We start from the raw sequence: 144,179 nt of genomic DNA, 5'->3' as shown, positions 1-144,179 counted from the left end.
CAACCAAATACTGTTAGTCTCCTGCGCCCCCCACAGGAAGTCCTGGTTAACACCACTCACATTTTAGGTCTAGGAGATAAGAGATTATGGATAATCCGGGAATTATTTTACAATAGTTTGTCTTGCGCTGACCAAACAGATGGGTCAATAACAGCCAGAATGCAGACAGTAAGAATTTTCTATGTTTTATAAGAGCTTTTAAAAACAATATTTTCTTAATAATTCCAAGAAGAGTGTTTTGTGGGGAAAGGCCACTACTGAATAAAGACCTTATTGTACAGTAACATCTGCTTGTAGACGTCACACATCACAATGAACTGAATATAGGTACTTCAAGAAGGATAAAAAGTTCCCCTTTCAGTGCTGATGGTGGAAGTGAAGCCGCAAAAGTGCCAGAATCAAAGCTTTGTTTTTCTGAAACCATCTATTGCAAAGAATTTATAAAATGAATATATATTCTACACTCTTTAAAGAATATCATCTTTTAGACGAAAATTCCAGATACTGACCTGTTCCTAAAATTGAAAGTTATATTTATCCCCATGGAAACTGTATACTATCTTAGATCATAATTCAAAGGCACAAAATATAGCACACTTAAATGCAGGAGCAAGGTGTAAATTTCCTGGGTGCACAGCCATTGGAATGTTTCTGTCATTCCTCTACCCAGGCTCAGAGTCAGGAAGTGGGAGTAGAGTGGGCCTCAATTAGCATCCATCTGTTCAAAGCAGAAATGAAAGTGATGCTATTGGTCTTCAGTGGACCACAAAAGAAGCAGTAGCTTGGATCCCAGAGGACCTTTTTATGACTAAGGCTTTTTATTGTTTACTAGAAGCCCAGTGCATGAATTCATGCACATTGAAAAGAAATTAATTAGAAGAAATATTTTAGAGGCCAGGGAGGGACTGCAGGAGGTTGGCTGCAGGGCATGTCCAGCCCATCTCGCCCAGTCCCCATCGGGGCTGATCAGGGCCGGCTTGCTGGGGAGGACCTTGGGAGGGCTCCAGGGCGTGACTGGCTCATTTCACCCAGTCCCAATTGGCCAGACCCCAGCAGCAAGCTAACCTACTGGTCAGAGCATCTGCCACCTGATGGTCAGTGTGCATCATAGCCACTGGTCAAGTGGTTGACCAAACAGTCGACAAAACCGTTGACCAATCGGTTGGACACTTACCATATTAGGCTTTTATATATATAGATTGGCATCTCATTGATCTCTTCTCGCCTTGGGAAAGAGGATGAGAATGAGCAACAGAGAAGGCAGTGTTTCCTCATGAGGTTTATTTGGTTGAAAAGAACCTGCTAATTCCTGCCTCTACTAGGCAACACTCCCCCAATCTGTCACCCTCCCACACACACACCACTCTACCTGCTTCCAGATTAGCACCGAAGCTGCATTGAGGGCAGGGATTTCACTGAGTCCCCAGTGCTTAGAATAGGGCCCGACACGTGGCAGGCCTTCAGTAAATATTTGCTAAGCAAATTTATACAGTTAGATGGAACCCTAAAGTATAATTTGCTTAAAATGTCCCCCCCCCCCTTTTCCCCTAGGGAAAATTACTTTTTTTACTCCTGTAAGTAAAATTTTATAACATTTTACCTCTCAAGGTATGGGGAAAGTGGCAAGAAGATTTTTTTTTTAAATATATTTTATTGATTTTTTACAGAGAGGAAGGGAGAGAGACAGAGAGTCAGAAACATCGACGAGAGAGAAACATCGATCAGCTGCCTCCTGCACATCTCCCACTGGGGATGTGCCCAGGCACATGCCCCTGACCGGAATCGAACCCGGGACCCTTCAGTCCGCAGGCCGACGCTCCATCCACTGAGCCAAACCGGTTTCGGCAAGAAGATTTTTTTTAAAAAATCACACCCACAACTAGTTAGTCTATATTGAACTTCTAAACAGAAAACCTTGTTCTGCCATAGGCTGATTACCACAGTAAGTAATGTGACCTTTGTTTTTCATGCCCTGGATTTTTATTGCCATCTCTGGGTTCCTCTGTTGCTTTTGATCCCTTCTAAGTGAGAATGGTCAAAGGGAGGGGAATGATAAAAGTGAAATCAGAAAATTATTTTGGCAGTTAAGGGAAGAGAGGCAAAAACCAAGATAATGGGACCAAAAGACATCTTATTTTTCTTTACAAACTTCTCTTTGCACAAAATGATCTAATGCTATTCATGTCAACAACATTAGCTATAGAATCAGTCAGCCAGTTTTGGAATACAGTGGATATTTAAATAGACTACATTTATCTAAGCTGGGAGGACTGTGGGTGTCGTGAGTCTCTCACTGGACATTGGCCAGCGGCCCTGCCCTTCCTCTGATGGGACATAGCACGTCCATGTGCTCTGCTGACCTTTCTGTTTGTTTCCTAGCTTGACATCGACAACGAGATCGAGTTCCGATGCCCTGCAGGGGCGCCATGCAGCTCCTGAACTGGAAGTAAGTTCCTTTCCTTTTCCTGTCCTGCTTTTCTCAGAAGACCCACTTCCCAGGAAGGCTTTGTATGTTTATTTGTATCTTTATTGATCTGTATTCCATGATCCCAAGAAGACAGTTTTTATTCATAAAGAAATATCCTATATATACTATGGGATCAAAATCCTTGATTTTCCTCCAACAAGATTGGCCTCTTGTGTGGCATCCTGCTGCCCACCTCCCACCAGAGGCCGGGGTGGCTTTGTCAAGCTGTTCTTTGTTCTTCTGTCATAGTGGAATGTGTGTGGTTTTCTACAATTTCTAGTCCATTCCTCTGTTTTATACCTGCCTGTGCCCTCCATACATAGCACAACTGTGAGGCTATGTAACAGCTGTTCTGAAGGAGGAGAGAACGATGGAGAAGGGGAGGAGCAGCATCTGCTGTATGCCACACGGCTGAGCATTGTCTGCACATTAGCTTATTTAAGGGTGTCAGTTCCATCAGGTGGGCATTTCACTGGGTAAAGAATTGTGAACAATAAATGTCCAAGGAATCATACTGGTTGGCAGATGCCAGTGGTCAGCAGAGTGTATTTTATTACAGTGGAACATCCAGTGTTTAAAAAGGTCTAACCAGATGGAGGCAGCCAGGAAACAATTCAGCCCTGACCCCAAGAATGGAAAGTCCAGTGATAGCTAAGACTTGTGGCACTTGCTATGTTTCAGGCACTGTGCTAGGCGCTACATATGTCATTTCATTTTATCCTCATAAAAACCCAATGAGGGTTTTCTCTCCTTTTGCAAAGTCATTTAAACTTTTGATTTGCCAGCATGTAACCATGAGCCTGTGTTCCTAACCACCACTGATACCCAAGAGCTCAGCTGCTGCTCCTGGCCTGGCTGGGCTGGGAACCCTGCCTGGCATCCCGCCCTGGCTGCATCCTAATAGCTTTCCCTGGATTTAAGAGCCCTGGCTTATCTGATGGGCGCTTCCTTCTGCAGCTGCGTCTCTGGGGATGGTCTCTCCGGCACCTGACCTGGAGAGAGGGAACCGTTGTGAAGGCTTGTCAGTCTGCCAGCATGATTCCCCAGCTCTTTCTGTCACTTAAAGAAGAGACTGAATAAGAGAATGAATAAGGAGACTGAATAAGAGAATGGTCTCTGGAAGGCAGGCATTTGTTCTCACCACCAACTGGGTGACCACCTGCTGGGGTGGTACCTTAATGGTTTCAATATCCCTATCGTGCACAGAGTTAATGTGCAAAGAACAGCGAGTCTCTAAGTACGATTTGAGAGAGGATGTTTTTCTTTTTCCGAGGAAAATGTCCAGTGTTTCCTCCGGAAATGGGGAGCATGCAGGATGGGTTTGCTCCCCTTGCATCACGTTTCACAGGGTGCTCCTTTGAAAGAGAGTTTGTTTCTTGTGGTAACTGAAGCTTCTGAAGAACTGGGATCCCAGCACACCATGTCTTGGGCCCCCTGAATGAATTAGTGAGTCTTTGTGCCACTCGATGCAAGATTCTGTCAAGGCCAGTCCCTCTATTACAAGTTCCCTTGATGTAGGAGGGAAACAGGGACGTGGCCGTGAGGTGGATAAATGGGATGAAGGCCTAGGCTCCCATGTCCTTGTCCTTGGCTCTGTTCTTTGTAGTAAAGATATTATCAGCCAGAGTGTCCAGGACCCAGCACTTCCCAGACCTCCTTGGTACTTGTGTTTCTTATCTGTTTACGAGCGTACTTCTGAAGTCATGTAGTTATTGTTCATAACCTGATATTTTTAAAATTAAGTTTATTATGTTGAGTAAGTTAGAAACGTGGTACGAAATTTGAAAGATACCAAAGGCTCTTCAAAGGGAAGTATCCCACCCATCCCTGTCCCCCCGCACCCCCGTGCCATTTGAGCGGCCTGATTTTTACAGGAAGTGTAGGTAGGCCTCCTGCTTCCAGATCCCTTCGCGTTACCATCGCTGATTCTCTTGGCCCCACCACTTCCTAGATGTCACATGCTACTGGTTGCCTCTTGTGAGTCATGGGCCTTGGAGTTCTCATCCCACACTCATGTCCCAGCTCCTTTCACTAAGCTAATTGCCTGACCTCAGTCTCCTCAACTGTAAATGGGATAATCATCCCAGCCTCAGAGGTTGGAGAGGGTTTAATGAAGTAACGAGTAGAGCAAAGCACCCGGAGTGAGCTCCATGAGAGCCGGGACCTTGTCTCATTCACTTTGTGTTTCAGGTTGAGTTTTTCAGAGGCAGCTGCCCAGGTAGTTTGATGAGCAGGAGATATATTAGTAAAAGGAAAGTGAGAAAAGAAAGGGAAGAGGCAGAGTGGACCGAGGGTGATGTTGAAGGGCGCCGCAGGCCGGACACATCTTTGCTGACCCCCAACAAGTGCTCCAGGGAAGATGTGGCCCATCGGGCCTGACCCCAGGGGTCAGTGGCTGCTCCCTTTCACCCCTGCTGTGGGATTCATTCCTGTGGCTTGTCCAGGAAGGGCTTGCCCTCGGGCAGGGTGACTGCTGGGACAAAGCCTGGGAGCTGCAGTGTAGACTGTCTGCCACAGCAGGCGCAGGAACTGCGTGTGTCCCTTGAAGGCAGCTCCCCTCAGTCCATTGTATTTCCCATCACCAGCACCCAGAGCATCTGGGAAGAGCAGGTGCTTCGTTAACACCTCCCGAAGGGGTAAAGTGTGCAGTTCCAGGCCTGGGATATAATTCAGACGGGGGCGGCGTGGCCGTTAGTGCTTTACTGGTGTGGGGAGTGGAGAGCAAGTCACCTGACTGTTGGTTTTGCTCTCTCAGGTAGCTCGGTGTTGCTTTTGCTTCGGTCCCTATGGAGAAGGTAAGTAGAGAACTTGCCCTCTATGCATCTGTGTGGCCCTGCAGACCTGTCGCTCTAGTCTAGTCTGTACGCATTTGGGATTCACATACAAATAACTGAATGGTAAGGGGAAACTTTTTTCCACAGACAGTTTACCGTGTACATACTTTTCATACTCTCCCCAAAGGGTTGTGAGGTTTTCTTGGTTTGTTTCGCTATTCTTGCAGGCAAGAAATCAGTCTAATATTTTGGCTCATATTTAAGTTATACAGTGAGATTTAGAGAAGCAGACAGTACATTTTTTAAAGGAATGAAAATTTGGAAAATACCAAGAGGTCCTGACACCATAATTTGGACCATTCTTTTCCTCAACTTAACTTTTCTTCTTGAATTAGAGGATCCCAGGGGCTTGAGGAGTTCTCTACTCTTTCTCACTTTCTTCTGAGCTTATAATAAGTTTTGTGTTTTAATGGCTTTTTTCCCCTGCTCTATTAAATAGGGCAGCTCAGTTGGTTAGTGCATGGTCCCTACTAGTATATGCCAAGGTTGTGGGTTCAATCCCTGGTCAGGGCACATACAAGAATCAACCAGTGAGTGCATAAATAAGTAGAAAAACGAATTGATGTTTCTCTCTCTCCCTCTCTCTCGCCCCCTCTCTCTCTTTCTCTCTCTCTCTCAAATCAATAAAAATAAATAAACTTGACTTGATCCCTCAATAAGATTTAAAATAAATAAATAAAATATATGGGATGTTAGGTAACTCATCCTGTTCAGGAAGGTTCTGGGGTAGGGTAGGGGGTTTGTGCTTTTGGCATAGATGAAAATGCCTTAAGGTACAAGTGGCTTTTGGCATCTTTCCTACAGAACAGCCTCTGGGTTGAAGCCAGTGTGTCTTTGCTAAAGCGGTCAGTGTGCATGTGTTCACTCATTGAGCTGGTGCTGGCTTTGTGGTTCACAGACACTGAAGACCCGCAGAATATGAAAGAGGGGCCGGGCGTCATTTATGACGAGAAGAGAAGCACCGTCTACAGCTATTCCTATTTCCACGGAGTCTTCTTTTTGGCTTCCCTCTATGTGATGATGACTGTCACCAACTGGTTCAAGTGAGTGGCCCGCCTTCGTAGGGGTTTTAGAAGGGGCAGTCTTTATAAAAGCAAGGTGAGTCCTGTTCCATATGGTGCTGAGGCACAGAGCAGATCTCCAGAGTCAGCTAAATGGTTTTCCAAGTCAAGCTGTGCTCACCTTTACCAAAACAGTTCAATTTAGTCTAGTGGCATACTTTTAACCCTGGGAATTGCCAAGGCTTACTGCAACTTCAAAAAAAAAAAAAAAAGGAAGGTTAACTGCATATGGGTAGTCTTGAAGAACATGGTAATGGAGGAAGCACTTGGAATTCTTAAGTAATCATCTGCTTTTTAAAAATTGTATTAAATTTATTGTGGTGACATTGGGTGATAAGATTATAGTTTTCAAGTGTGCAGTTCCATAATACATCATCTGTATACATTCTCTGCATTGTGTATTTATCCCTTTTCTGTTTTGTATTTTGTCCTTTTTTTCTTCACACTTTCATGACAAAAGTTTAAAACAGCTTTTAAAAAAACTAATATGGGAATATAAAAAGTAACAGTGACTCCCTCCCCCAACCACTGCTAACAATATGGTATATATTCTTCTATTGTTTATATGCATTTACAATTTTTTAACATAAATATGATTACACATATTACCCCCCCCCCCCCCTTGAGGTTTTTTGTTTTGTTTGTTTTTTATTAACTTGGCGGTATAGGATACACCTGACTTTCCCTGTCACAACATAGAGACTCTTTTCCCTGTCACAACATACAGATTCTTTTTGCATTATTCTTTAATCCAAACTTTATGTTGGATACGAATGTGATATAAATTAGGATACACATAGGCTTGACATTTAAGCTTATTGTGCTTGCTTTCTATTCATTCATTCCGCACACATTTGAGTGGCTCCTACGTGCCACACTGTTCTGGGTGGCAGGGCTTAGATTCTAATGGGGGGAGACCGTGAACCTAACCAGATACAGTGTGTCAGATTGTGGTGAGTGTTGGGGTGAAAAATGAAATGAGGAAGAGGAATAAGGAGTATCTTGTGGGGTTGGGGGTGGTGGGTGGTGGCTTCAAACAGAGTGATAATCTTCCCAAACATCTTCCTGAGGGAGAAGATAGGGAGGGAGCTTCTGATGCTGCCCCGTGATCCTTTGAAAATTCCTGAGAATTTCTGGCTTGGGAAACTGAAGAAGAAAATGGAGGGAGCTGTGATCAATTAGGCAGATAGTAAGTGTTGAGGATGTGGGGAACTTGGAACCCTCCTGCACTCCTGGGAGGACTGTCAAATGGTGCAGCTGCTTTGGAAAACAGTTTGGCAGTTCCTCAAAATGTTAAACATCGAGTTAGGACATGATCTGGCAATTCTACTCCCAAATATTACATCCAAGTGAAGATGAGGCACGTTTATGGCCACACAAAATCTTGTACACGGGGTGCATGGAGGCAGCATTGCTAATAACCAACAAGGGGAAACAACCCAAATGCCCATCAGCTGATGATGGGTAAACAAACGTGCTGCGTGCAGACCATGGAATACTACTCTGCAATAAAAGGGCGTACAGTACCGACACTGCTACAGCAGGGATAAGCCTTGAAAACATTGTGCTGAGTGGAAAAAGCAGTCCCAAGAGGCCACGTGATTCCATCTGAAAATGAAAATGTCCCAAATAGGCAAATCCATAGAGACCAAAAGTAGATGAGTGACTTCTGGGGGCAGGAGGAGGGGAGGAAATGGGCGGGCAGCTATGGGTGCAGCTTTTCTTTTTGGGGCGATGAGAATGTTCTAAAGTTGACCGTGGTGGCGGTTCCACAAGTCTGTGCACATGAAAGTCCTTGAGTTGCATGCTTTAAGTGGGTGTGGATTATATAAGAATTCAGTTGTTAGGAAAACAAGAAAGGCTGGAGGGGGCAAAAGCAGGGAGACACTTGGTAGAAGAGACCTTCTCCCACGGGTTCTCCTCCTACGCTGACCACGATGGCTCTCTCGTCCCCACAGCTATGAAAGTGCCTACATTGAAACCTTCTTCAGCGGGAGCTGGTCCATCTTCTGGGTCAAGATGGCCTCCTGCTGGATGTGCGTGCTGCTGTACCTGTGGACGCTGGTGGCGCCCCTCTGCTGTCCTTCTCGGCAGTTCTATGTGTGAGGCCTGCAGCTGGAAGGGACGTCCTTTGAGCAAGTGTTCCAGGGGTCTGAGCGCTGACTGGCGCTTTTCGAAAAGCTGGCTTCCCCTGGCTTTCAGGGGAGGAAAAAATCACCTGATGAGCTTTTTCAATCTGAAATTCAAAAAGAAACTACCAAGTTATCCCGAAAGAATTGAAAATTTTAACCAAGTTGATCCTGAGTGATGCTATGTTTCGTATGTGTCTTACCCCTAAAAACTGGGGTGGTAGTTAGGCTCATAGTTTTCTTCTGCACGTTTTTACCAAAACAGTTTGGAGTATGACACCTCACAGGGGTAGAAATTTACCTTGTGTGGCCTGTCATTCTTATCCTTGGAATAGAAAACATGCCAAAATCTTGAGCCTTCAGCCCCTGACAGGATGCAGACCCCTGTGCACACCTGGGCCTGCGGGACCCCGCACACAGCCCCCTGGTATTTATAGGGCACAAGAGGCAGCACCTGCTCTTCGCTCCACTTGTGCTGTTTCCTCTGGGCCCCCAGACGTTTCCCTTGGAAGTTGTGATGCTGGGAATCACATCTGCCGTTGTCCTTCTGTCGCCCTTCCTCGAGGTCCCCTCATCCTTTCTGGGTTCAGTATCTTTGTTATGTGACAAAGCACAATTTGCTATCACCACCTGTGACACAACCCCCCCCCCCCCCCCCAATTATCACTACCTGATCGGAGTTACTGCAATAATTACGACTCTTATTTGTGGAGTTATTCACATGATTATAGAACTATATTCATGTTGTTTTCTTTGTCTGGACGATGGAGAGCTATGGTCTTACTTGTTCGTGCTATTAACAGTAATAATACTGTAGAGCCTTACCTGGAAGGTTGCTTCCTGGCTGAAGCCTGCTGCGCCCCTTTCAGAGTTAAGGTCAGCCCCCCAGTTTCTCTTCCACCTTGAGGCCTTTGAAATGTTAGAGACGGAGGGCTTTTGATTTCTAGATGTGTAAGGGGGCCACACCGTTAATGGCCACTGTGGGGTTTTGCAGTAGATTTGCTGAGGTGGGGATCACAGGCGGCACCTCGACAGGGCTGACCAGATAAGCCGGTTAAACAAGTAGAAGTGACCAAATATACTTAGAAGGAAAGGTGGACGGACGGTGGGGCTTTTTAATGGAGCCGTCACTAGCATCCACAGAAAGTTCTAAAACACATACTTGAAAGCTAATCCTCATGAGATACTGGACTTCGGGCAGCTGCCCAAGAAGATGTCCATTTTCGGTGCTCTGATGTTCTCAGTCAGGAAGAGAGTTTACTTGGTGGAAAGTCTGTTAGAGACCCCAGTGGAGACACCTTGGGGTGTCCTGTTAGTGTCTCATGCAGGATGGAAGGACTCCTCCAACTCCCCGGCAGAGAAGGTCTGAGATGGAAAAGCTGGTCTGTGCCCCACTGTATGAGTTGGGCAGAATTGGGTCCCACGTCAGCTGGGCTCCAGTGTGCCAAAAAGCTGGCTTTGGGAATTAGCCAAATACTTCATTCCTACTTTTTTGCCCTCCTCCCAGGAAAACAAATACAACTATTGATTCTTCTGGGAACTTGCCTTATTGACAGTGTCTGAGATGCAGTTTTAAAAGGCACTTGTGTGTGAGAAAGAGCCTTTTGTTAGGCAGGAGCTCTTTGTGCTCAGCAGTTGAAAGATGATCTGGAGCCACAAAATGAAGAGCTGCCACGGGCAGCCTACCCCGTGGGAGTGGAGCGCTGGGAGTGGGGACCGGTTGAGGGAGTGGGGCTGTGTGGGTAGCAGCAGCTTCCTGGTTGCTGCAGTGGCCAGTGCAGTGACCAAGGGCTCGGAGGAAGGGAGATTGGCTTTAGGAAAGACCACAGGAGGAGGCGGATCAAGAGCTGGGGTTGTATCAGTAACTAGCTTTGTTAGGTTTTCTTCCTGCTAGTTGGGTCTGGTAGCCAGCTATGTGACTTTGGAACTGGTCCTTACAGCAAGTCAAGGTCAGGCTGACAGAGTCGAGTATTGGCTGGCCTTTGTCGCGCCCCCCCCCCCCCCCCCCGCCCCCTCCCCTGCAGAAAGATGGTCAGGGAAACACAAAAGGAAGGCCATTGCCAATGGCAGGGCCCTGGGCACTTCCTTTCTTAGCTTGCCCAGCCAACCCACGGTTTCCAGATGCTTAAGACTTGGTTTGTGGCCTGTAGTTCCTTTCTGAAATTTGGTCTGACACAAGAGGCATAATTACAGTCATCTGGTTTTTTGTTCTCAACTGAAAATTTAAGCAAGTGTATTTGAATGATCAAGAGAGATGTGGATGTACTCTGAGAACTGTGGGCATATGAATTAAGTTGACTTTCATGATTATTCATTGTAATAAACAATACTCAGGTGATGAGTCAACATTCAAATATAGGTTTAAAGAAGCCTATGTTTTTGTGCTATCGTGATTTAAGAAACTGGAAAAATTTTGCCAATTGCTTTGAATTGCTGTAACAATGGTGTTCATTTGGTAAATTCTTTTTTAACTAATAGACTTTTGCTTCCTACAACTTTTTGTACATAATTTAAAAAGTGCATCCCTAGAAGCTGCTGGTCAGATTCCTTTAGTGATGAAAGCCCAAAAAGTTTTAAAAACTCTGTTTCCTCTGTGCTATTCATCCAGTATGGGACATTTCCCCTTCATTTCCATGAGTAAAAAGACTGAGCGGGGGAGGGGCTCTTTTTCGAGTGTTGCTGTATATCCAGACATGTCACCTGACTGAATGCCAGAGACTTTTCTATCAAAGCTTTCGGACACCCTACTTTGTCCTTACTGGGTCTTGCTTTCGTCTTGGTTTTATTCTCACAGTTTCTTGGGAAATGGCTTGAAGAAATTGGTTGCCAGAGATATGTGGAGCTCCTTGGTGGTGTAAGGGACTGTGTTCCTGTGGCTGTGGGAGAGTGAGGTTACTGGGGACCTGGGCTCTGGTGCCCGTCAGGAATGGCCAGCAGGGGGGCTCCCACACCAAAGTGTTTCGTTTTAGTTCCTCAGAAGTTTCTTCATTATGGGTGACCTCTATTTAGTGCTAGTTCCACCCACCCATTTGTCACCCTCTGCCTTTTTAATATGGCTTTGAAAAATTATGTGTTGCCCCAGCTGGTTTGGCTCAGTGGATAGAATGTTAGCTCACGGACTGAAGAGTCCCAGGTTTGATTCTGGTCAAGGTCACATACCTCGGTTGCAGGCTCAATACCTGGCCCTGGTTGGGGGATGTGCTAGAGGCAACCAATTGATGTATCTTTCACATCGATGTGTCTCTGTCTCTGTCTCTCCTCCCCTCCACTCTCTCTAAAAATCAATGGAAAAATATCCTCTATGAGGATTAACAAAAAAATTTAAATTATGTGCTTAATTTTGGCCAGAAGTTTACTACCATTGGTGCTTCATATTACCTATAAAAAGGGAATTCAGAGCCTGCATTTAAGCTACCTGGGCTTTTTTCTCCCTTGACTGCCTTTCTGAATAGCCTCTCAGTTTGCTGTGCATGCGTGTCCTGCCCCTCTTGGAAAGGAAAGAGGGTTTGTCCTGAAACTAAGAAGGGGTGCCCTTGGGCTGAGACCCTGTTTGCACAGAGAGAACATTGGGCCTTCTTTCTTCAACCAGGGACAGCGCAGTAGCCACGCGGTTCTCTGTAGGACATCCTTCTTAATTTCCAATAGCACGAACTCCCTATGGCTTTGTTCTTAAGGCCATCGTGTTTCCTGCCATCTTTAATACAGTTGTAAAGACTCAGACGTTTTATTTTTTACTTAAAAAAAATTTTTTTTTATTGATTTCAGAGAGGGAAGGGGGGGAGAGAGAGAGAGAGAGAGAGAGAGAGAGAGAGAGAGAAACATCAATGATGAGAATCATCTATCAGCTGCCTCCTGCATGTCCCCTGCTGTGGATCGAGCCCTCAACCCGGGCATGTGCCCTGACCAAACCATGACCTTCTGGTTCATAGGTCAGCGCTCACCCATACCGGCTGGGCAAGACTCAGGCGTTTTAATACAGTGTTGCATTTCAGGCAGAGATGGGCTCTCTAAGGTTAGACCTACTTAATTTGGTCGGAGAGCTATTTATTTACACAGATCTTCGGAACTAATGCTCGACATTTTCAAGATCTTTCTCTTTTTTCTTCCTCAGTAAATCATTTGTAGAGATGTTCATTTTACCAAAGAGGCATCTTTTGTTTTGTTTTAAAGTAAAATTCTTTCAGCAAAATCTTAATTGAGGAAGGGTGGATTAAGAATACTTATATCCAAAATCACTTCTATAGGAGTTTAATGATATATATGTGAGTAAAGTTATGGAAGAATTCTTGAAGGTAATCCTTTGGTGTGAAGGATCCTGGGAAATCCTCTCAGGTAAGGAAAGCAGATGTGTAATATATGTCTTGAGAGCTATTTATAAGACATTTAAGAGGATTGTTTTGTTTTCATTAATTAAAGATTTAAGGTTTTTTTTTTACTTTACAAAGAAAATTCTACAAAAATTTTATAGTCATAACTTTGTTAATTTTTTAAACTTTTCTGAAATAATTAGCTATAGCCAAATTATGTGGTTATGTTTTACAGTATTAGAATTTTAAAAATGTAATATATGTGGTAAATCTACTCTGAACTTTATAATGGTTTCAGATATGATTAGAGTTTTGGTAACTTTTAAAGATTTCCCCCCTTTAGTCACAAAGGCAACTATGAATTTATATTTGTTTTTTGAATGCTAATTTTTCTATGAAGCGTCTGAAGTTGACCAGTCTTTTCCTATGTAGAAAACTCAAAACTTAACTCTGTACTTTAATAAAATTTAAAACTGAAAATCATGTTGTTTTTTCTCCCTTCTGTTGCACACATTTATAATTAAAGTCTTGCAAGTTGTGTTTTCCAAGATGTTGCCTTCAAATGTTAATCGTAGAGGGGAAGGGAGGAGGAGAGAGACAGAGAAACATTGATGTGAGAGAGACACATCAATTGGTTGCCTCCCACATGGGCCCCGACCAGGGCTGGGGATCAAGCCTGATTGGAATCGAGCCCAGGATTCTTCAATCTGAGGGTGGGCTGACACTCTATCCACTGAGCCAAACTGGCTGGGACAGTGGTCGGCAAACCGCGGCTCACGAGCCATATGCGGCCCTTTGGCCCCTTGAGTGTGCCTCTTCCATAAAATACCACGTGTGGGCGCGCATGTATAGTGCAAAGTTGTAAGTAAAGTTTATTAAGTTTTTTAGGGAACATTGTGGAGTGAAAGAAGATGTAGTGTCGAGGATTGAGAAAGGTATGTTGAGATGGTTTGGACATATCGAGAGGATGAACGAAAGGAGATAGACGAAACAAGTATACAAGATGAGTGTGGATGGGAGAGTTGGAAGGGGTCGACTTCAGCAAACGTACCTCAATCAGATTGAGGACGTTTTTAGCAAAGGCCAGCTTAGGAGTACCCTAATTAAGTTAATAACAATGTACCTACCTATATAGTTTAAGTTTGGCTTAAAAAATTTGGCTCTCAAAAGAAATTTCAATTGTTGTACTGTTGATATTTGGCTCTGTTGACTAATGAGTTTGCCGACCACTGGGCTAGGCAATCAACTCTCTCTCTCTCTCTCTCTCTCTCTCTCTCTCTCTCTCTCTCTCTAAAATATATTTTATTGATTTTTTACAGAGAGGAAGGGAGAGGGATAGAGAGTTGGAAACATCGATCACCTGCCTCCTGCACGCCCCCTGCTGGGGATGTGCCTGCAACCATACATGCCCTTGACCAGAATCGAACCCTGGACCCCTCAGTCCACAGGCGGATGCTCTATCGCTGAGCCAAACCGGTTAGGGCAATCAACTCTCTCTTAAGCTTCTTAGAGTCTGTTATATATGTTCTCGAGAACAAAAAATACAGACATGGAAACCCAAGCTTTTTAGCTTCTCTGTGGCTGAAAGCCCCATGGCCTGCTTCCTTCTTCTTATGCTTATGCTAGTGACACACTGTCTTAAATATGAGAATTAGGGTACGTCTTTAAAGAAGGTAATGTGTGCCCTCCAATGTGGTTCTTTTTAAATATTTGGGTATTCTGGGTCTTCTGCATTTCCCTTTAACATTTAGAATTAGAGCATGGCCAGTGTTGCTCAGTGGTTGAGCATTGACCTGGGCATATACTCAGGTAGTAGGCTTGATCCCCAATGTGGGGGTGTGCAAGAGGCAGCCGATCAATGGTTCTCTCTCATCATTGATGTTTCTATCTTTCTCTCCCTCTCCCTTCTATGAAATCAACTATATATATATATATATATATATATATATATATATATATATACACACACACACACACACACACACACACACACACACTAAAGTTTAAAATTAGATTTACCTTGTCCATTCTTCGATTGGAATGCCATTGAGTCAGATCAGTTTGGGAAGAGTTGCCATCATAGCAACAGTAAGTCTTCTAATTTACGATTACAGCTTTCATGTATATAGATCTTTTCAATTTTCTTTAGTAGTATTGTATATCACTCCTGTTTTTATTAATCTTGATACTTCTAATCCTCATTTTTATGAGATTAGTTTCCTGAGTTTTTTGTGTTTCACTAACAAAATGTATCATCTCAGCTGTTTAAAGTGTGCAGTCAGCAGGGTTAGGTACAGCCACATTGTTGTGCGATCAGTCTCCAGAGCTGTTTCCATCTTTTGAAACAGACTGTATCCATGAAACAGCAGTCTCTCCTTTTCCTCTCCCACTAGCTCCTGGAAACTACCGTCCTACTTTTTGTCTCTGAATTTGTCATCTGCTCAATTTTTCCCTGTTTCTTCCCTGATAGATGCTGACACTGTTGGCTTTGCATGTTTCGTCCATCCCAGATGTACTTTGGGATTCACCACTTTTTTGTGGTAAATGTTGTCCATGGGTTTTGGGTCGTGTTCTTACGTGGGGATTCAGGAAGATCCATTCACTCTTGAGTTGAACTGCAATAAGGCTTTCACACACACCGTTTCTCAGACACTGATTTTTAGGGTCATTGGTAACCTCCATGTTGCTGAGTTCATTGTCCTCATCTTATTAGACCTATTGGACTCGACATGGTTAACTCAATTACAAACCTTATTCAGATTTAACTGATTTTTACATTCACTCATCCCCACATTTGAAAGTGATTATAGTAGTTATTCTGTTTCTGTTCACATTGCACTTAAAATCAGGGGATTTTTTAGTTCTCAAGTCTCTGCTCCCACAAAACCACACCCCAGGAATCACCCCAGGAACATCATCCATCCATGACTAGACCTGACTTAGTTCTTAGCTCCTCCTTTTGGGTCATACTAACTTATTTCATAAGCAGCTGAATAGTTCAGCCTGCTCCCCACTCACAAATGGTTGGGAGCCCAGTGACTTCAGTTTAAACTATGATTTCAGTGCAAGCTGGTTGTGTTTCTGTTCAGTTCTCTTAAAAACATTGTTGTCTGTGAATCTTCACTATGTTAACTAAAAACCATCCCCACCAGTCTTTTCCAGGTTCAGCACCCCTCCACTTTGGACTACAGGGCAGAGCGTGATATACCCATATTCTTGCACAAGCCCTTTGCTCTATTGTCCACCTGACAAGATTAGAAGGCACACTTTTAAGATTCTTAGAAACCTTTTTCCAGCCAGGAGTACATGAGAAGCATTTTCTGAGATCTTAACAAGGGGCTTTATCTTGACCCTGAGGTCATATTTATATATATAACTTGTTACTTAATCCAGTATATCCAAATTATTATTTTAACCTCTGAGGTCACATTTTACTTGTGGCATCTTAGAAATTATAAGTAGCTAATAATAAAAGTGTTGTTGAAAAATACTTCATTGAGTGTTTCAGATGTTAAATAAAATTAATTTAAAAAACTACAGGGTGTCCCAAAAATATATATATACAGACATTAATAGCTGATAATAATTTTCATTCCTTTTCAGGCTTAACTGATTTGAAATAATGGGTGAAGCCAGACTAAGCTTTGAACAAAGAAAATTTGTCCACTAGTCTTTTTTATGGGGATACATAAAAGATAAAGTTTAAGGTACAAAAATGGCAACAGTTGACGAACAAAATTATTCTTGACGTTTATGATTCCATTGCTTGGCATTATCAGCAGTGCCTGCACCAGGACAGTCATCAGTTTGAAAACAGGCATTGACAAAAAAAATTACTCCTTTCTGTAGATGCTTTTTAATTTCAAAAATGAACTGTATGTTAATAAACATTGTCTTTATAATCATTCAAGATGTGTATACATTTTTTGGAGAATATATGTATACATATATAGTGCAATCCAAATCCTGTGTGTATAAAGCATTATAGAAAAAGTTCAGATAGTTGTTATAATGGTAAGATTTTATTCAAGACTATTGCAATGGGGGTTTTGCAATAGGGCAGAGAACTTAGGCTCAACTCTGAATACAAGGACAAGTGGGGATTTTTAGCCAGTGAGCAGAGGGAGGGGATCCAGTGGGAGACATCAGGGTAAGGGGATTCTTGCTAAAAGTAGGTCAAGGATTTTTACATCAAAGGTGGGGGATGAAGAACTTGATCAGATTTCAAGGGTGGAGGCACTCTTGCTAAGTTTGGCTATATGGGCATGGTGAGGACAGGATGGCCACGGAAGGCCAAGGTCAAGGTGGAGTCAAGAAGAGGGCTCAGAGGAGCCTGACTGAAGTTTGGTCCAGGAGAGAGTCTTGGTCAGAACATACACCTTGCCCACTCAGAAAATGTGCCCGTGTTCACCTCCTGTTTTGTCTCCACAGCAGTGCCCCCACCCTGCTATCCCCCGCCCCAACCCCCATATTTTTAGAATTGTTCTCAAGGTTATAGCAGGAGCAGCTATGTTTTCGTTGACCCAGGAGAGGACTTTCCATCTAAGCTGGCCAACCAGCTTCTCTGGAATTTGGACTTGGAACTGACAGTGCAGCTTTAGACTGGCTGTTAACTTGAACCAAGGAGTCGGGAAACTTGAAAGATGTTGTTAGTGACTATTTTAGGCATTATGGAAAAACCAATTTGCCGGAAGACAGAGGATTAAGGAGGTTGTGCAGTTGTGAGAGTGGGGCACAGAGAGAAAAAAAGAACGGATTTCTTAAGGTGATCCAGTCCCCAGTTCTATTACATTTCAGAGGCTCAGCTTAAATAATGATGATAGCTAATGTTTATTGAGCACTTGATGTGTGTCTGGTATAATTATTACAGTGATCCTATAGACATTCTAGTTCTCATTTTACACATGAGGGGGAAAAGCAAACCTTAAAATCCTTAAGTGCAATTGTTACAGAGGCTGCCAAATCTCATCTCTCCTCCTACCCTCTTTCCCATCCCCAACCTCCACCCACCCACCCCCACTCAAGGTCTTCCCCTTTAGGTCAATTTCCCATTTTTCCATGGAGAGCTTTTTCTTGGCTTCTCTGTTTGGATAATGATTATATCAGTAAGGAATTGCAGTTGAGTAACAGACTGGACCTCAGTAACTTAAAAACCTTGGATTTGGGCCCTAGCCGGTTTGGCTCAGTGGATAGAGCATTGACCTTCGAACTGAAAGGTCCCAGGTTCAATTCTGGTCAAGGGCACATGCCCGGGTTGTGAGCTCGATCTTCAGTTGGGGACTTGCAGGAGGCAGCCGATCCATGATTCTCTCTCATCATGGATGTTTCTATCTCTCTCTCCCTCTTCCTCTCTGAAATAAATAAAAATATGTTTTAAAAAACCTGGGATTTGGGTTCAAGGACGTCAGACCAAAGGTTACTGTGAATTCCTGGCTTTTCTTTTGTGGCCTCCAGGGGCTGCTTTGCAGACACATCTTATTTACATTCCAGGCCAAAGACCAAGGAAGGACTGAGGGCTCCCTGGGGAGAAGCACATTGAACATTTTAAGGCAGGAAATTTGAAGGTCTGGAATATCTTGTTTTTGCCAGAAAATAATACTTTCAAAGACCCTTTTGTAACAAGCTAAGTTATGTCTATAATTGTTACAGTATTTTGTGTGCGTTTTTCTTCCTTTTAAGGTGAGTGAAAGACTTATGAATAGGACATAATAATAAAAATTCCAAAGAAGATACAGGTAATTAAATTTGAAATCATTGTTTAAATGTTTAAATTATAATTTATTAAATTCGTAAGGTTAAACTTTAGATTTAGTGTGTTTCAACTGTTTAGGAAGATTTTGTCTATAGAAATATTCGCTCTTTGTTGGGTGTTTGAAGGGCTTGAGAAAATTAAATGTATTAAAATTAGATTACACTTTAAATTTGATAAACATTTGGATAGACTTTATTAAATGTATAAATAGGCATAAAATAAAATATTGACAGAAAATTCAAGTTTAAAGTCTTAGAAACTAAGTTTTAAAATATATAATTTAAATATATAAAACATAAGTTGAAACTCAACTTATTTGTATCAGTGCATAAAAGCTCTCTTTAGACATAAGGAAAATTCAGGAAACACTTGGGTGTATCAGTCAGTGTAGGCTAAGTTATAGTTCTATGTTAACAAGCAACTCCAACAGCCTCAGTGGTAGACAGTGATAAATGGTTCTTAGTCATGTCACAGGTCTACTGTAGTCTAGTTCTTACTCATGTCATAGATCTATTGTCTGTCTGCAGCTCTGCTCAGAGTTCTCTTCATTCTGGGAGCCAGGCTGATGCTGATAAAGTGTTGCAAAATAGCCCATTTTGGCTGAAGGATTATTTTGAACTGAAGGCAATTGAGAAGAAGCAGATACAAGAAAAGTTCTGTGCCTTACCCCTATTTGCCTAAAAGCAGAACATACTTTTACAAAGGTGTGCTTCCTCCTCTCTTTACAGAAAGGACATAAATTAATCCCCAGAAGCAACTTTAAACCCTTATCAATGGAAAAGGCACTACCTTAAATCTGCATAACAAACCTTATTCTTGTTTACCACACTTTCCTGGTTACTTCCCCATAATTGGCCTCCCCACAACTTTAGCAGAAGATATTTAAGCCTGAGTCCTGAACCACTCCTAAGAGTTATTCTTTTTCCCTGGATATCTCCCATGTGTACATGACGTACACGTTAATTAACTTTTATTTGTTTTCTTTTTGTTACTATGTCTTTTATTATAGGGGTCTTGGCTAAGAGCTCAGAAAGGTAGAGAAAAATTATTTCTTCTCCCCTACAACATATCAATACATTTTTGTTTTTTTTATTTTTCTCTTCTTAATCTCTTTTGTTGTATAGGTCCCAGCCTAGAACTTAGAAGGATGAAGGAAAATTATTTTCCTCTCCTATACTCATCATGGAAGAGAAAGAGAACATGCTAGAAACACATGGTGTCTCCTAGAACTTCTGCTTAAAGTGGCATTCTTCACTTCTATTATCACTGCATTGATCAAAGCGAGTCTCATGAACAATCTTTTTTTAAAAACTTATTCATTGATTTGAGAGAGAGAAAGAGAGAGAAACATCAATTTGTTTTACCACTTATTTATGTGTTCATTGGTTGCTTATATGTGTCCTGACTGGAGATCAAACCTGCAACCTTAGTGTATCAGGACTATACTCTAACCAACTGAGCTACCCTGCCAGGGCCTCGTGGACAATCTTGAGGTCAACTGGGTGGAGATACATAATCCTCCCACAAGGAGTTTGCCATAATCACATACCCAAGTCTGATGCAGTGAGGCGGGGAAGTATTATCTTCCCTCAGGCAGGGCAGCAATTATTTTGAATAATAATGCACTCTATCATAATGGGAATTGAAATTTTTAAAAATTCTTGCAGTTTACTTTTTCCCTGTAATATATGTTGTCAATGTGTCCTAATGTATAGAAGTGATTATTCTTTGGGGAAATGTCTATAATGAATATATATTTCTTTTGTAGCTAGATTAAAATTTATAAATTTCATTTGGACAAAATAGGCAATGTATAAATAATTTGTGGCTTTTAATATAGGAAGGGTGAAATCTATAAAACAGTGTTTTAGAAAGATATAACTCACAACATTAAAGAAAAATAATATACTTTGGAGAGCTTGTATTTTACATATGTCTCTATTCAACCTGTCTGCTTTAAAAAAGGGTGGCTATGAAATGGAATGTGTTTGTTAAATAAATAAATAATAAACCAGTAAATGATGAATGTTGGTTAGTTGGTTGGGGAGAGCATAGTCTCCCAATAGCTTAGAGACAGCCTGTATTACAAGATGCATTCTTTTGTGGTTATCTGGCTGATGTCATGAAATCTGACTTTCGCCAGTAGGGAAGATTATGTTTCTCCTTGGCAGGAAACCTCATATTTAGTACATCTTGGATCTCATTGCATATTGTCACAGCAAAACCTCAGTGCTTAATTGACTCTTCATTTGCTTCTGGCTTTACAGTCAGTACTGTACTGATCTTACTAGCTTTTTGTAATCCAAACTGGATCTCTGCCTAGTTGTTTTTTTCTGTCCCAATTCTACTTGGTGGTCGAGATGAACTCGTTTTTAGTTCTCCCCCAACCCCACCATTTTGGTTTTTCATTGTATTCAACTGAATTTTCATAATGATGACCCTAAAGCATTCTTTTCTTCCTCTGAAAAATAGGTATGGTGGAAGGAAATGAAGACTCTCTAAACAAGAACAATAAAGGCTACCTGAGCTTCTATGTGGCTGGGGAGTCAGCCACCTTCACTTGCACTTGGCAGACTCAAAGGCAGACAGGGGCGTGGAAAAGCTTGACAGTAGAAAGAAGGCAGACTTCATTCGGCTCTGATTGGCTGATGGTGGCACAGGGAAGTTCTAGGTGGGCTAACTGGCAGTGGGGCATCCCATGTTATTGATCGGAATGCACTTTTCACTTTCTCCAGCCAGTCCTAAGTTGGAAGGAGGAACAAAAATTGGGGAAGCTGTGAGTTATTAATAATCAAGTCCTGGCAATTTTGGGTTGATTCCTACAAAGGTTATTATTTGGCTTCCTGGACTAGTTACTACAGGTTGTGGATCAGAGTTCTATTTTGATGTATAAGCAGGCCATTGTCCATTTGTATATTCCATAGTTCATAATGATACCTTTACTGGGAGCTTTTAAAAACTTAAACTCGCCTAGTTAAGGAAGTGGGGGAGGAGGGGGGGGACGCAGTTGGCCCTATGCAATTATCAGTAACTTTTCCTTTCTCTTGTTTGTGTCAGATATCATCGTCACCTTCATCGTTACTAACATGTGGAGCACCTAACACAGTGATGGCGAACCTATGACACGCGTGTCAGAGGTGACATGCGAACTCATTTTTTTGGTTGATTTTTCTTTGTTAAATGGCATTTAAATATATAAAATAAATATCAAAAATATAAGTCTTTGTTTTACTATGGTTGCAAATATCAAAAAATTTCTATATGTGACACGGCACCAGAGTTAAGTTAGGGTTTTTCAAAATGCTGACACGCCGAGCTCAAAAGGTTCGTCATCACTGACCTAACATGTGCAAGGGACCAGGCCAGCCTATGTTACAAATGAGGTGGTTTCCCATCTGTGGTGGTTCAGCCAGTAAGTGACACAGTAGAACTGGGACTAAGGCAGGATAAGAGGAAGATAGGGGGAAATCCTGACAAGTGGGATGAGTAAGGGGAAGCTGACATCCTCTTACCAGAGCCTCCACTGCTGGGCAGGATGGAAGGGAAACAATTAGTGGCAGGAAATCCCTCCCAACCAGAAAGCGGAGTCAGAATTTGACACCACAAAGCTTGGAGACCCCCCCCCCCCCCCAAACACGTAAAATTCCAAGAACTAACTGGCCACGTGCACAACTCACTCTCCAGTTGGCCCGTGTTCCCTCCGCCACATACTTTTTGCTTCTTTCACAGTGGCACCTATGCCTGGCCTCTTTCTTTTTCTCTATTCCAGCGGTTCTCAACCTGTGGGCCACGACCCTTTTGGCAGTCGAATGACCCTTTCACAGGGGTCGCCTAAGACCATCCTGCATATCAGATATTTACATTACGATTCATAACAGTAGCAACATTACAGTTATGAAGTAGCAACGAAAATAATTTTATGGTTGGGTCACAGCATGAGGCCAGAAGGTTGAGAGCCACTGCTCTATTCGAATAAAACTCGCTCTATTCTCACTCTGTTTCATCCTTGAAATGTGTCCTGGGCAAGTGAAGGACCTGACTTAGGACTGACTGAGGTTGCCCAACAAGGAAAAGGTCCCGAACTGTGCAGGGGCAGGGCCAGCTCCCAGCTCCAAAGTGGTCTGGTAACAAGGTCTGTCTACCCTGGGTCTCAGCTTTAGCAATTCCCTAGGTCACTTTCCCTTTCAGTTTTCACGCTCATGCTTAGTCATTGTAGTTAAGGGCTCCACCATTTCAGGTGGGGGGGGGGGGGGGGTGCGTAACAGTATCCATGAACCTGAGGCTTCTGGAACTGTTCAGCGGTTTCCAATCAGTGCCCTGCAAGAATTTTTAAAACACACAATACCTGACTTTGGTCAGAGGCACTGACCTCTTTTCCCTCAGAAATAAAAAAATGGCAACAACCAACACAATAGCCGTTTGGTGTGAATGAATCAAATTATACCTTTTTTGTGTGTGTATCAGATTGGCAAAAAATGTATTTTGGTGTGCCGCAAAATTTTAGTAATTAGTTTACGTGAGCCAAGAGAAGAAAAGGTTGAAAATCTCTGCTGTGGTAGATGGCATCCCCCACCCGGCCAGCAGAGGCCTGGCTCCGCGACGTCTGTCCGTGAAGGAGTGAATAGCTGGAGGAGGGTGTGACATCCTCTCGGAGGTAAGCCACCAGTTCCCGAGTTCTGTTGCTGAGCTTCTGCCCACAGTGGTGGAGAAAGCAGGTGAGGACGCCCTTGCCCTCCCTGCCTCACCCACGGGGCACGGAGATACCACGTGCAAGTGCCAGAGACAGAAATGGGGAGAATGGACTGGAGTTTCCTGTGGCATTTGTAGTGATCTGGGCTGACTGGGCCTGTTCACCTTCTGCTCGGTTAGAGGATGTGCATTTCTATCCCCTTCCCAGAAACGATCAGTGTTACGGATGGAAGACCCAGGTAAAAAAAATATCCTCAGCACAAGAGGGAATGGAAAGTCTCTGGCTCTGACTCTGACAGGAGAGCCTGGCTTAAAGTTTATAAAGGTGATTGAATTTAACGTGCTTTTTTCCAAGGAGGAGAAAGACAAGCCAGAGTGGCCGAGGGGCCCAAGGCGAGGGGCCTGGTTTTGCGTCTCTGCTGTAAAGAGGAGCCTTTCTGCTCTGCCCCTGGGCCCAGCCTTCCCAGCATGGGTTTCCCCCGGGAGGCCAGATTGTGGATTTCTTTTACACGTGTGTGGAATTGACAGCTGCTAACCCTTCCAGTGTTGCGTTCCTGTTGTGACCAATCCATTAAGCACCCTATTACTTTTAATCTTTAAAGAATTAAAGTTTATTTTTTTTAAAAAGAATGTTCCCCATTTGCCAGCAGGGGCACAAACCCCCTAGAGCCTAAGAAGAGTTCTAGATGGCCTGACCTCTGCTGATACTTTTTTTGTAATACTCTTGCCAAACCTTCAGAGATTCAACTGGAATTGAAATCACATTTCAGCACACTGATACCTTAAAAGAAGTGAAAAATAGCAGAAGTGTATAGTCTTTTATGCAGTAAACAGCAAACTTAGAGGAAATTTTCATTTATTTAACAAATTGTTGTTGAACACCTACTGTTTGTCAAATGCTAAGAATATAAAAAGGGAACAAGTCCTGCCCTCAACTTGTGCAAAGCCTGTTTGGGAAAACGATTATGCAGCTGTTGAAAATCCTGCTTTCAAAGAATTTGGGAGCCCAGTGTGGAACTGGATACCAATTACACTTCAGCACATAAAAGATCGGAAGAACATTCTTCCAAATGTTAAAACAGAGTATTTCTGAATTGTAGAATTGCAAGGTCATTTCCTTTATAGTTTTCAACATTTCCTACATTTTCTAGGGCGAGTTGCACAGATTTTGGTAATTAGGAGGGCAAAAAGGTGTCATCAAGAAGTGATTGCACCTGATTAGCTACAGCCCTGCTCTCTGTTGTCTGCTGATCCTCTGCCTTTGGCAAGAGATGAATTTCATGAGCCTGGAAGCCCTGCCAGGAAAAGTGCAATTAACCAGCATGAATCCGCCCTGGGGCCTGGCCAGCCGGGGCTGGAGGGAGGGAAGGTGCACAGAAGCCCATCTGGAGAGGGGCTGCTTGGTTTCTCGGGGACGCTCTAAAACTGAGCTGTGCACACCGATGGCGTCCCAGAGCCCTAACCAAAGGTTAATTGCTGGTGCTGGGCTGCAAGCCTGCCAAACCCTGCCCGGACTCTGGGGCAGTGTGCCCACCGTGAAGTGCGAGGAAAAGCGGCTGGCCAGGAGAGCTCAGGGGATCTGCATCCCCGGAGTCGCCAGGGAGAGCATCACACTTCCCTCCAAACAACCATCAGGCTGCCTGCTTGGGGTCCAGGTTTCTGCCAGAAAGCATTTGAGATGAAGTACCTCCTGCTGTATGTCTAGCGCCTTTCCACTCTGACCAGAACATTTACATCGCCAGGGGGAAATGCAGAAGCTCAGGACCTTGGCCAGATGGGCTGAATCAGAATCTGCATGCTAACGAATCCCCAGGTGACTCAAGAGCTCACTGAGTCAGGTGGTTGAACCTGCAGGGAGCCTTGTGGGCAGCTCACCTTCAATCAGGTGGGCTAGAAGCTTCTGAGACCAGGCCAGGGCAGTTGGAGAAAGCTCCGATTAGGGTCTTGCTTGTGCCGTTTAGGGCAAAGTAGGCCCAACAATAGCCTATTCCAGGGCAACCTTCTCTAGGAATGTGGGGGCTTAGTGGCTAATCCCTCCCTGTCCCTCACAGGATCCCTGGAGCTCGGTAGGAAACAGAAAATATTATTTTCATTTTCCAGATGGTTTTGTGGGGGTTGGGAGGAGGGAGCTGGGACGTGGCCAGCCTAATGAGAAAGCTCAGAGCCTTCTTTGTCTAATGGTGCCAGCTGGCTCTCAGGCAGATCTGCAGGCTGCGTCCAGGCACACCATCATTCCAGCCCTCCAGTTGGGCTGCTGGGTTTTCTCTGGGCCGACACCCTGCACTGGGGCTGCTCACAGGTATAGAGACACCCCGGGCATTTTCTGAGGGGTGGTGATGGTTTCAAATATATTATATGTAAACTGGCTGAAATGTTGTAGTCTTTGTAAAATATTTACATTACAAATGAATGTTTAAGACGCATACACTGTGAATGTAAGTTTAACATTGTATTAGTTTGCTAGGGCTGCCATAACAAAGTACCACAGACTTGGTAGGCAGTGGAGGGAAAGAGGCCACACAGAGAGGTGATCTCTGAATTCCGCTGTGAAGAGTGAACAGAAAAGACAAGTAGGGTGCAGGCCTCGGAGCTGCCCCCAGCCCCTCTCTGCCATGTGAAGGGAAAGCCTGGTGGGAGGTGCCTGCTCTAGCTTAGTCACCGAGGGTGGGACCTGTGATGGATTAAGCACCAAGGGCATTGTGAAGACGAGGCCAGGTCTGGAGAGTGGCAGGAAAACAATGAAATATTAAGTATCTCCCCACTTTGGCCCCCACCCCCCTCTGAAAGCGGCTGACGGCTGACTCCGCTGACTCGCAGGCCCTTTGCCACAGGTGAGGAATGTGACAGAGGAGAGCGAGACCTGGCCTCAGACTCGAAAAGCCTAGTATCACTGCCCCCTGCCCCCCCCCCCCCCCAAGGACAGGACTCTGGATCTAGCCAAAGTATTCCGGTTATGGGGGGTTCGATGAGAGGGTGATTTCCTCTGGACACAACAAAAAAGGGTTCCTAAAGGGCAGGGGAAGGGAGGAGGTAGGAAAAGCCAAGACGGTATAGGAATGGTGGCTCCTATGGTGTGAGGGGAATACACTGCTCTGAGCCTGGACGGAGCCCGGGAGGCCCCAGAGAGGAATGGCTTGTGTGGTGTGTTCAGACAGTGGTTCTCCTCCTCCTGTGGTTCAGAGCTGAGCGAGCTCCTTCCTGAGACAGCCACAGTAGTAGCAGCCAAGCTTCAGCCTTAAGGGGCCATGACCTCGAAGGGTATTGATGTCTCACTGGGTGTGGGGGGCAGGGTCTGTGTGGTAGGCTGAATTTCAGAATCCCTTCCCTCCCCTGCACCATTCTCCCATTCCTTGGTTACTCAACGAAACACCATTTAGTACTGCTGGGCAGGGGTTTCGCAGGTAGAATTAAGGTCACTAATCAGCTGACCTAAAATAGGGACATCAGCCTGAATACCCAGGTGGGCCCAATGGAGCAGCAGAAGGGGGAGGCGGAGTCTCAAGACGCAGCAGGAGAAGCCAGAGGTCTTCCAACTGTGAGGAGGCTTTGCTGCCCTGTAGCTGGAGCTGAGGGGCCCTTGTGTGTGCAGGGCCCAGAGAGAGACCTCTAGGAGCAAAGGGTGACCTGGGCGGACAGCCAGCAAGGGAACGAGACCTCAGTCCCTCAGCTACGAAGAACTGAATTGGACCAGAAGCCTGATGATCTTGGAAGACTACAGAAGTCCTGCTCAGCTGACACCTGGTTTTAGCCCCGTGAGACCCGTTAGACTTCTGACCCACGGAAACCGTGAGCTAGTATTTCTGTGTTGTTTTAAGCTGCTAAGTTTGTGGTAATTTGTTACCTTAACAACAGAAAATTTTGGGATTGTGCACCTGAGGTTGTGCAGGGCACAAAGTAAGTGACAATAGGTGACGCCCTATAGACACATGGGCAACCAGAAGACACTGAAGACCCCACCCCTCAAAGCTCGGACAGTTCGGGGGGATGGGCAAATTCCAAACTGAGGCCACGTTTCTGCTAAGTCAGTGGCATGGGGATAAAAAAAAAAAAAAATTCAGTGATAGGAAAGGTTTGTTTTCTGAGCACCTGAATTTGTGGCCTGAAATTGGGACCCACTTCAGGAACGTTTATAGAGATCTCACATTCGTGGAGTTAGAATGAAGGTTTCCTAAACCCTGAGAACGTCTCTGTCCACATCAGTGTTTTAAAGGAAAGGAGTAGGGGAGAGAGACAGAAAAGACAGCGCTTCGAGGCGGCCTCACCCGACACACACCTGTGCCTGGGAACCTCCCAGCAGCCCAGGTGCTCCCTGTGTAACTGCTCTCTTGCTGGGGAAGCACGGGGTGGGGTTTGGGGGGCTTGTCTGTTGTATAGGGGGCTCCCCAAACTTCCCAGCTCCTGCTCTGCCTGGCTTCCCAGCTGGGAAAGAGCAGGGGGTCCTCTCCCACAGCCTGAGCACAACTGGGGGCAGCCCCTGAGTGAAGTGTGAGGAGAGGGAGGGGCAGGATTGGTGGTTGCCAGAGGGGGGTGGGGGGATGAAATCGGTGAAGGGGGGTCAAAAGGTGCAGACTTCTAGCTATAAAATAAGTGGGTCATGGGATGTAATGTACAGCATGGTGACTGTAGTTAACAAGAGTGTATTGCTTGTTTGAAAGTTGCGAGTAAATCTTAAGAGTGCTCACCACAAAAACACTTGTAACCGTATGTAGTGACGGATGGTAACTAGACTTATTGTGGTGACCATTTCACAATATATACAAATGTTGAATCACGTTTCACACCTGAAATAATATATTCATATATGCAATGTAAAAGTAATAGTGATGGGGAGTGCTGACGGCCTTCCTGTGGGTGGCCCGAGTGCCGGGGGCTCTGAGGCGAATGCTGCACTATGTGCCCTGGCGCACGGCTCTGCTGAGGCTCCCACGGCCATCGACCCACCTTAGGTCCTCTTAGGGCCCAGTCTGCTGGGCACCTGGGTCTCTGGGAGCCCTCGGAACCTCCTGGGGGAGGGAGGCATGTAAAGTCCTGTGTTGTACGTATGGGTCAGAAGGCAAGCCCCATGGTCAGATGAACTCTGCGCAAATCCTGGCTTTCCTCCTTATTCGTTGGGTGAAATTGCTTCTTAACCTCTCTGGGCGGTAGTTTCCTCATTTGTAAAATGGGGATAGTAAGAGTATTTTCTTTTTTGCTTGGTTGTAAGGCTTGACAGAGATAACCCATGTGAAGGGCATGCACAAGAACCCTTCCCCAGGGCGAGATTTTACGTTTGATAAGCTTCTAAGATCCTATGTGAGGTGTTCTATCAATAGAGAGAAGAATGTCTGTTTCCTAGGCGTCAACATGTGCTCCTGTTTGGTGATATTTGTAGTTCTGGGCTGCCCATCATTTACCCCTCACTTCCTAAAGGCACCTGTCTCTTCCCCTTGGGGACCCCACTCCTGGGTGTGGCCATGTTGGAGGCAGTGTCCTCGCCCTTTAGAGCCCAAAGGGGCCAGATCCTCCCCTCCCTGCCCTACTGGGGGCGGGCAGTTAAACGCTGTCCTGAACATTGTCTCTGATCTCTCTTTCTGGACTTCTATCAGGAAGATATTGATATTCTAATTGGTCTTTTTTTGGTCTCCCATTTTCTATCTAAATGTATACACACTTTAATAGCTGATAGCTCAATTGTGAAAATGAAATGTGAAATGTGTTTTAATAAACACTGCCTTTATAATTATTCAAAGTGTGTGTATACATTTTTTGGGGACACCCACCCTATATTTATTTTGTTTCCTTTACTGGGTTGGGTCCTCTATCTTTCAGAGTTTCTGGTGGATTTATTATTTTAGCTATCAGAATCCTAACTCCCACGAGCTTTTTTTCTGTTTTCTGATTATTCCTTTCCCTCCCTAAATACAGCCTTCTGTTCTTGTTTATGGATGCATATTGCCTTAGTCCGTCCGGGCTGCTAACACCAAGTACCATGGACTGGGTGGCTCATAAACAACAGAAATGTATTGCTCACCGTTCTGGAGGCTGGGACGTCCAAGGTCAAGGTGCCAGCATAGTCGCCTCCAGTGAGGACCCTCCTCCTGGCTCATAGCCAGTCCTTTCTCTCTGTGTCTGCACTCGGTGAAAGAGGCAAGGGATTTCTTTTTTTTACAAGGCACAAATCCTGTTGATGGGGGCTCCACTCTCATGACCCAAGTACTTCCCAGAGGCCTCACCTTCTAACACCATCTCACCTTTGGGAGTTAGATTTTCAACATATGATTTTTAGGGGGAAGGCACAAGTATTCATATCTTCTTATATTTCATGGGGAATATTACTTATAGGGTTGTTTTTTATTTCTTTTAAGTATTCCTCTAATCCCTTTATGGCCTCTCCCCTCTGAAGTGCTTTTATTCTGCTTGTTTAGTTCGTCACCTTTTAAAATGAAGCACTAAAAAGCAAATTGAAGCTCTGGATATTCCTACCTTACCACCCCTTAATTTACAGCAGTCATGATGTTGCTTTCTCTGTTCCCCTTCTTTCTGCTGACTATTATCATAACACTTTCCATTGTTTGATATGTTCCATTATGTTACTGACTATATTAACTTATAATTTCCCAATTGGCTTGAAATCTTTTTATTTTTACTTTGAGAGTATGTTTATTAGAGCCGGGTCAGTGAAACAGGAAGGGCTTAGGACAGAAAACGCAACGGGAGAGCCTGGGTGGGGCTGCTTTGGCGTCCAGATGGCTTAGAGCAGTGGTTTTCAACCTTGGCTGCACATTAGACTCACCTGGGAATCTTTTTAAAATCCTGATTTCTGGGCCTCATCCTCCGGAAATTCTGTTTCTTCGTTATGGGGTGGGGCCACAACATTAGTAACAAAGAAACAGAATTTCCAGAGGATGAGGTCCAGAAATCAGGATTTTAAAAAGATTCCCAGGTGATTCTAATGTGCAGCCAAGGTTGAGGACCACTGGCTTATAGGAAAGGAACGAACCAAGGTGGGGCTGCTGGCTCACCAGAAAAAGGGCCTTGGAGACCGGTTCAGGGGTTTTGCTGGCTGCTCTTCCCCTAATTGCAAGTCCCATGGTGGCCCCAGGTTTTTGTGTTTTTTTAAAGAACGTGCCCTAGAGAAGGGCACACTCCAAAGAGGGCACGCCTAACTTCCCAATTGTTTAGCTGGGCATTCAGTTTTTCCTCTTTTTCTCTGAGAGGTGAGTTTGCTAGACTGTCTTTCCACATATGGCTTTCATTTCCATCTACCCACTGACTTGGAATCTGGGAATGGAATTATCAGGTCAGGAGCTTGTGGGTACTTTCATCACTCTTCCCTGTGTGCTGCCAAATCTCTTTCTAAAGGTAGTGCGTGCAGGCCCAGTGTCAGCAGAACAAATGAGCACAACCCTCCGAGCACGTGATTTTTGAGTCTTTATGGTTTCGAGCTTCAAAAGTACAAAATAGCACTCATTGTTTTAATCTCATCCTTGTTTAAATTCCTTTTTCTTGGGTCACTGGTGAGGTTGAACACTTGCGTGTGGAACTGTAAAAGTGTAGCCTGGGGGAACATGAGGACGTGGAAAGGGACTTCCAAACAGACTCCACAGCAGTCTGTTCTGTGGTGGTGTGTTGGCGGCGGTTCCTATCCTGTACGCCAGGGGCTGGAGTCGGTTGACTCCCTGAAATGATATGCAAAAATTTGGGGCCGTATGCACATGGGTAAGGGGAGGGTTCTTGGCTTTCTTCACAATCTCACAAGAATCTGGGTCTACACAGGCTAAGTCATGTGGTGGGAGATTTCTGCCCTGGATAAGAAAAGGGCAGCCCAAGAAGGTCTGGAGGGAGACCTCCTTTGTTTGAAATCTCATTCTGCCTCTTGTCAGCTCTGTGATCTCGGGCAATCTGTGAACCTCTTTGTGCTGAGGATGGTAACAGGGCAGCTAGTTCATGGGGTTGGTGTGGGGATTCAATGAGTTCCTACAGATGAAGCACTTTTAATAGTGCCCGGCACATAGTAAATGTTTAATTAATGTCTGTTATTAAAAACTATTAATAATTAGAACCTCCCAAGGATAGGGTAGGCTGCCTCATGGAGTAGTGAGTTTCCTGCCGCTTATTGTTTGTGAAATGGATGCAAACTGCCAGGGAGACTCCTGAGAGGATCTCTGAATCGGGAGGGAGTTTCTGTGAATGAAGTTTTCCCTTTGGCAGGTGGCAAGGGTGAGGCCACCAGTCCTCACTTAATGAGCCAGCCGCCTCCACAGGGCGACAGCTGCGCTCGCTGCAGTGGCGCTGCACTTATCAGCAAGCAGGCTGCTTCGAGAGCATGCTCCTGGCACCCTCTCCTGAAGATGCAGAAGAATCGTTTGGGACAAACAAGTGCAGTTTCTGCGCCATTATGCGTGGGGTGGGGCGCTGGGAGCAGAGGTTACCTGCTTCCGTTGACTTCTCTGATGAGCAGATGTAACGAGTACCTATCAAGGTCTGTGGGCTTTTCTACCACTATTCCCTTATTGTTCTTGTTTTCTTTTTACTCATTGGATTCTGGGCTATTCATAGAGGGCAGTGGCTGCCGGATATGGATGTCTTTGGGATGGTGGGTTCAGAGAGAAGTTAAAAATGTCCGAGTCTCTGTGTGTGTGCTCGCGAGCACAGGGCATCCATTCAAACATCAGATTCCCGAGCTCTGGAGTAAAATCTGCGTGGGCCAGTGCTGAGGGGGGTTCACTTCTGCTTTGTTTACCCAGAAGCAGACCCTGTGATAAGCATTGTAACTTGTATACATGGAAGGAACCCTTGGTAGGGGCGTGGAGATCAAGGCAGGGATGGGAGACAGTGACACTGAGGCCATCAGCTGGGGGTGATTACAGTACATGGCTCAGGGCATTCCCACAAAGTGAGGGGCTGGTTCGGGACATGGCTGGGGGCTACTTGGGCAGAAAAAGTGGCCTCAGGCCCAGAGAACCTCTGAAACAAAGAACTGCAGGTGCCGGCAGTTTGACGTCAGTGAGTGACAAAGGGTAAGAAATGGACAGGCCACCCAGAGCATCGGCGACAGTATTTTTTGTGGGAATGAGTTTCCCTGCTGTGAGCAAGGCCATGTGTGCACTGGGAAGCAAGATGGAGCCCAGTGAGGTCTTTTCCAAGCCCGAGGTCTTCAGGTCCTCTGGGTAGAGTTGTTGGGTCTGCCCTGGCCGGTGTGGCTCAGTTGGAGCTTCCCATGCACCAGAGGTCCTGGGTTCAATTCCGTGCATGGGAGGCAACTGATCTATGTGTATCTCTTTCTCTCTTTACCCCCCTCCCCCCTCCTCCTTCCTTCCTTTCTAAAAAAAAAAAGTCATTTGGTCTTGTCCTTCATCAAGGCCACTGGCCAAGGAGGCTTTTGAAGGAGAGCAGTCGTCTCAGGCCTGCCGTGCACAACTGATGACAATTTCTGTAGGATGATTTCAGAGCCAGGGACATGGGCTTTGAGTCTTGCCTCTGCAACTTGTACAATAGGTGTTATTGGCCAGCCCCTTTACCATCCTGCGCCGCTGTTTCTTTAGTTACAAAGGGAATCCTCTTGCTCCCTGGCCCCTTCCCTGCCCTTACAGGGTGTTGTCAGGATCAGAGGTGATGTGCACAAGTGGACCGCTCTCCAGGTCTAGACATTACTATTATTGTTAGTCTTCTTTCCTCCTGTCCTTGTTGGCAATGTGACCTTTTTTTTGGGTGGGGGGAGGGGCCCAGTGCCTGAGGTGGAGGGCCCTGTGGTGGAGCCTAATACATGCACACCGGGGTCTCCTTTGTCCTGGGGCAAAAGTGGGGCCCACCTGCCTCCACTCTGCGTTCTGTGGGAGGGGCTGGCATGAAGGTTTGGTCCGCACCCTGGTTCAGCTGAGTGTGAGTAGTGGGGGAGGGGAGAGGATTGAGGCTGGGTTATTTATCCCCTGGGTTCCTTCTCCGTGGGGCTTTGCAGGATGGCTGTACCCCTCTACCCAAGGCCACAGCTTTGCAGGATGGCCCTCACTGCACCCCGACCCTCTTCAGGAAGATTGACACTCTTTCCACTTGCTCAGGGATGGTGGGAACAGCTCCCCTCTTGTGCTTGGTGGGTGAGGGGAAGGGGAATGTAGTTTCCTGAAACCTGCCCCCACCTTCATAACTAGCCCCTTTGTTAAACTCTTCTCCATCACCCAATTTGAGGCCCCCATCTCTTGTTCGTGGAGTTAGGACCCCTGGATTAGAGTCCAGGCCCTGCCACTCACTAGCTGTGGGACTAGGGACAAGTTACCTAACAGCTCGTCAGCCAGAAGAGTGGAGTCCAACCTTTCCATTGCTCCCTGCAGAAAGCCGGGGGCTGCCGGGAGCCAGTCCATCCTTGCTGCTAGACACAGTCGCTGCAGGAAAGAAACATCTGCACAGCATATGTTTCAAGGGACCTGGTATATATAGCATATTGTTCTTAATATGTTTGCTCTCTTTAGCGCCATGTGTTTTAACCAAGGTCACCTCTTGGAGAAAGGTTGTTTCCTCAGGTGGGGATCTTTCCCTGAGGTTAGGGAGGGGATACAACCCCTTAATTAAGTGCCAGGCGGGTAGTTAAGCTACATAATCTTTACTCCCTGGAATGGAGATAAGAACCGCCCTAACCTTTGTAATAGAAATTGACAGGATTAAAATCGGCTGGTATAAATACGATGTGACAAGACAATAAACATCAGAACCTCATCAGTTCCTAACCAGAGCTCCGACCAGAACTTTGGCTGGAAATCCTGGCTATAGGTCCTGACTAGGCTGCTGACCAACTGAAGGCTGTCTTCGTGTCATTCCTTCTTCGCCGACTCCGTCCACACCTTTGGGGACCCCTGGACCTGCTGGGATTGGACCCCAGCAGGGGGCGTGTGGAGTGGAGGGTCTCGGACTCAGGCCCCGAGAGGGGCCAGGCAGGAGACGCTGAGGAGAAGGGGGCTTGGGCGTGTAAATGACATAGCAGCCTGCAAGGTTCCTGTGCAGGAATGCAGAGTGTGGCCAGAGCCTTTGATTTTTTTTTTTTTTAAGAGAAGCTGGAAATACAGATTTTTATGTGAACTTTGCCAAATTTTAAATGTTTGTTCAAGTTAGCAAAACAAACAGAAACCCAACAAGAATGAGAACACTGTGCAGACCAAATGGTTTCTGACTCAACTTCTGTCCAGCCCCCATGCTGGCCTGGGAAGCTGCTCTCCGGCCTGGAAAATTGTTCTTCCCGGTGGGACATTAGGACAAGGCCCGTTGTGATCCAGCTGAAAAGTGTCAGGATTGGCCAGGTGGCTCCGCTGGCTGGAGCATTGTCTCTGACACCAAAAGGTTTCGGGTTAGATCCCGGTCGGGGCACGTACCTAGGTTGTGGGTTGGATCTCCCGGTCTGGTCATGTATGAGAGGCAACCGAGCAATGTCTCCGCTCTCCCCACCCCCTGCGTCTCATTTTCTCTCTTCGTCCTTCCCCCACCCCCTTCCTCTGTCTCTAAAAAAAATAAAAATCAATAAACACATCCTTGGGTGGTGATAAAAAAAAAAACACCCCAAACTCTCAGGATTAAGTAGGTGGGAGTTCTAATGGACATATGCTTTATAGAGTCAGAGGGTATCTAGAGGTCCAATTTTAAATTCTTTAAAAATATATATTTTCATTGATTTCAGAGAGGAAAGGAGAGGAAGAAAGAGATAGAAACATCAGTGATGAATCATTGATCGGCTGCCTCCTGCATGCCCCCTACTGGGGCATGTGCCCTTGACTGGAATTGAACCTGGGACCCTTCAGTCTGCAGGCCGATGCTCTATCCACTGAGCGGAACTGGCTAGGGCTAGAGGTCCAATTTTAAAATAAGTGGTACTTTTGCAGTTACGACCAGTATTAGAGTGAAAATAGTTTTCACTCACACAGAAGCCTGGCCTCAGTGTACCCTTTTGGATCCCTCACATGGCCCAACACAATGCCTGGCACAGAGTAATTGCTTAGTGTGTGTTTGATGAATGAATGATGAACCGATGGATGAATAGCTCTATGCTTGGCCTCACAGAAACTGTCATGTGAATTTAGGTTGAGGGGCAAGGAAAGAGCCTGCTCTAGGCAATTCCTAAAGAAAATGAAGTTTCATGTTACGGCCAAAGGGGCCTGCTCTGGCGTCAAGGGTGATCCTGGGGGAGGGGGGGTGGGGGGGAAGGTGAAAGGATTAAGGAAAGACAGATAAGAGAATGAAAGCTGGGTCTCGGTGGGACGCTGCTCCCTGATGAAGCAGCGCCAGCACGCACAAGCCGTGTCTTTATTTTATAGCAGATGCCATGAGGCAAAGTAGGGGCGTGATCACGTTGTTTACAGCATTCTCCTGAGTTTCAACCTCACTCAACTACATGCACCTGAACTCTAGCACAAGCCACGTGGGGTTACGTGTTTGGACCATAGGTTCAAGCTTACAACCACAACCATTGGCTATAATTGTGCTGGGAGGGCCCTGGCCTCCAGCTGGGACTTGCACGTGGCAATGAGAGGACCCTGTCCTTTCATTAATCCGAAGCTTAAACCTGGCCAAAACACTGTAGCCACGCCCCACAGTTTCAGTGTTCATTCAGAGAATAATTCACAATAATTCAAATTAGGTTGTTTTGTGGGTGGTTGTTTTTTGGCTAGTTGTATGTTTTGGTAAATAACAGTTCTTAAGCACAGAACCATTAGCAGTTAGCTAGGAGTAGAGGAAGTGTTTAATAAATTGTAGTCATTGTTTTACTTTTCATAAACTTTAGAAATCATCTCAGCTAAAGGAGAGCAGCTTGTTCAGAATAGGGCTATTTTTCTTTTCTCATTAAACTTTATTTTAATGGGCCTCAAAATTCTGTGACAGATTTTTGGTTGTTTCCATTAAGAGGTACTGATTTTGAAAACTAATAACTTTAAAACTCCCCCCCCCACAAAAAACCCCCAAATGGTCCACAAAACATTCTCCTTTCTGAAGATTTTCAATGCATTGAAATCAATAACCAGTCTTTTACTATTAAACAATCAATTGAGACAACCAGTTGTAGATTGTTCTTCATTACTGATTAAGACTGGGGTGGGCCATAGCCGGTTTGACTGAGTGGATAGTGTGTCAGCCCACGGACTGAAGGGTCCTGGATTCGAGGCTGATTGTAGGTTTGATCCCCCGCCCTGAGGGTGTGTGTGGGAGGCAACCAATTGATGTCCACATCGATGTTTTTCTGTATGTCTCTCCCTTCTACTCTTTCTAAAAAAGCAATGGGGAAATATCCTCAGGTGAGGATTAACAACAAAAAGACGGGTGGAAGGTGTTGGGAATAACATTCATTTAACCTTCGTGGTGACTTTGAGAATAGGGCTATTTTTAAGGGATTGCTGCCCCCTACTGGATTTCTTGGAGAATTTGAAGCCTTCTGCTATTGGTCTTGTGCCTTGGTTTTTCCAATCAACATACAGTATACTTGATTGAGGGGCTGAGGGTGGGGCATGGAGATGAATATTGCATAGTCCTAATCCTCCAGGAGCTCATAGAAATAACATCTCAAAAGTCCCTTCAGTCCTTAGTTAGGTGAAGTGTATAGGGCTTAAGTACAAAATTGCCACCCACAAATGAATTATACTACAGCAATTTGAACATACTAACAGGTACCCAAGAATTTGAAGGCTTCAAATTCTCCAAGCTCATTTTTTTTTGAAGAAGTATGCTTTCTTATTCTAGTCAAATGCTTTATTTTAGTTGAGGTCAAGTTATAGCTAAGTTGTCTTTCCTCCTGCATGGGAGATCTTTGCACAGAGAATGGCATCACTTCAGTGCAAGAGACTTGAACATCATGTTCTCATTTTTTTTCAGCTTTGCTAAGGGATAAATGACAAAACTGTAAGACATTTAAAGTGTACATTGTGGGGTGTTGATGTACAGATACATTGTGAAATGATTTTTCAACCTCTTTATATCCAAGGTGAACAACTGCAGATGCCTCTAGCTAAAAATGGAGGTAAATGATTAGAGATTATCACCACTTCAGGCCACTCAAGACAGGTGATCAAAAGAAAAGGCTCTGTGGATTGTTCTGAGAGCTTGAAGTTGAGGAAAAGGGGGTATTTGATGGTCTAGTCAGCAGAGAAGAGCTGGAGCCCCAGTAGTTCCATAGTCAGGTCCCAGCAAGTCCAGCAACATAGATGCAGGTCTTACAGCCACGGGTTGGCCCAGAGAGATGAAGCCCTCTGGCTCCACTCGGTATAGTCCGACTCATCAGGAGAGGTCATGTAGCCAAGTTCTGGGCACATCTGGCTCATGCAGTCTAGCTCAGCAGTGTTTCTAAGATGAATCCATGAATGCTGGTCAAACTTTTACATCTCAAACATAGCTTGGGTACCTGTTAGTATGTTCAAATTGCTGTAGTATAATTCATTTGTGGGTGACAATTTTATACTTAAGCCCTATAGACTTCACCTAATTAAGGACTGAAGGGACTTTTGAGATATTTCTCAACCCCTGATCCTCAGAATTCTGGTGGTAGCAGATGGACTTGTGTGAGGATAACTCATTAAAATATACTAGTGGGAATACACACACACACACATATACATACATATATACTAGTGAAGAAACTTTGCAATGAAAAGTTTCTTTCTATACATTTGTTTTAGACATTGGCAATCTGCTGTGGTTTACTCTAGGGGGTGCTATAAAATAAGCAATTAACATTTAGAAAAAAATCCCAAAATGTGGCAACAGATGCTCACACTTGGACAACTCTTGTTTTGTGGACACGTATGCTCCTGACAGTGATTTTCTATTGTGTTTTATGATGTGTAAATTTGATGTTATTTAGCGACTTAAACTTAGTGAAGGGGAGACTTGTGTGCTGAGCACAGGTTAGAGTGAAATTAATCCTTTTCCCAGGGTACTTTGCACTGGAGCTCTGACTCTTCCTGGCAGTGTTGGGAGGGACCGAGCTCTGCCATCCATCTGGAGCACTCAGCTGTGGAGTTTATTATTTTAAACAATCATTTTAAAACTTTTTTCCTATCCATCTCCTCCCCCCTCCCTCACACACACACAACTATCAGCTTGTTCTCTGTATCTATGGGTCTGTTTCTATTTTTGTTTTGCTTATTTGTTTTTTTAAAAAATATTCTACACCTTAGTGAAATACAATGTTTGTCTTTCTCTGACTTATTTTACTTAGTATAATACCCTCTAGGTCCATCTATTTTGTTGCAATGAAGATGGTGATGCAGGAGATCAAATGTCCTGAATTGAGGCAGCATACACCTGTAGGCTTTACACGTGAGGGGGTGTGTCCTGAAATCCTCCATATCTCACACTGGGCATGCATATGCCATTGTATTTTCTGACTACTGAAATTATAAAACTGTGGTGAGAGCGTTTATCCCTTATGATTTAAGATATTTCCAGGAATTTTGGAATAGACAATATTACTACCCAGCAATATTCTTTGAAACAAAATTCTTAAAGAATTTATAAAAATTGGCTTGGATCTTTGCCTTACAAATGGAATGGAAGAAAGGCTAGTACACAAATTAGGCAAGTTTCTGCCCTGTACATATAGCGATGCTACTGATATTACCATAGTTAAGCATATGCTGGGAGCAGCTTTTTAAATTGTAGGCAGGCTTATGTGATCCATCCACACTAATGTCCTTGTTATTTGAGGCGTTTATCGATGCAGTCAACATTTACTGGATATCTACCACATTCCAGGTACAGCCACCCCTCTGTATCCACAAATTCTGCATCTGTGAATTCAATCAACCACAGATTTAAAGTATGGGGGCAGGGAGGGGGGCGGGGGAGGAGGTGGGAGGAGGAGGGAGGAAGGAGAGTTACATTGTTGCTGATGTGTCCTATGTAGTTAGGTCTATGATGGTTGGGTCTGTACTGAACATGTAGGCATTTTTTCTTGTCATTAATCCTTAATACAGTATAACAACTATTTACGTTGCATTAGGTATTATAAGTAATATAGAGATGATTTACATTATGCAAATATTTTGCAATTTTATTTAAGGGAGTTGAGCATCTGCAGATTTGGGAATCTACAGGGAGTCCTGAAATCAATCCCCAGTGGATACCAAAGGATGGCTATACTGTTAGGCATTTGGGTCTGATTGTCCTTTATGCTCAATAAGCTTATGTCCCACTAGGGGGAGCCAAATATACGTATAAATAAGCATAACTGTTGCCCGTGCGGGGATAGAAGTCGCTGTGGAGGTGTGTGTGGAGGAGGGTATCAGAAAGAATTAAGCCCCAGGACTGGTCAGGAAGAATCTTCATAGGGAAGGTGCCTCTGAACACGTTTCCGGGTAAGGAGGCTGCTGAGGTGAGCATGGCACTGTTAGGTTTTTGTGTGATGCCAACTGGATTGACCGAAGATGAGACCTTTGGCCCTGGCCTTGTTTCCCGCACATGCTCAGTCTTGTTGACTAACCTGGTCTGAGGAACAAAGATCCCCCTGCAGGTTCAACGTGGATGCCTCAGGACAACACAGCTGTGGCCCAGGCTTTGATGGTGTGTAAGTGATATCTGAGTAACAGTTTTTAGAAATCATCTCTTCTTTATTGCTACGTTCATATAAAAAGTTTGATACATTTGGGGAGGGAAAAGAAAGCCACAGTGTATATAAAGAAAGTTGTAGGAAGTTAAAAAAAATATGGCTTTAGTGTTTGGAAAAGCAGTTATGAATAGCTCCTTGAGTTTACTTATCCAGGCGATCGAAATTCTGGGTTTGGAACTCTTGGAAGTCCTCGGGGATGGTGTCTGCGAACAAAAACAGGCACAGGGGGTTAGAGCGGGCCTTACACAGGAATGCTGCTCTCTCTCACCCAGCGCAGGTGGCCTGTAGGGGGCACTGTCAGCCTTCCCAGCAGGCCCAGCAGCCATTTCCTACTTTAGGCTGCTTGGGGGATCATTGCCTGGAAGCCCAGGAGGGCTCATTCACAGGCTGAAAGAAAATCTGCAGGCAGAGTAAATGCTGAGTCTGATTATGTTTGAGCTGTATGCAAATAAAGGCTGCCTGAAAATCAAACCTTAAACCCTATGCCAAGAAGTTAAATTCCATGGGTCTCAATGTCCTCATCTATCAAATAGGGAAAATGAGGTCTACCTTTTACTTCAGTTACAGGGATGACCAGGTTTTAATGAATATGTGGCATAAATGTTGGACTTCTGGGAGGAAAGTGTGCTATAAGAATGAGGTGGCATTAACTGATTACTTCTAGTGATACTGTGCAGTAACAAGAATGTACGTTACCATTGCAGCGATACTTAAGGTTGGACCAAATGATGTTTTCTTGGGAGAAGCAGAAGACGCCGAGCCGGCCTCCTCGCATGGTGGTGTCTATGGTGACTCCAGAGTCAGCCACCAACTCGGAGCCTTCATAGAATCGCACCCTGCGGACAACACAGCCGAGCAGACCCATGAGGCTCAAACCAAGGTGAGGTGACGTGCCCATCCTGAGGCCGGGGCCCCCTCTTGGACAGGTGCATCTTCGCTCTGTTTCCTATTTTGTTTTTCACAGACCTGGATTGTGCCCTAGCTGTTCCCCCTTCCCTACTAGATGGGAAGCTCCAGGAGGTCAGGGACTACGTCTTCCCAACTTGTTTCTCCAAAGGCCTAACAAGACACGGCACAGAGTCCCACTCGATGGGTACTTGTTAGTCAGTTACAGAGCAACCACAATATGACCCAGGACCAAGAAGTTCTGTGGCTTCATTGTTCTGAGAGTTACCTTGGCTAGTTGCCATGCCTAAGAAAAGCTGCTTTTCCTTAGGTCTGATTTATTTCGTTTGGTGGCACCTCGAAGCAATGACTTTCATTAGGAGTGATACTCCCTACAGCAGGGCTTTAGAAATTTGGCTGTCACTGTGGCATTAATGAAGCCAGGGTTGCTGGGTGGCTTACAAGGCCCTGGAGAGAGCAATCAACACTTGTCCTTCATTCTAGAGGACACGTAGGTAGGTGAGGAGCCTGTTTAATCATTACCGGGGCCTAGATTCTAACTCCCTTTTACTTGTGAACATGTATTCTCTGCCCTGTTTTGATACAGGGATGGGCAAAAGTTGGTTTACAGTTACTAATAATTAATAATATAAGAATAAACTGTTTTGTGCACTCACAACTGTAAACCTACTTTTTGCCTGCCCTGTGTGCACTGAATTTTCCAGGGTAAGTTGAGAAACTGTTGAGTAAAAAAAAAGCTGTTCAAAAACAAACTCATGGCCCTAGCTGGTTTGGCTCAGTGGATAGAGAGTCGGCCTGTGGACTGAAGGGTCCCGGGTTTGATTCTGGTCAAGGGCACATGCCCAGATTTCGGGCTCAATCCCCAGTAAGGGGCATGCAGGAGGCAGCCGATCAATGATTCTCTCATCATTGATGTTTCTCTCCTTCTCCCTTCCTCTCTGAAATCAATAAAAATATATTAAAAAAACAAGCAAAAAACCAAACTCATGGATACAGAATAAACTGATGGTTGCGGGACAAAAAGACGAAGGGATTAAGAAGTATAGATCCAAGGTGGAGAGTAGTTAGTTACAAAATACTAGTAGTCACAAGGATGTAAAGTACAAAATAGGGAATATCGTCAATAATATTGTAATAACCATGTATGGTGTCAATTGAGTACTAGGCTTATGGGGGAGCTCCCTTCGTAAATTATAGAAATGTCTAACCACTATACTATACACCTATGTTATACTATGCTATATAATATTGAATGTCAACTGTAATTGAAAAATTAAGATTAAAAAAGAGGCTGTTCACCATTTTAGAAATTCACATTCCTGTTGGCAACACCATTGTAATATTGAAGTCACCATCACAATAATCCATGTTATTAGAATGTTACCTTCACAGTGATTCTAGGGATGCGTGCAAGCATTTACATGATTTGGTTATAAAGTATTCTTAAAGTGTTTCTCTATTGTTAGGGATCAAATTGATTTTCTAAAACTATATGTGCAGGTTATGTTTTCTATGATTCCATTTGAGACAGAAGAGGGGGTTAAAAATGTGTTATAAAAAAGGGGCCTTGGACTTAACAGGGCTGAGAACAAGACCATGTTACTGTGAGACAAACAGTACATTCTATGAGAGGTCTCGAAGAATTAGCCTCATGATTTCCTTTTCCCCACTAGGCTGCCATATCAGCAGACTGTAATCCATGCCGCTTCGTAAACACACTGCATAAGCTGGAGGAACGAGAAGTGAGTACACTGTCTAAATTCCACAGCTATAGTCCTAAGCCATCCTAGCTTCTGAGAATAGTTTTTAGTTTGTTTTAAAAATAGCCCTATAGGGAAATAAGGCAGATTACATCGACTTACATGAAGACTGGTGCATGCCGCGTGTGGAACATGCCAGGCACTGTGCCAGGTGCTGGTAGACCAAGATGAAATAAGACACGCACAGCCCTCGTGGAGCTTATGTCCAGGAGGAAAGAGACTCTAAAGGACTCACTGCAGTGTGAAATATTCACGAGTAAGTGATCACACAGGGCACAGGGGATCATGGGGGGTGTGGATGGAGACTCAGCCACACGGGCCAGCCTGAGTCTTCCTCCCCCCTCTTTTTGTGAGCCTAGCCCAAGATCTCAGAAACCCTGGTCTGCGATGCAGAATGAGGGTGTGCTTTGCGTCCGGCGCAAGGTGAGATGGGTCGTCCGCCTACCTGATGTAGCCCACCTGGGGCCTGTGCTGCAGGAACCAGCGGTAGGACACCTTGTCCTTCCAGCCCACGTTCCTGGAGTCCTTCCACAGCAGCCTGACCTGGTCGCTGGTGTCCCCAGTGTGCCACAGGGAGTTTCGAAGATGCTCCCCTGGACCTGTCTGAGACTTAACAGCCTGGACAATGACAGGAGCAGGGTTTTAGAACAGAACACCCAGGCCACCCTCCCTGGATCTGTGGGGTGGTGATGAGGCAGGGAGTTAGTTCATGGTTACAATCTGGCTGCCTTGGATTTGGACAAAAGCATAAATTCTGAAGATGGCATTTCTACTGAGGTGATCCTAGCCCTTTAATAACCAGCACTGGCTAATATTCCACTAGCCCATCCCATATTTTTCCTGCCATACATCCACTGCTCCCCACATTTGCTCCAAGAAGGTTCTGAAATACACCTTTTCTCCAGCAGGAGGGAGAGGCAGCTCTCAGCCCTCCTGTATAAAGTTGGCCCCATCGAGGAAACAGCTTCCAACTGTGTGCCTGAGATGTACCCCCAAATCTTCTCCACCTCTTGGATCCTACTAGGACTGATGGTCTCACCGCTAGAGCCACCCAGAAGTTAGAAGGTAGCTTGTACATAGGAATGAAGGCAAGGACCCGGGTGGACTCTACTGTTCTCTGACTTGAACACTAGCAAGAATGCAACCATTGCCACATGGGAGACGATGGAATTTAAGAGGGCGAGGGCACAGGATTGAGATGAGTGACTTCACTCATACCTTAAGCTGAATGCCAGGTTCTGCAACAGCCCGGAACGGGGTGGCCTGCCAGTACGTCTGCTCTGTCTGCTTCCACATGACCACGTAGAAGCTGGAGCTGTCCTGGTAACCAAAGATGAAGCCGGCATAGTCATCATCCGTCTGGGTATTGACGTGGAAGGTCCCTTCGAAGTCAACTCCATTAAAAGCCGTGTATCCTGTAGAGATCAGAATATAATTAGAAAAGCAGACAAAGCCACACGGGTAGCTGGGAAGAATGAATTCTACACAAGTGGTACTGAAGGCCCTGGACATACCGACTGCCAGCCCGGGGTCGCTGTTCATGGTCTGCACAATCTCCATGCCCTACGGAGAGAGTTGAAGGAGTGAGGAGCATTCTTCAAAGGGGCAGAGTGAGCCCCGAACCTCAGGCATCTGGGTGAGCAGTGGTCAGCGACGTCTGACCTCCATGTAAAGATTGCATTATCTGAGGGGTTGTTCTTCCTTGTTTGGGCTCAAAGCCGAATAGAAATAATTTTGCTAAAACTGTCACTTAAGCTGACTCAATAAAGCCTTAATTGGAGAACATACACTTCTAATGAATGTCTTGCTGGGTGGTGTTGGAAAATCTAAGCCTCCATGTGCCCTCCTTAGTTACACGGGGAGGCAGTCTCCTGGAGAAATTAGGAGCTTGGCTGTGGGGTCAGACTGCCTGGGTCCCCATTCAGCAATCTCAGCCTCTTACCTGCAGTGCTACCACGAGCGATCAAGCTTTACAAGCCTTGATCTCATCATCTGTACAATGGGGCTAGTGAAGCGCTTTGTCATAGGGCTGTGAGGAGTAACTGTGACGTGGAATGTGCCTGGCTCAGTCAGCACTCTCTGCACATTACTTACTACTCTCAGGGGGCCTGTGTCTGTGTTCAGGCAAAGCTGAGACATTGGCAACCATGGACCCACCTGGTTCAGGACCACCCAGTTGGGATCGATCTGGGCGTCCCCTTCAGGGTCCAGGACCACCGTCTGGTAGGCCCTGAAGTCCGTCAGGGTGACCTCAGCATTCTCCGGGCAGACGTCGATCCGATCGATGACCTTGTCCTGGTCAAAGTCTGACTCACAGAGGTCTCCCACGCCGTCACCTGAGCGGGTTGGAAGAGGGGGAGGGGAACTTGTAAGGCCTGCACCCACCATCACTCCTGAAGAGAAGGGGGGCTGGACAAGGAACAGAAGCAAGCCCAAGGTCCACCCCAGGACAGGGCTTTCAACCCAGTGGGAAAGGAGGCCTTGACATCAGCCACGTCTGAGGCTGCCCCGGCCCACCCTGCAGTCCTGGTGAACCCACTGTATGTGACCAAAAGAACTGCCTGGGGACTCTGTGAAGGGGAACTGTTCAAAATGGGCCTCACAAGAAACCCTGGGTGTCCTTTGAAACAGTGGGGTTAACCATCTGGTGGGTCTTAAGCCTGACCCTACATAAGCAAATGCCTATAGAACAGTGATGGCGAACCTTTTGAGCTCGGCGTGTCAGCATTTTGAAAAACCCTAACTTAACACTGGTGCCGTGTCACATATAGAAATTTTTTTATATTTGCAACCATAGTAAAACAAAGACTTATATTTTTGATATTTATATGCCATTTAACAAAGAAAAATCAACCAAAAAAATGAGTTCGCGTGTCACCTCTGACACGTGTGTCATAGGTTCGCCATCACTGCTATAGAACTTACTACACAACTCTCTACACTATAACGTATGAAAAGCATGGAAATTGTTACCAACATTTATCTCTAAGACCATGGTGATTTTGAGGCTGAATCTGGCCCATAGTATGTTTTGTTCCGATGATGGTACTAAAATATTGGAATCTGCATGGCTGTGGATGGGTGGGCCCTCATGGCTCACCACAGTCCTCACCGCTGTCTCATTTCTGGCTTGGTGCACACCTTTCCTTATTGACTTGGCCCCTTCAGACATCTGAGTTTGTGACCCCCACCTAAGCCACTGGCTGCTGTGCCTTCTCTCTCTCCTCCTTTTCTGTGACTCCCGGCGAGGGGAGTGAGATGGCGGAGCAGCTTTCCAGGCTCCTTGAGCGGGAGCATGTGGCTGCTCCCTGCCCACGTGCTCTCCTCCTAGGGCTCCTCAGAATTGCATAGCAGCGTTTCTCTGACAGTTGGAGAATGGTATCTACCAGACGTCTACTGTCCACACAAGCTGTGGCTACTCAGAGAAGCTGGTGCCCTGGGAGAGGTGTGCCACCTTGTGCCTGGCCGAAGGGAGCCCAGAGTCCCATGCAGTCCTGGGCTGAGCCCACTTACTGTTGCTGTCCTCCTGGGCTGGGTTGGGGACCAGCCGGCAGTTGTCCGGTCCAGGGGGCACCAGGTCTGGAATGCCGTCATTGTCGTCATCATCATCACACTCGTCACCGATTCCATCCTTATCAGTGTCCAGCTGGGAACTGTTAATGACGGTGGGGCAGTTGTCTGTGCTGTCCTGGTGCCCGTCTCCGTCACTGTGGGAGGAAAGAAAGGCAGTTGGAGTCACAGGGCAGCGAGGGTCCAGCTCTCAGAAGGGAGAGTCTGAGTTGGGGGTTTTAGCCAGGCCTGGTCTTTGACCAGACACATGTGTCCTTAGATAAGGCTGCCAGTAGGCCTCAGAGACCATTTCCCACCTCCTCCACCTGATAAATAGATCACTTCCTAGGCAAGAAATAAGGCTCAAGTTTGTGATCTTGTGCCAAGATGCTCCTATCAGTTCCTGGAGGCTTCTAGCTGATCCAGGACTGAGCGAATGTGCCAAGGGAACAGAGTGAGGGGTGGTGAAGCCAGACTGCTCAGCTCCTTAGCAGCATGTGGGCCCCAGGCAAGGTACTGGACCCCTCTATGGCTCAGTGCCTCATCTGTAAAATGGGAATAATAACAGAGCCTCCTTCATGAGGCTGTTATGAAGATTAAATGATTAGAATTTTGCATATTCAATTTTAATATAGGAGAAAAACTCTTCTAAGTACTTGGTCTTAGGGAGCCCCACAATGTTTTCTTTTCTTTTACTCTCCACAGTCCCTGGCCAGTAGACCCAAGAAGGATCAGATGTGGCAAAGGAAATAGGGAGCCCCTTCCTGAGAGGGGAGCATGGGGCTCGGCTCAGTCCTGGTCTACAGCACTTCTCAGAGCCCTCTCTCTGCCCACTGATCTCCTCCCTTCCAGGCCTAGTGCCCTGTCCCCAGAGCTCTCCCTGCTTGACAGAGACACCCATGGCTATCCTGGATCAGAGCACATAACTCCTTTCACCTGGCTCCACCCAGGGCCTGTCTTGGGCTGGGAACTGTCCCTATCTCGTCCAGGATGGGACAGGGGAGGGAAGCCAGGGACCAGTCTATGGCCTTCAGGCCAGGCTTCCCAGCTGAGACCCAAAGAAAGTGAGGCCAACCTGGGCAAGCAGGAGATGACACAGCTCACATGGTGGAATTCCTGTGCAGGTAGCAGGGCTGCTTTTAAAATCATAAGACAGACTATTTCCATTAGCAGCCATTCTATGTAGCCCCGGACATTTTCATGCAAAAATGTTCCTAGCCTCCTCCCCAAGGTTCAGAATTGTGGGGATTAAAATGTAGCAGAATGAGTCATTTAGTTTATGCAAATATCTAGAGGCTGGTGGGACAGGATATTCTAGAAATTATTTAGATGGCACTCAGAGTGCAGGATGACCTGCAACAGGGAACATTCCTGACATCATTTAGGGAAGTTATCAGGGTACCAGTTCCACCTTCCACCCAAAAGCGGATACGTCCTATGTCAGGCTGTCTCTGACTTGCCTCTCCTGGTACTGTGATAACAACAGCCACCTTTTCCGCAGGGCACCTGAGGACCAGCACTGTGTCGGGAGCTTTACCTACATTCTCTCATTTCACCATAACCTTCGAGAGACAATTATCTCTCCTTTGCAGATGGAGAAGTTGAGACTCCGAGACTGAGCAGTACGTTTAAGTTCTGGTAGCCAGTGTGTGCTGTGCAGCAAGGACACTGAGCACAGGGCGAAGATGAAACTTTACAGGAACTGACCCCGAGCAAGGTCCACCTGTAGGGCAACCTCTGGGGAGAGATTGAGAAGGGAAGCTATGTTTCCTCCTGCTCTGCCTTTTGGAGTCCTCTCCGTGCCCTGCCGCCTGTGCCATGCTTCCCCGTGGAGATGGGAGGGGTTAGAGCCTGCTTCTGCAGGAGCCGCTAGGGCAGAGCTGCACATGTCTGCATTTTTGGTGATGTTTCTGCAGTATCTGCTCCAGCCCTTGACCTAGAACTCAAACCATGTGGGGCCAGCAGGGTTGACAAAATTCATCTACAGTGAATAGTTCCACTCAAATAAGGGAAGCGGAATGAAAAATTCCAAGGGCGATGAAAACAACAGCAAACAAACACAGTGGTCCCGCAGCAAACAGACAGCTTTCTATTTGGGGATGTGGGTGAAGCTCTCCAGAGCCGAGAGAATATAATAGAAGAACTAATATCTACTGAGTGCTATCTATGTAACAGAAACTGTAATGTGCACTTTTCGCAAAGTAATCATCATAGTAGTCCTATGAGCTACATGCTATTGTCATCCCCATTTTACTCCTATAGATGAGAAAATTGGGGTGCAAGAGATTAGGTAACTTGCCTAAGTTTGTAAGTGAAGGGTTGGGATTATATCTAGCTGTGTCACTGTGGAGCCCATCTCTGAAGTATGATACTAGACTGCCTCTGCCGTAATAAACTTTCCCTTGCTAGAGTGCCTAGTGGCACTCCTGATACCATCACCCACCCCCCCAATACAGAACTTTCAAGGAGGTGAGGTGACCCTGACCAGGGTCAGGGCTACTGTCCCACTGGCAGCTCCATCGACCCAGAGAGATCCCAAAGTAGCAGAAAGCTCTGAAGGATGAAACTCTCCAGATGTTTCCTCTGGCCCTATGCAGCTGGGAGAGGCACCATACCTGTCCTGATTGGTGTCACAGGAATCCCCAACCAGGTCGTTGTCCACATCAGACTGCAAAGAGAACAGAACATGTTATTTATCCCTGGGCCTGTGTGCACAGAATGTTCCAGAGAAGGCAGACCTGGCCCATCATCACTGGGTCTCAGGATTATTTCTCTGGAATCAGGACAGTGCAAAACTGCAAAAGGACAACACCATATTGGTGTAGGCACAATGCAGAATTTTCAGAAAAGCTTCCAAAATATCAGGCTCCACGGATGGGCTGCCTACACACCAGATGAGCTGATCAGAAAAGGGCGCCGGGGCCGCCTGGTGGCAGGTGGAGACGTGGAGCCCTGGCACGGGTCGGAAGGGAGCCAGCCATAGGCACGGGGACAAGGCAAACGGGCTTGGCTTTGCTTCCCTTCTGCAGTTTGGAATTGAGCCAGAGTGAAAGCGAGTCACAGGGGGCAACAATGACTCCCCTCTCTCAGGCTTTAAAATACATGACACATCACCCCCAATTATCCAGACAGGAAGGAGGAGTGGGAAGGGAGACAGCACGTCACTGACTGAACTTAGTAATCTGAAATGTCCATACACAGTCGGTGCAAGGGTTTGGGGACTAAGGGGACACGAGGTTTCCCATGGTTAATTTCGAAGTTATGGTTTGCGTGTCATTAAACTCATAATCCAACCTCATAGGCACCCTACAGCCTGTGAGATTCGTCCAGAGGTGCTCAGATCTCCTGTAATGGTCTTCCTGTCCCCTCCAGGCCCAAGTATGCAACTCGCCACCTCTGCTCTGGTAGGCATATGGCAACAGCAAAGAACTGAGCTGCTGGGCTCTGCTGATTGATCGAGACACTGGTCTTACAGGCATCTTTGCATAGGGGCGTTCAGCCAAGAGTTCAAGTTCCCCTATTGTCCCACTGACCTGGTTAGGGTTGCTGACATCAGGACAACTGTCACAGGCATCCCCCACACCATCGCCATCCCTGTCCTGTTGGTCACGATTGGGGACTCTCTGGCAGTTGTCCAGAATGTTTTTTATTCCTACAAGAAAGGAACGCTTCTCTGAGTCAGGTGAACAGCACAGACAGGTCTGGAACACGCACTTCCAGGGGCTGCAGAGGTCAGGCCTTCACAGGTATGTGGTGAGTGACTTCTGCCTGGGCCATCCTCGGAGAGCCACCACTTTCCCAGCAGCTGTCTGGAGGTAAGGTCAAAGGATGGAGTGTGTGTGCATGCGTACGTGTATGTGTGTGTAGGACAGTGGGGAGTGGGGAAAGGTATAATCTGGAAGACAGATACCCTACAACAGGAACCATTTGGATATTTATAACATCTGCCAGCCATACAAAATTATCAACTTAAAAATCAGCCTGCTAGCCCTAGCCAGTTTTGCTCAATAGATACAGCAACAGCCCTGGGATGGAAGGGTTCTGGGGTCGATTCCAGTCAAAGGTACATATTTTGGTTGCAGGCTCAATCCCCGGCCCCAGTCAGGGGCATGTGCAGGAGGCAACTAATTGATGTGTCTCTCTTACATCGATGTTTCTCTAAAAATCACTCTAAAAATCAATGGAAAAATATCCTGGGGTGAGGATTAAGAACAACAAAAAAATTTAGCCTGCTATATTTGGTCAAACATTTAATTAACTCACCCCTAATGCCTCGGCAGGGTCAGCCACATTATTTAACAGGCCTTAAACAGCCTGTGGGCCGGAGGTTCCCAACCCCTGCCCTACAAAGACACAGCCCTGACAAGACACTGCTAGAAGTACTTCCTACAAGGTTTCCGGCAATGATACAGAGTTCCAGAAACACCCAGGTTCTTAAATAGGGGCGTGGGCTGTGGAGTCTCCTCCCACAGACACAAGTGGACTTTGGGTCCCCAGATGCAGGCTGCATGGAACCACCACTAGGAAGAAACCCTCCTAGTCAGAAATTCTCTTCCTGCTCCTCAAAGACAACAGGGCAAAAGGACCAGAATCCCAAGTACCATACAAAACGAGCCAAACCCACCATCTCCATCCATGTCGTCATCGCAGGCGTCCCCTCTCCCATCCCCATCAGTGTCTTTCTGGTCGTTATTTAGGATATCCCGGCAGTTGTCACAGGCATCCCCAAAGATATCTTGGTCGCTGTTTCTTTGGTCCACGTTGTGAGTCAGGACACAGTTATCCTACAGGATCAGAAGACCGAACACTTACTCCGACTGTTACTGCTTCCCTACCGTGTACTTGGTTCTGTGGTGGATGCTGGCCAGCCTCCACCTCATGGTCATGAGCTGTCAGAACTCAGGAGGCCCAACTTTGTCAGTTTTATATTTTAAACATTTGATGATCTTAGAATAAAAAGTTGCAGTGCGGTGGGAATGCAGCATGGAAACGAACATTTGGGATGATTAATAGAAATAGTTCAAGGGCTTTCTTCCATCATCCCTGGCTTGTGGCAATTCACAGGCCCTCCCCACAAAGCAGGTACCTGCTCATTCAGGATCCCGTCGCCGTCAGCATCCTCATCACAAGCATCGCCAATGCCATCTCCGTCTGCATCTTCTTGGCCAGAGTTTGGCACGTACTTGCAGTTGTCCTAAGGGGGAAACACAGCTCAGAGAGACATCTACAAATGTCTTTTTTAAAGCTTTATTGAGGATAATTGACAAAACTGAAGATATTTAAAGTGTACAATGTGGTGATTTGCATACATAACATATCGTGAAAGGATTCCCCCATTGAATTAACAGATCCATCACCTCACATATTTCCCCCTTCTTTTGCTGAGAACATTTAAGTTCTACTCTCTTAGCAAATTTCAACTCTATAATAGTGTGATCAACTATAGTCACTATATTAAACCTTAGATCCTCTGACCTTATTTATCTTATAACTGAAAGTCTGTACCCTTTTACCAACTTCTCCCTATTTTCCACACCACCCGTCTACATCTGTTTTAAACTAAATCTCAGGACAACTGTGGCTGCCTGACTTTATTACTGATCGCTGTTTTGTTACAGCTGAGAAGTAGCTCCTGTAACAATGCAAATTTCAATGGAACCGACAGAACCTCTCCCCTGTATCAGTCAGAGAGAGAGAGAGAGAGAGAGAGAGAGAGAGATTCCTATTTGCTCCCCGTACCTTCTTGCAGTTCCTTGCAGAGCATGGCAGTTCTTCATCTGGGTAACTGTCAATGTCCACATCCTTCCCACAGAAGTAGCCATCGCCAGCCCATCCGACTCCGCACTGTGAAGGGAAAGCCTGTCAGAGGCCTGGGAAGCGGAGCCTGGCGGGAGGCTGGTGGCTGACAAGAGCCTCTGCTCCCGTGTGCACCTCCCCAGAGTGGGGCCCAGAGCCAGACAGCCTTGTTGGGAAGGATTTTAAAACAATTAAATTGTTTTTTCAATCGTCTAATGGTTCAATTCAATAGGTGCAAAGGGGCTACAGTGTAACTTCCCCTCCTGTTCCCTTAGCTCAGGCAAAAAAGGTAGTCGGTTCCCAAGTGCATGCCGAGAGACAGGCTACACACAGACAAGCAAATGCACATCATTCTTTCCCTCTATCCCCTCACACAACTGGTAGCATATATATATGCCATTCTGCATCTTGATTTTTTAGAAGTTAACATTACATCTTGGAGCTCTTTCCATACCACTTCATGTAGAGTTGTCTTTTTTAAAAATGGCAACAGATATATCATACATAAGGTGGTGTGCATGTGCCTCAATCAATTCAACCAGTGCTCTACTGGTGGGTGTTAGGTTTTAAACACTTTTTTAGATGGAAAATTATGCTGCAACAAGTAACCCTAGTATGCGTTCTGTTCTACACTGGTTTCTTAGTGTGAAATTCCTGGTTCAAAGGTGTCTGTAATTTTGAGTTACTGTGAAAAGTTCTCCATATGATTGTCCAGTTTCTTTTCTCAGGGGAAACGTGGCACTTTCCTTATCCTTCGTGAACCACAGTCCTCTCTCTGAATCTAAGTCTTCTAGATCAGTTTCTACCAGAGGAGGGACCTCCTGAGGTGCTTGACCTCTGCTTATACCCTTTTACCAGGAGGTTTCCAGAGGCACAGTGCTGGGTCTGTGTGTCGTTCACTACTTCCCTGGAAAAGTCTACCCAAGTATCCCGGCCACCACCAGCCACCGAGAGCAAGCCTCCCTGTCAGCAGAACGGGCATTAAAACGCCAGTCCTTCTATACCAGACCCTACAGCCACTGTCTCCAATTGTTACGATGTTGCTGCAAGGTCTCTGTTATCCCATTCACACAAGTAGCAACCAGGCTCAGAGTGGTTCGGTCCCTTGCTCAGGGCCTCAGAGCTGGGACTTGAACCCAAGCCCAGGGTCTTCTGCCATGTATATTTGGTTAACAGGCACTTTGAGTTCTTCCTCTGATAGTCCACAGCCAAACCAAGGAGAGAAGAAATCATTCCGTAAGTGGTGTCCTGAGTATGAGATGGTACCTGGGAGCTCAGCCCAGGAGCAGGCTGGGCGCCCATGGGAGGGGCAGACAGAAGAACATGGGAGAAGGGGCTTGAAAACCACCGGGAGCTAGAGGGGCAGGGAGAGGAAAAAGTCTGAGGAACAGCGTCAGGGCCAAGGGAAAAGAAACTTCACATGAGTAAATGCTACATTTCCTGGCCTCGCTAATCAAAATAAGGTGATTTAAGACCCATGACTGCCTAAGCAGCAGCCTGCCTGTTCTCAATCATCTGCACTCTCCTTCTGCGACCAGAGATTTAAGGCAGGTTTCCAAAAACCCCCTCCCGCAGCTACCCTATGTCTGCTCAGTTGCTTCCGAGGGGCCTTCAGAAGGCCTGAAAAGCTCAGTTATGGGGTATGGTCCTTGACTCATTTTAATGAAGAAGAAATTTCCTCTAGGAACAAATATATTTTTAATGAGCTATTTTCTGGCAGATTAAATTATTTTAGTAGTCACACCAAGTGTATTAATCTTTTACCATCTGTCATTGTGCCTTATTACAAATTCAAAAACATATTAAGAGCCCGATCACCCACCATCCCAGGGAAATTGTTAATTTGTTCACAGAAAACGAGGATTTAAATATAGATATACACTTCCCTCTCAATGATGATAATCGTGCCCAATCAGTGGGAATTGGGGAAACTGGTTTTCCCCCCTGACCCGGCTTGTTCCTTCATCAGCACTTTGTATTGCCAGAGAGAGCTGATGGCATCATATTTATTTCTTCAACTTAGTTTTGAATCTTCTCATTTCTCCTATTTGAAAAGTGGTAGAAAATTTGGGGGGCTCAAGGAAGTCAAGTTTGAGGTATAGAGAAGAGGGAAGACGTCTCCGAGAATCCATCCTGCCCCTCGGACGTGCTCACTGTGAATGTCAGACTCAGGGTCGCCTGCCAGGGCCTGGCTCACTGCAAAAGGAGGAGGAGGTGAGCAGCTGAACATGGCTGATGTCTCAGTGCCTAGAATCCCCAAGACTCTGGAGCCTGAGGTTTGGGAGTGGACGACAGGAACAAGCCTTCCTCACCAAGGGCCCAGGACACCAGCGTGGCACGAGACTCATGTCAGGCTGAGACTGCCCTGCTCTGCCCTGCCCAGCCACCTTCTCCCCGGATCGGCTCCAGGGTTGGGAAACACGCAGGAAGGCGAGTGACCTCCACTGGGCTATTCCCGCACCTGGTGGAGGTAGACACAGAGAATGGCTCTGTCCCCACCTTCCCCCTCCCCCGGGGGAGACAGGCGGTTTCCCTCTGAGGGTTTACAGCAGCCTACCACCTCACCCCTGCCACCCACCCCCTCGGCCAGATTTTGAAAGTGGATGTCTTAAGGGTGAGGACAGTTAGAAATGACAGCAGGAGGCTAATAAGTTACACACAGAAATCACCAGGGCAGTAGATGGAAGGGAGGGAAGGAGGCTCCTTGGCCTCCTGCTGCTCATTTCTCAGGCCTTCCACAGAGGGTGCTTGGGAGCGGGGGCTCCGCCACTGAGCTGCCCAAGGGGACAGTGTCAACCCACAGCCAACAGGGAGAGAAGAGGCAGCTGCTGGTTAGAGGAGCTTCCCATTGCTCCCCACAAACTCAGCTGACCCTCCTACTATTACAGTCTATGTTCATCTTGATGGAAATGTTTCCATGTTTGAGTACTTTTGCCCTGAAGCAGGTAGAAACTAACCGGGGTGGTGTTTAAAACAGAGGAAGGTAAAATGGTAAAGCAAGTGACAAACAACTTACCACGCACGTCACATCCCCCTGCCTCTCCTCGATGCACTGCGCATTCACGCTGCAAGGGTTCAGCTCTGGGTTTCTGCAGTTCCGCTCCGGTTTGCATCCCCTCGTCTGGTCACCAGTGTACCCGGGTTTACAAGGCCCACAGCGATAAGATCCCTGAACGGAGCAAAGATAAGATGAGCCAGGAGCTTAGAACTGTGAGCAAAGAAAGGGACTGTGACTGTGTTTACTTTCACGTGTACTCAATGGTGCCTGGATTAAGGGAGACCCATGCTGTCTCTCTGCTTACGTGTATGTCTTATAAGATGGCGGGAATATTGGGGAAGACGTCACCAGATTGGAAGCTGCAGCAGGCCCTGTCGGCCTGAAGGAAGAGAACAGGAGGCAGAGGGCTAAATGGTGAACCACCACTCTGACTGCGGGGGAAGGGAGAAGGGCTGAAAGTTCCATCATATTCTGGGAGGTGGAGTTAGAGTTTGCTCTGGGACAAGGGAGATGGTTTGATTAAAATACAAAAACGATAATATTTGTCATTAATATTTATCTAAAAGCCCAACACTGAAACTTTGGCAGAAGAGTAAAAAAACAAGTTTGGCAGTCATAAAATTATACTTATAAAATTACTTTACATATTGAAAACTGTTTTTCAGTACAAACTCATTTGCCAATCAAATAAGTTATGCCCAGATGTTTTATGTGTGTTTTGGGGTTATGATTTATAAACATACACTTGGTTTAATAACTGGTCTGCTTTGATCACATCAGCCATGAAAAATACTTACCAAAGTGTTAGTGCATATAGAGTTGAGAACACACGCTCCATTTCGACACTCATCAATATCAGTGCAGACCTAGTGCAGAAGGATTTAAAGAGACGTTTGTTTAAGTAGAAATGCAAATAAATTTTGCTGTGTTTTGATACTTGTCTGAAGTGAAGACAGGAAATTTCAGGCAGAATGGAAATCGGGGTGCCATTTTAGCCATCTCCCTGTGTTTGTATCAGTCTGTACTTAACCTAATTTCAAGTGATAGTTGCCTCCTTGGTATTTAAAGTGGTTCAGAAAAGACCACTTGCTTGATTAATCTGTTCCACAACCCTTTTAGTCAGGAAGTTTTTCCTTTCTCCTGCTTGGGACTCAATGTACTTCTACCTCAGAATTTTTGGAAAATTCTCAGCTTCCCTCTGCTCCTATTCCTTCTACTCTTTCTTTTCTTCTTCCCCCCCCTCACCCCCCTTTTTAAAAAATCTTACCCGAGGGTATTTTTTTCCATTGATCATTTAGAGTAGGGGTGGGGAACCTTTTTTCTGCCAAGGGCCATTTTTCACACTTACTAGTATAACATCTTTCATTCATGGGCCATACAAAATTATCAACTTAAAAATTAGCCTGCTATACTTGGTCAAACATTTAATTAACTTACCCCTAATGCCTTGGCAGGGTCAGACCAAATGATTTCTATGGCCTTATACAGCCCATAGGCCAGATGTTCTCCACCCATTTTAGAGAGAGTGGAAGGTAGGGAGGAGGGGGAGTGGGAGAGAGACATCTATGTGAGAGAGACACATCGACTGGTTGCCTCCCTCATACTCCCCAGCTCAGCCTGTAACCCAGGTACATGCCCTTGACTTGAACTCGAACCCGAGACCCTTCAGTCCATGGGCTGACGCTCTAATCACTGAGCCAAACCAGCCAGGGCCTTCTACTCTTTCATTGGAACTACAATTAAATAAATATTGGACTTTCTCATTAATCTCTTCTGTTGACTCAACCTCTCGTTCATATTTTCCACATCTTTATTTCTCTGTGCAGCATTCTGGCGGATTTCCTGAGTTCCACCTTTGAAATCTATAAACTCCCTATTAGTTGTCTTGCTCGTCTATTAAGTTTTTAATGCCAATGGTTATCTTTTTCATTGAATAAATTTTATTTGGCTATTTCTCAAATGTGCATACACTCCCCTCCCCCATTGCCCTATTATTTAAGTATGGTGTCTACTGTTTCCTTTTTTCTTTATCCTTTTGAACTTATATTTATCACATTTTCCCATGGTAGCATCTTCATATAAATTACCATTGTTATTTATGAGCATTTGGTATTAGCCAGGGCTCTGGGGATCTTACTGCCTCAGAGCTGGTTTTCATGTTAATGTTTGGCTTGTATATCTGTATTATATGTGTGTAACACAGGTGTGGAGCTCACAACTGTATGTGATATAAGCTTGGAGCTTTGATTTGTTGTGGACAGTTTTCATTTGTGTTAACCTTGTCCCTAAACTACCATCAGGCTTCCTTGTTGATTTGGGGGGCTTGGAAAGTTTTCACATCTCCTTGTAACGGGGAACATAGCTCTCTGAGGCTCCTGGCTTTGTTCAGGGTTGTTAGATCTTCCTATGGTTCAAGACTACACCTGCTGTACTCTTGTAGGTGCTAAAACCCCAGACCCCCCACCCCTGGGACCTCTACCCAGTGCTACCTCCCATGAGCTGCTGTGACATTAGCTTCCACCCATAGCTCTGGTTTTGAGTTCCCTCTTCATTTCTAGAACCTGGGAACATTTCTTATTACTTCTTTTGATATTGGTGATGCATTAAAATTTCTTGTTAAATTTTATCAAGGTGACTCCCTTCTACTTCAGTTCAATCTACCACATTGCTGGAAATCTACTGGGAAGTGCTCCTGAATAGCTTACATAAAGCACCTTCTATTTCTTTTTGTCTATTTTCCTTGGTTTAGTTCTGGAGATTTTGCCTTTGGAGGAGAGGAAGGAAAACTCTGGGTCATTACTCTAATGGCTTGTTGTCATTCCTATCTGTCTGGCTTGCCTCCTTTTTCTACTCTAAAAAAATGATGCCCTCTGGAATCCCTTGATAGGCAGCTAGGAGATAATGAACCTGCCCTTCTTTAAAGCTAATAACTTCCCTAAGGTAGTAAAACATATTTATAGACCAACCATTTTTAAGGGCTGAAAACATCAAAAAGAATTTCACAGTCAGCCAGTTAAATAATGACCAGGATATAGAGCATTTGGAAATAAATGGAGACTGTCACAAAGTATTCAAATGCTTAGGGCAATTTATAGCTTATATAAGAAGCAGCAGGGGTGAGGAGTGAGGGGGGGGTGGGGAGGTGGGAGTGGGGGCGGGGGGGGCGTTTTCTCAGGGAATTATTTCTACTCTTGAAATCCTCTCATCTCTAAAACAGCTTCTGATCATGGCCATCTTCAGAACTACCTCATTCACTGTTTCTCTAGTGATGCTCTGTCATCCTAAGAGTTTCCTCCCTACTAAACTTTACAAACATACTCAGAAATGAGTTAGTAAATGCCTGATTTGCTCACTGGCCCTGGGAGCTTCGACATGGCATCGCCTGCTCAAGGAGGTAAAGACTTATACAGAAGGAGGTGGGAACCAACCAGGGTTTCTCGGTTGGCAATTAGGGTAGAAATGAAGGTCAGCCCACCTGTTTATTTGACTTAGCAAAGCTGATCCCCACACCCTGCACCATGGACCCTGTGAAGCCCACCGGGCAGGCGTCACATCTGAAGCCGGGAGCTAAGTTCACGCAGCGCACACCCGGGTAGCAGGGATGGTATCTGCACTGGAGAGAAAAAAAATTCAAAGTCATTAGTCCCATGGAGAAAACACTCTCACACTTCCATTTACCTACCTGCACAGCTTGTTTATTCATTTAACTACCAGTTTTTGGTGACCAGAATGGTAAAAGGAAGTAAAGGCTCCCAATGTCATCGTTACCCTAGGAATCCCTGACCCACACAATCTGGAGCTGTTTTGCTGGGTTACAGAATAACGCACAGCCAACTGGAAAGGGTCTCAATGTTAATCCCTCCGCTTCCCAGGGTCAAGTCCCTGATATTCTAACTTGGAATTTACAGATCAATGAAAGGACAGCGCTCTCAGACCACTTGATGGCTGGCTGTTAGGTGAGTCCAAAGGCGTTATTGAACCAACTACTCAAAAGAAAAGACCTTGAAAACACAAAGCTAGGGTAATTGTTTCCTCAGTTGGATGTGATCCATCAGAGTCTGGGCCTGTCTCTGCACCCTAGCAAGCCCATGGCAGTTCTGAGGCCCTTGGAGTCTAGGAGATTTTTTTTTTTTAACCAGTTCAACTAATGTAAAAAACATGACCACTTCTGGCCCTTTCAAAAGGAGAAATTTCCAGCTCACGGATAAAAACCAGATGCAGTTCTGTGAACTGTGTACAGATGTTTCTGCAATTGAGGGATTACTAGAGGCCATCTTAATTGCTTACTACCTGGGGCGGTAATCAGTGGAGCGCTATCACAAACCTACAAGGGGGCGGTGTGTGTGTGTGTGTCTAAGGTCCTTGCATGCTCCTCACCCCCTCCACATCTCCTTCTGACCTTCCTCTGGCTGCTGGGAGGGGAAAGCACATTCTGATGGCAGCCTTGCTGCCCACTATGAACACTACTTGGGGACTAGACTACTGACTGGCTAGTCGTGATCTTGAAACAGTCTGCATCGGCCCATCTGGCAGCCATCCAACCAGCCGATATTTGTTGTGTGGGTCTTTCTGGCTCCATCCCTGGCACTTTTGGTTACTCACAGGTTATGGGGCCTCAACAGGTCTCGTTGGTTTGAGACTCCCCTCTGCTTTTCTATTTTAGGAAGCTTGAAGAAATCAGTTGCAACCTCTGGAATATACCCTTACACAGATCTCCCCCCTCCCACATTTGCAAAAGTGCAGAAAAAAAATCACAAGTATAACACAGACTGTTTAAGAAAACAATGTTAGAGTATAAAGCTGAAATCTCAGTATTGTAGCAACATAGACAACGAGAAGAATTGGAGACACAGAGAGATGTATTACGAACACGGCCACAACCATGTGTCATGCCTCCTTCCTCCCACTGCTCATAGTGGCTCATGGTCTCGAAGGACTCATCAGGAAGTAGTTTTTAAGTGGCCTGGAGGACAACTCAAGTCATCCCTTAGTCATCAGCCTGGCTTCTTTTTCCATTAGCTGTATGGTGTGCAAGATATTTGGGGAGCCTCTCTACCCTGTGCAGTTGAACTCTTACCTCATCAATGTCAGAGCAGGTGATCCCATTTCCTGTGTAGCCCTCGGGGCAGGGCCCACACTGAAAGCCATCTCTGGTGTTGGTACATCGGACTCCGCGGAAACACGAGTTGGAGTCACACAGGCGCACTGGGGGTGCTGGGGGTGCAGGGGGTGCCTGGGGCACCAGTGTGTTTGGGGTTGGAGACTGCAAGCTAAGAGGACCTAGAAGAAAAACAATAGGCTTATTCACCACCAGGGAACATAACTGACACAAAATAAAATTTGGTTTTTCAATGAAGTTCTCTTCCCTCCACCTCTGTGCCAAACCTCCAGAAACTGCAGCCAATGTTGCCTCACCCCAGCTTGGGCCCTTCATCAGTCTGCATCTGCTCGTCCAGCTCAGAATGAGCCAGTTACTAGAAGAGCACTTACCGCAAGCCTGGCATTCAGCTATGGTGTTTCGCAAAAATGATGTTTCCTTGACCTTTAGAAATGGGAAGAGGAAAAAAAAAAGATTGAAAAGGAGCACCTGATACATAATCCAGGAATGAAAGAATCCATGTGTAGCAAGCTGTTAAATACTTCTTAAAGTAGTTCTAAAGTAACCCTTGATGGCTCCCCCTCTGCCTGGAGCCCTGGTGTGTTTAGCACATGGTTGCCCCCCATTCCCAGAGCCTTGGTGTCAGAGTCCCAGGGTGGTGGGCTGCGTGGGCCGGGCTGCACGAGCCTGGCTGCAGGTCTGCCCGCTGCCGTGCTGTAAGCCTGCACACAAGCTCACACACAGAGCTTCTCGAGGCTTTTCTGATGGTATGTCTTGGTTGTTACCTGCTGTCTCAGAAGATCCTTCACCTCTCCCAAGAGCTGGTTTAGTTGTGTCATTTGCCCCAAGAACTGCCGATTAAAGTCTCCTATAGCAACAATGAAAGGTAAGGAGCATTCAGCCAGTGACAGCCATTTCTACAATCACTCAAAAGCAAATGATTTCCCAGAGAACAATCATGACAAAATTCTAGGGTGTAGGAATTTAACTTTGTGCAATTCATCTCAAAAATAATGGTCATGATGCCACTGGAGACTTCAAAATCCATGTGAGTTATAAAAATAAAAAAAAAGAGCAATGAAAATATTCCTTGCCCTGGATTTTGGCCGAAGAGCCTGATTTCTGGAGATACCTCCCGTAGGACCGCTTTGTGGACAGCCCACCCTTTGGTGACGGGACCCAGCCCACTCGAGGGCATGTGGGTTTGTCTGTGTTGAAGAAGGTATGCAAAGTGCCCAAGAGCCCACACCTGTGCTCGCGGTGGCCAGTGGCTCGCTCTGCTGCAGGAAGCAGTCTTGCAGGCTGGCCACCTGGAACAGCGAGCCTCTCACCACCAGCTTCAGCTCTTCCAAGAAATCCTGGAGAAAAATCAGATTCATACCACACAGTGCTAGTGCATTCAAAGCCAATGCGTCTGCATATTCACACAACTTTCATAACAGACTAGCCCTGTATACTTGGACCCTGACATCTTATGTAATGTTGTGGGTTTGCATTTTTCCTAAATCCTGCCAGCCCTATCCTTTTCACTGAAGCAACTTTGAACTTCAGCCAGGAGCTGAGGAAAATGCTGACATTCAACTTGGCCTCAAAGTTCATGAAAGTGGCTCTGAGAAGAAGACAGGCTTTTTCCTTCATGGTAAACAGTTATTTTGAGGAGCCGCTTAGAATTATCTGGAATTTGTTTATGAAGTTTAGACTGTAATAAATATTTTACTTATTCATTCCGATTTTAAAGAGTATTGTTTTTAGAATGTCCTGGCTTCAGGTTTTAGAAAAGTCTTGGATTTTGTTGGCTTATGAGAATGAATAAACAGTATATTCTATGATTATTAGGTAGTTGGCATCATATTTTCACTTTACTGATTCATGTCAATCATTCATTGTTAGTCACAAAGCCAGTTTCCTCACTCCTTTATTTTGTAACTTACTCATATCCATTATTATATCTATATATGACAGAGAAATGTTATATTATCTGCAAATGTAAAGTTATCATTTTTATTTAAAAAATGAGCATGCTAAGGATTTGCTGGGGAATTCTACTTTTTAAAGCTAAGTTAAGACGTATTCAACATGTGCTATGCACTAGACAGTGTGTTGGACATTGGACTGTAAGGTCTATGGAGGCAGGACTATGACTGTTTTACCCACCACAGTGGCCTGGAATGTGCCTATTTGTTGACTGACTGAATGAATGAGTAGGTGACTAAAGATAGAGCACTGCGGTCCCTGCTGATAGTCTAAGGAGCTAGGACTTCTGAGAAATTTCCAATAAGCATAGTTTCTGATGACCCTTGTCATGGCTGACTCCTGGCTTTTAGAAATTTGACTTATTTGGTGCTAGACACTAATTTCTGAAATGGTCAGTGACATAATTTCATTTTGATTTTGGCTACTTAGGGAGTTCAGAAATAAAGTTTAGTATTCATTTTTTCTCTTATATAAATCTACACTAAATATATATCCATAGAGCTATATCTATCTCTACAAAAATAAAAAATGTGGATTTTAATTTTCTTGGAATTTCTGCTTAAAAATGCTTCCTATTTTTTAAGCACAAAAGTCTAGTATCAGAGTTATAGTTTTTAAAAAATATTATCTAAAATGTTTCAGTATTCTTAGCTGTAATGGAAATTATTGCTTTACACCCTGCCTCTTTGTTCAAAGGGCTCAGCGCAGCTTGTAACTAAAGCACATGTAATAAAATAGAAATGGAAAATGAGACTTGATAGTGAGAGGACAACAATATTATGGGCCACAACAGATGAACATAGTTACTGATTTTGGCACTGACTTTCATATCAGATAAAATTCAGGAACTATGACCAGTTAGAGTTATAATTAATGGAAAGGACAAAGAATAGTAGTTCTTTATAGGAAATGAAGTATTTCCTAGCACGCAATTCTAAAATAAATACATGTGGCAATTTCTATAGTAGGTGCAGTGATATAATGAAAAATTTACCATCATCATGGCATAAAAAAGAAGACAGAAAAGATGGAATTTTTAAGGGTACATGGAACTAAGTTGGCAATAAGATCCTGTTTGTTAGGGATGTTCTGATAAGACCTTGTGAAAAATGTTCCTATTGCTTGGCATTTTCCAATCATTCTTTTAAAATTTTGTTAAAAATAATAACTATAGAAAAATTAAAAATAGATCATCCTAAGATAGTCTTTAAATTTTTGTAATTTATTTCCAACTTGAAAATTGTATCCCAAAAATCTCTGTTAACCATCAAAAGCAGTTCTCAATTTTTTTAATTCTCACATCCTTACCCAAGGACATGCATTGATGTTAGAGTGAGAAGAAGGGGGAGGGAGAGAAACATCTTCACAGCCAAGGTATGTGCCCTAACCGGGACTTGAACTCACAGCCTTTCAGTGTGGAGAATCATGCCCAACCAACGGAACCACACTGGCCAGGGCAGAAGTTCTCAATTTTGACTTCACATTAAAATCAGTATTTTAAAAAACACTGTTGCCTAGGCATCACCCCTATAGATTCTGATTCAGTTCATCTTCAGGATTGGCCCTCTATTTGTGGTTTATCAAATTTGGCAGGCGATTCTACCATGCAGCCAGAATTAGACCTACTCATAACCTCCCGCTGTGTCCCCTGAGCCTCAGCAGCTCATCTTTTCACTTCGAAGAACGGTTTGTGGGTTCCTACCTGTGCCCTCCTCTGGAAAGTTCTCAATTCAATGGACGCAGGACTCTGTGTGAGGCCAGAAAAGGCTCTGGGGAGATTGTGAACAGAATCCACTTGGGTGCAGTCCACATAGAGCTCTATGGAACCAGCCCCTCGCTGCAAATTGCTCAGTTTCAGTAGGACCCTGTGCCGCTTGCCGTCAGCCAGCTGCAGGTTGTTGAAAACCACCAAATGGATCTTCCCATCATTCTTCAGGTAACGAAGGATGGCTGGAACCAAGCACAGATCAGTAAATAATGAGATAAGAGGGACGGGTCGGTTCTGTGCTGAAGGGCTTCCAGGTCACAAGGCTGGGTCACTGGAACCGTAAGTATGCATCATCTTGTGTGCCAGAGGTTATTCTCCACAGCTGTTGTGCTCATGGAGAGACAGACAATAAAGAAGCAAATTTGAAAATAAACAATATAATATCAGATAGTGATTAAGTACAATGAGCAAACAGAACCCATGAAAAATCCACTAAATCGAAGTCAGCTCTTTAGGGCGTGAATTCATCACCAAACGTTTACTGAGTACCACCATGGTTCTGGGGGCTGCCCTTACTTGCTTTAAACACTCAATTTCTACTCACTGCAATCTTAGGAAATTAGTATCTACAGAAGAGGAAAGTGAAGCTCAGGTAAGTGAAGGAACACGCTCAAGGACACAGGAAGTGGCAGGACTAGAATCTGAAACTGAGGGTGGTTATTTCATGACTAAAAGAATGCTAGGCATGGACAGTCCTTTGTAAGCATATACTGAATTGGGTGTAATCTGTCATACTGTCCCTCAGCAATCCATCCTCAATTTAATAATGCTCAGCTTGGACATCAAAGGTATCCATGGCTGCAAACAAAACAAAATAAAACAACAAAAACCGAGGAGTGGGATCCACTACCTTATCTTCTGGTGGTTTTTTTCATTGTTTTTTTTTTCCCCCCTATGCATGTAGCTATCCATTCACATATCTTGTTAAGCTCACTAAATAAATATTCATGCAAATTTTAAAGTTCTGGTTTTCTCCCTTGCTTTTTACTCCATTATTGTGCTGAATATATTGGGCCCTGAACTAAAATCTGCTCTTGGATGCTGAGCCTTTGGGAGTGAAGCCCATTGGGTGAGGTTTGCTATAAAGAACAAAATAATTTGCTTCTAAGGCCTTGGCGAATCCACCATGAACACCTCTAGGTCCATCCACAGATACCAGCGCCAAGCTCAAGTTCATCACCAGAAACAATCCTAGGAACAAGGTCAAATAGAGTGTAAATGTCACTGGATAATTAATGTAGTAAACACATAATTGCAGCTCCAAAGGTCAGAGTCAAAGTCCTCAACTGCCCAGGGTGTAATAGCCTTAAATTAGTATAACTTTTCTTCAGGCAATTTAGTGATGTGTATAAAAACCTTAAAGCTGTACAGACCCTATGGCCCAGCAATGCCACTTTTAGGAATTGACACTAAGGAAGAAAATCTCAATCTGTATGGACGTGAACATTCACTTCAGAAATATTATAACAAACATTTGATACAGTATGTACATCCAAAAAGGGCTGGCTACTTAAGTAATGGTATAACCATAAAATGGAATGCTATGGAATTAGTACATATTAAAAACACAAAAAGAGAGTAACCGTATCATGGCAGTGTGTGAGAACCTTTTGGTCTCTCCCCTGAAAAGTTACAAGTTGGACAATTATAATTCAACAAAGGATTCCCTGCCCAACACACAAACACGTCTGAGAGATACACACATTGAGACATCTGATGGTGGGCACATTAGAGCAAACGGGTGAGGCAGAAGGCAGAAACATCTGATGGTGGGCATATCAGAGCAAGCGGGTGAGGCAGCAGCAGTAGAGGCAGGTTGTGAAGTGGCAGAAGTAACTTCAGTCATAAAGATGAATGAAATATTGCTATTTGTGACAACATGGATAGTTCTAGAGGGTATCATGCTAAGTGAAATATGTCAGAGGAAAAGGGAAAGAACTATATAGTTTCATTCAGACGTGGGATATAAAATAGAAAGCAACAAATGAACAAAACAAATTCATAGACACAGACATCAGTATGGTGGTTATGAGAGGGGAAGGGGCTGGGGAGGATGAAGGAGGTAAGGGGGGTCAAGTACATGGTGACAGAAGGAGACTAGCCTCTGGGTGGTGAACATACGATGCAACAGACAGATGATGTGTTACAGAATTGTACACTTGAAATTTATATGTTATTAACCAATGTTACCCCAATAAATGTAATTACAAACACGAAAAGACATTTTCAGTATTTTGTTGAGTGCAAAAACATTATGAGTCATTGTAGTTTCATTCAGAAAAATAATATGTGTACGTATATAGATGTATATACCTATACATAGAAAATCACAAGGAGATAATGTCAACGTTAATATGGTCAGTGCCTGGATGATGTGCTTTTTCCTCTTGCTCATCTTCACTGACTATTTTCTACAAGAAGCATGCATTACTTATACAACAACAACAACAACTAAATGAATTACGTGTGTATACCCAGAATGTGCTGTTGTCTATCTGTATGACTTGTAGAAAGTATTCAGACCATTCTTCCTTCGGTACCTTTTCTGTAGAGTGTAAATGCCAACCTGGTGCTGCCTCACTGAGTAGCCAGCCAGGAATATTTGTTTATGTGGCAGTATTGCCAAAGAAAATAATCCCTACTATGAAACCTTAAGGCTTTTTCCACATCAGAATTTCTAGGTTGATGTTCCCACCTCTTTTAAGCTCTGACTAAATTTGTTTTTCCATTTGACCATGACTGGAAAGGGCCAGTTGGCATCAAGATCTGTGTTGTACAGAGATGCTGAGAGGAGTCACAAAGAAGATCTCTTCTGCATCTGTGGTCACCACTATTTGCTTATGGAGAGACTAGTGGCCCAGTGCATGAAATTCATACATGGAGGAGGGGTTCCCTCAGCCCAGCCTGCACCCTCTCCAATCAGACATCCCTCTCACAATCTGGGACTGCTGGCTCCTAACCACTCACCTGCTGCCTGCCTGATCGCCCCTAACTACCTCTGCCTGCCTGATCGCCCCTAGCTGCCCTCCCCTGCCGGCCTGGTTGCTACCAACAGTCCTCCCCTGCTGGCCTGATCTTGCCCCCAACTTCCCTCCCCTGCTGGCCTTATCTCACCCCCAACTGCCCTACCCTGCCGGCCAATTTGGTTCTGACTGGTCAGTTTCTATGCCAGTCAGCGTCAAAAGCTCCGCCTCCTAAGCAGCCATTGGCTCCTCACAGTTCACCCAGATTTGGTTCTGACTGGTCAGTTTCTATGCCAGTCAGTGTCTCTGGGCCTATCTCCAGGCCTGATCAGAGAGGTGGGGTTGATCCCCGTGGAGGCCTGGAGAGAAATAGAAAGAGAGGCATGGCTGCTGGCGAAGCCTGGAGAGAAAGAGAGAGGCAACAGCTGATCAACAGCTGCCCCAAAGGCTGCGGATCAGACCCTGCCTCTCTTCAGGCCTGATCTGCAGCCCCCTCGGCAGTCAGTGCTGGGTCACTGCAACCTAGCACTGACTGCAGGACTAATTTCTGGTGTTTGGTTGAGCCTTTGGTGAGTCGTTATGGACCTTGGATTTTTATATATTAGGATAAGATTTGATAGGATCTGGCAGGACAGACTAGCTAGATCAACCATGTCAAACTCTCGGCCCATGGGCTGCATGTGGCCCACAATGAGTATTTTTGTGGCCCAGCCAATATAACGGTATGTAAGAAACGTTTTAATAAAAATTTGTAACTTAATTTTTACAAAATCCTGTTATTCATAATTATGAAAAACAAACTACAACGTTCGCTAATGACTGATTACTATAATCGTGTTGCATGCATTTCCCTTATGCACATTACATGCAGGAGCATCATTTCTCTCCACTAATACTAGCAGCGAATATTTTAGCAGCCAATTGCCATGTCATTAGTCTTGGATTGACTTGTTTGGTGTGTGCAACAGGAAATATTTCACTTTTGGAGAACAAGAAAAATATTTGTTTGTGTTATGCTTATTAATTTGTGCAGTTATTCAGTGTCTGGTAAGTTAATGTTCAAGAAAAATATTAATTTTTATTAAAATGTTCTATTATTTTATGTTAACAATTACTCATTTATTTCAGCCCTTTGTATTCAGCATGTCTCTATTGAAATAAACCTATGTTTCTATGAAAATTGAAGCTTTTGTTTTTTTGTGGCCCATATAAACTTATATCTTGTTTATTTGGCCAATGTTAGCCTTTAAGTTTGACATGTTTGAGCTAGACTATAGAATAATACTATGTTTCCTGAAGTAAAGCATTGGTAAGACTTAAATAAATATAGTACATTGAAAATAAAGATGTTAAGAGAAAGAAAATAGTGGAAGGGAAGAAAATAGACATGAATTAAAATTCTTGAGGTGTTTTAAATATGGGCTAAACAGAAATTTTACCCTTTATTGAATACTAGAGGCCTGGTGCATGAAATTCATGCACGGGGTGAGGGGGTCCCCTCTGCCCAGCCTGCACCCTCTCCAATCCGGGACCCCTCAGGGGATGTCTGACTGCTGGTTCAGTATCCGGCCTAAACTTGCAGTCGGACATCCCTCTCACAATCCGGGACTGGTGGCTCCTAACTGCTCACCTGCCTGCCTGCCTGATTGCCCCTACTGGCCCCCCTGCCAGCCTGATCACCCTTAACTGCCTCTGCCTGCTGGCCTGGTCACCCCCAACTGCCCCCCTGCCAGCCTGGTCGCCCCTCACTGGCCCCCTCTGCCGGCCTGGTCACCATTAACTGTACCCCCCTGCCAACCTGGTCGCCTCCAACTGCTTCCCCCCCCCCCCCGCCAGCCTGGTCGCCCCTCACAGCCCCCCTGCCGGCATGGTTGCCCCCAACTGCCCCCCCTGCCGGCCTGGTCACCCTTCACTGCCCCCCTCTGCCAGCCTGGTCGCTCCTCACTGTCCCCCCCTGCTGGCCTGGTTGCCGCCAACTGTGCCCCCTGCTGGCCTGGTTGCCCCACACAGCCTGCTGTTCAGTCGTTTGGTCATCCCTCACTAATCCCCCTGCTGGCCTGGTCGCCCCACGCAGCCTGGTGCTCAGTCGTTTGGTCGTCCCTCACTAACCCCCCTGCCGGCCTTGTCACCCTATTCAGCCTGTTTGGTCGTCCGTTCGGTTGCGATAGCACTTGGCTTTTTATATATATAGATTGTTGAAAATTTATAATACTAACTGCATGTCTGGAATTTGGACACATATACAATACCCAAAGAGGGACAAATGAAATCCAAACATGCACTGATTTAATTTTTAAACTGGTATTTTTTTTTAACTCTTTTGAACAGTTCTGCAAATACCTGGAGTTTTTAATAGGTCAATAAAAATACCACTTAGACCACCAAACTTCAGTTAGGTCATAGACATGTATATTCAGTATCTCATTATTCTCATTATGGCCACAATCTCTGTTCCTCATATTAACAGTTTAAGAGGATACATAGAGTGGCTTAAAACAAATACTCTTGGTTTTGCTACCCAAGCTGAGATTTCTGTGACATTCAAAGAACACATTTTCACGGGTATCTCACTTGCTTTTATAATAGGTTTTCCACGGCATGTGGGTGTGATTTATGTTCATAATTGAATAGCTAAGTTTAATTTTATAACTAGTACCTAGTGAATACTTTATACATAACAGGTGTACATTAAATGTTATAAATATGAACTTTCAATGAATAATTAAATGATTGCATTAAAGCTTTTCACATATAAAATATAAACGATTTATAGACTGGCAATTCAAGATTTATTGCAAGTAACAAAACCTAGTATTGTGTTCATGCTACCATTTAAGGGTACTTGTGCCTTGCTTTGTGTTGCAATGCAACACTAAAGTGACAAATTCCTTTTGCTCCTAGGTCTTGTGACAACAGCAAGAAGGAAAAAAAGGAAAAGAAGAATTATGGAAACTTCCATCTTCACAATGTCTGTTAGCAAAAATATTATCAAGTGCTTTGACATTTACCATTCTTCATACTTGATCCAATAATTCTCATTTCTCTTATGGCTCCCATTTTTCATTTTTTATTGCAAATTCCTTATTTCAGTGCTTCTATACTTATTTTATCTTCAGAGCAGTAAAACAACCCCAGAGGGCAGATAGGCACCTGCTCAGAAAACTCAATATTTTCACATCAGTCATACTGAATCCAGACACAGCTTAAGCTCTGGCCCAGGAGCCTGAAGCCTACTGGGTGACCTTCTCTGAGGCAGCACCTTCAGAGTGGAGACAACAGATGTGGTGCCTTCCTCTCCCCAGGTCTCCCTTTCCCAGTGCTCAACTCTCCTTGTCTTAGCCCAGCACACACACAGAGCAGAGGGGGACCAAACAGAGATCAAAATACGACAGAGTGAGACAATCATTTCCCCCTCCAAGGAGAAGAAAGGCCAGTGCCCTGAGGTTGGAAGGAGTGGTCTTCTGGGCCCACCACACCTCTGCCCATCACCTCCCCCAGAAGCACCATTCTCAGGAAAACAGTCACTGGGTACAGCACTGTTTCTTCAGCTGTGGCACATTCTGTTCTGCTCGCTTTTCATTCAATAGCTGAAACAAGTTTGTGTGGTGATTTCCACCTGGTTCTCCCACAGGGCGAGTAAAAAGAACTCAACACATCTGATTAGAACTGAAGGCTGTAGATCTTCAAATGGCATTTCTGCCTCTGCTCTGTTCCATCCCTGGGTTTCTCTGTCAGATTCCTGACTCACCTTCCTACTTAAGGTCTCTTTCTGCAGTTTTTCTGGACCGATAGCCGGAGCTTCTTATAGGCCTCTTCTGACCAAGTTATTGCCTTCTCAAAGCAACATGAAATCAAGTAAATAAAATCCTTCAATAGCTCCCCGGTGGTTCCTAAATAATGTCTAAACTCCCTATCCCAGCACTGACCCCAACGTTCTCACCACTTTATAACTCTCCATGCTGCTGATGCCCAGCCAAGATGAACAATCTGTTCTGTTTTCCCCCTTCTCTAGCTTTCTCCAGCCTCCCTCATCCTTTTCTTCCTGTGTGGAATGTTCTCTTCTCCATAGCTCTCCTTCCTTCTCCATATCCCTATGTATCTTCATATTCCCATTACACTTCCTTGGTACTTCCCTAGGTGTACATTTTCAGCACTCAGATTCCAGTTATGGCTCAGATACTTAATAGCTATGTGAGCCTGGGTTTGTGCATTTTACTCAGTGTCCATTTCTTAAGCTTCTACGTGGAGTTAATAAAAGTTGCCCTTCTGACTTCATTTTGTTTTCAGTGGTGGTCAAATAAGAAATGCAAAACTAACCACAGAAATACAAAAGATTATAAGAAAATATTACAAACAATTATATGCCAACAAATTGGACAATTTGGACGAAATGGATAAGTTCTTAGGAACATACAATCTCCCAAAACTGAATCAAGAAGAAACAGAAAATATGAACAGACCCATTACAAATAATGAAACTGAAGCAGTAATTAAAAAACAAACAAACCCACAACACATCCAACAAACAAAAGCCTTGGACTGGATGGTTTCACAGGAGAATTTTAGCAACAATTCAAAGAACTAATGCCTCTCCTTCTCAAATGATTTAAAAAATTGAAGAGGCGGGAAGACTTCTAAACTCATTTTATGAGGCCAACATTATCCTAATTCCAAAACCAGATAAAGACACCTCAAAGAAATAAAATTATAAGCCAGTATATCTGATAAACATGGATGTAAAAATCTTCAACAAAATATTAGCAAACCAAATCCAGCAATACATTAAAAAGATCATACACCATGATCAACTGGGATTCATTCCTGGGATGCAAGGTTGATACAATATCCACAAATCAATTAACGTGATATACCACATAAACAAAATGAAGGATAAAAGTCATATGATCACATGAATAGATGCAGAAAAAAGCTTTTGAGAAAATCTAGCATCCATTTATGATAAAAACTTCAGCAAAGCAGAAATAGAGAAAACGCATCTCAACATAATAGAGCCCATATATGCAAACCCACGCTAACATAATACTCAAGGGCAAAAACTAAAAGTATTTCCATTAAGATCAGAAACAAGACAGAATGTCCACTGTCACTACTCTTATTCAGCATAGCACTGGAAGTCCTAGCCACAGAGATCAGACAAGAAGGAGAAATAAAAGGCATCCAAATCAGAAAGAAAGTAAAACTGTCATTTGCAGATGACATGATACTGTATATAGAAAACCCTAAAAATTCCACCAAAAAACTACTGGAACTGATAAGTAAATTCAGTAATATAGCGGGATACAAAATAAATATCCACAAATCAGTTGCATGTTTAGACACCAATAATGAACTATCAGAACGGGAAACTAAGAAAACAATCCAATTTACAACAGAATAATAAAAATAAAATAAGCCCTAGCCGGTTTGGCTCAGTGGATAGAGGGTCAGCCTGCAGACTGAAGGGTCCTGGGTTCGATTCCACTCAAGGGCACATTCCTGGATTGCAGGCTTGATCCCCAGTAGGGGGTGTGCAGGAGGCAGCCAATCAGTGATTCTCTGTCATCATTGATGTTTCTATCTTTCTCTCCATTTCCCTCCCTCTTTGAAATTAATAAAAATATATTTTTAAATAAATAAATAAAATAAAACACCTAGGGACAAATTTAACCAAAGAGATCAAAGACCTTACTTGGAAAATTATAAGATACAGAAGAAACAAATTGAAGATACAAAAAAGAAAAAGTGTATACTGTGCTCATGGATAGGAAGAATTAACATCATTAAAATGTTCATACCACCCAAAGCAATTCCTATCAAAATAACAATAGTGTGGCTCAGTTGGTTGGGCATGTTCCCATGCACTGAAAGGTTGCTGGTTTGGTTCTCAGTCATAGCACATGCCAGGTTGTGGGTTGCAGGGTTGCAGGTTCTATCCCTGGTAGGGAGCCTGCAAGAGGCAGCTGATCGATATTTCACTCTCACATCAATATTTCCCTCTCATATCGATGTTTCTTTCTCTCTCTCTCTCTCTCTCTCTCTCTCCCCTCTCTCTCTCCCCCCCTCCCTCCCTCCCCCTCCCTTTCCTTCTCTCAAAAAATAAATAAATAATATTTTAAACATATCAATGGTGAATATCACAGAACTAGAACAAATAAATAAAAAAATTTACAGGGAACCACAAAAGACCCTGAATAACCACAGCAATCTTGAGAAAGAACAACAAAGTGGGAGGAATCATGCTACCTGATATCAATTTATGCTACAAGGCCATAGTCATCAACACAGAATGGTACTGGTATAATAACAGACATATAAATAAATGGAACAGAATAGAGAGCCCAGAAATGAACACATACCTTTTTGGTCAATTAATATTTGACAAAGGAAGGAAGAACATACAGTGGGGTACAGACAATCTATTCAATAAATGGTGTTGGAAAAATTGGACAGATATGTGTAAAAAAATGAAACTAGACCACCTTCTTACATCATATACAAGAATAAATTCAAATGGATTAAAGACTTAAATGTTCAACTTGATACCATAAAAATCCTAAAAGAAAATATGGGCAGTAAAATCTTGGACATTTGTCTTAGTAACATTTTTTTCTGATTTATCTTTTAGGCAAGGAAAACAAAAGAAAAAAATAAACAGATGTGACTACATTAAACTGAAACGTTTTTGCACTGTAAAGGAAACCATCAACAAAATGAAAAGACAACCCACTGAATGGGAAAACAAATTTGCCAATGATACATCTGATAAGGGGTTAATATCCAAAATTGATAAAGAACTTATAAAACTCAACACCAAAACCCTCCACAAACAATCCCATTTAAATATGGGCAAAGGACCTAAAGAGATACTTCTCCAAAGAGGACATACAGATGGCTAATAGACATATGAAAAGATCACTCATCATCAGAGAAATGCAAATTAAAAGCCATAATGAGATATCACCTCACACCTGTCAGAATGACTATGATCAATAAATCAAAAATTACAAGTGTTGGCAAAGATGTGCAGAAAAGGGAACCCTGGTGCATTGTTGGTGGGAATGCTGATTGGTGCTGCCACTGTGGAAAGCAGTAAGGAGTTTCCTCAAAAAATTCAAAATGAAACTGCCTTATGTTCCAGCAATTCCACTTCTGGGAATATATCCAAATAAACCTGAAATACTAATTCAAAAGAATATATGCACCCCTATGTTCATTGCAGCATTATTTACAATAGCCAAGATTTGTAAGCAACCCAAGTGTCCATCAGTAGATGAGTGGATAAAACAGATGTGGTACATTTACATAATGGAGTAATATTCTTCTATAAAAAAGAGGTAAATCATACTCTTTGTGACAGCATGGATGTCCTGGAGAGCATTATGCTAAGTGAAATAAGTCAGTCAGAGAAGGACAAATACCATATGATTTGACTTATGTATGGAATCTAAAGAATAATATAAATGAATAAATAAAACATAAACATACTCATAGATATGGAAACCAGACTGACGGTTGCCAGAAGGGAGGGCGGTTTCAGGGCTGGGTGAAAAAGGTAAAGAGATGGTAGTTACAAAATAGTCATGGGGATGTAAAGAACAGCACAGGAAATATAGTCAATAATACTGTAATACTATGTATGGTGCCAGGTGGGTACTGGAAATATCAGGAGAATATTTAGTAAAGTATGTGATTATTTAACTGTTATGCTATATACCTGGAACTAATACAAAATAGTTGAATGCAACTGTAATTGAAAAAAAATTTTAAAAATTGAAATAAAACAAGAAAAATCACTGAAGGAAAATTTTAAACTATAAACTGCTGTACAAATGTAGGTATAAGTATATTTGTGTTTATTTCTTATCTTCTCTATTAGAAGTCCATTTCTTACTAATTTTCCCATGTACTAATTTTCCCATAGCATCTGAGAGTACCAAATACAAGTATTTATTTAATAAGAAGTAGATAAAATAGAGTACTCATGTGTCCACTCTGATTGTTTAACCCACAATTCTTTTAAAAACGTGGGGAACAGTTTCTATTGGCTTATTTATATAAACCCTTTTCTTATAAACTTAGCACTTTTGTGTACTTAACAATTTGGGGCCTGATTTTAGGGCTGCATTTCCACGTCTGAGTACCAGCCTGACACAGGAACTATGTAGTCTAACCTGATTAAATCCCATCTCAGTGACTGGCAGGAGATGAAAAAGCAAACTCAAGCAATAAAGATGTGAAATATTGCTGTCTTGGGGATGAATTTTCAAAAGGGGATGTTTATTTTTTTTAATGGGCCTGGTGGTAAAAAATATTACGTGTTGAATGTCAAAGCAATGAAGCAGAGTGCCAGCTATAAAGAACTGGAAATGATAATATTTTGTCTGGTGGGCAAAGAAGTTCAGAGTGACCTGGCTGCAGGCAGCCAGCTCGGGATTTCTGCTCTGCCTGGCAAATGGCTTTGCTCTTTCACACTTTTAAATACATGATGAAAGCCATTGGTGTCAACCTTTCCTCTTCTTTTTAAATAATTGTACATTTTTAAACAGCCTTCTTGCCATTAATGTCTCTTGTGATGGATATTCTTGTTCACCTTTGCTTATTTATCTTTATGCCCTATACACTAGGTCTTTGTAACTTTAGTGCTTTGGAAATATATATAAAAAGTAAATCATCAAATTGCTTTTCCTGAAAGTACTCTGGGTGAGTCCCAAGTGTGATAAATGTAATCTATGTGTTTTAAAAATTTCTTAAAGTGGTTTGAACAAATGCAAAGTGTACAGAACACACACACATACACACACACACACACCAAAGAAATCATCCACTGAAAAGAAGCACAGCAATTATATTAAGCATCTGCCGAGAGCTTTATATTTTGAGAAATTATGAGACTCATCACTGTAAGAACTATCTGGTAGGTGACAAAGCAGTGTGTAAGCACAGAATCCCAAGGTCATGTTTTAGGAGAGGGCTGAAAAGCAACTTCTTAAGTGTCCATGGACCTCATTATCCTTAGAAGAGCCACAGGATATTGTCATTGTAAGTCATCCAGTTTAACATCTCACTTCACAAATTCCCTCAATACAAATGCAGCCTCTACCACCCCATTTCCAGGAACAAGGAACTCATTACTGTGTGGAGAAAACCGTTCCACTTTTGGATTCCCCTTCAAGATTTGTCTAACACAGAGCCAGTATTTGTTTCCTCAAACTTCTACCAAATGGTCCTAATTTTACTCTTCAGAGCTATAGACAGATTTAATCTTATTCTAAATCCAAATGATATTCTTCAAATATTTTTAAGTCAACTTTTATCTCTTTCACTTCCATAGCACCAAGTTGTTCTTCTGTCTGGCTTTTTTATTTCTCCATTTTCTTTCACTTTTTGACTAATAATGTGGTGAAAAGTGGGGCTCAAGGGTGTGCTGTTTGGGTGACTCTCAAGGTAATCTTTGACTTGTTAGTGTCCCTGTGAAATGTGTCCAGAACTAGCCACAATATCCTAGATGTGGCCTGGACAATTCAGAGTGCAGTGGGACTAATAGCTCCCTTATACGGTCACATCTGTGCATTAACAAAACTATAATTCAAGAAACTTTTTAAAACCATTGCATCACTGTCTCCGTTTGTCCATTCAATCAGCAAACATTTTTGAGCAACTGCTATGTCAGGTGCTGTGCTCAATACTGATTGGTTCTTAATGTTGTTGACCAGAACTCTTGGGATAGATCTCCCACATCCTGCACTTCTGCAATTTACTTTTTACTCCTAGATGGTAGATCTACATTTTTTCTTGTTAAATTTCATCTGACTGATGGTGGCATATTTTTCCAGTCTGATAGGGCCTTATAAATCTTATCATAGCATTCAATATATTCAACCGTCTTTTCTAGCTTTGTGTCAATTACCAACATGATAAAATACTATCCATGTCTTCATCTAAATCACTAATAAGTTGAACAGTTAAATGCCCAAGATAGAGACTTGTCAAAACCACTAGATACTTTTCTATAAGGCAACTTACCAACTCCTAACAGTACTATTTATCTAGCTCATTCTTTTTTATATTATTCAGAAAGGTATAATGAGTAACATACCTTTTCTGAAGTCAATATACACTGATTATTATGACCATCCCATCAGTACAATGAAGTGAATTAGTTTTGCAAATAATAATAATAAAGCCTTGAGAGTGTTTGCGTAGGAAGATTTCAATATTCAGTATTTTTGGAAGTGTCAATGAAGTACTGATGGGGTGGTCATAATAATCTGGTCGGTCATAATAATCTGGCTACTCAGTGTATATTATGCTCACAGCATCTTTTTGATCTGTTAGCTTAGAAACTTTACATACAAAAAAACGGTTGGCATGACTTACTTTTAGTAAACCCATTTGTCATCAAATAACCCCAGCTTTCCTTTCCAGGTAATCATAAATACATGAATAATTATTTAACCCTCTGGGCATTTGTCTTAAAGTTCACTAAAATTCTTTCATTTTCTGCATATAATCACTTTAAAATTGAGCTCATTCAAGGGTACCTCGTAAGATTACTGTGAAAGTTAAAAGGGAAAATGAGTGTTGACAAGTCTTTCGCACTGTCCTGGTACATCATAAGGGTGTCATGAATATTATTGTAAATATTTGAGGTGCCTCATTTCTTACCCGTCATTATTGGGTTCCAAATTCTAATTTTTAAACTGTTACATCTCTCCAAAGCCCTGAACTATCTGACATCTCCTACCCGTACGCTCACTTAGAAGCTTGACTGACACTCTCCAGTAATTACTGCAAAATCTTGGGTTCCCTTCACTTCCACAGCACCAAGTTGTTCTTCTGTGGAGATCAAATTAAGACTCAAGAAGCAGTTCTTAGTACAGATTGGTAATTACAAAGTAGTCATGGGGATATAAAGTACAACATAGAGAGTATAGTCAATTGTAGTAACTATGTGTGGTGCCAGGTGGGCACTGGAAATATCAGGGGGAACACCTTGTCTAACCACCATGTGGTACACCTGAAATTAATACAAAATAATATTGAATGTAAACTGTAATTGAAAAAGAAGTACAAACAACAAATGAAGCAGTTCTTCTTACCTGTTTTTTCTTAAAGGGGAAGCTTTCATCAAGAGTTCACCCAATCATCATCTTTGGAAGACAGCTGCTTAAATAGTACAGAGATATCTATCTCTCCCTTTCTTCTTCTTTCCTTCCTTCTAGAACAGTGGTTCTCAACCTTGGCTGCACATTAGAATCACCTGGGAATCTTTTTAAAATCCTGATTTCTGGGCCTCATCCTCCGGAAATTCTGTTTCTTTGTTATGGGGTGAGGCCACAACATTAGTAACAAAGAAACACAATTTCTGGAGTATGAGGCCCAGAAATCAGGATTTTAAAAAGATTCCCAGGTGATTCTAATGTGCAGCCAAGGTTGAGAACCACTGTTCTAGAAGAAACTGACATTTCTATTGAGCTTCACAATATAAAAAAATTATTATCCTTCATATAAGCCACTTATTGCAATCAACCTGTGAGGCAGCTCTTATTTTATACCCACTTCACAGAGAGCAATCGAAGCTAACAGCAGAGATGTATTCATGGTGGCACAGCCATAAGATTTTAACTGTAACTCAAAAGCAGGATACTAATTGGAAATTTGCTTCCATGCCAGATACTAGAAAAGCAGCAACCATATCGATCTATTCAGTCAGATGCTTCTGTAGAATGCTTATTTCTATCAAGATTAGACCACCCATGTTACTAATAATCTGATAAATAATTTCTATCAGAAGTACTACCTATATTTCTTTTCTATTCTCATCCAAATGGTATTCAACACTCATTCATTCAAAAATGAATCTGAATCAGACCTCAACATGACAGACACTCTGTACTTCCAGAATTTGCACAATAGTGTATGTCTTCTTTAACAAACAAGGCTATTCTTCTCAGCCTCTATTTATTCCGTTCAATCTGCTCACGAACCACGTCCATGTATGAGGCACTGTGCTTGGTGCAGCAGTAGACACAAAGGTGATTTAAGGGATGCTCAGTCTCTGCCTTGAGGGGGCTTACAACCTACTAGAGAAAAGACCTAGACGTGATTCAAGTTACAAGACAAATGAAGATTAGTGCCTTCCACAGAGATACAAAGTCATATAAGGAAAGGTGTCAGAAGGAGATTGAGGTAGGTCTTGCATAGATAGGATTTTGGTATCTGGAGATGTTTCAGAATGTGTATGGAGGGAGCAGAGGTCAAGAGCAAAATGATGGAGAAGGAAAGACAGCATGCCTGGGTTCAGGGATTGGCAGCCAGTCCATCCAGCAGAAGTATAGGCTGCATGGAGGGTTGGAAGGAGGAAAGGCTGGGTGGGGGTCATGCAGGGGAAAGCCCTGAATGCACAGCTGGGGTGTTTATACCTTAATCAGTTTGGAATGGGAAGCCACAAAAGGTCTCGGGGGTCAGGGCTTATGCTCTGCAAATAATAATGAGGCCACCATGGTAAGATGACTTGGAGATTGCCCAGTAACAAACTTATTTTTCACAGTCTTCATGGGATACACTTTAGTTTATTGTAGGAGCTCTCCAAGGGCCCTGCTCTTTGACACTATCTGTGTAGTCACCCACTCCCAATTCATTGCCTTTAATGGAGGGAAAGACGGGTCCCATTTCCTACTCATATGCTTTATTTCTGACTGTTTCACTGTGCTCCATGCAAATCAAGAGGACAGATCAGCTGAGCCTTGCCAGTTGAGTAATGACGGGGGCTCACCTGCTAGGAAGATGATTCTTTCCCCACCCTCCATAAACTATGTCAGGCCATCTGAGTACCACAATGGGGCGTCACAACCACATGTCATGTCTTTTCCTTGGACCTGTTGGACTCAGAGACTTTTTCTCATTTCAATCAGAATGGGCTGCTGCTCCTTCCTAGAACTTTCAGATTCACCAGTGATGGTAAGGCTCTGTACTTTTTCCTATTGCTTCCAGTGAAACTTCTCTATGTGAAATTCTTCAACTCTCCAAACTCTAATACTAGTATAAATGCCTCTTTGTTTTCTGAGAATTTTCATTTCTGGATTCTTTTCAGACTCTTTTTAAAAATATTTTTTCTAAGAGCTACCGATTGCCTCTAATAGGTTGGAGGGTGCAGAGGTGCTCAGCACTCTTCTTATTGTCTCCTCTAACATGGTGATCAGCTGGGATTTACAGCTGAATCACATGACTGCTGGTTCTTCAAACAAAACACACTAACAATCCCCTTACCTATCAATCTACCTTCCCATATAGTATCTAGCTTTACCCCTGCTTACCAAACAGAAAGAATCAGTTCAAGGTAAGCTGCTTCCTTGTGTTTCCAGGCAATGGACTTTCCACAATGGGTTTATACACTCTGGCCAGTTCAGGAGTAGAGGGTGAGATTCAGTGAGGGGGGAAAGCTAGAAGCAGAGCTTTTCACTCTACAGAGAGCCTTTTAGCCACGAGGCTGAGAGAGCTAAAAGAAAATCTTCCATGCATTTAAATAGACAGTTTAATGAGAAGCTACTGATCTTTATATGAAGATGGGCAACGTTTACTGATCACAAAATGAGTAGCTGGGTTGTTAGAAGATAAGCAGTTCCTTCAACAGATGTGAGGCAAAATGGGGCTGATTCAAGGCAGGGAGATGGGTGAAACCGCCTCCCATCAGGGCTGCTGATGGGGCAAAGGGAGGAGGAATGGTTGAACCATGAACCATGTAGAGCCATGAACCTTGTCCCCAGACTCCATTATGGGAACCCTCACCCCTGAGAGGCTGTGAGGCACAGAGAAATCAGACTTGTGAGTGGAGTGGGAAAAGGAAAAGAGGATGTCGGCATTTGACATAAAAGAAGGGGTTAAAACCTCATTCTTCTTGCTTTTAACTCTATAGTCCCATGAAAGCTAAGAATTAGGCATGTCTTCCAGCTCCTAACGCCTGCTGACTTAAGTGTTCCATCACAATTAGAAACTAGGAGTCTGGAGCACTGTAAGTATCTATGTACTCTGTAACGCAAACCAAAATAAATATAAAATCTAGCCAGAAGGACTGGTCCATTTTTTATTATTAAAAGCAAAACACATATCTGTCTCATTCCTCAATAAGCAGGAACAGGTGTTGTCCCCAAGGCCTAGGTGGAAGGGAAAGAGATGAAAAAGTAGTGACCTTATTCTTTGAGAGTAATTTTTTAGCGCTTGTAGTAACTCATTATGACAGTAAAACATCTGAAAGTAAAGGGACCAAACAGATGACAGGTCTGTGTAAATTGGCATGAAACGGTGGAAAAGAGCAGTTTATTTAGTTTTACTGGCTGAGGTATAGTCGCTTCATCAAGTCCAGGAAGGTGCTTACAGAGCTAGGAGTTAGGTCTGCTAAGCCACATGCTTCCAAGGGAACATACAAATGGTTATGCATTGAATATTTGTGTCCCCCCCAAATCCATATGTTGTAGCCCTACCCCAATGTGATGGTATTAGGAAGTGGGATTTTGGAAGATAAATGGATTTAGACAAGTCATGAGAGTAGGACCCCCATGATGGCATTAGTGTTCTTTTAAGGAGAAGACAAAAAGCTCACTCTCTCCCAGTGGCACGCAATGAGGAAGGGTCATAAGAGGACACAGTGAGAAGGTGGCTGTCTACAAGCCAGGACCCAGGTTCCCTAACCTGGAACCAAAGCTGCTGGCACCTTGATCTTGAACTTCCAAGCCTCCAGAACTGTGAGAAATAAATGTCTGTTCTTCAAGCCACCCAGGCTATGGTGTTTGTTATAAGCAGCCAGAGCTAAGATAATGGCCTAATTGTCCTGGCTCTTGTCCCTTCCAAACTGGATCCAGAATAACAAGAGGGACAATATCAGAGGGCATTTTGGCCACAAGCAATTCTTCATTCTTTCTCCCAACATCAACTCGCTCTCTCTGTATAGGTAAATGTACAATGAGAAGAATTTGGTATTGAAAACAAATAAATAGTGGATGAGAAAAAAAAAAAAAACTGTACAAGGGAACCATCTTAAGAAAAGTAGAACCTCAAATCCTGGAATAGAAAAAGAGGATTTTTAAGAAAATGATTTCTGCAAACGTGCTTACCTTTGTTTAAGCGTCCCATCACAGTAAATTCAAAATATTTGCTGTTGTCAGTTGAAGAGTAAAGGCCGAAGATGGTGGCTGAACTCTTAGTCTGCAGTTTGAAGGTGGAGATCACATAGAGCTCATTCAGGGTGGGGTCGGTCAGGATTGGCCGCAGGGCACCTGGGTTCAGCCTCTGGCTGGAGGACGGAAGAAGGTCAAAGACTGGGGAGAATGGAAAGATATAATCAGTAAAATATTTAACTTTGGGGCAAACACCTTTTTTTAAGGGGGGACAAATGGACAGAAAGCTATAAAGTAATATAAACGAATGTGGTCATTTTCCACATTGCCAAACTCCCCAGGTCTTATCACTCTTACAGTGGCTGGCCATTTGGAACCAGAAGAGAGACAGCACAGTATTTATCACTAGGTTATAACCTCCGAGAGAAGACTGAGTTTGCAAGTCCCAAAGTGCATTTGGCTGAAGAAGTGGCTGTGAAAATGCCCACTGGGCAAAGCACTGGAGGCTTCAAGTACAAGGTGAGAGCATCCGAGTCATTGCTTTTCTGAGGTCCCCACCTAGTGAATTTCTGGAGTCCTTGGGGTTCCTCATGCATCTCCTGGACCAGAGCCAACTGTATTTTCCTGGTCAGTGATAAATGACACAGGGGATGCAGCAGAAAGCATGGATGTGGTGGGAGATAAAGTGTCAGAAAAATGGTTTGCTTCCTTTGTGCGACTTAAGTTCCCTTCATGCACATACAGTTCTCCAATATTTCTGTTAAAAAATCCCAATGCAGAAACAAGACAACGTGGTCTCTATTTCCTAACTGTTACCTGACTGATAGAGTTGGTTTACAAAAACCAGATTAAGTGGCTTTTGTTCACACCAGCAGCACTTTCTCTCCTACTTTTTAATACTTGAAGGTATGAGAGGGTACATCTAGAGTTATTTAAAAGGCAATGGCCAAATTTGGGTCTAACTCACTATAAGTTACTTAGTATTTCTGTTGTTTTATGCAAATATTGTTTGAACAGTTCCATAGCTGTCTCCTGGATACAATAATCTGGTTACTAAAAATGTAGTACTGCCGAAGCTGGTTTGGCTCAGTGGATAGAGCGTCGGCCTGCGGACTGAAGGGTCCCGGGTTCGATTCCGGTCAAGGGCATGGGTTTCGGGCACATCCCCAGTGGGAGGTGTGCAGGAGGCGGCTGATCGATGTTTCTCTCTCATCGATGTTTCTAACTCTCTGTCTCTCTCCCTTCCTCTCTGTAAAAAATCAATAAAATATATTTTAAAAAAAGTGTAGTACTATTCATAATTATAAATAGCTCTTAAAAGCAATAATCATCCTTATAGAAAAATGGGCAAAAATCATGAAAAATCAATTTACAGAAAAAGAGTTACAATGGCAAATAATTGTATATGTAAATGTTCATATGCTTAACTAATGATGAAGGAATTGCTAACTTAATAATACTTTCTCTAAATTGCATAAACAATGAATACAATAATACCTAACTGTTGATGAGGGTTCAGGAAGTGGAAACTCATATACTGGTGGGTAAGATCTAATTGGTATAACTATTCTGAAGACAGTTTATATAACAGTATCAAAGGCCCTAAGACATACATGCTCTTTGATTCAGGAATTCTACTCACATAAATTATCCTAAGGAAATAAAGGATAGCATGGTAAATGACTTAGGTACAAAGATATTCACCACCAGTAGTAATTCTAGAATTTCTGTGAAGGAAGAATTATGTCAGAATTCAATGGAAGAGGTGAGAAACTAGAGGCTCTGTGGGCACAGCACTTTGTTATGAAAATAGTGTCCTTAGCGGAGAAAGAAGGGCTCAACAGAGATTAAGTCATCCTATGGCATTGCAATTGTTCGACAATTCATTATTTGTGGGTTTTAAAAATATATATTTTTATTGATTTCAGAGAGGGAGAAAGAGATAGAAGCATCCATGAAATCATCTATTGGCTGCCTACTGCAGGGATCAAGCCCAAGCAGCCTGGGCATGTTCCTGGACCCCGACTGGGAATCCTGGTTCATAGGTCTACACTCAACCACTGAGCCACACTGGCTGGGCTGTCATTATTTGTAATATCAAAACACTGGGAACAACTTATCTTAGAGCCCTGGATAAATACATTTTGGCCCTTTCAAAAAGGGGAATACTATGTATTAAAAAAGGAAGTGCAGCTGACTACTTATAGACATGGCAAGATGTTTATGAGTAAGTGGAAAAAAGAGATTATAAAACTATACATATAACAGGATCCCATTTGAAATATGTATTTGCATTGAAAAAGATTTGAAAGACAACACAACAAAATACTAACACGAATAGTAGCTGTCTCTGGGTTGTACAGTTATAAATCTTTAAATTTCCTTCTGTTTACCCAGTCCCTGCCCCCATTTTTTATTTTAACAGTGAACAGGTATTGCATTAGTAATAAGAAAAAAGAAATAAAAGTTATAAAACCAACAGGCAAAAATCAACTTAAGAATGTCTACTCTTGCTTCCTTTTGCTCTTTAGGCAGCCCTTTCAATTTTTGGAAAATTTAGGGAAAAAAAAGAAAAAGAATGCCTACTCTTTTTAAAAGACAACCTGTCTTCAGACTGAATCTGTATTGTTTCTTTCACGGGTATGAAGAACCTTACGCAATAATGAATTTACTACTAGATGTGTAGGAAAGCAGAATATCTATTATGTTCCCCCTAGCACTCCACTTTCCCCAAACATGAAGACTTCTACTATACTTCAAAAGAGAAACAAATTTTTAAACTTGCAGAGAATGGAAATGTTACATTTCCACCAGCGAGGGCAATATGGCAATATGTTTAAAAGTTCTTTCCAGGACAAGGCATCTTTGGAAAAGGGATGTGTGTTTAAAGTGAGAGAACTGCATTCATAACTAAACTCAAGAACTCCTGATTCTTGTTTTGACTATGATCATTTCCATAATTTAGCTCAAGCTAAATTTGCCGAACTTCAATCTGTTTGGTTTGTCTAATCCACTGGCTTCCCTCTCAAGAGGCAGAGTTGGAATTAGTTAGTAATGAATTTGGAGAGTGTTTTGAAAAGGAAATGAGATATATAATTTTCTTTTAATGTTATTACATTTTAGTAATAGCACCAGGATCTAAGCACAACCTTCTAGTGTTAGAGGTGAAATTACTGCTATCAATGAGCCCGACTACCATGGTATGAAAATTGAATGCATACATACTAATAAGATTAACAAGGTTAGCTCAGAGGAGGAAGGAGATAAGCAAATTATCCATTTGAGCTGATAATTGCAAGAGTAATTAACTCAATAAAAGAATCTATCAGAAACTTGACTTAATCAGATAATCTACAGCAACTACATTAACCAGATAATTTAGAAAGTACAGCCTAATTTCAAGTCTCCACAATACAGGTAGCTCTCTCTAAGAATGAGCAAAATCCGTAGTGGTAACACACTAGGAAGTTGTGTGTTCAAATGTCAAAAATTCACATAACACAAAATACTATACCCATAAATTCAAACCTGCCTAATCATGTCCGCAATAAGAAAACTTTTGAAATATATGAAAAAGCAACTTTTCTGACACCAAAAAAGGTTCTGGGTTCAATTCTTGGTCAGAGCACATACCTAGGTTGTGGGTTTGATCTTAGGTTAGAGCAGGGGTGGGCAAACTTATTGACTCGAGGGCCACAATGGGTTCTTAAACTGGACCGGAGGGCCGGAACAAAAGCATGGATGGAGTGTTTGTGTGAACTAATATAAATTCAAAGTAAACATCATTACATAAAAGGGTACGGTCTTTTTTTTTTTTAGTTTTATTCATTTCAAATGGGCCGGATCCGGCCCGCGGGCCGTAGTTTGCCCATGGCTGGGTTAGAGTGTATATAGGAGGCAACTGATAGATGTTTCTCACATCAACATCTTTTTCTCTTTCTTTCTCCTCCTTGTTCCTCTCTCTCTAAAATCAATAAACATAACCTTGGGTGAGGATTTAAAAAAAACACACAAACTAACTTTCTCATAAAATAAAAAGATTCTTCACAGCAAAGGAAACTTATCAACAAAATGAAATGGCAACTTATTAAATGGGAGAACATATTGCAAATCATATATCTGACAAGGAGTTAATATCCAAAATATATAAAGGACTCATGCAAAAAACAAAACAACCCAATCCAATTTAAAAATGGGCAGAAAATCAAAGAAGATATACAGATGGTCAATGGGTATATGTGAAGATGCTCAACATTAGTAATCAAATGCAAATCAAAACCATAATGAGCTATCACTCCACACCTGTTAGAAAGGCTAATTAAAAAAATAAGAAACAGTTGGCGAGGACATGGAGCAAAGGGAACCCTATGCACCATCGGTGGAAATGTAACTTGGTGCAGGTTGAAAGTTCCTCAAATTTAAAAATAGAACTACCATATGATTCAGCAGCTCTTCTTCTGGGTACTTACCTAAAAACAAACACAAAAACACTAACTTGAAAAGATATATGCACTCCCATGTTCATTGTAGCATTATTTACAATACCTGAGATATAGAAACAACCTAAGTATCACAGATGGATGAATGGATACAGAAAATATGGTGTACATACACAATGGAATATTATTCAACCATAAAAAATGATGAAATCTTCCCATTTGTGACAACATAGGTGGACCTAGAGGGTATTATGCTAAGTGAAATAAATCAGTATGATCTCACTTATATGTGGAATCTAAAAAAGTGAAAAACCAAGCTCTTAGATACTGAGAACAGATTTGTGGTTGCCAGAGGTCAGAGTTGAGGGAGGAGGGGACCAAAAGGTAACTTCCAGTTATAAAAAACAAGTCCTGGGGATGTAATGTACAGCGTGGTGACTACAGCTAATAATACTGAACCACATGTTTGAAAGCTACTAAGGGAGTAGATTTTAAAAGTTATCATCACAAGAAAAAAATTTGTAATTATGTATGGTGATGGGTATTAAGTAGACTTATTGTGGCGATCATTTTTCAATATTACAATTTTTGAATATACACCTGAAATTAATATATCAATTATACTTCAATAAAAACTTTTTCTTACCTTCTTAGAAGCAAGGTCACAATGAATAAATATTATAGACTATAGCATTTCAAATATATCAATGCAAACTAAAAGCAGTACAGTACCTCCTGAAACCACAATCCTGGTTGCCTGATCCGGAATCAAAATGTGTTATTTGGTGAAATGCAAAGTTTAAGTGGGTGATGACTGCAATGGAGGGGAAGGGATTTTTGAGTGCCCTCACAGGCGTTCTTTATTCTAGCTTAGTGAGGAGTAAGTTTTAAACTGTGTCTCTTCCAGCTGTATTTCCTTAATCAGTAATAAATAACCCAGGGCACCAATTTCAAACAGATGAAGGTCATCACCTAAGATCTTTTCTTGCTAAAAGTTTCTTCCTTTCGTCCTTTACAAAAAAATCTGTTAAAGCTTAAGTGCTTTCTGCCTAATGGTTATTTTCACCCCATCTCACACAGAGGTTTGAGGTTTATCCAGATGTCTTTTCAATTATTGTATTTATCGAATGTTTACTTCTTCATAGAGAAAGATGGATTTCTCAGCCCTTCCTGTTCTGTTTATCTCAGGAATCAAGAGACGAAGCCAACCCCCTAAGGAGGTTTTGGGGTCCAAGCAAAGTTAGAGCAAAAAAAGGCGAGTGGCAGGGCAAATGGAATAATGCTGCGCCTTTCTCCGGGACGTAGGTCTCAGACTGGGTGAACATCGCTCTGGCCCCACAAAGGATTTAGGGGGCAAGGGAGAGGGTGGTCCAGCTGGACTGAGACTCAGGGGACAGAACCCGGGTTTCACCCCACTCCGGGCGGGTATGTTAGAGGTCTGGGGCCATGTGGTGGCTCAGCTTTGAAGAAAACCCCACGTTTTTGCATAGACTGAAAATAAGGTTTGGACCCCCCCCCCCCCCCGCCCCCCAACTATTGTTTAAGGAATTGATTTCATCGTTGGATAATGGAGTCTCAGAAATACTATACACAGAATGCTTTGACTCAGGCCCCAGAGGGACAGAGCGGTGCCCAGCGAGGCCCCGGGAGCCACGCCGCCAAGCTGGTCCCTCCACTCGCCCAAGCGGAGCGCGGGACGGCGGCTCCGCGAATGAGGGGTCTGGGGCTCGAGCCCACTTACCCTGGGGCGCCTGGGCGCCGGCCCCCAGCCAGGGCTGCAGGGCCAGGTGCAGCAGGAGCAGGGCGGCTCCGCGCGGGGCCAGCATGTTGGCTCTCCCTGATCCCCGGGGGCGACCGGGAGCGACGGCAGCGTGGGCCCTGCCTCGGTGTCCCCGGGCGGCACGCGGGTCTGCGTGGGACGCTGGGCGGGCGGCGCAGGTGAAGGGTGCGCGGTGCGGGGCTGGTGCGGGACCGGCGTCCGCCGTGCCGTCGGGGGCGGTGCTGGCGTCCGGGCGCTGCGCGGACCTGGCGGGCTGGCGGCTGGGCTGGGCGGCCCGGCCCGGTGCTTTATGGCCCGGCGGGTCCCGGGGAGGAGGGGGAGGGCCGAGGCTGGGGCGGCCCCCTTGGCTGGGATCCCCCTTTGCCGGGAAGAGGGGGCGGCCGGAGCGAGGAGCAGGGCGACAGAGAGGGAGGCGTGAGTGTGGAGAAGCCCAGAAGCCCGGGACCTTCTGGGCCCTCTGCTGGGCGTGGAGGCGCCTGGGACCCCCAGGGGTTTAGAGGGGGAGCGAAGGATGGGCAGCAGGGGCCTGGGGGGTGGAGGGGGCGGGGGGGGGGGGGGGGGGAGGCGTGCGGGACCGGGTGGAGATGAAGGGGAGAAAGGAGGAAGAAAGGACACTGACGCCCAGCTTTGGGCACCATCAGGCCCCCACCTCCTGTCCTCCTTTTGTTTGAGAACATCGTTTGGACAGACTTTTTAAGGCTCATCTTGGTTTCCCTTCTGAACGAACCCTGAAGGCTCTCCAGCAACTCTCTCCTAAAGTGGTCCAGAGAGCAATTGGTTTCTTTCGTTTGTTCAGGCTTTTTTTTTAATACCTCAAATGTTGAACATTTTTCTCATCAAGTTTTGAGACCTGAACAGTGAACGTTTGAAAGCTTTTGCGTTTTTGATGGAAACAGAACACCTTTCAAAGAATCCATTCAGACAGAACCATTTCCAGGACGGTGGTGCTTTCTGGAGAATTTATTTTCAATTCAATGTCTGTCTGCCCACTTCTGTTCCACCCTCCCAAAAGATCCCTCGTGAGAGTTTAAAGGTAGGGGAGTAGGACTTGAAAGAGAGGGAAGGAACATAAGAAATTAGCTTTCTTCCTAGGCAAAGCTCCCCAAAATAATGTGGATTAACTAGAATAAAAAAAAAAATTCAGAACAATGGCGAACTTTTCCCTCCAAAACCATCTTGACGAATGGAGAAGATCCAGCAAAGTATTTCTAGCCCTACCTTTATGTCTCAAATAATTTCTTTCAAAGTTTAAGGAGCTCTCTGCCACAAACAGGAAGATTAACTCACCAGCTTATTTCCAAACTGTGCAGGAGTAACCCCTCGCCAATTATGATTCTACTTACAGCTAATGACCTGGAGATTTCCCAGCTATTTCCAGAGCTCTTTTCCATTTGAGGTCTAACGTAATTCAAATCCAGGTTTCATTTAATGCCACACATTTAATGACTACACAGAAATCATTGTATGGAATGAGCCACCGCATGTCTACATAGGAGAGCACTGAGGAGATAGAGGGTGTGCATGTTTCTAACAAACCAAAAAACTCTCATTAAACTTCTTTAACATACTTTATTAAAAAACTGTGCAAACATTCCTTAGAAAAATAACCAGAAATGCAATTGTGAAGACATTTTTTACAAATAGTAACTATGCCTACCGAACTTGAACTCCAGAGAGCGTTTTGACAATTAGCATTTCTTAAAGTAACTACTCTCCTTCATTAAACAATACAAAATCCTTCCACATGGCAGTTCTTGCAATGTCCAGTGATAATAATGATGACTGAGCCAGGAAAACCCCCAATTTAGTGCCAGATGTCTGAATGTATTTGCTATGAAAGTATGATGCAGAGTGCAATGAAATAATGAGATATAAAGCAAATTTGCAAAATGTGCTAAAATTCTATTCATTTGGAGTTTCGAATTTGAGCTAATTTGATTTGAATTGGTTTGAAGTTCATCTATGGGGGAAAAGGTTTATAAGCAAATGAATAATATTACTTGAATTCCTCGGGGCATGTTTAACCTAACTGAAAGAACTAACACATGAAGGGTTTTAGTAGTTAACTGTCACCAGGAAAATTAGTACTGCTAATTACAAATGAGCCCTAAAGCAACTGATCTGGATATCTGCAGTTTTCTTCAACCTTAAATGTAAAAATTATGTGGGTTTGCTATCCAATCATTGACAAAACTGTTGTGTTAGAAAGAATATTTTTCTATCAGGCATGAAAGCTTAATTATAACTTTTTTCTCATTAATGTAATCAATTATCCAACAAATAATTATTATGTGTCCATTCATTAATTAATTCAACAAATATTTATTGACAACCTTCTAGACCAGTGGTTCTCAACCTCGGCTGCACATTAGAATCACCTGGGAATCTTTTTAAAATCCTGATTTCTGGGGCTCATAAAATCAGGATTTTAAAAAGATTCCCAGGTGATTCTAATGTGTAGCCGAGGTTGAGAACCACTGTTCTAGACTGTACCCTGCATAGAAAGATGAATGAGACAGTTCTTGTTTTCCAGCTCATAGTATACTCAGACAAGCAGGTGATATAAAAAATATGATAAAAGCTGTCATAGACATATGTCCTAAGAAAGAAGGAAATGCTGAGAAGAAAGCAGCTTATAGGTAGAGAGATTTAGAAAAGGCTTCCTAGAAGAGCTGCCTTTTCATCTGGGCCATGAAGGACGAGGAGACATTCTCCATGTGACAAAGTAAGGGGGAGAACATTGCAAGCCGAGAGAATGCATGTTATGTGCGAGTCTAAGGGGGGGATGTCAAGATACCCGTCCTGATGTCTGGGGTTCTGACCTGGGCAGCTTGGCATGTTGTAGTGCCGTTCCCTGAGATATGAGGGGGAGGTGATGATTTGGCTTGGCCATGTTGAGTTTAAGGCATCATCAACACATTCAAATGGAGCTGTCCATTAGGCATTTAGTTACATGGGAGAGAGGTGTATAGGTGTGGGCATCATTAATTTATAGGTAGCAACTAAAGCCATAGAGATAGATGAGACTAATTGAGAAGAGTGTGTAAGATGAGGGAAGAACACTGAAGAACACGAACATTCAGAGACCAGTCAATAAGGAGAAGTCAGCAATAAAGATGAAAAGATGGGAAAGAAAATCAAGAAAATACGGTGTCTGGGAAGCCTGGTGAATAGTATCAACACTGTGGAGAGGTCAAACAAGATAAGAGGTAAAAACCGTGCTTGGGTAGTCAGCACAGAAGTCATTGGTGACTGTTGAAAGCAGGTTGATGGAGCAGTGTGGATGAAAGAAAAGCAGAATACTGCCATTTGAGGAATGAGGACGATAGGATAGGAAGTGGAGATAGTAAGGGTAATAATAAAGTAAAATAACTTTCAAGAAGCTTGCCTGTGAAGTGGAAGGTGAAGATAGGCCAGGAACTACTAGGAGAGACATGAACATATTTTGATGTAGATAGATTAGGGCTGCCAAGGAGGGAATAGTTGATATGTGCTTTTTCTTAATCAAGGGGCGCTAAAAGTATTTCGTGTTTTCCTCTAATAGCTTTGCATTTTATGTGTCACATCACCCCTCTAACAATATAAGCTTTACAAAATGAAGGTTGTCTGTTTAAGACAGTAACAGAATTCCCACCCTAGGGGTTTATTATCTCCTATAACATGCAGTCCAGAGAGTTGTAGTAGTAGTTCAGTGAATTAACAATATTATGCCTCTGGGTCAGCTTTTGGACTCCCCTTGAGGTGCAAGGTGGCTGCTGCAGCTCCAAACATCATCTCTTTACATGACAGCATCCAAAAGTAGAAAACAAGGAAAGGGTCAGGCTTCTGCTCTTGTTCTCTCTCTGTCTCTCTGTCTCTCTCTCTCTCTCACCCTGCCTCCCTTCACAGAGCAAACCCATTCCTAGAAACACCCAAACAGACTTCTCCTCAGGTCACAGTGGGTCACAGACATACCCACGTCTTGTCTGCCAGGGAGGATTGGGAAAGTGAGGACTCATGCTTTCAGCTTCTATTGTGGGACTGGACTGGACTAGGAAGGAAGGGGAAGAGAATGGAGAACTGACTGTGCCAACATGGTCAGCCATAGGCTCTGTGTTTTGCACTTTATTAGTGCCACCACAGTGCTGGGTGCTTACAGGTGGGGCTTTGGCATTCTATGTGAGGTTTATAGGGAGAAAAAAACAATAAGTGATGTACTGGTAAATCAGAATAGGAGGTAAGTGTGGGGAAACATTTAATAGCTTGGCTGCGTGACTCAGTGGTTGAGTGTTGACCTATGAACCAAAAGGTTCAATTCCTGGTCAGGGTACATGCCCACGTTGTGGGATTGATCCCTAGTGTGGGGCATGTAGGAGGCAGCCAATCAATGATTCTCTCTCATCATTGATGTTCCTCTCTCTCTCTGAAATCAATAAAAATATATTTAAAAGAAATTAACAGACTTAGGGGAAGTGGATGAGTAAAAAGAGACAATTAACTTCAATTTCAATGGGTTTAATATAAAGAATATACTTAATATATAAAATGTTCTGGACTAGGGATTGGCCCATTGTGGTACACAGGCCAAATCTGGCCCACTCACTGCCTATTTCTGCAGAGTCAGCAATAGTTTTTACATTTTTAAATGGTTGGAAAAATATGTTTTTGAAGTATGATTTTTGACATGTTAAAATTATGTAAAATTCCAGTTTTAAGGTCTGTCAGTAGGTTTTATTGGAACACAGCCATGTTCACTGGCTATTTTTGTGACATAACCACCAAGTTGAATGTTTGCAACAGAAATCGTATGGCCTGAGAAGGCCTAGAATATTAACTCTATGGCTCTTTGCAGACAAAGTTGCTGACCCCTATTCTAGACCCATTTTCTGGCAATCCTATCCGTTATGTTAGACTTACTCATTAAGCAGAAAAGCAGATGGGAAGAGGAAGCAAACACCAGTGGACTCCTTCGTTGCTGATACTCCATTCCTTACCCTCCCGACTTGTACTCAGACCTATGATTTGAAGGGCACAAGTCATTACAGTTTTATCATACATGTAAATTAAAAATCCAACTTATACAATTCTCAGAAAGAGATTACCTTATGGAGTTCTGGCATGTCTCTTCATAAAAGTAATTCCGAGCGTGGATATGGTTGCTAGTGATTTGATTATTTTCATCGCTGCAGTCAAAGATTGACAGCAGGTAAGGAAAATAGGCATGACAAATCCAATAAAGTAAAAGTTTTAGCAGAAAAAACAGAGGTGAGGAAACGCAGCAGAGGAACTGGGGAACAGAAAGAGAGAAAGGGGGTGAGGAAGGATTTTGGGAGGGAAGGTGGGAAGCAGTATAGGATCCCTCAAGGACAAGCTTATTTCATCCAGGGGGACCGAGTGATCATTCCTGTTAAAGTTCCCGTCAGAGTCCCATGCCCCATTTAATACTTTCATCGTTCACCCCGCTCCATCCCCACACTCCCTGGAATATAAGCTCTCATTTCCCAGGGCCTTCTGGGTGGAGCTTCGTGTCCATTGCAACTCCCTAAAGTTGGCTGTGGGGTCACAGGCTGTGGTGCTAGTCCTTCGAGGGCTACTGTTCGTCTTATCTTGGTCACAGCAGCAAGCTTTCAACATTGTCTGCAAATCTGAGAGTGTGGCAGCTAAAACCAGGAGTCTGCAGATTTGCCCTAGCACACTTCATCAGCTAGTCTTTTCATTTTCATTTGTACAACATAACTTACATATGGGTCTGAACACACATTCATGCATGCATATATGTGCATGTACATTCATAAGCACACAGGTGCACACACCATCTTTTTTATTTAAAGGAGAGTGAAACTTTTTTAAAAATATATTTTTATATTTTAAAGAGGAAGGGGCAGAGAGAGAGAGAGAGAGAGAGAGAGAGAAATATCAATAATAAGAGAGAATCATTGATCAGCTGCCTTCTGCATGCCCCTTACTGGATATCGAGTCTGCAACCTGAGCATGTGCCCTTGACTGGAATGGAACCTGGGACCTCTGCAGTCCGCAGGCCGACGCTCTATCCCAGGGTTGGGCAAACTTTTTGACTCGAGGGCCACAATGGGTTCTTAAACTGGACCGGAGGGCTGGAACAAAAGCATGGATGGAGTGTTTGTGTGAACTAATATAAATTCAAAGTAAACATCATTACATAAAAGGGTACAGTCTTTTTTTTTTTTAGTTTTATTCATTTCAAATGGGCCGGATCCGGCCCGCGGGCCGTAGTTTGCCCATGGCTGCATCCACTGAGTCAAACTAGCTAGGGCCACCTTATCTTTTTCTCTTTTCTGTGGAAGCATCTTAGTAGCTAGCCCACATAATAATAGTAATCAACTTTAAATATCTCGGATATAGAGCCCTGCCTTATATTTGATCTCACATAATTACACGACAATGAGGTAAGACAATGAGGATGGTTATAATTCCCATTGTACAGTCTAGAAAACTAAAGGCCAGGGAGGGTGAATAAGCCTCCCAAGGAAATGCCAGAGCCTGGACGCCCACTCAGGCCCCTGACCCAGCCCAGCTCCCTCTCCTCTGCTGCACAGCCCTGGGGAGAATGGGCATCTGAGCAATGCACAAACCCTGCTTCCTGGGCAGACTAGGTGAAGTAAAGTCCTAAGGATGAATTTTTTGTTGTTAATTTAACTTATTTCTTTCTAATATACTAAAGGCCCGTTGCACAAAATTTGTGCACTGGGAGGAGGGGTCCCTCAGCCCGGCCTGCACCCTCTTGCAGTCTGGGATCCCTCGCTCCTTACTATCCACCTGCTCACTGCTCCTTACCACTCGCCTCACTGCTCCTTACCGCTCGCCTCACTGCTTCTTAGCACTTCCGCCACTGCCGCCAGCCATGAGCCCGGCTTCTGGCTGAGCAGCCCTTCCGCTATGGGAGTGCACTGACCACCAGGGGGAAGATCCTATGTTGAGCGTCTACCCCCTCATGGTCAGTGCACATCATAGTGACCGGTCATTCTGGCTGTTCTGCCATAACAGTCGCTTAGGCTTTTATTATATAGATTATGTGAGGCCCAAAACTCAGTTTTCTAGTATTTATTTTTTCTTCCTCTATACTTTTCAAAGACCATTAAAAAATGGCTGTGGTTGCCCTAGCCAATTTGGCTCACTGGATAGAGTGTTGGCCTGGGGACTGAAGGGTCCCAGGTTCGATTCCATTCAAGGGCCTGTACCTTGGTTGCAGGCACATCCCCAGTAGGGGGTGTGCAGGAGGCAGCTGATCAATGTTTCTCTCTCATCGATGTTTCTAACTCTCTATCCCTCTCCCTTCCTCTCTCTAAAAAATCAATAAAATATATATTTTCTAAAAATGGCTGTGGTCAGCAGCACAGTATGTCATGGCCCAGCCTTGTCCATGCAGGGATGCTGTGTCTAATCTGGAGAAGGGCACACAGAGCCACACCACCTGTCATTTACTAGGTGTATGGCCTTTGGGTGGTCCCCTAAACTCCTGTCTGGGGAGTAGGTGATGTCTGTTTCCTCACTGGGACATGGTAATGACACCTACTGTGTGAGCTGTATGAGAATCAGGTCTAGGATGGTGCCTTACAAACTGTGGCTCTCACTTAACAGCAGTTGTTTATTCCAGGGTTGGGGATCTACTTCAGTTTCCTGAAGACAATCCCCAGGACATTGTGAATTTGAAATATTTCTGAAAAGGGCTGGTGAAAACGAGCAGTAATGCAGCAGGCTCTGTAGCCATACTATCTGGCTGTGATCCTAGCTCCATCACTGTATGTCCTTGGGAGGCTATTTAATGGCCCTATTCCTTAGATGGGATGTCATTTGTAAGATGGAGATGCTAATGGTACCTGTTGTAAGGTGAGTGAAGATGCCAATAGCACTTGTTAGGTGAGAGAATAAATATAAATATTTAAACAAGTGCCTGGCACATATTGTTTAATTCTCCCCCTCCTCCTCCTCCTCTTTCTCCTCCTCCTTCTTTCTCCTCTCTCTCTTTCTCTCTCATTCAGGTACTACTATTTGTAATTGACTTTTTAAAGATCTATTACCCAGAGCCTAAATGAGAGGAGTGGGGAAGCAGTAGGTTGCCGTGACAATCTTTGAACAATTAGAGTGTGTTCTCTGAGAAAGGGGACACCAAACCCTCTTGTTAAAAAAAAGGACAGCAGGGCTTAGCAGTGGTTCTCAACCTTCCTAATGCTGCGACTGTTTAATAGAGTTCCTCATGTTGTGGTGACCCCCAATTTCATTGTTACAAATTGAACATAATTAAAGCATAGTGATTAATCACAAAAACAATATGTAATGATATATGTGTTTTCCGATGGTCTCAGGCGACCCCTGTGAAAGGGTCGTTCGACCCCCAAAGGGATCGCAACCCACAGGTTGAGAACCGCTGGCTTAGAGGAAATTTTAAGTACCCTGACTGCAAGCAGAATTAGTGCTCTTGGCTCCCGTGGTAACCTAGGGCAAAAATTGAGCTTCCAAATCAGGGGAGAAGCTGTGTTACTATATATAAACACAGAGAAATCTCACTCCTGGGTAACTCTTTGTATACAGGTCCAGCTAGATATGTTGGCCAACATACAGATCAGAAAAATAGAGAATCTGGGTGGCTGGTTCAGGCCAAGTAAGGTCCCGGAATAAAAATAACCTGCGATTGACAGTGGGGAATAATTATTCTATTGTAGTCACGGGCTGTGAGGTATCATGGAATGCTATGATTCTGAGATTTGCTTGTTGCACAATAGATAATGTTTGCTTACTTTTCCTTTATTTCTCTATTTTTCATTATAAATATTCCTGTTTATCAATTGAGGTGAGCTCATGCAACTGAGGAAACTGACGGTAACCTATTCAGCTATCTAGGGGAAAGGTTTCCCCTGGTTGTTAAGTGGAGGCTTGTGTTAAGGGAAGTGTCACAACCTCATAGAGTAGCTTGGTCTGGAGCGTCCCAAGCCCAACAACAACACAAAAGAAAAGGTGAGAGGTATTTCATTTGGTCTTTAGTCTTCTTCATTAGCAGCACAGAGAGTGTGGAATAGATTAATCCATCCCATTTGAATCAGTTCATCCAAGGTTGGAATTAAAAGCAATTTGTCCATGTTTGTGGGTTTTCAGCAGTTGCTAGTGCAAGCCTCTAACAAGACAAGCAAAATCTATTATGAAAAAGAGAAATGAAAACTTATTACCTCATGTTGTAATACTTTACTGACCAACTTTTAGAGCTAGTAGTAATAATGTAAGTATATTTGCTCATCATTTATGGACACAGTTTTGTCTCTGAAATTGAAATTGAAATGGGGACAGAATCTGCTCTCCTTTGATGCATTAAAGCTGATTATGGCAGTTGAATTTGTCATCTCACTTGATTCAACTTGTGCTAAATATAACAACCTTTTCCAGAGCAATCCCACTCAAAAAATCAGTGGAGACATTCTAAAGAACATAGAAAATAAAAATGAAATGAAATAAAACAAAGTGACATTTTAAGACTACAGTGTAGGTGTTACATAGGAGGAGGGCAACAATGGGGTGACCCTGAGAATTAGGCTATGGAAGGAAATAGCCTTTTGCCAGCTGAGCACACGTAGTGGGTAACCCAGTATGCAGTCCCCTCTCATGCAATGCAGAGACTTGACTTTAACCTGTCCTCATGAAAGGTTTTAACACATCTAAGGAAAGACTGTCTCCGTCAGAAAGGGAATTGGTCACACACTTATGTTTGGGAATGGTAGCATGGATAGAGTCAGTGAGGCAAAAGCTGGCGGTGGACATGCGAGCACTGTCCAGAGAAAGGTTGTCCTGGCCCCACACACAACCCTTCTGGTCCAAGAGGAAGACAGGCCACATGGTACAAATGGATGCATCAGGTAATTATAAGCTGACCCAATTAAACATCAGCCTTGCTGCTTGCTGAGCAAATTTCAATTAGATTGGCTTCCTTGTAGTTTGTCTAGGACAGCGGTTCTCAACCTGTGGGTCGAGACCCCTTTGGGGGTCCAACGACCCTTTCACAGGGGTCGCCTAAGACCATCGGAAAACACATATATAATTACATATTGTTTTTGTGATTAATCACTATGCTTTAATTATGTTCAATTTGTAACAATGAAAATACCCTGCATATCAGATATTTACATTACGATTCATAACAGTAGCAAAATTACAGTTATGAAGTAGCAATGAAAATAATTTTATCGTTGGGGGTCACCACAACATGAAGAACTGTATTAAAGGGTCATGGCATTAGGAAGGTTGAGAACCATTGGTCTAGGACTTGCTGCTGCTGATGTCCATCTCGAAAGAGAAACCTTTTAATGACAATAGTGTTAGTCTGCTGATGATTCCTCAGCCTCCCTCACACACTGACAGGAAAAGAGTTTCAGCTCTGAGACTGAATCCCCAGCCTGTTCTCTGGTGCCTTCACCATTAAAAGGAACCATCTGCCAGTCTTCCCTGTGACACCTGGCCTCCCAGGGACCTGCTCCATGAGTGTCAACAATCAGCACTCATTTTACTAATGATGTGAATGATGTGGTTTCAATAAAACACATGATGGCCTGGCTGGTGTGGCTCAGTGGATGAGCATCGACCTATGAACCAGGAGGTCACAGTTAGATTTCCCGGTCAGGGCACATTCCTGGTTTTCAGGCTTGATCCCCAGTAGGGGACATGCAGGAGGCAGTGGTGGTGGGGGAGATTACTGATTATCTCACTCCCACCCACAACAGTGAGGCAAGCTTCAGCCCTTTAGAATATGCCCTCCTATCTCCCCAGGGACTTGCAGACCTTCACAGAAGGTCTCACTTGTGACCAGGCCATGCAAGCCCCTGGGCGTCCTTCATCTAGGCTGCACTTGATACTTGGGTCACTTAGGAGAAGTCTATACCTGAGACAGTCAACTCCTACTTAGCTTATGCTGCTACCAACTCAGTACTAAAGAAACAAAACTTTCCCATCTCCTATTGGAGCTTTGTTTTAATGCCAAAAATAAAACCATGATAGGGTAACACCTTTTCCTTGCTTCATCTTTTCTCATCATTAAGATAATGTTCTAAGGTTGAGTATTGAATGTTAATTATTTTAAAGGATGTAAAGTGTCCCTTAAAAGATGACTTACCGGAATGCTAACATTTCCAAGTTCTTTGGAGTTACTCATTTCAACAGGGAAGGAGTGTGAGGAAGCTCTTGGTTTTATCTGAATCTGGAAGTGATGGAATAAAATCATCAAAGAAAGGGCCTCTCAGTTATGAGTACAACCTCTTCCCTCCTTTCTATACATGGATAAGCTGAGGTTCACAGGTGTTCATTTACTTCCCCCAGAGAGTCAGCAGCAGACTGGGAGGAAGACCAGTGCTCTTTCTACTTCCTCACTGAAATACTGGGCTGTAAATGAAGGTCTTCATTTGACTCTTATGAGGATCCCGGACAACAGAAGAGCACGCCATAGCTCCCTGCCTGTTTTCCTAACTTTGCTTCAATTCACAGTCTCCTCCACTACACTCATACCCCAAATTGGACGGTGGGCTATAACCTGCACATGTTCATAAATAAATATGGGCAGCCACCCCATTTTCTTCCACTCTTCTCCCAACCACTGGCCAGCACCACACCCCTGGGCTCCAGCACCGCTCTTGGTCTCAATCAGCCTAAGCTGGTTGCTGCTTCTAAGAGTCCTGCTATATCCAGAGAGCACTCTTCTGCTCTTTCTGGAAATACCACCATTTCTGCTAGGAATCAGTCATGCCTGCTGGGGACTGCAGTCATGTCTGTTGGAGATCATTATTCTATCTGTTGGGAACCATACTCATGTCTACTAGGTACTGTTGTCCCATCAGCTGGGGACCATAGTCAAGTCTGCTGGATACTAGTGCCAACCTGCTGAGTGCCCTCTGATGCTTTGGATCCTGTGAGATTCCAAAGCTGTGCAGCATTTTGAAGTGCAGTTTCATAGACTGACTCTTTCCTGGTTAGGTGGTGTATATATATTTTAGGAAGTTGTGGTGGTGCCAAAGCAACCCTGCCTTATAACACCCAAAAGCTTCAATGAGTTTTTAATGAAACAGCTCTGTTCGTAATTTACTTACTAGTATAACCCCACCTCTATAGGGGGTTTGACAATGAATTATTGGGAAGCTGGGCCAGGAGACAGAGTTAAGAGCTGGGCACCAATCTATACTCAGAATTTCTACTTGTTAAGTTTTATTACTGGGTCAAGTTCACATTCATCTTACCTTAGGGTAAATTTCCTCCAAATAGGCTTATTTATGGGGTAGCTACTGCTACAGCTGTCATTTATTGGATACCTACTACAGTCTAGGCCCTACTACTTGCCAAGAGCTAATTTTACCTCACTTAATTCTTACCAAAGTCCACACTTTTTATTATGTTTCTATTTTACAAATGAGGAGTTGGAGGCTTGGGGCGGATACATGACTTTTCCAAGACCACACTGCTAAGATTTAAACCCAGACCTGTGGAATTCTTACTCTTACCTATCCCATGTGCTTGGCTATGGCTAAATCCCAGAGGTGGACAGAGATAGGACTCCACGTAGGCCCCTTCATGTGCAGCTAAGGAGTCCCATGGATGCCAGCACTGGTGTGGTGGGAGGAGGGGGACGAGGCAGAGGGAAGAGGAGAGAGGATCTTTGGCAGAGTCGAGTGCTGTGCAGAGTCTAGGATGAGGTCCCAGTGGAAAGACTGACTAGAGATTTCCTAAAGATACCTTTTAATCTGAAGATATTAACACCACAACTTCAGTAGGAATGAAGTTTCCTGAGCTGTAAACTTGGGTCTTAGTTTCACCATACTTGTGGGCGGGGATGGAGACTTTCTCACTAGGCATGTTTAAGTTATTAGTTGTGGAGTCACTCAGGTGGCTTCAAGTGATGGATGCTGGAGGTCAGGATGCTGGGGCAAGAGAAGCACAGGAATCTACAGCCTTGGGGAGTGGGGGGCTGTCTCAGTAAGAAGCCCCGGGGCTTCATAAGCATCCTAGCTTCAACCTGTGGTTGGAATTTGCCCTCAAAGAAGAAAACAAAGCACTTTCAGGAGCCCGTTGGCCATTGTAGAAGTCAGAAATTGGTCGCTCATCTCCCTCAGTTTTTGTCTCTACAGTTTTACTATGATTTCCTGTTCCTGCACACTGGCTCCTCTCTCTGTCATATTCCAACTTCATGAGAGAATCAGTTGGCTGTTTAGTCCCATGCTACTTAATACAGTGCTGCTATTGGTAAGAGTTTTATTACCAGGCTTCTTCAGAGGCTGCTGATCTCCTTGTGCTTAGCCTATAGATGGCGCTTTTCATAATAGGTTCCAATCCCTGGTCCAGTCAGTAGCAAGAACTTGTCCAGCTGTTTTGTTTAGAAAGAGGGGAAGCAGGCATTTAAGCTTTTCTTAGTTTCCTTTCTTTCCACACACCATTATTATGTCAAATACCCAAGTACCACTAATAGAAAGTAATAAATTTGTATTAGTGCTATCTGATTTGTGTCTGATTTCGGTCAATATAATTACTGTTTTCTTTATAGAAGCAGAATCACATTTCAGTACCTTTTATATTCTACATTAAGTGACTTGCTCTGATATGTAGAAGGTCTTAGAGAAGCATCTAATTCCAGAGGTAGAAATAGAAATAGAGCTCAAAGTCAGATATTGCTTCATTTAGTTCTCCTCGTGACTTGGGGTTGCGGGGAACAGGAACCCCTTCGTACAGAGCTCTGGGGAATCTGTGATGGCTCATTCGCAAAATCTAACTAAGTTTGGTGTAGTCATCATTACTCAAGATATCACCTCTCAGTTCTTGTCCCATTTTTAGCTCTCTTTCTGCCTCTGGGCTTTGTGGGTAGCTTCTTCGATAAAATAGTTTTTGATTTAAAATTGTCAATAAACGGAATAAACTGAAGCAATGATTTTCCTTCCCTCTTGCAATTGTTCCCCAATGTCCACTCTCCCCTTCCTTCCCCTTCATAGCTGAGCATATTGCCTCCATTCGGGGACTGTATTTCCCAGCCAACTTGGCTGCTATGGTGGCTGCCCTAGGAGTTCTAGATAATGAGACGTAAGTTGAATGGGTTTCTGCAACTTCCAGGTTATATCTTTTCATAGCTGCTGTGTTGTGCTGCCACCTAGCCACCTGGAAGGTTATTAGCTGACAGCCATCTTCGGGAATTGCCTCAGCTGAAAAGAGCTGACTCATCCAAGGCCATGTCCCCTTCCTGGAGTAGCTTGAGGCTGGTCAAGGGACACAAAGGCCCAAATTCAAATCCCAACTCTAAGGGCCATGTCTTCATCAGTGTTCCCCAAAAGGTCAGTTGAGACCTTAAGACTATCCTGTGGCTTAACTTCTCCCTCTGCCCAGTTAGGCTTCCTCCCCCTTCTTCTCCAACCCCTTCAGGTGTTGATCTCAGGAGTACTCCCTAAGGAACCTCCTACACACTAATACACACCACAGAGTCTGTTTCCTAGGAAACTCACCCTGTAACACATCTTTAAAAGAAAGCCATTTGCCCACCTCTCTGCTTACCTTTCTACAGGTTGGAACACAAGGAGGGTGGTGGTGAGCCAGCTTTGAACATATGGATAAGGAGAATGACTGCAGAGCAACAAGATAGAAAGTAAAGGGTGTCCCAAAATTCACTCAAGATTTGAATTTTGTGTGAGCATTAACAACAACAACAACAAAATAAAAGCCCAATTTTACTTGGTTTTTGAATCAGATTCTAATATCTGTTGCCCTTTGATTTCAATCCCTTCAATTTGATAAGCATTACCAAGTACCAATTATGGCCCAGGAGCAGGGACAATGAAGACCAATGAAGACCACGGCTTTGCATATGTGGCAGCAAAGCCGTGGAGGCCATTTACCTGATGTGCTATTCCATACATAACCCTATACTGTATACTTTATGAATCAATAAAAAATTTACAATTTTTAATTATAAACCTGTGTTTTCTATCAAAATTACTTCTTGGGTGAATTTTGGGACACTCTTTACTTGGGTCAGTGGATGACTTCATGGATCAAGCTCCCCATGAATCCTGGACCACTGACCATCTGCATACTTCTAATCTGTTATGAGAGAGATTAGTCAAATTTGTTTTATTTGAGCTATTCTATTTTGGGGTCTGTATATTAGAGGAGCTTGCCCTAGGAGTTGTGGAAAATGATCTATTCCTGTCAGATAATTTAGAACCTTGTAGACTGCTGTAAGGATTCTGGATTTTATCTTACGGGCAATTGGTCTTTGCTGCATCTTTAGGCATCATTTATTTTGTTTGTCTAAATAAAGAACTGAGGACAAGAACTGAGTTTCTTCACCCTTACAGCAGAATTGCCTTGGCGTAATAGGAATACATCTCTTACATTTAGTTAGAATGACTCAATTAGCCTGGCTAGTGTGGCTCAGTGGTTAAGCACTGACCCATGAACCAAGAGGTCACTGGTTCGATTCCTGGTCAAGACACATGCCTGGGTTGAGGGCTCAATCTCCAGTAGAGGGCATGCAGGAGGAAAAATTAGAATGACTCAAAAAATTTTTTTGCATTATCCTCACAAAATATGAAGTTGTAGACTTAAAACTAATAAAGGCAGAATAAGAAGTTCATGCATTTTCTTTGGAATTTTCTTGGAACTACTGTTCTTTTGAGTCTCTCTTCACTGGAAGTGGATTTGATTTTTCACTCCAATCTGGCAACCATGCAGAATTTGAGTGGAAAATAGGATTAGAACTGAAAATTCCTTGCAGGAAGGAATGATTAGTGACTCTCTATATACAACCAAAGAACAGTAATTAGAGTCACAAGGACTTGAAAGGTTAATGCTTTAAAAACTTCTCTATAATATGCATAACCACATTACCTTTTTGATTTAGACAGCAAACTAAATTCATATGTTTTCTTGGGGAAAATAAAAGCAACAGCACCTTAGCAAAATTCCCTGTCAAACTGTTTTCTGAAAATCATGTCATAAACATTTCCCACTCCGGTTCTCTACACATCTCTTGGCAATTTGTTTGTTTTGGACACACACGCATGATTATTCAGCTAGGTGGTCTAGGTTGGAATTTCACTTATTGCTATCCAAATAAAACACTCCTTTTCCAGAAATCAGCAGACTCTGTACTAACTGTTCTTTCAGAGCCTGGATGAGACTATGCTGGGAATCTGAGCCTTCTCACAAGTACTTCCTACAGCCTTTTCCTCTCAAAGCCCTTGAGAAGCAGGACCTTCTCTACAGTGCCTCAGATTGCAAAGCAATCCCACATCCGCCAGCTCTGCAACCTCTCAACCACTTCCCATCAGTTCTCGTTGGTGTCTCTCCCAAGGTGCTGTAAAATGAAACCAGAGCCCTAGCCAGTTAGCTCAGTGGACAGAGTGTTGGACTGCAGGTTTGATTCTGCTCAAGGGCAAGTACCTTAGTTGGAGGATCCTCCCCGGCCCAGGCCCTAGATGGGACGCGTACAGGAGGCAACCAATTGATGTGTTTCTCCCATATTAATATTTCTCTCTGTCTTTCCCTCTCTCTTCCACTCTCTCTAAAAATCAATGGAAAAATATCCTCAGGTGAGGATTAAAAAATAATAGAAAGAAAGAAAGAAAGAAAGAAAGAAAGAAAGGAAGGAAGGAAGGAAGGAAGGAAGGAAGGAAGGAAGGAAGGAAGGAAGGAAAAAGAAAGGAAGAAAGAAACCAGAGTATGGCTTTCTCTTCTGTCTTCAAGTCCAGGACAGGCTAGTTTTCTATTAAAATACATGTATCACACTTACTTAAGTTTCCTCCCTCAGAACAGTGGTCCTCAAACAGGGTTAATTCCCCCCCCCCCCCCCCACACACACCCCTCCCCCATCCAGGAGTGTCATGGCAATGTCTGCAGATATTTCTGGTTGTCACAACTGAGGGATGCTACTGGCATCTACTGAGTAGAGGCCAGGAATGCTGCTGAACATCCTGCAATACACAGAATAGCCTCACAACAAAGAATTATCTGGCCCCTGCCCAGCCGGTGTGGCTCAGTGGTTGAGCATTGACCTATGAACCAAGAGGTCACGATTTGATTTCCAGTCAGGGCATATGCCCAGGTTGCAGGATCGATCCCCAGTGCGGGGCATGCAGGAGGCAGCTGATCCATGATTCTCTCTCATCATTGGTGTTTCTGTCTCTCTCTCCTTCTCCCTTCCTCTCTGAAATAAAAAAACTATATTTTTAAAAAAAAGAATTATCTGGTCCCAAATGTCAATAGTGCTGATGTCAAGGAACCCTGTTTCAGTGAGATATAAAATTATTTTCCAAATTACTTGTCTATCATGTACTTTGGATTTTATTCAGGAGCAGTATTTGGAAACAAAATTTGCCCCCTTAGATTATAGTTGCCATATTTAGGAAGTAAAAATACAGGAAGCTGAGTTAGATTTTTGGTTTTTACTTATATGAAAAAAATCATCTGTTATTCATATGAAATTCAAATTAACCTGGGCATCTTGTATTTATCTGGCAGCCCTACCTTAGATGGAGACATTTGCCTTAATTTTTCACTGCTGGAACTGCTTTTTTGTCTTTATTTAAAGCACAGATTTTAATTAAAATATGCTCCCTGGTTTAAAAAATCTTTTATGTTAACGTGGTATGTAAACAAGCTAATCATCTTTCAGAAAGACTATATTTCTATGAGCACATCCTGAGATTATCTTTAGTTTCTTCTTTGAAAAGTCTATCAATCTGATTTTTGTTAACATTGATGTGATATAATAAACATTTTTATGCTCTTATGCTCTGATAGGAATGGTCCACGTTTATTCTGGACCTAGGCCCAATTTGTCCTAAGATTTTACCCCAAATATACAAATCAGGGTCTTTCAATTTCTTTTTTTGCAGGAGCATCTATTGCTTTCTTCACCCTTAAAATAAAACTAAGTAGTTATTATTTGAGAAGAATATGAATAATCAGTACTGATAATTCCTATATAATAAAAGCCTAATATGCTAAGTGTCTGACCGTTCATCCAACTGTTCCACCAGTTGCTATGATGCACACTGACCACCAGGGGGCAGACATTCCAACTCATAGGTTACCTTGCTTCTGGGGTCCAGCCGATTGGGACTGGGTGAGACAGGCTGGACATGCCCTGGAGCCCTCCCATGGTCCCTCCCGTGGTCCCTCTTCGGCCCTGAAACCAGCTCTCTGACATCCCCCAAGGTGTCCTGGATAGAGAGGGTACAGGCCAGGCCGAGGGACCCCACCGGTGCAAAAATCCGTGCACCAGGCCTCTAGTCTCAGATAAAATCCAATATACCATTCACATCACCAGAAGAAAAGTGACAACAAGACCCAAACTATAATATTTGTTTTTCATAAAAATAAATGCTATGCCAACATGAGCTGAGGTTGGAAGACTTGAATTCTGGTTGAGGTTCTGCCACTGGCTCACTCTGAGCTTCTCATCGATTCTCTGAGCTTCAGTTTCACTCACAGACAAGGTGGGCCCCTGAGGCAGATGGCCTCAAGAATTGTGTCAATTGACAGGATTCTAGCATTGAGGCTGAACTTGACTGAGAACCAGGACCTGGGTAGCTGCCGAGTCCTACAGAACAGGCATACATAGGGGGTAGCAGAGGAATGTCTGCTTCTTAGAGGGAGCTAACCTTGAACACTAGCTACCTGACTTCATGGTACAGATGAATTCCGGGACGTGCAAGGATGCCCCCGCACTAAGCTCTGCTTTTGGTGATTCGGGACAGCATGGAGGATCTCCTTACAAGGTCGCAGATGCACCAGTGGTAAATGACACTAAATATTACTTAAAAAGGAAGACATTCATACTATTTTCTGGATTTTCTGTTTAGTAGCATTGAGGCACTAAAATAAATATTCACACAAGAAAAAAAAACTACTACTGTTTAATTTAGTCTTTTTAAACCATGTTATTATATATGTCTATGAAATGCATAAGAAAAAATAAGCTTAATGACTGCCTATTAGTATCCAGTCCCAATATGGTCAAGTCTGGGTCTGTGCGTGTCTATGGGCTGTGGAGCTATGAATAAGGATGAACACCTCCTGGGTTTCATACTGTTATTCATTGGGCATCATCCATTCTCCCTCCTTATCTGATCCTCCTGGGACTTCGATGTCCTTGGTCTCATATTCTGGAATGTAAGCTCCATGACAGAAGGCATTTTTGCCTGTTTTGTTTATTTTTGAACCCAGAAGAGTGCCTGGCACATAGTTGGTGCCCAGTAAACGTTTCCTGAATGAATGACTGGCAGGCCTCCTTCATTCCAAGCCAGCTTTGCAACTGTAGTTAGAATCCTTCCTCAGCCATTTCCACTTCAGACATTTTCTCTGTGGAACGTGCCAGCAGGGTGGTGCTGAGCTCCAGTGGAGGAACAGTTTCCAATCTGACTGTGACGGATAAGAGAATCCGAGGGGAGAGGTCAAGCTCCAAAAGGAACTAGAGCAGAGGAGAGTTGACCAAGCTGGGAAATGAAACCTCTTGGTATTTTATAGCTGTAACAACAAAAAAAGGAGTTTCCAAGTTCCTTTTCTGGAAACTATTATTTTTCAGGAAAATGAAAATGTATTCAAAACCCTTCACTTAAAAAACAATGCCACAAAGCATAAACGTGTACATAGTGTTCCAGGTTACAAACAAGTTTAACATGTATCATCTCTCTGGATTCTTGCAGGTCTGCACCAGCCAGGCAGAAGGGGGATCGGTGCCCCTCTTTACATAAAACAGAACTCCGAAGCTCAGGGAATGGAAGTGAACACCTCAGGCCAACACACGGCAGAACCTGGCCCCGACTACAACTCACCAGAGTTCACATCTAGTGCCCCTCCTTCCTAGCCAGGCTACTTTACAAAGTTGAAGATGCTTTGTGGTTTAGGAATATTAGAATATACTAAAGATGACTTAATTTAATCACAATATGTCATATCTGATAAAGTAAAATTTAAAGAATAGTTAATTCAGATAACTGCCAATTTACTAATTACATTACCCTTTATACTTATTTTTATTACATATGGAACCACAAGCTGCTAAGCTTTAAGAAATCCATAATGTATTACTTTATGCCAATATAGAAAAAGCTGGAGAATATTACATTAACAAGGAATGCATTCATACTATTTTCTGAATTTTCTGTTTAGTGGTATTGAGGCACGAAAATAAATGTTCACACAAGGAGCTAAGAAAAACAACAAGGAAAACTCACTGGAATTCTGTTGCACCAAAATATATCTAGGGCAACTTTCCCACATGAACTTTGTCTAATTACTGTCATTTCTGAGTTATCATTATTATCCTAATTTTTAATTATTACTTTTTATTTACCACAGACATAAAATGCTCCAAGTTGCAGCTTTGCCCCAGTGGGTAAACACTTCTTTCATATTTCATCTACTTGTTTATCTCTAGATTTTTCTGAATTTCTGTATCAAATCCACAGGCCATTGAGAAAGGGAAACTCCAGCAGGTGAGAAGCCAAAAGGGTCCAACCTAGTGTCCTGCCAAGGCCTAGCCTGCATGATGTGTCTGGCAGGATCCCATGAACATGATGAATTGCACCATGTTACCAACATTTGAAAGCATTAGCCCCAAGGTATAGAATCCTGATTTCCCCAGGCCAGTCAAATGCAGTGCTGATCCCTAAAACTTTTCCATTTTCTCAACTTGAAGAGAAAACCAAAACCTTAAGGCAACCCTGAACAACACTTCAGAGGACCTAACTCCAACTTCAGCTCAGCCACTGTAGTTAGGGTTCCTTGTGGAAGCTACCTGCTGTGGGTAGAAAGTGAGAAAGCTAAGCTGGAAGGCTTTCAAAGTCCTTTAAAAGAGTTGTCCTTTTTAGTTTCCTTTATTTTTGCCTCTATGGCTGTGATTCAATTATGCCACCTTAGGGGAGCCCCAAGTATGAATGACCTGTCCTCCTACTTCCCATCACATATCTCCCTGTACTCAGCTGCACTTTTAACTTTTAAATAAACAGACTTGAAGAGAAATGTTCAAAACCCACAATATATGAAGAACTCCAAAATCTCTCACCAATCTGTTTCTGATTATAAACACCAGATGCTATAGAGGAAGATTAACCATGCAGACAACTTGCATGTAAATTATATGTAATGGCAAGAAAGGGGTCCTGAGGGATACAGGATTTCACTTTGAACTGGGCTGAGGCATCTGCTTCTGCCCCCAAAGGGAGTAGTTTAGAGCTGCTTTAGGTTCATTCATACTTACATGTTCATTTTTTTTTCTTTTTGAGGGATTTGCATTTGCTATCCATTTTTCCTTCTTTGGAAGAACTTCTTTTGTGTCTGGGTTGTAGATATCAGAGTGCCATGGGCAGCTGCTCGACCTTGTATGTGGTGAGAAATGGTTGGAGAGCTTATTCAATCAGGGCAATAGTTGACAGGGCAAATCCCTAGCAAACAGCATGGTGTGACCTGTACCCTAACCCTTCACAAAGCTCTTCGGGTCCAAAATATTCCCTTCTCTTTTTCTCTCTCCCTATTTCTTCTCTTGGTCTCATCTCCTACCCCTTTTGACACCTGTCTTGCTCCGTCTCTCCTTTCCCTAACTATTGCCCCAATGTCCAATTCACTTTTTGAAAGTTATGAAATGTTTCAGGCATTTATAAAGGTGTAAGAAATAATATAACAAACATTTATTCCTACTATTCAGTTGTTTGTTACAACAAATTATTGAAGCCTCTTCTCTATCTCTCTCCTGAAAATTCCACTCTTCATTCTCCATCCCAGGAATTAACCACAATATTTAACTTGCAGCTCATTTCACCTGTTACAGGCTATAATACAAAGTACTAAAAAAACCAAACAAACTTGCTCTTACTGAAAAATTACATTCCCTGGTTTTATGATAAGAATCAGGGCATTTAATTAAACTTCTAAAGAGAAATATGAAAGAAAAATTTTGCAATGAACTTTCATTGAAATAATAGTTCCTCCACCCACCTCCTCGGCAGGGGTACATACCAGTTAGGCTTCCCCGTCAGTGCACTGTGTGCAGAAGTCTTTTTCTGAATTAGTATGCATTTAATGCTCTTTTGTTTAGTTCTCAGGCTTTCCTTTTTTCTCTTTCTGGAGTTTCTCAACTGTCCTATGTTTTTCTCCTGACTCATTACAGGACTGACCCCAATGACATTTACTGCTTGGACAATTTATTCTTGAATATAAAATGTTCTCTCTCTGCTCCGCACCAAGAGATTATAGTTCACTTTTTCGGCACCTTTCTATTTAAATGACTTGGTAAAAAAGGATGAAGACCATTCACATTAGGAAGGAGCGTGAGGTCATCCCGAGGGGTGCTTCCCCGCCCTCCTGGGTCAGGATGACTGGTAAACACAGCCGAGGGCATAGTCCTTGGGCCTCTGTTTCTGTTTGGGAAATGCTAATGGTTTAGGGGCAGCAGAGTCATCCTTAGCAACTGGGCCTCCCCTGACATCCGTTGAGGGGATGTCAATCCCTGATGCCAGGACTGGGAGAGACCTCTGCTCCCATCAGGCCCAGCAGATGTGCCTTGAAGGAGATGCCCTTGATGTGAAGGTCTAGTCTCAGGTGCACATCTATGTCAGGCAGCTACTGAAGGCAGTAGTGCCTGTTGTGCAGCCACCAAGTATAAGTCCAATATTAGATGCTGGAGAGTTTGCTATTTTAATATTAATGACAGTTAACAAAACCAAATAGAGTGCATAGTATGGTATAAAATATGAGAGTAAAAGATGTCTAATCAATGACTCAAAGTTCAAAGAATATTGAAAGTAGGATTATAATACTAGCTTTTCCAAATAATATTATTTTCCAAATTAGTATTTTTTCCTTGTTATAATATGATTTATTTTATTTACACATTTGGTAAATAGTTAACTTTGAGAATGCCTATGAAGTAAGTATGATTTAGTGTAAAAAGTATAGACCAGTGATGGCGAACCTATGACACGGGTTTCTGAGGTGACATGCGAACTCATTTTTTTGGTTGATTTTTCTTTGTTAAATGGCATTTAAATATATAAAATAAATTTTAAAAATATAAATCTTTGTTTTACTATGGTTGCAAATATCAAAAAATTTCTATATGTGACACGGCACCAGAGTTAAGTTAGGGTTTTTCAAAATGCTGACACGCCGAGCTCAAAAGGTTCGCCATCACTGGTGTAGACTTTGGAGACAAACAGAACTGGGTAAAAAAAAAAAAAAAAAATCCTCATGTAATGACTTTTCAGGATAAGATATTTACTCTTGGTGCCTCCAAGCCCAAATTCCTTAGGGTGGCTACATAGGCCTCTGACTATGTGGTCTTATTTCTCATCATTATTTATTGCTCACTTTGCCCTCTTGAATGTTGAAACCACATACACTATTTCTCTGCCCCATGGATTTACTAAAGCTATTATGTCTGCCGAGAACTCCTCCCCCGGCCAGCTGCCTGCAGGGCTTACCTGACACTGCTTCATCTCCAAGCCTCTGCAGATGGGTGAATGGATTATCCTTCCTCCATATCTCATAACACCCTGAACTCACCCCACCAGCATGAACTACACGGAATGGATGTCATATTATTTTCTTTAATAAACCATTCAGTAACTACATCTTACTTATCTTGGTATCACTAGTGCCAGCATTTAGTAAACTCAATAAATGTTTGTTAAACTGAAAGAGATAGAAATATAAAATGAGTATAATACTATCCCTAGAGTTATTGTGAGGAGGAATCCAATAATTCTATTGCTAATTCTGTTACCCAAACTTTTCCTAAGGTATTTTTCAAATATAGAAACAAATACAAAGTACATGCAAAGAAAATATATATTGACAGTCACATCTAGATGTCGTTTTTGTACTCATAACATTTTTCCATAGAAAAATATGTTTAATACATTCAACAGAATTGGGACTACGCTTGCCAATTTTAAGACATCATTTGGCTTATGAAATCCAAATAGAAGAAAGATACTCATGGACCAGATGAGCAGTTTAATTGAGAGTCAACTGGTCTGTGTTAATTTTTATAAACTGTTGGCCATATCTGCAAATACAAATTATCTTTTTTTATGTCTAATGAAGATTATTTATTGCATTACAGATTGAAATTAATGTCTATGCAACCAATTTGTAGGCCTGTATTATTTTAGAATCCCTTTAAATGCTAAGCAATTTCCCACTCTCTAGAACAGCGGTTCTCAACCTGTGGGTCGCGACCCCTCTGGGGGTCGAACGACCGTTTCACAGGGGTCACCTAAGACCATCGGAAAACACATATATAATTGCATATTGTTTTTGTGATTAATCACTATGCTTTAATTATGTTCAATTTGTAACAATGAAATTGGGGGTCACCACAACATGAGGAACTGTATTAAAGGGTCATGGCATTAGGAAGGTTGAGAACCACTGCTCTAGAATGCCTAGAATTTCTTCTTATTTACTATATATTCAAGAAGTACTTCATTCTTCATGTTTCGAAAAATCATTGATGGTTATGAGGAAGACATTCTCCAGATTCCAACCAATGGGAATTTACTCTGTAATTCAAGGAAAGCCAAGAAACAACATCTCCCTTCCTCTGAAGAGGATGTTTATGCCAATACATGCAAAGATTACCTAGCAATTCCTTGGGTGCTCCAAGCACTAGGAGCATGTGCTCATATACTTAATATTCCTAGTCAATGTGACAAATATGACCTTGAATTATAGAGTAATATTTTAATATTGTGCTAAAGATTCAAATTATCTTAAAGAAAAATAAATGTAAAAAGACACTGTTTTAAAAACAGGTCCATGTACATAATGAATACATCTACACATAAAAAGATCAGCAAAAATAAAATTTTCAAAATGGATATCCTCTGGGAATATTTCTTTTGCCTTCCTCCACCCACCCTTGAACACACATACATGTTCTTGGAGCACCACTCCGGCTATGCTGAGTCACTGTTCCACAGTGGAAAATATACCCAAGAGAATCCCCTCTGGACTTGCCTTGCTCATGCTCCTTTATCCTGTTGGTTTTCAGTATTTAAATAGTCTTGAATGCAAGTTCAAGGTCACTTAATTATCTACTCCAATAAAGAGGGGGAAATGGTGTTTATTTATGTAATAGTCTTATTGTCTCATACTTATGATGGAAATCAGAGCTGTGAAATGGAAGGCTATGGTGACAGAAACAGAAGTATTGGGAAGCAAAGGGATGGATATACCTTCTGGAGACAGGAATCAGCAAAAGAAGGAAGATTCCAAAAGTGGGGGAGAAGATGCAATGGAAAGAGAACAGACGTCAGTGGAAACCACTATAAGGAGTGGTAGACATTGTGATGAGAAGCAATGGATGAGTCAAACACTGCAAACTGAATAGGCAATACAAGTTCTGTTCTTTAAATAGTTGAACATGTTTTGTGTCCTTCCCTCCCCTTTAAGGGAACTCCATCAACTATGAGCATCTATTATGTGTTTGCTGAGGGCTGTGGGGATATAAGACTTAGTTCTGCATTTGAAATAGAAAACCAGAGGCACATTTATGTGTGGGCTACCATATGGTGTGAGTAGATACAGTAATACAAAATTAATAGTAATTCACAAGTATTCACATACAGAGACATTTCACCAAGTAGTCAACATATATTCTCTTATATACCTATTCAATATACCTTTGGCTTGATTCTAATGTTGTTGCTTCAACACCTTGATGACTATGGGAAGCAGAAGATTTTAAGAGCTGTGAATAATCTAGATGTAAAACTGTCCTGTGACACCATTTCAAACTCATTGGACTCTCATCTTTCTAAATCACTTCCATTGCTCAAAATATACACTAATGCCTTTTAGTCTGCTAAGATGACATTTAAAGCATTGATGTAATGGTTGACATTTCAATAGGAATAAAGTTGGGTTTCAGACCAGATATGTGTCATCTAACACAACTGATATAATTGTGTATAGACAGAATTATATATATGTAATTTCTAAATGCTAGGGGAGTTTGCTATTTAAAACAATTTATGTATAGCCCTAGCTGATTTGGCTCAGTGGATAGAGCGTTGGCCTGTGCACTGAAGGGTCCCGGGTTTGATTTCAGTCAAGGGCACATGCCCGGGTTGCAGGCTCCATCTCCAGTAGGGTGTGTGCAGGAGGCAGCCAATCAATGATTCTCTCTCATCATTGATGTTTTTTTCTCTCTCTCCCTTTCCCTTCTGCTCTGAAATTAATAAAATATATATTAAAAAATAAACTAAACACACAGATCTTAATTTAAAAAAATAAAACAACTTATGTATAAAGTGAAGAATGCCTCAATAATGAATCCCACTTATCCAGATGGCAGGAGTTCACAAAGCAGTGCTTATTTGTTCTCCATTATTACTGGTAGCCTATTAACCTGGAAAAGTTACTGCAGCTCCCTCACAACTGAACAATACCATGGAATGACTTAAGTTCTGGAAATAACTAGGATTATTTTACCAACTAATTTTCAAACATTTCAGCAAATTATAATTTGTTCATAACTTTTTAATTACCACCTTTAAAAATGAGGCTTGTGAATTTAATGTGTTTTATTCCTAGTAAATGGGACTAATTCACTAAAGGAAATATAAAGAAATTTATATACATATAAATTATTGCATAATATATTTTATAAACATAATTGTATTTAATATCACAATTATATAATATATAATTAATATATATTAAATATAGTATAATTAATTATGTCATATAAGTATATAAAATATTATATACATAAAATGTAATTATATTATATATAACATAATGTGTATATGTACATTAAAAATATCTATATATTTAAAAGCCTAAGTAACCATTCGACTGTTTGACCAGTAGCTATGATGCGCACTGACCACCGGGGGCAGACACTCAATGCAGGAGCTGCCCCCTGGTGGTCAGTGCACTTCCACAGGGGGAGTGCTGCTCAGCCAGAAGCTGGGCTCACGGCTGGTGAGCGCAGCAGCGGTGGTGGGAGCCTCTCCTGCCTCTGCGGCAGCACTAAGGATATCTGTCGGCCCACTGTCAGTCAGATATCCCCCAAGGGCTCCTGGACTGCAAGAGGGTGCAGCCCGGGCTGAGGGACCCCCCCCCCCCCGAGTGCACGAATTTCGTGCACTGGGCCTCTAGTATACATATAAATTCATTTGTATTTCCTCCACTGAATTGAATATCCTATATAATAAAAGGGTAATATGCAAATAGACCGAACGGCGGAACGATGGGTCGCTACAACATACAGTGACCACCAGGGGCAGACGCTCAATGCAGGAGCTGCCCCCTGGTGGTCAGTGTGCTCCCACAAGGGGAGCGCTGCTCAGTCAGAAGCTGGGCTCACGGCTCACAGCTCATGGCTCACAGCTAGCAAGCACAGCTGCGGTGGCGGCAGTGCTAAGGATGTCCAACTGCCCCAGAGGGCTGCTGCCCCACTGCCCCCAAGGGCTCCCAGACTTTGAGAGGGCGCAGGCCGGGCTGAGCGACCACCCCCCCAAGTGCATGAATCTCGTGCACCAGGCCTCTAGTATGTAATATATTTGGATATATAGGCATGGGCAAAAGTATGTTTACAGTTGTATAAAAATAAATAATATAATAATAAATAAATAATAATACAAGAATAAACTGGCGTACTCACAACTGTACACCTACTTTTGCTCACCTCTGTATATACATTCAAACATAGCATTTCTTTTTCTTTAAGAAAACTCTGAAATGTGTCCTTAGCCAAAATAGAGGATGCTGGATTAGTTGTATATCATATGGATGATTCCCAAGGTAGACTCAATCCCAGGAGTTTATCTAGTGCTAAAATTGTGTCCTGGAGAGCTCCTTAATCCCAGCTGTACATCTTATTCATCATTACCAATTGTGGAGAGCCATGTGGTCAGCTGAACATCACTCAGTGGTCAGCTGAATATCACTCAGCAGCACTTCTGGGAAAACATTTAAATCGCAGGGCCCTGCTAATGAAAAGATGTCCTAAATATAAAGGTCCACATTTTTAATTGCCATCTCGTTGAAGTTTCTGGATATCTCTTGTACTCATGTGCTCAGCACAATAAGGCTCTTAGCTCCTGGTGGTTGTCACATTCCTTGGTATTGCTTGGCTTGTTGGTGCATCACTCCAATTTCTGCCTCCCTCTTCTTTTAAAGAATATATTTTTATTGATTTCAGAGAGGAAGGGAGAGGGAGAGAGAGAGAGAAACATCAATGATGAGAGAGAATCATTGATTGGCTGCCTCCTCCAGGTGCCACACAGGATCAAGCCTGCAACCCAGCATGTGCCCTTGACTGGGAATTAAAACTGTTACCTCCTGGTTCATAGGTCAACGCTCAACCACTGAGCCATGCCGACTGGGCTCTGCCTCCATCTTTACATGGCTATCTTCTCTCTGTATGTGTCTGTGTCTGTCTGTCTCCTTCTCCTTATGACAACAGTAATTGGATTTGGGCCCATTCTAATTCAGTATGATCTCATTGTAACTTGATTGCATCTGCAAAATCCTATTTCCAAATAAGGTCACATCACAGGTACTAAGGGTTAAGACTTCAGAATACCCTTTTTTAGGGGGAGGGGAACAATTCAACTTACAACATATGGTAAGACAATGTTTAGCTTCAGGAGAAACTGCCAAACTGTCTTGCAGTTTTGTATTCATGTCAGCAGTGAACGAGAGTTTCTGTTGCTCCACACCCTTGTAAATCAGTTGCCATTGTCAGGTTTTTTTTTTTTCTTTTTCCATTTTAGTCATTCTAACAGGTATATAGTGATATCTCATTGTTGCTTTAATTTGCAATTCCCTAGTGACAAATGATGTTGAGTCCATCTGTAGATCCTCTTGGATGAGGTGTCTATTCACATCTTTTTTCCCAGTTTTAAATTCGATTGTTTATTTTCTTGTGGGGCCTTAAGAGTTCTTTGTATATGTTTAGATACAAGTCCTTTAATACATATGTGTTTTGCAAATATTTTTTCCAGTCTGTGGCTTATGTTTTCATTCTCTTAATAGAATTTGTTTTTTCGTTATTTAATTGTATGTATTTTTTTCTTTTGAGACTTTGTCTTTGACCCATTGATTATTTAGGAGTATGTTGTTGAATTTTCAAGTGTTTGAGAGTTTATTGTTGTCTTTCTGTTACTTATTTCTAGCTTGATTCTAGTATGGTCAAATAATATATTTTGTATGATTTTATTAAAATTTTTTGTTGTGGTTTGCTTTATGACTCAGTATATGGACTACCCTGGTAGAATGTGGTTCTGCTGCTGTTGGATATAACATTCGATAAATGTCCATTGGATCCTATTGTTTAATTTATCTAGAGCTTTGCTTATTTTATGTATAGTAATTCTATCAATTGCTGAGAGTGGGGAATAATTGTAACTATAATTTTTCTATTTATTCTTTCACTTCTATAGTTTTTGCTTCATGTACTTTGAAGCACTGTTGTTTAGTTCACACATTTAGGGTTGCTATGACTTGTTGGTGGATTGGCCCATTTATTGTTATATGATACCCTCTTGTCTCCAGCATTTTTTTTCTTTGCTCTGAAGTCTACTTCATCTGACATTAATATACCAACTCTTACTTTTCTTTCCTGATCATTATTTGCATGATATAGCTTTTCTATCCTTTTATCTTTAACCTGTCTATGTCATTATGTTTGAAGTTTCTTGTAGACAGCATATGTTTGTTTTTCATTCACTCTGCCAATCTGTCTTTTAATTGATGTATTTAGACCATTTACATTTGGAGAAATTAGTGATTTTTGTAGGGTTTAAGTCTGTCATTTTATTGTTTTCTGTTCGATCCCTGCTAGTCATTTAATTATTCCTTTTTTCTCTCTCTCTTTCATGTGGGTTATTTGAACATTTCTTAGAAATCTATTTTGATTTATTTAGCGTTTTTGACTATGTCACTTTGTATAGTTTTCTTAATGGTTTCTCTAGGTATTACAATATACACATATAACTTATCACAGTCTACTGGTATATGATGTTTTATCACTTTGAATGACGCATAGAAACCTTATTTCCATTTAGGACCCTTTACCTTCCTCACTTTAAAAATATAATATTCCTGTTTTTACATAAATTGATCATTATATCAGAAGATATTATTTTTGTTTCATGTAATTCTTTTTAATACAAAATACAGACAACAGGCTTACTATGCTAGAGGAGCAAAATGAATCACTTTTAATCTATATCACTGCCTGATAAATTGATAGCAAATGAATAAATGAACCTGTCTCCCCACTTAAACTTCTGGACAGCACAGTACCATAGGGAGATTCCACACAACCGTGCTACCTTAGCTAGACTTACAGATGGCTGAGCCCCATTGCTGAAGTTATAGATTCCACCTTCTGTCAATTCCCAGGGCAATTCCTAGGACTGTTTCCTCCCTCTTCCCTACATCATTCTCAGGACCCAACTTTAAGGGATACTAAGCCCAGGTCACCACATAGAACTTCTAACAGACAGAATTGGCAAAATGTAAATTGATCCTGTTACATTCTCTAGCTAACTTCATTTCCATTTTTTTTAAAAAGGTTGAATAAATATTTAAAGAATATCTGTTTGAAAGGGCACCTAATTATTAGTGTGCCTATGGTTCTCACTTGATTTATCTCCTTCATACTAATTTAAATTTAACCTTTGCCACCGTCAGCAATTCTTCCACTCATTTTTTTACTAACTCCCTGGCACATTCTCTAAATTATTCTCTCTCTTTCAAAGCCCAGATCTCTTTCTCTCAGGCTTTTTACATTTTTTTCCTAATGTAACAGGGAAATTTGAAGGTAACTGACTTGAGCTAACTCAGCATCCCATGCTCCCCTTGAAACGTCCTCCAGTGTCAGAGAGAAAGCATGTCTCTCATTTTCAATGCCAGCTCCACTGCTCAAGCTACTGATCTCAGCCTTTTAACTTGTAGGGTAATTTCTATGATCCCATCCCTGTTCTCTCTGGCATCTTAAGGTTTTTGTTCACAAGTAGCCAGTTTTACCTTCAATGTATGTAGATTTACCCTGTCATCGCCTACAAAAACTTTATTTTGGGTCTTCTGTTCCTGTCCATTATTTTTCCTTCCTTTATCTGTGTCACACTCCTCATGATCTTACCACAGGGGTCCCTATTCCTAATACCAATTTCTTCAGTTATTCTTTGCAGTTTTTTTCTTTTTTCCTGGAGTGGGGAGTAGCTATGAGATCCCTTGCAGTTTGATTTGTAACAACCTAGTCAATGAAAAATGCTCAGTGCAAGGGTGCCAGGTAACTTTCTTCTAATACTATGCAGCAGCATTTCTTCACTTCATTTATCACAACATTTTGCTTAATTTAATACAATTTATGGGTCCATATTGTCTATGCAACAATAGCATTCCATCTTTCATCTATGAAAATGTGAATCCGTTAATATTGTATTTGGATGTTTACTCTTCTTTTTTACCTTCTCGAAACTGTATATCCCCAGGCCTTTCACTCTCACCACCTCTGGTTCTCAGGTTAATCAATCAACAGGTTTTCTAATCATTCTCCAAATTTTTATTGAATCCAGCATCCATTTACTTATCTTCAGATTCTTTCCCATAGTCATTCCATCTCTATGCCTTGCTCCTGCAGCGTAGTCCATGCTCTAAATCCAATGTACCCTCCAAGGTCAGCTAATATCCTAATTTGTCCGCTAGGCTTTTGCCAAGCATTGCGGCATGTGAAAGCCTTTGTCTAAAACCACACTAGACTTGTGATCTGCTTGACAAAATGGTTCCTCCCAATCATCTACAGTTACCTCAAATATGTAGGCCTTGTTTTATCAACTATGAACATGCGTTTTTATTCCCTGATAGCCTACAGCAGTGGTTGGCAAACTGCGGCTCGCAAGCCATATGCGGCTCTTCGGCCCCTTGAGTGTGGCTCTTCCACAAAATACCAACTTCTGGGCATGGGCCATGAAGTTTCAATCGCACTGTACATTTGCGCCCGCACGTGGTATTTTGTGGAAGAGCCACACTCAAGGGGCCAAAGAGCCGCATGTGGCTTGCGAGCCGCAGTTTGCCAACCACTGGCCTACAGTGTGCTGCAAATACAGAAGTTGCTTAGTGAACTTGATTAGTGACTTAATGTTACAAAAAGAAGTAATAATAGCAATATTATGGCATTGATAACTCCAGTTTGAGTGAAACTAGGATTTTTAATGAATTACGTAGAAGTCTATAGGCAGTATGATATAGTGGTGAAGAGTATAAGCCCAGACTGGCTGGGTTCAAATCCTGGTTTTATCACCTATTAGCTAGGTGACCTTGACAAGTTCATTAACATCTTTATGCCTTAATTTCTTTCCTGGAAATACAGGAACGTAATAGTATCTACCACATGGAGTCATTATAAAGATCCAATGAGTTATTTTGGATACTTCAACCCATTTCTGGTATATAGAAATTGCTCCATGAATATAATCTACTATTAAATGTTCATTACACATAGAAGGATAGTATTTCAGAGATAAAAAACAAACAAACCCACACCTTTGCTTTCTAAGTGAATAAGTTGAGGACTAAAGGTAAAATGATTGGCACAAATTCATATAGCTAATTGGAGACTCAACCAGGAAACCAGCTGTCCTGACTTGCACTCAGTGTTTGCTTTTTTCCTTCCCAAGGATTCTATATCTAAACATAGAATTGAATGATAGAAGTTTAGAGTTGAAAGGGCCATTCAAGGCTCTCTAGTTCAACTTCCCCCAAAGGGATCATACTACATGAGCACTGTCACAAACCTTTCATCTTTGCCTATAGCACCATTTCACAGATGCTTCATCACCCAGATAAACAGATTCTAGTAGAACCTGCACCATGGCTCCCAAATTAAGAAATACATGAGGGGTAGGAATAAAAGCCAAGGTCAGGTCTCCTGAGTTTAGATGACTATGACTACATGAAGTCATTTTTATTGTCCATCTCTTGAAAAATAATAGTTCTTTTGTAGGGAAAACATTGTCTGGAATACTCATTAAAAAGCTGTGATTCAGGTCATCCCACTCATACATGAATGTTTTGCAGATAATATGCTTCCTGGCAGAAATCGAAATGATTTTGATGAACTCTGAACAATATTCTTTAGCAGCCAGAAAAAGATACAGGGGCCAACTACCCATACCAGGCATAATTCCTGAAGGTTTCAGCTTTCTGTGTGGTTCTCTGGAACAATATTCAACCTGGTTGTGAAATCAGCAGCACTTTGATTTTAACTTCAATCTAGCAAATACAGATTCTCAAAAGGAATTGCAGCAATAAAAGACTGCTATTAAACAAGCACAAATAAACCTGTGAGAAGGATTCTCTCATCAGATGCAACAGCATGCTATTCTCTGCCTTAAGTCAATGCTAAGAGAAGGAATTTAATTTTTCTTTAAAACAAATGCAGTTGACATGTGTAACAGCAGCAGTAAGGGAGAAGGCTGAACCGAGGAATTATGTATCCACTAGGAATGTGCATCCGCTTCCACCCCCCTCGACCCCACAGACAAGACTCAGGGAAGCCACATTCTCCATGTATGATATTTAAAATGCCTGATTGTAATATATGAATTCTGAACTTTATGGCTTGGAATTTTGACCTTTAAAACAGGGAGGTCCCATTATTTGAATCTGAAAGTTGGATTGCCTTCTGTTCACTGAAAACTGAAGAGTAGTCTCACAGTGGAGGCATCATTCTTGCTGTGTGCTTCCATAAAACTTTATTTATATCTCTAACTTTACTCATGACAATATGACTTGTTACACCTAGTTGTATGTCTCCTTTGTAGACTATAAACTCCTGAGGATAGAATTCGTGACTTATTTATCTCTGTATTCTCCCAGAGCCTTACAGTGTCTTGGACACAGTTGTTGCACAATAAATGTTTTGATATTCAGTTTTAATAATACATACATTAACTATCTCCCAATTACACCATATTACTAATGGATTTCCATCTTTGACATACCTTTTCCTTCCTATTTCTGAGACCTCTTGCCTTTGAAACATGACAAAAAGCTTTAGATGGATATGTTTAGATGGATATGTAAACAGTAAGGGAGTGCCTACAACTATTTGCTGAATTGCAACTTTATGAAATGTTGCAGAGGTTTGTTTTGAGCTCTCAATTGTTTCAGGGGACCCATCTATCTCAGCTGGGCAGAGGTAAGGAAGAAAACTGAGAGGAATGACTGGGAGGGTATTCCAGAAAGACTATGGTGCTTTCTAGAAAAAGAAGACATAGAACACAAGTCCTAACTCCAGGACCCCATAAGCAGGTTAGGATCGTGGCATTCTCAAGACCTATCTTCTCTTTCTCAGTTTTCTGAGAAATTGTTAGTTGATGTTCCAGAAACATTTAGTTCATGCCCATTAGGCTCACAGACACAACTGGCTATGTGATTTGCAGGGCCCAGTTGAAAATAAAAATGCAGGGTCCCTTTTTCAAAAATTATTAAGAATATCATGATAACAGCGCAACATTAAGGAAGTTGGGTCCTTTCAAGCACAGGCCCCTATGCGAATGCACAGGTCTCACTTCTACTAGTATGAAGTCAGCCTTGTCCCATCTTCAAAGAGCTTCCTGAAGTGAAAAGCAAAAGGTCTGTATCTAGGGATAGAAGCTACAATTGAAATACGTACAAGGGGCTGAGGAACCTAGAAGTTCCTAACTTTGTAAAATCATCCCTGGGAAAGTGACAATTAAGCTCATTTTTGAGGGAGCAATGGCAGGGAACAAACATAATTCATCCTGAAAGAAGGCAGAATTCACCTGACAAATTTCAGGAACAGGGTTCCTTTCAAGGAGGGTGGAGCAAGTTAACATGAGGATGTCATAGTTGAGACTGAGCGTGGAAAGAGGCAGAGGCCAAGTATGTGGGTGAAGGGGTTGAGCAATTATTAAGTGCCTACTGTATGCCAAATATGTTTCCCCCTGTCATAATGTTAAACACAACCATCTTGTGAATAAGCTGTTTTACCTATTTTACAAACAGGTTAGTTTAGGCTCAGGGTAGTAAGGTTTAAGGGTTTGGGGCACATTAGGCAGCCAATAAATATTTACAGAATGACTGATGGGTCTGATTTAAGGCCCAGGACTCCTAAGGCCTAGGCCAAGCTGGTCCTAAGCGTGCTCTTTACCCACCTGCGGTCCTTACCGTACCTCTCAGAGCCCAAAGGGACCCTGTCCCTCCCGAGCCCCGCCCCTCACTTTCACCTGCCGGAAATTGGGCAGCAGAAGTACTTCCGGGGTAGCAGAGGTTGGCCCCGGCAAGATGGCGGCCCCCTTGGAGCTCAGTTGCTGGGGAGGGGGCTGGGGGCTCCCGTCGGTCCACAGCGAGTCCTTGGTGGTCATGGTGAGGCCGCTGCTCGGGCCAGGGGCGGGCAGGAAGGAGCGGGGCCGGAGGCGCGAGGCTGGCCGGGCCCGGCGCCGGCGGCCGTAGCGGTTCCCGCGGGCTGAGGCGGGCAGGCGCTGCACGGCCTCCGGCTGCCTGCAGCCGATGGGTTACCCCTGGCCTGCGACCCCGCCGAGGCGTGGCGGGAGACTTCCCGCTCCTCCTCCCGGCTCCCGAGTTGTTATTCTCGTCCTTGCAAAGCTATCTGGGCGGTGGAGTGAAAGCCCGAAGCGGGGCACGCGCCCCCCCCCCCCCCCCCCCCCCCCATCCTCCCGGGAAGAGCCGGGTAGCGGCGCGCGTGCTCCCGGGGCTAGAGATGGGGGAAGGGACGCGCCCCCTAGTCGAGAGGTTCTGTCTTCGGAACCGGCTGTGAAGTAAAGCAGCTCTGCAGATGTGCACTACGTGCTCAGTCTAAAAGGTTTTATTGCAAACTCTGTTTCAGGCTTACGCCAAATTTTCTGGCGCACCCTTGAAAGTCAGTGTCATAGATAACACCTGGAGAGGTTCAAGAGGTACAGTGTAAACTTTTAACACCCCTTCTACCTTCTTTAAGGGCCTCCCCCCACCCCCCTTAAAGCGCGGAAGCATACAGCCATGGAGTATCTTGGGGTTTTAATTTTTTTGTGTTCTTTTATTTTTATTTTTTACCATGACCTTGGCTGTGTTTAGCTTATGATTTGATCATTCTGAATAATACTTCAAAGTGCAAGCCAAATCCGTGGAAATTATGAGAAATGAAAATGTTCTATCCAAGTGCTCTTTGTGGAAATTGTAAAAAACGAAGATGAGCTTACTCATTCCCCCCTTCAAATGTGCAATTGGTATAGTGTTTAGAGTATTGGAATATCTTAAGAGGAGATCAGAATGTTTCCTTGTATGTAGACTGTTGTTTTGACTATAGGAGATGTACCAATTTTGACCACTGAAGACAAGATTGTTTCTCAACCAGCAAAAATACTGAACTTTTTAAGAAAACAGGTGGGTGGTTCTTTTTGAAGAAGTAGATTGTTGATCCCTGCATGTTGCTTTAAAAAAACACACACAACACATCGTAAGGTTTGCAGATTTTTAAAAAATTCTTTTTTGCCAAGTTAGTAGACACCTGAGGATACCTGGAGTTTAATATAAAAAAACTTTCAAGTCATGAGTTATAATGTGATTTTGGAAGTTATAAAGTGAGGTATAGTCCACTTATATTTTTATGCACTTTGCTTAGATTTTATTGAAGTTTAGATATAAGCAGATTCAATTTAGCCATCTTTGCTATTACACTTATTGACATGATTGTCAATTTAGTTACATACTTGCTACACATTTTGTGCTAGGTATGACATCTGGAATCCCACCAACTAGCAACTATTTATTTTAGTTTTAAAAAAACATTTAACTGATAGTTGTAGTTAAATGTTTCATGCAATACTGTATTCAAGATATTTGAATATGTAAAGATTTTGATAATGTATTCAAAATGTATAAATATGTTAAGACATATAAATGCAAAAGTTACCACTGATTTTGCCAATACTTTAAATTTTTTCTAGTGATTTTTTTTTTTTTTTTTAGAGGTGGAGGAGGGAAGAGAGAGAAAGAGAAAGAAACAACAATGTGAGAGAGAAACTTTGATCGGCTGCCTTCCACATGCACCCCTATTAGGGATTGAACCTCTAACCTGGCAACCTGGGTATGTGCCCTGACTGGGAATTAAACTCGCCACTTTTTGGTATATGGGACAACTAGCCACACAAACCAGGGCCACTTTTTTTTCCTCTTAAAGAAATTTCGCAGCAACAAAATTTAGAATTTTTCTAAATTGGAAGTTTTTCTTTCTTTTTTCATTGGGGAAAAATGTAACCAGTTAGAACGTTATCCTTACTGTTAACAAAAATAATAATAGCTTCTTTTATTAAGTTTGTATGAAATTGGTCATTAATAATTACTGAAATAGTAGTAGTGAATAAAAAATCATAAGTTATTGACTTTACTGTGTGCATGATACTGTACATTTGCGTTAAACAGCATTTGTTACTAAATTTGTATTTTTCCCCCTTTTAATATCATGTTTGCCATTTTTGTGGAAGAATAAATAGGAATCCTAGTTTATTTAGCTTCACTATTTGGGGATGCTCTTGACTTCTGAGGTGTTTTGTTTATTTTATACGTTTTAATAGAAATATAATGCTGATTATGAACTCTCTGCAAGACAAGGGGCAGATACCCTGGCTTACATTGCTCTCCTTGAAGAGAAGCTTCTTCCTGCAGTGGTGAGCATTGGTGAATATTACAATATTTTAATGATCTACCAAAAATGCACTTAGTCTGTTTAGAAGAAAAATAATGAAAAGGGCTTAAGAGAGGAAATTTCACTTATATATTAATCTTGATTCTTTCATGTTCCTGTGAAACTGGATGCTGTTAGACATTCAACTAGTATGCAAAACAATAAAGTGAAAAATAATGTCATTTTGGAAATAAAAATTCTTTATGGGAGGTGGAGTTTATTGTTCCATATATAGAATTGGGTGAAATATATTCCATTCATTCAGCAAATAGTTATTGAGCACCTTCTATGTGATAGGCCTGGTTCTGGGTGCCTGGGATATAGTAACCAACAAAACTCACATTTAAAATCTTGTTTAATCCTTGAGTCTTTCTACCTGGAAAATTTGTATGAAGTCATTTTATACAAAGATGTTTATGAAAAATTTGCACATCAATAGAGTGACCTTTTCATTAAAGAACATCATTGTAGTATTTTTTCTCTTTTGCAGCTTCACACATTCTGGGTTGAAAGTGACAATTACTTTACCGTGACAAAGCCATGGTTTGCTTCACGAATTCCCTTTCCCTTGAGTTTGATCCTTCCTGGAAGAATGTCTAAGGGAGCACTGACTAGGATTCTCCTGACCAGAGGAGAGCCTCCCCTCTACCACCTCCGAGAAGTGGAAGCACAGGTACGGTCGAGATTACTATCAGAGCAAGGGCCCTCCTGAGGAGGGACAAGAGAGATGCAGAGATGAGCTAATCCATAGATACCTACCTAAAAAGGAGTTCTGGAGTATCTGTCCTCCTCCTGAGATGTAATGTCATCCTTATTAGATATACAGAGATGCCAAGGAGTGCCTAAATCTTCTGTCAAACAGACTGGGAACATCTCAGTTTTTCTTTGGAGATACGTGAGTGCATTCCCTTAAAAATCATTCTGATGTTTTGTGTGCATATATTCAATGAGCAGTTATTTAAAGCAAGTCCTCTTGTCTTCCCACTCCCCCAAAAGTGAGTTTTTCACTTTAAAAACATTAAATGGATTTTTACTATGGGGAAACTTTCTGTTGGTGGTACTCTAACATTGACTTAATATACTGCATGTGTGTATTGAAAACATCTAAGACTATTTCCATCCTGTCTCCAGTTACTATATAATACTCATGAGTAAAAATGTATCTTAATTTGCAACTGATTTTCTTCTAAATAAAATAAATGGTTACAGTATTAAAAAACAACTGAGTAAAATTCTACTTGCATCATTATTATAAGTTATAATGGATAGTAAACTTTTTAAAACACTAAATTGTATACTTCAGAATTGATTAATATATTTGAGAAAATTTTTTTTTATAATCCCAAGTTAATATTTTCTTATGTGATTTTAAAAAATCCTGAATTTATTTTTAGGCCTTCTACCTTGGATGCCTATGTGTTTGGTTTTCTCGCACCTCTTTATAAAGTACGCTTCCCTAAAGTTCAGTTACAAGAACATTTGAAACAGCTTTCCAACCTGTGTCGCTTTTGTGATGACATCCTCAACACTTATTTTAGGCTTAGTCTTGGAGGTAAGGTGGCTCCTCTTCAGCTAATCTTTGTTTGTATAGAGGATTTGCAAATTTTGCTAGGACACATAAGCAAGATTCATTACTTATTAAAGAAGTTTGTGTATTGTCTTTAAAGCTGGTTTATAGTGCTTCAAAAATTTGCATTTCTCCAACTTTATTTTTATTACCATATGTTAGTTCTTATTTAAATAGAGGAATGAATATTTGCTTTTTTTTTTCTATTCTTTTGGATTTTATACATTTCTTGCTTTTTGTTCTTCTTTAAATATTGCCCCTTTGAAGTGGGTCATTTTCTTCAAAAAGTTTAAACTACAGATATTTATTGAGGTGTTTCTAGATAGCATTTTTCCTAATGCAAATGGGCAATTATTTTAAATGTTGCTTCTAGCATTTTCATGCATGAACAGAAATCAGTAGCAGATGGATTTTGGTGAGGTACACCCCTATAATTCTACTACTTGAAAACTGATTACATCAGACTGGAGGTACAGTAAACAGAGGGCACCTGTCATTTAGAAAATGATTTGTTAGTGTAAGGCCTTATGCTTATGTGATTGGGATACCAAATTTGTATTGGAAGATTTGGCAGAAATTGTCCTTTTTAAAAAAATGTATATTTTTTTATTGATTTCAGAGAGGAAGGGAGAGGGAGAGAGAGAAAGAGAAACATCAATGATGAGAGAATCATTGATCAGCCGCCTCTTGCACGCCCCACACTGGGGATCAAGCCTGCAATCCGGGCATATGTCCTGACTGGGAATGAAATCGTGACCTCCTGGTTCATAGGTCAACGCTCAACCACTGAGCCACAGCTGGCCAGGCAACTTTGTTACTTTGAAGCAGTGGTTGGCAGACCTGTCTACAGGACAAATACAAAAGCTTGGATCCTCTACCAGATTTGCCAAATTAGAGTTTCTTAAGGATAAATCCCAGGAATCCATATTCTTTTTTAAGTCCCTCCAAATACTTTGGATGTCAGGTGGATGGATACCTGTTTGGAGTCACTGCCTTAGAAAGCTATCCAAATAGTTGTAACTAAAGACATATTTGGAATGGTTGGGGAAAAGGCACTACTTAAATTTGAGAAGGAAATGAGGAGTGCTGTGCTTTTTTACTAATTACTTTGGCTAGCTGCAACCCACTTGGCCAACTTTGTTACTTTGTCTACTCTGTGGACAAATTTAGTCCTTTTGTTTAGGGTTTGGTTTTGGAGTATTGCTTTCCCACTTAAGTTTGCTTTTGAATGCAGAATGGTTTTTCTCTTTGCCTTTTTTTGGAGGGTGGGCCACGTGGGAGGGTGGATAGACTCAAAATTCTTTTAATGTAAACAGCTTTAAAGGCTTTCAAATTTTCCTGTCTTTCTGATTTCTGTCCCTGGCTTCTTAGGCATCTCTCCTGCTGGACAAGAAACGGTAGATGCAAATCTGCAGAAACTCACACAGCTTGTAAATAAGGAATCCAACTTGATTGAAAAGGTCAAGTTTACTTCAATTATTTTTTAAAGTAGTAATTTAGTATTTCCCTTTCTGTAGTTAATATTGTAATTTAGGTTATGAATTAACTTTACCGTTAAAAAGAGCTAATTTTTTTCAGAAAGCTGTTTAAATATACATTTACTAAAGTTGTATAGTATAATATAGTATTTTGAAGTCAAAAGTGGCCTGATAACTTTGGGGAAAGATCTGATGATGGTTTTTGGTTTACTTTAACCACAAAATAAGTATTTTTCAAATTAGGAGACCAAAAGCCTGGCTTAAAAAAAAAAAAAAAAAAAAAAAGACAAAAATACTTCTTGCTTGCTTGTCTCTAAAAGTTAACATTTCTTGAGATTGGAAGCATCTGTGCTTATCCTTTCTTGTTAATTGTATTATGATGTCTTGTTCTTTCTTCCACATGGACTGCTTTATATTTTCTCCTTCCTGTCCTTCTCTGTTCTAAATGTGGTGCACAATTTTTTTTTTTTATCAGTGTGGATATTTTGCCATTTTGGGGTATTCATTTGGTGAGAGAGATATTGAGGAACTGGGTAGGCAAGAGAGCCAACAATGAAAATTTCAAGGGTGATTCTAATTGGGAAATTACAATAGAGTTATGCATTTCTCCTCCCCTCCCCCACAAGTGTCTGGTAAGCTAGCTTTTATCCTTAAACAGTACTTAATTCTTTCAAAAACTAATGGGGCAGTGTATCCTAATAACACTGGCTGGCAGTAAGAAGCACGATATTGTATTAGCTTTATAAGAGTTATCTCATTTAATCTATGCGTACAAGTCCTCTATCATCCCCATTTTACAGATGAAGATACTAAAGCTTCAAGAGTAGCTTATGTGATCTGCCCAAGATCATTCAGGCGACAAGAGTTAGAGAGGTTTTTTGAACCCTAGACATCGTAATCCAGCATGGGCTTTGCAGTTAGTCAGCCATCTAACTCATGGATTAGATTATGTATCCATTACTAGTACTACTAGGTTTATAAGTGCCACTCTCTGGCATGACAGTTCTGTTTCTTTTTATTGTATTCTGTGTGTTGTTAGAACTTGAGAAGTGAGTAAAACAGCAGTAAAATTGTAAGAGTTCATTACTAAAGTTTGGGTAAGCGAAGTAAAAGCCTAGTTTGTTTTAATTCTTTGTCCAAACCAGTAACTCTCATGAGAGGAAATATATTCTGTTAAGTATGGATAATGGAAAGATTTCTGAAACTATTATCTGCTAAGTGAAAGCTGTCCAGTATAGTTTCCATTTTCTATATGCGGCAAATTCATGTACACTTCATCTTGGGTCATCAATATATGGAAGTTTTTTGACCCTATTTCAGCACTGCCCCACCCCTTCATACCTGCTGTTCAGTTTGCTTCACTGTTTGCTACAAGTCATTAGCAGTGGTTCTCAACCTTCCTAATGCCGCGACCCTTTAAACAGTTCCTCATGTTGTGGTGAGCCTCAATTTCATTTTCATTGTTACAAATTGAACATAATTAAAGCATAGTGATTAATCACAAAAACAATATGTAATTATATATGTGTTTTCTGATGGTCTTAGGTGACCCCTGTGAAAGGGTCGTTCGACCCCCAGGTTGAGAACCGCTGCATTAGAGCAACAAATCCTAATGGCTACTATTGCTCACTATTTGGACAGAAAATCTAGAGTGTTTTTTTTTTTTTTTTTAAGAGTTATGTTTCAGGAACTTAGTTTTGGCAAGGAAAAGAAGACATCTTAACACAGTTGATTCAGAGAATCCACTGGAGATACTCTTTTCATTGGCAAATTAAAAGTTAATCTTTTATTCTCTTTCCTGTCCTGCAAGTCCTATTTACCTCTGCTGAAACATTTGCACTCTGCTTTATAAGAGCATCTTGAGAAGATAAGAGGAAGTTGTGTTCAAAACTGTAAAAACATGCATATCAAGTGGGTAAAAAGATGCTATATTCTGTTGGCTTTGAATCTTTGATGGCAGCTGTCTTTTTGAAGTGAAACTGACAGTGAGCTCAGCACCAGCACTGGAGTCTTGAGCCCTGTTTGCAGGGTGCTCTGGTTAAAGGTAGTTTTCTAAGATCTGACTCATTTCTAAATAACGCCTCTCCTAGTGTTTCCAGGGATGTTAATGTACTCCTAAGGGTAAGTCTGAAACCCTTGGACATGTTTTCAATGTGCTCCATATTAATTTGTTTCTCTAGAAGACTTATGTTCAAATGTCAGCTCTGATACTAGCTTTGCAACTGAATGCAAATTCCTTAACCATTCTGAGCTTTATTTTGCTAATCTGTAAAATAGGGAGTGATTGTATCCGTTTTTTCCTTCACAATGATGTTGGGAAAAACAAATGAGGTGTTGTATGTGTAAAAACTGTGTAAACTGTGGAGCTTAATAACAGAAGTATTGCTTTTACTATTAGAAGACCTCTTAAACCAAGTCATGCTATGGTTGAGTTCAACAGAACATTCATTTTGTGGATTTACTATAATATTGTGAAGGCACCAAGGATGAGCTATATTGCTTTTTACATATACTGATTCAGCTGGTATTTGAGGTATGACATTTAGAATTCTTGAGAGATTATTTGCAAGAAAAAGGTTTCTGGCAGTTTTAGAGACATATGGTTCTGTACTCTTCTAGGCTATAGTTTGGATGGGGAGCTGCAGTCCACATAAGGGGTGCCACAGCCATTAGTCACATGTACCTTTTGTGCTTTCCACAGATGGATGACAATCTTCGCCAAAGCCCTCAACTTCCTCCTCGGAAGTTGCCAACACTTAAATTGACTCCAGCAGCAGAAGAAAGCGATTCCTTACAGCGGCTATCACCCTGACAGACAGCATGCTTTGTGTCAAAGTCATATGATCATTGCAGTAATCTCTTATACTAATTGTGTGAAAACAAAAAGAAAATGCTGCTAATAGGTATGAGGAAGACTCTAAAGCAAGAGAAACTTTCTGTGACATCTATTTTTTTAAATTAGGAAGCTTGTCTTTTAGCTGGCAATGCACTTTAAATACCACCAAAATAAATACTAAATGAACTTGGGGGGGGGGGGGGGGCGGGAAGAAAACATAATGTACTGTATATATTTAAAAAACAACAACCAGTCTTAATCTTGGCAGATTTTTGCCTTTTGCAAAGAAAAATTACTTATAAGAGAATCTTATTTTAGTGGCTGAGGTGCTTCTGTTGTGCTAAAACATGGTTCACATGTTGCTGACCAAAAGCTACAATTCTGTTCTGAATGTGCACTCTTAATTTATTCAAGCTAATTTATTAATTTTAGTTTTCTTAAAGCAGTATAAATAACTAATATGTGGTCCTATGGCTGAGGCCTTTTACTTCTTTTTAAAAATTAGATGCCTAATTTTAGACGTTAGGAAAAAATATATTATCCTAATATTCTATTTACTTCCATAGAAAAGCCTGTATTTAATTGTAAAAAGCAATGAGGAATGTGCTTTTTAATTATGCTCTCATAAGACTAATCGTTTGGGGGGGGGGATTAGTACCATATGTAAATATTAAAAGTGGTTATATAAATATAAATCTGACCATATGCACTTCAGTATTACTTTAGTATTTGTTGACATGTTCAATCTAGGTTAGTAAGGGCTCTTTTAGTTTATTGGGTGAATGTGGCAACTTTAGACCTTTGTATTTCAGTATATCTTTAACTCTGGTCATCTCTTTCTGGAATTGATTTCAGGAGAACTGAATGTGTTGCTCATCGTTATTATGCCAGGCTGTAAAGTTTTATTGAAACTTGTCCCTTTCTTAGACACTACTGAAAAGGAACCCCAGTAGAGTAATAGAAGTACCTACTGTGTGCCAGTCCAAGTTCATCATGCTTGGCTCACACCAGTGCTCTTTCATAATAAGCATATCATGTAATTAAAAGTTTCATGACAACTAATTATTTTTTATGTAGTTTAACTATAGTTAAAGGATCCAGTGGAATAATTGGGAATAGCAGTACATTTTTAAGCATATTTTCTATTTATTGGATGCTGAACTGTTAAAGGATTTGCTGTGCAAGTAATTTTACTTATAATAGAATCTTACTTTAGTGGCTGAGGTGCTTCTGTTGTCCTAAAACCACTTCTGGGATTTTTAAAATATAGGACCCTGTGTTTGATTAGTGTCTTAAAAGATTACTATGGTGCTCAGCAAACCTTATCACGTCCTGCAGAAACCCACAGGCTAAGAAAACAGCTTTGCAGTCAAGACTTGTCTCATGTGAGCTCAGCTGTGTTTGACCTGCATCCTCTCAATTTGTTCTGTATTTCAGTAACTATTTATGTAGGAATCTTTAAGTCCTTGTAAATATTTCTTTTTAAAAGTGAGAAACAAGGTGATCTTCAATATCTTGTTCATCTGTTTGGATGCATTTAGGGAAAGTAACTAATGAATTTCATGTAAGTTTTGCAACAGGTGGGAGAGAGTGAGTGTGCACACATTATGCATTAATCTTCTTTAGTTTCTAGCAATCCGAAATCCATATGAATACTTCTACATTAGAAATCATGACCAGAGGGCTTTGTGTTGTCTTCTAGGACTGATGTATGTTGGAGGAGGTTGGTTAGCACATTGACTAGACATCTGTTTATGCTTTAGTCAGGGTTCATTATTTTCATTATGATTTGTATTAAAACTTCCAAAACGCATTTGAAGTGGCTTACAATTGTCAAACACATGTAAAACAGGCAATAAAAATAAAAATTTTAAAAAATAAAAAAATTTGTGGGAGAAAGAGCTATCCCAACACTAACAGATTATAAAATTGAATGGTAAATTTAATTCCAAATTTCTCTATAGGCAAAGTAAAGAGATAATACTGGGCTATGTAAGTTTTTATCTCAATAAAACCACTAATGGCCATGAATAACAAAAATGTATTTAAGTTTTTATAACAATGTGGGAGCTCATGTTCTTACAACACAGACTTCAGCCGATAAGCATACTGTAAGATTTCACGTGTTGAAAGTTTAATCAAAACACATCATCTATATATATAAAAGCCTAAGTGACAGTTACAACCGGTGGACTGATCGCTATGATGTGTGCTCCCTCAGCCAACCTCCCGTGGTCCCTTCCCATCGGCTGGCTGGGTGGTCAGTGCATTCCTACAGCCAACCTCCCACGGTCCCTTCCCTGGCCGGCTGGCCGGCCAGCCCTGATCAGCCCCGATTGCCAGCCAGGCCGAGGGACCCCACCCGTGCACGGATTCATGCACTGGGCCTCTAGTTTTAGAATAACAAGTATTTGTCCTTTATTAGTAAAGATGACTAAATATGATTTATTTCCTTTTGGTCATTCCTGCTCTGAACTGCCTTTAGCCTTACACTACATAGGCCATGATGCTTCCAGACTACTTCTAAGATGCAAAATGTAGTTTAGATAGGTGAAAATTTATATGTTGGTTTACTTAGTTGAGCTCTTTTGGTATAAGCCAGTGAGATATTAGGAAGCTATCAGTGAGCACAAACCACCGCAGAGATGCTGCATACCTAGAAACAGCTTCCAGACTGGACAGAGAGCTTGTGATCAGCCTGTCAGGATATGCTTTGTATAAAGTTCGAGTTTGTTGAGCTAAATGGTCCACAGTCTTAAACAAAATGCTGTGACCTACTTTCTTTTGGAAGTGATGGTGGAGGAGAATATAAAAGAGACTATTTTTGTGTTTATATTTGTGGTATAGTATTAGAAAATTGTCAGGCAATTCCCACCTGATAAAGATCCCACATCAACTGTCATTTATGATTTGTATTAAAAAGGCATAAAAAAGACAAATGTTTTTATCTTTTTCTTCCTTTGGTACCTAGGTTTACTCTTGAGGATAAAATATTATGAAAATAGTTCTGTGTCTCCAGGTGGTAGTCCTTCGCTTTGCATGTGTTACCTCTCTAACCGCACAGAGTTAGGAGATGAAAGGGGCGGGGGGGGGGGGGGGGGGGGGGCGTGTCACGCTCTAATGAAGAAGGTGCAGCATGCCTCAGCATGCCTGTGTGCTTTTTGTTTAGGCCAGTGATCGGCAAACTGCAGCTCTCAAGCCACATGCGGCTCTTTGGCCCCTTGAGTGTGGCTCTTCCACAAAATACCACGTGCGGGCGCACACGTACAGTGCGATTGAAACTTCGTGGCCCATGCGCAGAAGTAGGTATTTTGTGGAAGAGCCACACTCAAGGGGCCAAACAGCCGCATGTGGCTCACGAGCCGCAGTTTGCCGACCACTGGTTTAGGCTCACAGGGATTTAGTAATTGACTTTGTCTTGGTTTTCTTATTAATTGAAATCCTGAGCACAGCCACAGACTATAATTTGGGTTGTGAGGATGGACTTTTGTATATGTTGTTGGTGTTAGGAATTATATCTTTTGCCTTTCTTCTTGTTCAGTTCTGTGGAATTTACATTTCAATGTTTTCATATTTTTATAAGGGTTGCAAAACAATTTAGCCCAAACTCTTGTTGGGATGTAGTTGGGATGCAGATTACCTGCCCTAGACTTAAAACTACTGTGACTGAGGTGGAGAGGTAATCTCAGAATCAAAAATAGACAGCAGCTATTTGTTCCAGATGAAGGGGCCAATGATGAGAATTAACATTCTTGAACAATGATACAAGAAAGGGTAACTTTGACTTGGACATTTTTAAATAGAGAGGGGAATGGGTTTTTTGTTTTGATAGAAAAGTATTCAGAACAAAACAAAGTAGTTTCTTTATACAGGAAAATAAGTCATTTTGTATCTTCATTATTGATTGGAAATTATACTGTAAGTTTTTTAAAGACATCTTTTAGTTTCTTGGAGAAGTAGTTCCTAAAGGTGTATTTTGGCAGCATATATCGTTATTATATGAATAAAGTCAAATAAATTTGGGAAGTGTCGGGTTAGACAAAGTTGAGTTACTGCAGGCCTTTCAGAACCTATGATAGGCTATTGTGTGGTTTCAGTCTCCAAGAAGTACCTGTATCTTATTTTTATGTGGATTTCTTTAAATAGGTGTTTTGTGAGATTTGTGTTCTAAGAAATACACTTAGGGAAATGCTGCCCTATAGAGTGTTTTGGGTGTTTGTGCTCACTGGGAAGGTTTCCCATTGGTGTCCCTCTAGTGAATGGTGGAGGTACATGGGAAGAGACAGGTCAAGACCCCCTTGGACCGTAAATTGAGAGATGGGTGGCTGCAGGTGTGCTGGTTGGATAGGTAGGCACATGGTAGACCCATGGCCAGTCGAGCGCCCCTTTCCCTAGAATTCCAGTCGGCTTGTGAACTGGTGGTTTCAGAAAACTAACCAGTTCATAGGCATCTAGGAGACAGAGGGAATCAACTTGGAATTCCAGAACAATCATCCAAACCGTTTTTATAGCACTAAAGTCACATACAAGCTGGTTATTTTATATATATATATATATATATATATATGTATATATATATATATATATATATATATATATATAAAATATGTACACACATAAGTATGTATACACACACATACACATACTAGTATATAAGTATGTGTATACACACATGCGCGCACGTGGGCGCGCGCGCGCACACACACACACTGTCCTAGAAAGTTTAGTTGCTTTAAGAACAAAGCAAAGGAAGGTTAATGTTTTCAAGTTCTGATAGACATTCCTGAAGACATAGTCTAAACATGAATTGTATATTTTTTGGCATGAGGGCTTATAGTTCTTACTAAATTCTCAGCAGTTTCTATATCCCCCAAATTTTAAACCTCACTAGCCTCCACATTGCAGAGGACTAAGTATGTTTAATTTCATTTCCAGTTTATTCTTCTATGCTGCATTGAGATCACTTGTGCTCTTTCCACCAGATTACTCATCAGGTACAAGGATGCTCTTGTCTGTCTTCTGTAGTGTGTACAGTTGCAGATTCGGAACACCTGCCATGCTTTGGAGTGCATTTGATGGAAAGCTTGCCTTTGGGTTTTGAGTTGTGTAATGGGGAACATCTAGCCACGTGAAAAGCAGTTGAACCTTTGTTCTGATTCTTCAGTTTTCCTCATGCAAAGTCTGAGAAATGCCTTTTAATCATTGAGTTTATATATCCCAGATCCTTGGAGATTGAGGAAAATGACGTGCCAGAATTTGCATCAGTCCTTAGCGAGTCCTGAACTACAGAGAAGGTAGTGCTGGCCTTTCATTCTTTGCACTGTTGGCTCCTTTTGCATTGCTGGCATCTTTATTTCTTGGCGAAGAAAAGGTGTACTCAAGCTTTTATGTTAATTGCATAAAGATGAGTTTTATTTCTCTTTTGACTTTATGTCTTATTTTGTAAAGTAGGAAATAATGTCTTTCCATTTTTCTGTTTGTCTTGAAGTGGAAATTTGAGGTGTTTGGATGTAACTTTAGCTTTCTGGAAGAAGGACAGCAGAGAAGATGAGTAAGAAATATATGTGTGTACATAATTATTGGCTTTGATCCACCAAGCTTATCTTTGAATGGTAAACATTTTAAATACCAGTTCCAGTACAAATACTATGGTTTTGTTATAAACAATCTTAAAATAAGCAATTTTGGTCATAATTTCAATATTCTAGCTTTGTCTAGTGTGAGTATATTTTACTCAGAGACTATATAAATGCCCAGAAGTGGTGATGAAGATAATGTTGTAAAGAATTTATTCTGATAAATGAGAAACTGGATATAATGTCAAAATAGCTGTTTTCACAATAAAATCTCAAATTGCCTGGATGTTTATTAAATCCTGACTTGATTATTATTTATTCTTTGAGGTGAATTTTTGGGTGGTTGAAACAGTTAGTGTTGGGACTGAGCTAGGTAGGGGATTGTTCTTTTTAAAATGTTTATTCTTCTATGCTGCATTGAGATCACTTGTGCTCTTTCCACCCAGGCCAAGTGAGGTTAGAGGCCTGCTCCCTAGACCACTGGTACGTGCATGACCCCAGACAACTCACACAACTTCTCAGGGCTACAGTTATCTCATCCCTTGTTGGGATCCAGCCCCAGCAGGTCCAGGGGTTCCCAAAGGTGTGGATGGAGTCCACGAAGAAGGAATGACACGGAGACAGCGTTCAGTTGATCAGCATAGCGAGGTTCTTTTTTTTTCTCCTATTACATCTGTATTTATACCAGTTGATTTTAATCCTATCCATTCTATTCCAAAGGTTAGGGCGTTGTTATCTCCATTCCAAAGTCACTACTCTATTGTTCTGTTAAGCTACAAGGAAGTAACTGAAGGAGATTATCCTAAGTGATTGTTCGTAAAGTGATTAATTACCCGCCTGGCACTTAGTTAAGGGGTTTTATTCCCTTCCTTAGTCCTGTTAATCCCTAACTCCAGGGGAAAATCCCACCTGGGGAAACAACCTTTCTCAGAGCGGTGACCTTGGTTAAAACACATAGCGCTAAGAAGGGGAGCAAACATACTAAGAACAGTATGCCATATACACCAGGTCCCTTGAAACATATGCTGTGCAGATGTTTCTTCCCTGCAGTGACTGTGTCAAGCAGCAAGGGTGGACCGGCTTCTGGCAAATTCCCCCATTTTTATTTTTTAAATGACAGCGCGTGTAAATCAGTGGCTACCTCTCGGATTGGGTTGTTTAAGACTCGGAAGAAGATTTGTTTGTGATTTTGCTAAGAGGTCAGTCTGAGGCTTAACCCTATATCAGTTCCCCACAATCCCTTTGGCAGTCTAAGTTTTTGAAAAGTTTCCCTTTTACCCACCTAGATAGTCCAGCAATGTCCCATGTGATTGAATGGAAGACATACACTGAGAAAAACAGTGCAATTTTATTTAGGAGGGAAGATACATTTTTTTCTCCTTTTAAAAAAAAATGTTTTTATTGATTTCAGAGAGAGGAAAGGAGAGGGAGAGACAGATAGAAACATCAGTGATGAGAGAGAATCACTGATTGGCTGCCTCCTGAATGCCCCCTACTAGGGACCAAGCCTGCAACCCCGGCATGTGTCCTGACTGGGAATCAAACCATGACCTCCTGGTTCATAGGTTGATGCTCAACTATTGAGCAACATTGGCCGGAGTAGGATATATGGGTATAGAGAACCGAGGTAGAGCTGTTAGTCAAGTAAGGGCAGGTTCCCTGAGAGAATGAGTGTCTTCGTTAGAATGTATTTTATTAAATTGAGGTATAGTTTACATATAGTAAAATGCATCAGTCTTCCAAGTAGAGCTGTTCAGGTAAGTATATATTTTTCTCATATGAGATGCCCGCTATCCCTAAAGAACACAAATCTTAGCTGCTTATGAACTTTGGGTTCCAGATGAACAGTCCCTGGGTGGATTGAGATGGATGACAACGATCACTTATCTTCAGCACAAGAGCAGGAAAGAACAGTATCATGGAATAATGGAATTCTTTTGAGGGAAGACAGCATTTGGAGTCACAAACCAGAGAACCATACAACAAAGAACTTCAGAAACTTTGCTTCTTAATTGCCCAGCTCAGAGGCTTGACTTTGGTCTGGAACCATTTTGGGTGCTCAGAAACTCCTGGGTAACTACTTGTCCAGTGATGGTAGACTACAAGATAAACAGTGCTCTGTTTTTCCTTTGCCACTAATAGAAGCTATTGGTAGGAAAACTTAAGTTTTGCCATATTGGGATCTTGTCCGTGAATCTCCATAGCAGAAAGATTGAGATCAAGGGAACCTGTGAGATCACTGAGTGCTGCCCATATGTTAGAGAGAACTGGCTATGAGAACAAGAAGGGGAAATGTAAGGATCTGTCTGACTCAATATCATCTTGTAAGAAAGTTTCCAGTTGTAGAGCAAAGCAGAAACTGGTCCCTTCTTGATCTAACTGATAAGACTTCAGGAGAAAGAATGAGAAACTAGGGTCCCTTTCTGTAGGTACATTAGTCAGCCTCCTGGAATGCTTTAGACCTGTGTGATTAAGAAGTGAAGACAGCTGTGCATCATCAAAGACATTTCTAATTTCCAACACAGCCAACTCAAGGCTCCAAAAGTACTCTTCCAAGTGGGAAAGAGGTTATTACATTTATCCTACTTTTTGAGTAAGGGAGTGAAAAGAATAGGAAAATGTTAACATGTGCAAATACAATTAAGGATTGGTTGCTCAGATCCTAGTTTTGGAAAGGTGATCCTTTCAAGAATTCCCACTTTGAAAAAGTTAAGAAATCTTTTTGTGTAGAAAGATGACACTTACTAAATATCACAGTTAAGATTAAACAGATTTCAGTTTTATTTTAAATGCAAGAAGCAAACTAACTTATTTGAAGACTGTCAGATTGTGCCTATTCTGATATGGGTTGTCCCAGTTTTACTATGAGGGAGGAAATTTCCTTTTTCATCTATCTGATGAAGATGTTTTACATTTTATATTACATATAGCAACTAATTCAGAGGGTGACTATTTTACTTCTAGAATGGTTTAGAAAAAGGTGAGAAGAGGTATAGTAGGAGTAGAAATTAAGAGGAAAACACACACACACACACACACACACACGTTTAGATATGATATAATTGGAACTATGGAGATGAAGAATGGAATGTAGAAAGACAGTGGACTTTAGAGTTGAAAGCCAGGCTTAACACAAGATACCAAAATGGCGATTTGAGCAAATTACTTGATTCTTAATCTGCATTACTGTTTATTGCAATGCAGTGGAATAACTGAATCTGAATGAATGAACATTTTTATGTGTTTGTTTTTTTAATGATTCAAATTTAGAAGATACTAATAGAAAGAGCCCCATTCCACCTCTTATGAAAACCCCGTTAACATGGGTATCTATGCTTCCAGTCTTTTTTTTTTCTATATACTAGTACTCACACACAGGAACAACCCTGTATATATTGTAATCCCATAGTATGTACTATTCTGTAATATGCTTTTTCACTTAGTATTCAGAAAATCTTGTAGGTCATTACATATTCTACATGATTATTAAAAGCTATGTGTAATTTCATTGTATAAATGTAGCATTGTTTATTTCATTCCCTTATGAGGGACATTAAAGTAAGTTCCTCTTGTAATGGTCCTTGCTACATATTAAATTGTTTTTCAGGAAGATTGAACTTTATATTCTCTGCAGCCCTATGGAGGAGCCTTATTACTGCAACCCCACCAGCTCCACACATTCCTTCTCTCTTCACTAACTTCATGGGTAAAAAATAATATTTTTATTTACTTAATTTGCATTTATTTGATAATTAGTAAGGTTGAATATGTTTCCCCATATGGCTGTCGTCCATTTGTATTTCTGTGACTTGTCTATTCATATTCCACATAAAAGGCAAATCTCTGGACTTCTCTGCAACATGTTTTCTTATCTGTAAAATGGGGCTTCCGTGTGGTCTACTGGTAAATGGGACAACACACCGCAGATCCAGAATATGGCAGGTGCCAACAATGTTACTTCCCTCAGGTTCTTTCCTGGATCAAGAACATCATAAAAGATGGAGCTCTATTATCCCCACACCTAGCACAATGCTTGGAACATTGAAAAGGTTCAAAAAGTTTTTGAGGAAGGAAGGAAGACTTGAAAACATTTTTAGTATATCAGGAAAAAGAGTGAGAAAAGTTGAAGCCAAGATCCAGTGAATCAGCAGTGAGAAAAGTGGTGGGTTCCTCAGAAGCTCACTATTAAAATAGAAGAATTTAGGTTTTCTCAAAACTCTACTAAGAAGCAATTTCTTACAAACTGAAGTGGCGAAAGGACATTAAATACCTATATCCAAGTCTATACCTAGCCTTGAAAAGTTGAGTGATTATTTTTTGTAAGGTAAAGAGTAAGAATACTCAGAAATATGACTAGTTAAAGGTATTAAATTTTTTGTAAAGTGAATAGCAATTTAAAAAATGATTAATCCTGATTTTCACATTAGATTTGCAGAGAATAGGAGCAAATGCATAATGTAGTCATATTAAAAATGGTAATAAATTAAAGTACCTTAGGGTGCTAGTACCTCAAATGGAAGGAAGAGAATTGATGTTAGGTCTTGTTTTATTCAACATGTCCTGTGATTGTGGGGGAGAGGGATCAGTGTTTCGTTAATGAGATTTGCAGATGGCTTTAAATTGAGAGGTATTGTAAACAGCAGGGATGACTGAGAAATGATACAAGAGGAGCTGGAAAGGTTAGGAACATGGACAGGAAATCAAATGATTCACCCTGGAGTAATGCAAGCCAATCTGACATCTGGGGCCAAATAAGAAATACAGATACACCATGAAAGAGACAAACATGAAACAGTCATCTCAAAGGAGGTTTTGGGGGGAGGGGGGGAGACGGGTTGGGTACCAGAGGAGAATAAGAGAGGTAGGAAGCAGGAGCTAATGGTTATCGAATGCTTACATATGCCCACTACTATGATTTGATACTTTCAGTGTTGATTTCTTTTTTTGCGGCCAAGGTTAAATTCAGTGCTATGTAAGAAGCAGAGTTTTTGAGGACTTATTATGCGCAAGATCCCAGTACTTAATGAAGCAAGAACTCAGCTCCCCTCTAGTTGATCCATATGGTTATTAGAGTGTTATAGTATAGAGAGCACTGTGGAAGTGGCCTGGGATCTTCAGAAAAGCTTTAGCAGGGAAGATTATTTGCTATATTTCTACGGGCATTTCTCATTCAGTGGGTGTTTCCAAGAATTCTTGGAGCAGCTTCTTCTAGGTTATCCAGCAGCACTATGGTGGCCCCATAAAACGTTTGGTGAGTTAACACAGGAGTCCAGCTTAGGCCAAAATAAGATCTGTGTCTCACAATGGCTGCCCCATGAGGTGGTCCACTCTTTCCATCCATGCTCGTCTCTCTTGCTTCCAGTGCTCTCATGTTAACCTCTAGTAACACTGAGCTCCTATCCCAGCCCTTTGCTTGGGTTTCCTACTATCCCTTATCCTTCTCTCTTGTTATAAAAGTCTAGTGGCCATTTGTATTTTCTCTAGATGTCAATAAGCTAAATCAGATTTGTTCAAGGCTATAGATTTAGGAATCTCCTTTTTTTTTTTTTTAATGGAGACACCACTTCTCATTTTTTCAGTTATATGGACTTGCCGAACTGGGTCAGAGTGAGGACCCCAGAGAGATGAAGAGGAAAAGGACCAAATTATTCTAGGGAGGACAAACCTAAGCAAGTGATGTTGACTGTACCTGTTCCCCATCCTGAGGAGAAGACCAGAACACTGGTGCAAAGAATATGTTGAAGGAATGAGCTGTAAAGGAGAGATGTCAAAGATATGTCACTTGTAGTTCCAGTTCTAGCTTATAAGATGTGTTAGTGGCTCAATTGGAAGCTTGAAGCTAAATGTGTCACCTGTCCCAATAATATTTGCCGGTAACAGGAACCCCTATGGCTAAAAAATTCATTCAACAAGTATTTACTGAGTGCCTCCTATGTTCCAGGCATTGTTCTCGGTACTGAGGATATATCAATGAACAAAACACAGATCTCTGTCCTTGTGGTACTTACATTATAGCAGAGGAGACAATTAATAATGAACCTAATGAATAAGCAGATGATATAATATAGTAGAAAGTGATAAATGTTATGGGAAAGAAAAAAATAAAGCAGGATAAGAGGACTGGGAGTGCTGGGGTTGGTGGCAAGTGACAGTATTAAATATGGCAGGGTAGACTTCATTGTGAAGATGACATTTGAACAAAGACTTGAAAGAAGTGTTGGGTTGCAGATATCTGACAAAGAGCCTTCTAGGCATTGGGTATAGGTGGAGTAATGGCCCCAAGGTAGGGCTTGTCTGGCATGTCTGAGAAATAGGGAATGAGCAAAGGGGAAAGTAAAAAAGATGAGGTCAGTGAACTAAGGGCTGAGAGCAGACCAGGTAAGAACTTGTAGGCATTTGTAAGCCTTTGTGTAACGAGGTGATATCACTATTACTTTTTAAAAGGATTACTTGAGCTTTAGCACTGGGGATAGGATATAAGCAGGAAAACAAGTTGTGACTATGTTATAGTACCCCAGCTAAGAGATTGTGGTGGTTCAGGTGAATGAGCAGTGGTAAGAAGGACTGGATTCTGGATATATTCTGCAGGTACTATCAACAAGTTTTCTTGACTGATTATAAATGTGAGTTGTGCGAGAAAGAGAAGTCAAGTGACTTTAAGACTTTTGACATGAGCACTGGATGGATCAAGTTGCCATCAACTGAGAAAGGGAAGATAGTAGAATAGCTTTTGAGGGGGATTAGGAGTTCTGTGTTTGAAAGGTTGAGTTTGTGGGGTCTCAAACATCCAAGTGGAGATGTTGAGTAAACACTTGAGTAGATATGAGTCTGGAGTTCAGGAGATACAAATTTGGAGATACACATAGAAGAGTCATCAGGATAAAGATGTTATTTAAAACCATGAGACAGAATGAGATCATCAAGGGGGTTTAAGCCAGAGAGAAAAGAAGAAAACTTAGAAATGAGCCCAGGGATATTCTGAATACTAAAAGATCAGGGAGAGAAGCAGCAATGAGATCAGAGGAAAATCAAAAGAATGTAGTGTTCTTGAGGCCTCATGAAGAATGTGCGCCAAGAAAGAGGGAGTG

General features: G+C 42.3%; 3 protein-coding genes across 3 annotated transcripts in view; 2 read left to right on the top strand and 1 right to left on the bottom strand.

Annotated features, from left to right (window-relative positions):
* Window positions 1-10,475, top strand: part of SERINC5 (serine incorporator 5) — a 91,521-nt gene extending 81,046 nt beyond the window's left edge. Inside the window, exons 8-11 of the mRNA XM_070411710.1 lie at window positions 2,368-2,446; window positions 5,223-5,262; window positions 6,200-6,344; window positions 8,321-10,475. Of these exons, the coding sequence (XP_070267811.1) occupies window positions 2,368-2,446; window positions 5,223-5,262; window positions 6,200-6,344; window positions 8,321-8,468 (412 nt within the window). The 3' untranslated portion in view covers window positions 8,469-10,475. The remainder of the gene's footprint in view (window positions 1-2,367; window positions 2,447-5,222; window positions 5,263-6,199; window positions 6,345-8,320) is intronic.
* Window positions 10,476-39,782: 29,307 nt separating this feature from the next.
* THBS4 (thrombospondin 4) lies at window positions 39,783-88,192 on the bottom strand. The gene is made up of 22 exons (XM_070412250.1): window positions 87,900-88,192; window positions 81,717-81,920; window positions 63,578-63,825; window positions 61,151-61,259; window positions 60,687-60,769; window positions 60,294-60,345; window positions 59,881-60,083; window positions 58,279-58,416; window positions 55,601-55,669; window positions 54,822-54,974; window positions 51,749-51,853; window positions 51,096-51,203; window positions 50,634-50,793; window positions 49,543-49,661; window positions 48,625-48,677; window positions 45,974-46,167; window positions 44,618-44,796; window positions 43,975-44,023; window positions 43,679-43,875; window positions 42,906-43,078; window positions 40,491-40,630; window positions 39,783-39,997 (listed from the first exon to the last, which is right to left on the bottom strand). The coding sequence occupies exons 1-22, from the start codon at window positions 87,982-87,984 to the stop codon at window positions 39,936-39,938; spliced, it is 2,883 nt and encodes a 960-aa protein (XP_070268351.1). The 5' UTR covers window positions 87,985-88,192; the 3' UTR covers window positions 39,783-39,935.
* A 35,030-nt stretch (window positions 88,193-123,222) lies between these two features.
* On the top strand, window positions 123,223-131,701 carry MTX3 (metaxin 3). Its single transcript, XM_070412249.1, has 9 exons — window positions 123,223-123,317; window positions 123,799-123,868; window positions 124,258-124,334; window positions 125,525-125,617; window positions 126,125-126,307; window positions 126,453-126,529; window positions 127,029-127,186; window positions 128,573-128,661; window positions 131,381-131,701. Exons 1-9 carry the CDS (start codon window positions 123,237-123,239, stop codon window positions 131,489-131,491), a joined length of 939 nt encoding a protein of 312 aa, XP_070268350.1. The 5' UTR covers window positions 123,223-123,236; the 3' UTR covers window positions 131,492-131,701.
* Window positions 131,702-144,179: the final 12,478 nt, after the last annotated feature.

Source organism: Myotis yumanensis, unplaced genomic scaffold (genome assembly GCF_028538775.1).
Source record: "Myotis yumanensis isolate MYYU_CA2020_CCGP unplaced genomic scaffold, mMyoYum1.0.hap1 SCAF_4, whole genome shotgun sequence".
Lineage (NCBI taxonomy): Eukaryota > Metazoa > Chordata > Mammalia > Chiroptera > Vespertilionidae > Myotis > Myotis yumanensis.
Note: the sequence above shows the minus strand (reverse complement) of the source record. Positions and strands in the feature narration are given on the sequence as shown.

What these genes read in the sequence shown, in the direction of transcription:
- MTX3 (XM_070412249.1), top strand. Translation starts at nt 123,237, where the DNA reads ATGGCGGCCCCCTTGGAGCTCAGTTGCTGGGGAGGGGGCTGGGGGCTC. An exon ending in GCGAGTCCTTGGTGGTCATG is followed by an intron (nt 123,318 to 123,798) that starts GTGAGGCCGCTG and finishes ACTCTGTTTCAG; the next exon opens with GCTTACGCCAAATTTTCTGG. An exon ending in TTTTAGGCTTAGTCTTGGAG is followed by an intron (nt 127,187 to 128,572) that starts GTAAGGTGGCTC and finishes CTGGCTTCTTAG; the next exon opens with GCATCTCTCCTGCTGGACAA.
- THBS4 (XM_070412250.1), bottom strand. Translation starts at nt 87,984, where the DNA reads ATGCTGGCCCCGCGCGGAGCCGCCCTGCTCCTGCTGCACCTGGCCCTG. An exon ending in AGGATCTTCTGAGACAGCAG is followed by an intron (nt 60,346 to 60,686) that starts GTAACAACCAAG and finishes CCATTTCTAAAG; the next exon opens with GTCAAGGAAACATCATTTTT. An exon ending in ATGTCAGCAACCCTAACCAG is followed by an intron (nt 48,678 to 49,542) that starts GTCAGTGGGACA and finishes TTCTCTTTGCAG; the next exon opens with TCTGATGTGGACAACGACCT.